Consider the following 142,916-nt stretch of genomic DNA (forward strand, 5'->3'; position numbering starts at 1 on the left):
TGACCTGGAGTACCATATCCATCTCTGGGGCCTCTCTAAACAAGAGACATGGAGTTGGCTGGAGTGGGTCCAGAGGAGGGCCACAAAGATGCTCACGGGGCTGGAGCATCTCTCCTATGATGACAGATTGAAAGAACTGGGGCTGTTCAGCCTGCAGAAAAGAAGGCTCTGGGGAGACCTTATAGATTAATTTCAATGTCAGAAGAGGACCTACAGGAAGGCTGGGGAAGGACTGTTTAGAAGGGCCTGTAGCAACAGGATTAGGGGCAATGGTTTTAAGCTTGAGCATGGTAGAGTTAGGTTTGACGTAATGAAGAAGTCCTTAACAATGAATCTGGTAAAATACTAGAACAGGTTACCCAGAGATGTGATTGAAGCTCCATCCTTGGAGACATTCAAGACTCGATGTGGCCCTGGCCAGTCTGGTATACTTGCAGGTGTCCCTACTCACTTGAGTAGCCTGTGCCGGTGTGTGAGCACGTTCAGTGGGAAAATGCATTTCCTAATATCTAACCCAGATTTACCCTCTTGTAATTTGTGTCCATTGCCCCTTATTCTCCTCATGTGATTGAAATGTGTCATTTGAAGTCTGAAACCTTTCCCACAGCATCTGCTGTAGCCTTTGAGTCATTCCAGTGCAATCACAGCTTCCCTTGACAGTCTGCTTTTTAGGAAACCTTGTATGGGGGTGCCCATGGCACTGTGACAATCAAATAAGAAGGTTTGGTATGCATGTGTGTGTATATATATATACACTGGAGTTTGGAAGGACTCTCTGCAGTCACTCTATCACCTGCTTCTTAAGCAAAACCAGGCAATTACTGCCCCAGTGTGGTGGATCGAACTCTTGCATGTGCCTCTAAAATTTCAGGTCTTTGAATTCACTCAACTGTTTCTTTCATTCTTAAAGCTTTTACATATCAATGCAGATTCAGAGTTTTGGGTTGCTTTATACTTCAGTTTGCCTGAACCTCAGATAATGGTTTGCTTTCTAATTAAGCAGCGTCAACAACGTTGTGCTTTGCTTGTGTTTAAGAAGCCATACAGCAAAAGGTGTACTGTAAATTAATGTAAACTGTTCAAGACAGGTTATTCATAACATTTGTTGGAGGGATATTTATGTTTGTGATTTCCTACAGCTTGGTCAGTCAGTTGCCTTGTGTCTGAGAGACCCCAGAGAGGCACTACCATTAGTCACACTCCATCGTATGCACTGGCACGCTGTGCATCACTGCTGCATTTAGGTGCCTGTAATTCTTGCAACTGCATAATTGATAAGGCCTTGTTGTACCAAATTTGTAGCATTTTAGGCCAATTAACTGTCCTGAGTGAGCTATACAAAGTCAAGAAACAGTATTGTGGGTCACAACAGTGACCTCAGGTCAGGTGAACGTTATGTTCCCTTGTTAGGTCCATAGACACTTTAGCTAGCAATATCCTTGAGCCTACTTTGAAAACAAATGCGGGCTCAGCTTCCAAGCCTGGCTTTCTCTTAATACCTCAATACAAACAATCTCAATCAGAAGCAGGTTTTAGCTCTCACTAGGGCTTGTGCTCATGTTTGGCAGACAGGTTACATGCACACTAGCAGGAAAATAGAGCTAGGAATGACAGTAGGAATAGAGTGAGAGCTATCAGATTACCGTGGGCTGATATGTTTATTTACACCAACGCCCAGCCAGGACATGCATTAAATTCACCACTGCTGCAGCTTGAGGGTGCAGAGAGAATATGAACCAGGCTCTAAAGCACAAATTTTATAGGGGTGTAAATTGCTGAAGAGGATTTAACTGTATTAGTTGTTTACTATCACTCATGCCAACTTCTCCCAGTAGAAATGGGGCTTCTAGAAACATGATTGTAATGCTCATGTCCTTTTGCACTGTGAAGAAACGAGGACAGTGGTTCTGATTTCCAGAATTGACTTTGATGAGAAAAAAGGGTGTTTTTTTCTGGTTTTCCCCTCCTTTTTTATAGCAAGATATCTGAAGATCTGATGCACTGAATGTCATTGACCATGAGCTTGATAAATGTAATGCATAAAGTAAGAAGGTTGTATTATGAGTGCTACCAAATCAGTATTATTTCCTAACTGTATGTATTAATTCAAACCTCTGGACACAGTATAATGAGCTATGCTGGCAAGACCAAGGAATTGCTGTAGGAAATTCTTTTTTCAAGCTCATTGTTACTTAGTAAGAGAGCATATAAAAGACCAAGGAAATACAGCTGGGAAAAAAAACTATCAATACATTTGCTTTATTGGAAAGAGAATGATACTGCTGTGTTTATACTCAAGTTATTTACAGGGATGGACTTAATAGAAAATAGTTTAGTTGGACTCATATATACAGTGTTAGCACAACCAGAAAGAATGCAACTCACCTGAACTGGAGAAAAGCTGATATGCTCCTAGGCTGTCAAATACTCTCTTTGATCCAGAGAATAACTATTTTTATTTTGGACAACACCACAAAAAAGGACATTGCTGACAATGAACTGTAAATGGTTTCTTTGTCTATTGTCCACAGGTGGACATCCTTGACCACACTGGAATGGGCTGCCCAGGGAGGTGGTGGAGTCACTGTCCCTGGAGGTGTTCAAGAAAAGCCTGGATGAGGCACTTAGTGCCATGGTCTAGTTGACTGGATAGGGCTGGGTGATAGGTTGGACTGGATGATCTTAGAGGTCTCTTCCAACCTGTTTGATTCTATGATTCTATGTTTTTTTAGCAAAGAAAGAATTCTGCCCTAAAGCGGAAGGTGCTGGTGACCTGTGCTTGCCTTCACACAGACATTCACAACTAGGCTATTATGACAGTGGATGGGATCCACCAGAGCAGAGGAGAGAACAGGTGTTTCGAAAGCATCTTTTGCAGACATATTTTAGATATCTAAGATGGCACCCTATAATTTTCTATGTGTTTTCAGAAACTAGAAGATCAGCCTAGATGGCTTGCTGAATTATCTGTGTTGTGGATATTTAAACCAGAAAGGACAAAATCGGCAGACAAATGTAACATTCATGGATGGTTACAGGCAACCTGCAGACAGTAAAAGAACTGTAGGGTCTTTGGGAGTGATTTTCTCTTTATTTCCTTCCATTGTGACACTGAGAAATCTTTCTTGGTTGTGATGGTTTGGGGGTTACCCCGCCCCCCCACACTTTTGAATTTGCCCCAGCTAGCTCAGACGGACCCTGGGAATATAGATGAAGCAATTTATTTACAGCTAGCAGAATTTACAAGCAGCTATTTACAATATATACAATATATACAATTATATACAGAAATATACAAAGGATAAACAATACAAAAGCACAACTCCCCTCCCAGAAACCTGAGTCCCCAGGAGGGGCTCTCAAACCACTCCAACACCTCCCCCGGCCCTCTTAACCTTACCCCAGTTCTCAGGAAGAAGAGAGGTGCAGCCAAGAGGTTAGGGAGCAAGGTTAGTAGGAGCAGGGTTAATGAGATGTGACCAGGTCTAAGGCAAAAGCAAGAGTGAGAAACAAAAATGGAGAAAAAGTCTTTCTTCTTCCCAGAGTTCTCAGCGTGACTGTGAGAGAAGTTGACATCAATTGTTTTTCATTTCACTGCCTGCTATCTAGTTCTGTTACCAAAACATTCTAGCTTGCTTCAAACTAGCACAATCCACCCCTTGTCTACTTCGCTCAGAGTATCGCTGAGAATTATCCAATCTAATCTAAACCAATATTTACACTAAAACAATATATACAAGTTCAGTTCACACTTCAATCAGATGTAGGTGATTCAAAAGCTCAGAACAGGGACTCCCAGGTGACGTTGGGTTCGTGCTCACGTACTGTAGATTCTATCGTAGATTCTCTCAGTGTTGGGCGCCGATGTTACCTAGAACAGAAAACTCCTAACAGCTTGAATTTAAACTCTCTCAGCTAAGGTTAGATTTCTCTGTGGAATACACTGGATTTCACCATTCTCCTGCATTACCCAGTAGGTATGACCAGGACCTTCAGCAGAAACCACCCCTCGGACAGGTTTCCCTTCGCCCGAAGGAGAAAATACCCAAACAGTTTTCCCTAACAGATTCTTCTCACGTACAACAGGAACTTTATCACCGTCTACTGTTTGGACCAAATCTGATTGTGCAGGTCCTGCTCTGTTTACTGAACCTCTACTATTTACCAACCAGGTAGCTTCTGCCAAATGTTTGTCCCAGTTTTTTAGAGTTCCACCCCCCATGGCTTTTAGGGTGGTTTTCAGTAAACCGTTGTAGCGCTCAATCTTCCCTGAAGCTGGTGCATAGTAGGGTATGTGATAGATCCATTCAATACCATGCTCTTTGGCCCAGTTTTTCACAAGATTGTTCTTGAAATGAGTACCATTGTCTGACTCAATTCTCTCTGGAGTTCCATGTCTCCACAAGATCTGTCTCTCCAAACCAACAATGGTGTTACGTGCAGTAGCATGTGGAACTGGATAGGTTTCCAACCATCCAGTGCTGGCTTCTACCATCGTCAGCACATACTGCTTGCCAGAACGAGATCGAGGTAAAGTGATGTAGTCAATCTGCCAGGCTTCACCATACTTGTACTTTGACCATCTCTCACCATACCATAAGGGCTTAATTCGCTTAGCCTGCTTAATAGCAGCACAAATGTCACAGTCATAGATGACTTGGGTGATAGCGTCCATGGACAAGTCAATTGACCTATCACGAGCCCATCGGTATGTTCCATCTCTGCCTTGATGTCCAGATGAGTCATGGGCCCACCGAGCTAAGAACAGCTCACCTCGGTGTTTCCAATCAAGGTCAATGTCAAGATCAGAGTTGGTATCAACTTGAGAAATCTTAGCAGCTTGGTCTGCCTTCTGGTTATGTTGCTGTTCCTCAGTGGCTCTGCTCTTAGGCATGTGTGCATCTACGTGCCGCACCTTCACTGGAGTTCTCTCCAGCCGTGCATCAATGTCCTGCCATAGATCAGCACACCAAATAGGCTTTCCTTTCCTCTGCCAACCATGCTTCTTCCAGTCCTTCAGCCAACCCCATAGAGCATTGGCTACCATCCACGAGTCGGTGTAGAGGTAAAGGATAGGCCAATTCTCACGTTCAGCCACATCAAGAGCAAGTTGAACAGCTTTTACCTCAGCGAACTGACTGGATTCTCCTTCTCCATCCTTTGTTTCGGTAACTCTCCTGGTTGGACTCCAAACCGCTGACTTCCATATTCGCTTGTTCCCAACAAGACGACAGGAACCGTCTGTGAACAAAGCATAGTTCTTTTCCTGATCAGAGAGATCACCATAGGGAGGAGCTTCCTCAGCACGAGTTATTTTCTCCTCTGGAGGTTTGGAACAGTCTGTGCCTTCCGGCCAGTTAGTGATCACCTCCACCAGACCAGGTCGGTCAAGATTACCCATTCGTGCTCGTTGGGTTATCAAAGCCATCCATTTAGACCAGGTTGCATCTGTGGCATGATGCGGTGATGAACCCTTGCCCTTGAACATCCAGTTTAGAACTGGCAGTCTAGGAGCTAAAAGCAATTGTGACTCAGTTCCAATCACTTCAGAAGCTGCTTTCACTCCCTCATAGGCTGCTAGAATCTCTTTCTCAGTTGCAGTGTAATTTGTCTCTGAACCTCTGTAACAACGTCCCCAGAAACCAAGTGGACGACCACGTGTCTCATTTGGAGCTCTCTGCCAAAGACTCCAAGTTGGACCATTGTCACTGGCAGCCGTGTACAGAATGTTTTTAATGTCCGGACCAGATCTCACAGGACCCAGGCCCACTGCATGGACTACTTCTCGCTTGATTTGATCAAAGGCTGCTTGTTGTTCAGGTCCCCACTCAAAATTGTTTCTCTTACGAGTCACATCATGCAGAGGTTTGACAATCTGACTGAAACCAGGAATGTGTAGTCTCCAAAATCCCACCACACCAAGAAAAGAAAGTGTGTCCTTCTTACTGGTGGGAACTGCCATGGTAGAGACTTTGTTGATCACATCCTGAGGAATGTAACGGCGACCATCCTGCCACTGCACTCCCAGAAACTGAATTTCTCTGGCAGGTCCTTTGACCTTGTCTCTCTTAATGGCAAAACCTGCTTGCAGCAGAATGTCAATGATTTTGTTACCTTTCTCGAAGACTTCCTCAGCAGTTTGGCCCCACACAATGATGTCGTCGATGTACTGGATGTGCTCTGGAGCTTTACCTTTCTCCAGTGCATTGTGGATGACTGAGTGACAGATGGTTGAGCTGTGTCTCCACCCCTGAGGCAAACGATTGAACTGGTACTGGATTCCTCTCCAGGTGAATGCAAACTGAGGCCTGCACTCCTTTGCTATGGGAATAGAGAAGAAAGCATTAGCAATGTCTATTGTTGCATACCACTTAGCCTCCTTCGATTCCAGCTCGTACTGGAGTTCCAGCATGTCCGGCACAGCTGCACTCATGGGTGGCGTCACCTCGTTGAGGGCACGAAAGTCAACTGTGAGTCTCCAGTCGCCCGTAGGTTTACGCACAGGCCAGATGGGACTGTTGAAAGGTGAATGAGCTTTCTCGATGACAGCCTGACTCTCCAGTTGACGAATCAGCTGATGAATGGGCAACAAAGAGTCACGGTTAGTTCTGTACTGCCTATGATGAACAGTTTGAGTTGCAATTGGCACCTCCAGGTCCTCTATGTCATGATGTCCCACAACTGCAGATTCATCAGAAAGTTCAGGTCTAATAGACAATTTCAATTTATCATCCTCAATCTCTACAGATGCTATACCAAAAGCCCATTTGTGACCCTTAGGATCTTTGAAACAACCTTGTCTCAAAAAGTCAATTCCCAAAATGCAAGGCGCATCAGGACCAGTTACAATAGTATGTTTCTTCCACTCTTTACCAGTTAAACTGATCTCAGCCTGTATCTTAGTTAACTCTTGAGATCCACCAGTGATTCCAAAGATAGAAATGGACTCTGTCCCTTTGCAATTAGATGGCAATAAAGTACACTGAGCACCTGTGTCAACTAAAGCCCTGTATTTCCGAACTCTTGAACTGCCAGGCCACCTAATGAATACATTCCAATAGATTCGGTTCTCTCCACTATCCCTTTCCTCCTCCTGGCTGGAGGCAGGGCACCCCTAATGCTGAACATGACATGTAGGGTGTACACAGTGATTGGTGTTGTTGTGAGAGGAACTGCAACTGTTGGAACAATTGCAGTTGCTCTCAGGAGCTGAAGAAGTGACAGCTACTTTCCTGGCATTACTGCCTCTGTTTCTGCCACTCTGCAGTTCCCTGACTCTCTTTGAAAGAGCTGAAGTAGGTTTACCATCCCATTTGTTCATGTTCTCCCCGTATGTGTCACGCAGAAGTATCCACAGTGACGCACGTGATTGCTGCTGTCTGGGTGGAATTTGTCTCCTCCTGGGCTGGAATTGCCTTGTAGGAGGTGGGCGTCTGTTCCTGACTGCAGAAACATGCACCCATTCAGATGATGCAGGAATGGTATCCTTTACCAGATTGGTAATGTTTTTGAGATTCTCCTTCAGTTCTTTCATGGTATCCTCAAAACCATCTTTCATGCCCTTTATTTCAGAAGTCATAGTTTTTATGGCACAGATTATACCAGAATGGGACAAGCTGTCCTCTATCTGCCTGAGCTGATCAGTGAATTCACCAACAGTGAAAGATCTTCCATTATCACTCCTTGCTAGGAATTTACTGGCCAAGATGTTAGCATAGGATGAAGGAGCAAGTTTAATCAGCTTCTTCATGAGACCTGTTCCCAAAGGAATATCGTCAGGCTCATGAGTACCATGATCTCCATAAAGCACTTCCTTCACAGCAAACTCCTTCAGAAGCTTAATTCCCTGCTCAACGGTGTTCCACTTCTTGGCAGCCCATGGCAAATCATCTCGGGAAGGATATCTCATAGCCACAGCCAACAGAAGGCGTGTCCACAAGCTAACCCTACCAAGAGGACTTGCCAGGTGTTTGTCCACTCCACTCTCCTTAGTGAGTGGTCCCAGCTGCTTGGCAGACTTGTCTCCTACCTGCAGAGCATTAGCACCAATGCCACGGCATCTCACTAGCCAGCTTAGGATTGGCTCACCTGATTCCCTTGTGTATTCCTTCCTAACTTCCCTGACCTCTCTGAGTGGATCCTTGGAGCCTTGGATGTCATCTTCCTCCTCCTCTTCCTGTTGTTCTGGTGGTGCCGGGCCTAACACAATCTTCCTCATAGCATTCCTAAACTCATTGGAACCATCCTCTCTCCTGGCAGCTAACCTCACAGCACTCCTCTCACTTGAGTATTGATGTCTCAGCACATCTACAAGGTTTCGCAGACTAACTGTCTCCTCCTCCTCTTCCCCCTCTTGCTGCTGATCACCAGAGGTCCCCTGTCTTACATCCTCCTGCGAACCACTCTTTGTCTTAGCTTTTGCCTTAGCAGGTGCCAGAAGGGCCTGAGCAGCAACAGACTTGGATGTGTCTGCTGGAGGATTTGAATCTTTAGGAGTCTGACCTGGAGCATTTGTATCCTTAGGGGCCTGACCTGGAGCTTGTGAGTTCAAATCTGCCTTGCTTTTAACAGGAGGATTTTGGTTCTGGTCTGCTGGCTGGGGGTTCAAATTGGCTGAGCTGGTGTCATTAGGATTTGGACTGACTGGGCTAGCGTTACTAGCCCTAGTAGGATTATTTGCCTGTCCTCCTGGGATGCCTGCCAACCCTGATGTGTTTTCATTTTTGCTAGGAACATTCTGATTTTGGGTACCTGCCTGTCCTCCTGAGGCTCCTACCGAACTCTGTGGATTGTTGTTGTTTTTGTTATCAGTGTTTATGTTAGTGGTGGGAACACTGGCTGTGTTCCCAGCACTTGGAGAAGGAGGGGCAGAGGCTGGCAAGGGGGAAGCCGACAACTGTGTTCCCTTGTTTTGCTGTGAAAGAGACTGCTTCTGAGACACAGAATTTTTCCTAGTCCTTACAGAAGCTGGTTTTGAATTTTTCACCAATAATGCCAAAATTAATATGAATATTAAAATCATGAGGCAAATATTAAAAATTGTGAGAAGAAAAACAGTTTTACAAGAGCATGTACCTAAGCAAACAGTTGGAATTCCTGTCTTAGGCTGAATAACTCTCATTAGAGCCATATTTAAAGCAGAATTTCCATTGATTGTCACATTATTGACCAGAGCTCCTGTAATGTCCTTGGTAATATTCTCAGAGATATTAAAACCAGCATAACCAAGAATAAAATCACCCCAGCTCCAGAACATATCTGAAACCTTAGCTTTAGCCTTATTATAAGCCAGATCAATGAAATAAGCAACAATTTGAGCTTTTATCCAATTAAATGCCAAGTAAACAAAACCAGACCAGAGCAATGCACCAACCAAGTACAATAGCTGCTTGATTAGCTTCATCTTAATTCCCAGAGCTAATTTACCAATCCCTCCAAAATCTCTAGCCCCACGTTGGGAAAGCCAATAAAAAATGTGATGGTTTGGGGGTTACCCCGCCCCTCCCACACTTTTGAATTTGCCCCAGCTAACTCAGACGGACCCTGGGAATATAGATGAAGCAATTTATTTACAGCTAGCAGAATTTACAAGCAGCTATTTACAATATATACAGTTATATACAATTATATACAGAAATATACAAAGGATAAACAATACAAAAGCACAACTCCCCTCCCAGAAACCTGAGTCCCCAGGAGGGGCTCTCAAACCACCCCAACACCTCCCCCAGGCCCTCTCAACCTTACCCCAGTTCTCAGGAAGAAAAGAGGTGCAGCCAAGAGGTTAGGGAGCAAGGTTAGTAGGAGCAGGGTTAATGAGATGTGACCAGGTCTAAGGCAAAAGCAAGAGTGAGAAACAAAAATGGAGAAAAAGTCTTTCTTCTTCCCAGAGTTCTCAGCGTGACTGTGAGAGAAGTTGACATCAATTGTTTTTCATTTCACTGCCTGCTATCTAGTTCTGTTACCAAAACATTCTAGCTTGCTTCAAACTAGCACATTGGTCCAGTGAGGGCTTAGTTTTAATACTTTTGGTGGTACTACAGTCAACGATATCTTGTGTGGTCAGAGGGAAATCCCTGCTGAAGGGATGTGGCAAAGAAAAGTGTAAGGTCCACTTCAGTGGAAAGGCACAGCACTCTGAAATGGTGCTGACAAATTTGAGCACAAGGTAATTTCTAGGAGGATCATCTTTTGAAAAACAGAAACATCCTCTCAGAAGAGATGGTGCATTGCTCTAGCACAGCTGTTCAAAGTAGCCTCGAATCTTTTTCTACCAATGTGACTTGATAGCAACCTGAGATTGTACTTCTTTTCCCTGTTCACCAGAAAGACTTGTTCATAACACAAGTCTTTTTAAACCATTTCCTGTGTCAGCAAATTTTCTCTATTCAAAAGTGAGTATAATATGAGCCAGTTGCAAGGCCTCAGTTTACCACCAAGAGATGGGAACCAAGTAGCTGGGGTACAGACAAGACAGCCTCATTGTTTTAAGTGGTATTTTTAGAACTGCACTTCTGGAGACTAAGTCCACAGCAATGCCTTCTGCTGTGAAGACATTCAGTTCAAGGAATCTCATGTCTTTTACTGAAATGGATTACACCACTGGAGTTCTGCTATAGTTAGTGTGAAATCAAGAGAACACTTTCCCTGAGAAAGAAATGAGTTTTTCTCTTTTATAAATTCCCAAACTAACCATTCGATCATGTTTGCATCAGTTAGTATCATCCACCCCTTGCACAAATGAAGATGATGATGAATAGTGAGTTGAAATGGCTTGAGAAGGGTTGTGAGAAAATAAATTTATTTGCAGAAAACCATTCAGTAGCTGAGTCAGTAGGTTTTGCCTACATCAAGAGGTTTTTTGACTGATTGTCTTTTTATTTACATCCTTTTTGAAAGACTCTGCAAACCTACCAAAATATACTCCTTACTGTTTATAAAGCACAACGAAGTAGCAAAATGGTATAAAAGTGTTCATATATAAAAGTGCATTAAAATATTGCTATTAACATTGATTATTATCTGCTGAACTATACTTTGCATACTATAAGACCTCATCTTTTCCAATTATATTGATTGGAGGCCCACCAATTAAAGGAGCAAAGAGTAAGTGCCAAAGGAGCTATATCACAGAATATTGAAAGCTTAAGACAAAACCAGGTGCTACAGAAATATAGTTGCTTCGATGCAGAAAGCATTGAAAGCTTGTGCCTTGTGGTGCCTACTCTGCTGTCACATTAGAGGGAGTGACAAGAAGAGAAAGAGTAACAGAAGACTTGGGGATTTTCAAGCAATGGAAATAAGAGAACAAATCATAGAATTATAGAATCATAGAATCAAGCAGGTTGGAAGAGACCTCTAAGATCATCCAGTCCAACCTAGCACCCAGCCCTATCCAGTCAACTAGACCATGGCACTAAGTGCCTCATCCAGTCATTTCTCGAACACCTCCAGTGATGGTGACTCCACCACCTCCCTGGGCAGCCCATTCCAAACGAAACATCTGGAGCTACACCAGGGAAGGACAGTGTATCACATGGGATTCCTTGGCCTTCTAAGTGCTTGGAATTCAAGGTACGCTCCTCAGCCTCATCTGACTTTACTTGTGGTATGAATTTCTGAAGTAGAAGTATTTTTCCAAACACAAACTTTTTTAATGTATGAGTTCTATTTTCTACAAGCCAAATTAAAACTTAAGTAGGAGCATAAGCGCTTAGAAATTTCCCACAAGGCACTTCCTAAGGAATTTTTTTAAGCTTTAAATATTTACAAGACAAATGAGAAATTTTCAACATAAAGATGATTTCTAGTGTTCTGCAAATGAGAGCAGTTGCACATTATGTGCTCTACACTGTATTAATTATAAAGCTCAGCTACAACTTTCAAGCTTGAGGGAAATCCCTGAGAGGTAGATGCAAGATTACATTGGACTAAACTGCCTTTTGGGACACTACAGTCATGAGAACATGATCTTAGTAGATTATATGAGACAGCTGCTATAGCTGAAGTACTGCCAAGACCAAATTGTATATTGTAAACTTCAAGGACATAATAATGAAAATATATGCTCAGCACAATGTATTAAAGCATGGGATATGAAATTCTCATCACCATAAAGCTCCTGGCTTATCAACAAGGTTTTGGCTGCCCTGTGCAGAGTAAGTTACAGTTTTACTAACATCTGGGGTAGATGCAGCTAATGGGACTTTCATTTATGCCTACCCACAGTTACACTAGGAAGGAAACAATGTAGTGTTTCTTGGAGATAAAAAATCATCCTCATCCATCATCCCTGGAGGATGGGCTGGATTCTTCTGAAGTGAGGTTAGATCCTGCCCTTTTCAATGACTCGACTTACCAGTTGAAGCACTTCCATGCAGATGAGCATTTGTAAAGATTCAGTGCATTGCAGCACTCATTTCTGTCACATCACACACTTTCTCACACTTCATTACAATCACTGCTAACAGCTTCTTTGGAGTAACTGGAGATAAACATTCATTTTTACTACATGACTCACCTGGAATATTAGCTCTTAGTCAGGGACTGGTACTGCAAACTTTGAGTATCTTAGGCTTGCATTATTATTCTCTGATACCTGCTGTCCTCCATGATGTATAAGGCTAATAGTTAGGAATGATTTGCTTTCATGTAGGACAGCAGGAGAAAACACTGGGCAAAGCTTTGTTGATTTGAGGACTTCCTTAATGCATTTTATTCTGTTCAGGATTTCTTAGGGCCTCCTATATCTTTTAGTGAAATATGTTTAAATGAACACAGAGGAGAGTGTCTAAGGAATTCTACTCATTATGCCTCATAGTTCAAGGTTAAGAAATACTCTGGGGAAAAAAAATGTAAAGGCAATACTTCCTCCCAGTAGTTATAGTTTAGATGTTGAAGCTGCTGCTGCAGAATCTGCAAATTACTGAGTTCAAAAAATATTATCAAGATTCAAAGAAACAAGTAGATAGCATGGCTAATTTTTATCTTAATAATTGACAATATTATTAAGATAAATTATTAAGATTATAAAATATAAGATTATAATATAAGATTATTAAGTCTGGAGACTCTTCCTTATCACAGTTATGTCAGTCTTGTCTTATTAGAAACCAGAACTCTACAGAACACAAATTGTAGGTTACCTGCTATGGATATTCCAAAATCTCCAGCATCAGTCACAGTTAGCCACAGTAGGCAAAATACTTGACCTTGAGTTTAGTCAGGCATGAAAAGACCTCTGTTCCTTCTGTGAAACTTCTTTTTTACACTGTGCTAGTGTTTTTAATGTACTAGTGTTGCTAGCACATTAAATACTTTACCGTATTTGTCTTGCAGATCTCTTCCAAGGAATAGCAGTCAGAGGCTCCCCGTGAAGGACCACTGTGCTCACACAATGCATCACAAAGGCATTTTGAGTCTGACACATTTAATTTTTTTATCAGAATAATATATTTGGTATTGTGCTCATCTGAAATACTACATTGCTTGTCACACTACGTTCGGCAATAGACCTCTTCAAATATATTTAACAAACTGTTCCATGAGTAAGAGCTACATAGAAAATTATCTTCATTGAATTAAAAAAATCCATACGTGTTTTCTGCATGAAATACAGTATATACATCACGGTCTTACACTTTTAAAGACAAAATCTGGGCATAAACAAATTCACAGTGTCCGTTTTACCTCTGTAATGAAAGCCTTCGTTTCAGAAGCGCCTGGAGCTCACACTGCGTTAGTGTATATCCTTGCAGCGGGTTTACAGAGACCGTAGGCTTCGTCATCACCTAGTACTAGACTGCAGATACAAACTATACATTACAGTGGCCAGGAAGAATTTTGATTATTGAAAGTGAGCTTTGGCTGCCTTATTACCTCAAGTTCAGAAGAACAGATTTTCCAACAAGACTGTCTGAGATGGCAGATCTGCTTCGAGCAGTATGGCCTCTAATGCGGTCGTTCAAAGGACCTGTAGTAAGTGCTCATTGCATCAGAAAACCAGGCCTGAAACACTCGAGTAGCAAGTCAAAATCAGTGGCCAGTCCTGGCCAGGGATCACCCGTGAGCTGCAAGGCAGTGAAGTTACACCGCTCTGCCCTCCAGCCCGAGATCACCTCAGCTGCCCTCATTTTCCGCACCGGGGCTGACACATGAAGCAGGATCCTTCTGCCAAACACCAGGCAGCTAGGTCGTCCCGGAGCCCACAGTACCCGCTGGTGACCACCACAGCACTTGGTATAGGTGATGAGGAGCACTTTCATGACCTAAGGCAAGTTATGAAATTGCCTAGTCTGTCACTCAGCCTTTTGGGCCTGCACACTGGTTTTTAATCGAATCATAGGATGCTCTGGCTTGGGAGGGACCTCATCTAGTCCCATTCCCTCTGCAGTAAGCAGGGGTATCCTCAACCAGATCAAACCTGCCCTACTGCCTTTGAAAAGCCCACTTCCCTTCTCCTCCCTTAAACGTTTCTAAGCCCTGAGCTCGTTCTGCCTGATGCCCACAGGACACGGACTGTCTCACGCGCTCCGTTTGTGACTGCAATCACAGGCCAGGCAAAAGGCTGAACAGTTCCCCCAAACCATGACAAACATCCTCAGGTCAGCCTGACCTCCACAGTAGCTTCTTTTCTCTCCAAGCAGGACACAGCCCCTTGCCTCCACCTGTTTCCACATGACTTCCAAACTCATTCTAATATACTTTTTTCCCTGAAAATACACAATTACTTCAGTAATCATTGGGTTTTTTTTTAAAGGACTATGAGTAAATTCAGCTAGAAACTAATCTGAGCCCACTAAAAAATAACCTCTGGCCTTAAAGAGACAGGCAGAGACATTTTGATACATTCCACAGTAAGTGAGTTTCACAAAGCTGATTCAAAAGCAGTTACTGACAAGCCTTGTTCCCTAAATGTACAAGGCTTTTACAGGGGTGCTACACAGGTTGATGCCTTGGTCATTTTTCACAGACCTCTCACTAATTTCAACCAAGCTTAAACGGGAGCAAAAATCTTAGGATCATAGGATGTTAGGGGTTGGAAGGGACCCAAAGAGATCATCGAGTCCAACCTCCCTGCTGGAGCAGGACAATCCTACCTAACACAGATCACAGAGGAACACATCCAGACAGGCCTTCAAAGTCTTCAGAGAAGGAGACTCCACGACCTCCCTGGAGAGCCTGCTCCAGTGCTCTGTGACCCTTACAGTAAAGAAGTTCCCCCTTGTGTTGAGGCCAAACCTCTTTTGCTGCAACTTACACCTCTTGCTCCTTGTCCTATCCCAGGGAGCAGTGAGCAGAGCCTGTCCCCCCTCTCCTGGTCAGCCTTCAGATACTTATAAACATTTATCAAATCCCCTCTAAGTCTTCTCTTCTCCAGACTAAAATGTTCCAAGTCTCTCAGCCTCTCCTCATAAGCCATGCCCTCCTGTCCCCTAATCATTCTCGTAGCCCTCTGCTGGACCCTTTCCAGCATATCCCTGTCCCTCTTAAACTGGGGAGCCCAAAACTGAACACAGTATTCAAGATGAGGTCTCACCAGGGCAGAGTAGAGGCAGAGGAGAACCTCCCTTGATCTGCTGGACACACTCCTAATACACCCCAGGATGCCATTGGCCTTCTTGGCCACAAGGGCACATTGCTGTACCATGCTTAATTTGTTATCCACCAGGACCCCCAGGTCCCTCTCCAGAGGACTGCTTTCCAGCATATCACCTCCCAGCCTGTACTGGTGGAGTTTATTGTTCCTTCCCAGATGCAAGACTCTGCTGCTGGTTCCTCTGTGCCCAGCTCTCTGGTCTGTCCAGGTCTCTCTGGGTGGACACACAGCCTGCAGCTGTATCAGCCAAGCCTCGCAGCTTGGTGTCATCAAATCCCCAAATACAGATTTTAACATTCCCTGGAACTGATGATTGTCAGAAGGGAGAAACCCAAATTACTGTAGTGATGGAGGGAAAGGTCTGATGGAATTCAGCCAGCATCTACCTGCAGCTGACTGTCAGAGTGCACTGTCAGCAAGTTTGCTGATAACACCAAGCTGGGTGGAGCGGCTGATACATTGGAGGGTTGTGCTGCCATTCAGAGAGACTTAGACAGGCTGGAGAGCTGGGCAGGGAGAAACTGAATGAAGTTCAGCAAGGGCAAGTGTAGAATCTTGTACCTGGGAAAGATCAACCCCAGGTATCAGGTTGGGGACTGACCTGCTGGAGAGCAGTGAAGGGGAGAGGGACCCAGTGGATGGAAGGTTGATCATGAGCCAGCAATGTGCTTTGGTGGCCAAGAAGGCCAATGCCATTCTAGGGTGTATTAGAAAGGCTGTAGTTAGTAGGTCGAGAGAGGTTCTCTTCCCCCTATACTCTGCCCTGTTGAGGCTGCTTCTGGAATACTGTCCAGTTCTGGGACCCTCTGTTAAAGGACTCCTTGAGGGAGTCCAGTGCAGAGCCACAAAAATTATTAAGGGAGTGGAACATCTTCCTTATGAGGAGAGCCTGAGGGAGCTGGGGCTCTTTAGATTTGAGAAGAGGAGACTGAGAGGTGACTTCGTTAATGTTAATAAGTGTGTAAAGGGAGAGTGCCAAGAGGATGGAGCCAGGCTCTTCTATGTGATGTCTGATGACAGGTCAAGGGGCAACAGGTGGAAGTTGAGGCATAAGAAGTTCCATGTAAACATGAGAAAGACTTTTTTCACTGTGCGGGTGATGGAACCCGGGAACAGGCTGCCCAGGTGGGTTATGGAGTCTCTCTCTCTGGAGATATTCAAAACCTGCCTGAGTGTGTTCCTGTGTGATCTGCTATAGGTGATCCTGCTCTGGCAGGTGGGGTTGGACTGGATAATCTTTTGAGGTCCTTTCCAGCCCCTGGCATTCTGTGATCCTGTGATTCAGAGACTCCTGCACAGATACATTACATGACCAGTAACACAACTGTCAGCCAAACATGGACACTTGTCCAGTTTAAAACAAGAAGACATAAGAAGTATTATTGTGGTTGGCAACGTGGAAACACTGGAAGCTTCTGCTGATGACATGGATTGAAGATTTCTCATTGGAGGAGTCCCAGGGAATACAGCACAAGAGCCAAGCTTTCTCCAGTGGGAAAAAAAGGACATGAGATATAAATCCTTAGACAGTCAGGTTTTGTGAATTTTTGAACAACATGGGTTTGTTTTCTAAGGAGAGGTCTGAACAAAATTTAATGCTTTAAACAGGTTTAAATCTGAAATAGCTTGTACCTGACTTTTTAGTCTCTTCCACATTACAAACCACATTACTGGCTTTGCACTCAGACCTCCACCCTGCAGTTTGGGAGTTTAGTTCGAAACACAAAATCTGGAGAATTTGGGAACTCTGGAACAGATTAAAAATGCAAGGATTAAATATTTTGGATTAAGGATGTCTTCTTCAGGCCTCAGCAATTGCTTTCCAATAAACTTGGTGAAAAATATTTCTTCCTTAATGAGCTAACTCACAAACTCCTGTTGGAACCCAGGTAGCTTTTAGGATAGTTCAGTGAGTCAAGCAGAGAAAACTGTAACACATAGCTCCAAGTATTCTGATGTCTTCCCTCTTCAAAGGAAACATTCAAATAAATATCCTGCACATTTTAAAGAAAGGCAGTTAACTAGCTGGTTTTTGTTGGTTGTTTGGGGGTTTTTTATGTGCTGGGGGGCGTTTGTTGTGGTTTTTTTTTGGGGGGGGAGGGAGGAGTTGTTAGTTGGGAGGGCTTGTAAAGTTGAATGGCTTTTGATATAAATACATGAGAGCCTGGGATTTTTCTCTTGCTTCACTAAAATATATGTAACACTGTCTACAAAAGGAAATTTTCAAAAATAACCAGTTAATATAAGAAAATGTTAGATTTCTGCCTTTCACCTTACATGAATGGGCTTATCAAGCTTCCACTGGAATTCTGAAAGAGGTAAATTGAATATTAAAGTTATCTCAGATTAACTCGTCTTCAGCAGGTAAAGAATAAATAAGTGTTCTTACTCAGGTGGTGTCTCCTTCTGTCTGCAGACTCAGAGGCTGTGCCACTGTGGATTATCAGTAAAGAACTGGAATGATTTAATTTCTGGATCTGCTGTAGAAATGTGAGCTAGACTTAAGAAAAACAGAAGTATGGCTTTAAGTGGGTTGTTAACAATCTATGGCATTTCTTAAACATTAGGTTATCTCTTGCTTTCTTCTTCCTTAGTATCAATTGACAGTTTTTCCCCAAGTTTCCTTATAAGTTCTGCAAGATCTTCAGAATTTTGAGATTTTTCCTCAAGGAGTTCATACCGGAGACTTGAGATGTCCTGTTTAATTTCCTTCAGCTCACCTGTAACAGACATCACAAGATCACATAATTAAGGAATGAAGAAGGGGGAAAAAAAAAAGGTATCTCAGTTATCATGTTTTTTGGGGGGATTTCTTTGTTCCAACAGAAAAAGCAGATGTTCACCCATTTAGCAAGAGTGGCTTAAGGGTAGGAAAATGAAGACGCAGTTCAGGAACTGAACCAATTTAAAGGCAGAAGTATGAGAGATCATATCAGTTCACAATGATTTGTTATATGGATACTGCTGTTCTGCTGCAAGAGAGATCATAGAATGATTCAGGTTGGAAAAGACTTTTAAGACAAAGTCTCAAGTTGTGCCAGGGAAGGTATAGGCCGGATGTTAGGAGGAAGTTCTTCACAGAGAGTGATTTGCCATGGGAATGGGCTGCCCAGGGAGGTGGTGGAGTCACCGTCCCTGGAGGTGTTTAAAAAAAAGGCTGGATGAGGCACTTAGTGCCATGGTCTAGTTGGACTGGATGATATTGGACATCTCTTCCAACCTGGTTGATTCTACAATTCTATGTGCAACTGTTAACACTGACAAGTAAGTGCCACGTTTACATATCTTTTGAACACCTCCAAGGACGGTGACTCAACCACTTCCCTGGGCAGCCTGTTCCAAAGACTGACAACCTAATATCCAACTTAAACTTTCCCCAGTACAGCCTGACTTTGGAGAAGAGATTGGCATCCACTTTGCTACATCTCTTTTCAAGGTTAGTTGTAGAGTGCAACAAGGTCTCCCAGCAGCCTCCTTTTCTTCAAGGTAAACAACCCCAGTGCCCTCAGCCACTCCTCATAAGACTTCTCCAGACACTCCAACAGTTTTGTTGCTATTTGGACACACTCCAGTACTTCAATGTCTTTGGTGTAGTGAGAGCCCCCAAACTGGACACTATTCCAAGGTGCAGCCTCACAAGTGCAATACAAGGGAGTAATCGCTTCCCAACTGCTGCTTGTCATGCAATTTGACACAAGCCAGGATTCTGTTTGCCTTCTTAGCCTCTTGGGCACACAGCCAGCTTATATTTAACAGGCTGCTGGTCAACACTCCCAGGTCCTTTTCTGCAGATCATGCAGATCAGGGGTGTCTGAGTCCTCCTGGCCAGCAAAAAGACCTCTTACTGTCTATAAGAGAGCAGTCCTCTCCTGTCCCTGCAACACAGTCTTGCCAGCATCAAAACATTTCTATGAAATGCATTCATTAGCTGTTTTCATCTTTAAAAATTACACCAAAAAACAAATCAAGCAAAAAAAAGACCCCAAAACCATAAACCCCCACCAAAACCAAACCAACCAAACAACAAAACCCAACACCATCACAAACAAAACCAAACAGAAAACCCCAACAAACCCAAACGGTTGAAGCACGTGTATTTCCATGTATGAATCTCAAATGAGAGCATACATCCACTCAAGCCAAAATTCATCCAGGAGTACCCCAAACCAGCTGTGGCACTAAGTGCAGCCTCACCATAGGAGACAAATGAGCACTGCTAGAAGCAGCAACACTTTTCAGAAGGAGGCATCAGAACAGTGGTATTTTCAGCTGGGGGAGAAGCAGCAGAAAGCCACATCTCAAACTGAAATTCATGTTAATTTTCTGTCTTGTGCTTTCGAACTTGTCAAATGGGTTATTATGGAAACATATTTCAAGTGGCATATGTAACCACATTCATTACTTTATTTTGATTCTCTGAATAGAAATGGACATAAAATTCATCAACACACTCACCTTCATTGACTTCATCACTTTCCTTATCTATCTGAGCTTTCAGTACATATCTTTTAATGAGGCGCTTCATTATTTTCTGCAGAAAAGAAAGGTAAGAGGAGTCTTCTTAGTTGGAATTGGACATTTCAGAGCATGAGCTCTGTTACCTTCTGTTGCATTCAGACATTTTAGCATAGGGCTTACTAGGTTAAAGGAATGTAATGTCAAAATCTCTACTTTCATCTACAGTGGATATTCAAACTTTATGACTCTCTGCATACATCTACATGAAATTTAGAAAACTAAATATGTCTTAGGAACGTTATCATTCAAAAAGATCAGCCTAGCACTGGAGTTTATGGGTATGATTAATGCAGGTACAGCTTTGATCTCGACATAGGTGAAATCATAGAATCAACCAGGTTGGAAGAGACCTCCAAGATCATCCAGTCTAACCTAGCACCCAGCCCTAGCCAGTCAACTAGACCAGGGCACTGAGTGCCTCAGCCAGGCTTTTCTTGAACACCTCCAGGGACGGTGACTCCACCACCTCCCTGGGCAGCCCATTCCAACGCCAATCACTCTTCTCTGGCAACAACTTCCTCCTAACATCCAGCCTATACTTCCCCCAGCACAACTTGAGACTGTGTCCCCTTGTTCTATTGCTGGTTGCCTGGCAGAAGAGGCCAACCCCCACCTGGCTACAACCTCCCTTCAGGTAGTTGTAGGCAGCAATGAGGTCACCCCTGAGCCTCCTCTTCTCCAGGCTAAACAATCCCAGCTCCCTCAGCCTCTCCTCATAGGATTTGTGTTCCAGGCCCCTCACCAGCTTTGTTGCCCTTCTCTGGACATGTTCCAGCACCTCAACATCTCTCTTGAATTGAGGGGCCCAGAACTGGACACAGTACTCAAGGTGTGGCCTGACCAGTGCTGAGTACAGGGGAAGAATCACCTCCCTTGTCCTACTGGCCACACTGTTCCTGATGCAGGTCAGGATGCCATTGGCTCTCTTGGCCACCTGGGCACACTGCTGCCTCATCTTCAGCCTACTATCTATCAGTACCCCCAGGTCCCTTTCCTCCTGGCTGTTTTCCAGCCACTCTGTCCCCAGCCTGTAGTGCTGCTTGGGGTTGTTGTAGCCAAAGTGTAGAACCCTGCACTTGACCTTGTTAGATGTCATCCCATTGGCCTCTGCCCACCTATCCAGCCTGTCCAGGTCCCTCTACAGGGCTCTCCTACCTTCCAACAGATCAACACCTGCTCCTAGCTAGGTGTCATCTGCAAACTTACTGATGCTGGACTCAATCCCCTCATCCAGATCATCAATATAGATATTGAACAGGACTGGGCCCAGCACTGATCCTTGGGGAGCACCACTAGTGACAGCTGCCAACTGGATGTGGCACCATTCACCACCACTCTCTGGGATCTGCCATCCAGCCAGTTCTTGATCCATCACAGTGAATCTGTCCAAACCATGATCTAGTCTTTATTGCTTACCATCAGTTGATACTGCTAATTGCCAAACCTTTTTTGCCATCAGTTTATTTTAATCTTATATCATATTTGACCATATTTATATTACACTTGCATAGTAAGAGTGACGTAAGCCTGCCCAAGGGGAAAAGCTGTCTTCTGTCTTATGGTTAAAAAAAGATATACTTGTGTTCTGTACCCTTTTGCATTCAGAAGGTCTTGCTTTATTCCCCAGGCAGCTCTTGCTTCTTTCTTTCCACCTGTGCTGCAATATTAAAGGAAGGAAAGGCGCAGCCTCTGAGTGATCTAGCTGAACTGTAGGTGGATAATGCTGGATCTCTTTACACTGAACTGCACTGAGGCTCACTGAAGTTGCTCAGGAGGCAAAGAATAAACTGGCTGTACTGACAGCATAAAGATTGAAAGATACTTGCAGTGCATCGGTTATTAGTTTATAGAGATGTGGTACAGTAAACTCATATGGTTCAGCAGATGGAACAGGAAGAGTTTGGGTTTCTTTTTGGTTTTCTTAATTTGCACTGTGCAACTAAACTAAAACATTTTTTTCAAGCACTTTAAAATGCCATACTATAAGGGCAGCATTTAAGATACAAGGAGAGAAAGGAACACTCTCGGACTGCATTGCAAACACCTAAATCCCTGCATTTATTTTTGATATATACAAGGTCTGTTGATTTATTCATGCTCTTTAACATAAATTCAAATCTGCCATCACACTGTTAGCCTGCCAGTTCTACTAATTCTTGATTTTGTTTTAAAATAAACTGGTTTTACCTGGTATTGCCTTGGAGGATTGTTTAAACTGTTTAAGTGGATTTCATCTGAGCTTCTTATACTTGATTGCTTCCTTTGACCAAGCTGAAATGAAAACATTAATTATAGTACAAAATAAATAGAAGAACAATATGGTTAAATTACCTCATGCATGTATCATGTGACAGAATATTAACTGTTATGCTCAATTTGGGGAGTATTAAATTACTGTGGTAAAGCCCTTGCACCTGAGCAGAATTTAATTGCAAGTTGAAACAAACCCTTTCAAACTGTGATGGAGGATAATGAGAGCTAAGAGGTTTTCTTCCATTGCTTCTCATCTGCTCCTAACATACCCAACAGACCAGAGAAGAGCAACCACCACTTTCCCTTTCTTGATAGATGCACGGAAGAGGGATCTACATCAGGAGTGAGGCAGCACAGCTTTGTTGGTGATAGATGAAGGAGAGTCAGGGCAGAGTGTGGGAGAGGTAAAAGAGTGAGGAGGCAGCATGAACCCTTTACTTTCTTTCATAGCACTTGCCTGTAGCTACTATAACCTCTGCTACCACAAAATACACAACGACTTTGCTTCTCCCCTCACTTGCACTAACAGGTGAATGTAACCTGTTATACAGCTTATGCCAGGGACCAAAGAATTACCAGCTGACATTTCTGAATCATACTACATGTGCTGAAAGGAAGGGGCATCATTCCCCAGTGAAACACCATGGATGCAATTCGCAGGCTTCATTACTGATTTACATCTTCGAGAAGGGCTAGAGTATCACAGAGTGGTGAACTGAGGCTCAAGCTGAAGGAGGCTGCTGTAAGAGTAGACAAATGTCAAAGCAAAAGGAATGATAATTAATTTAGATTAATCATGTGGCCAGATCAGTGGGTAGTAGTGCAAGACACAAAAACTGAAATAACAATCATTATTGATCTAGATTAGTGTGACTTGCTAAAAAAGTCACTTCTCTCTCTTCTAAAGCATGGGGCTATTAGTGCAATGTCTTAGATCCGGTGGGACTGTGTTGTAATTCTACTGAAGTTCTCCATGCGAAGTTCTTATGTGTGTCTTAATCATAGAATCAACCAGGTTGGAAGAGACTTCCAAGATCATCCAGTCCAACCTAGCACCCAGCCCTATCCAGACCATGGCACTAAGTGCCTCATCCACTCTTTTCTTGAACATCTCCAGGGACGGTGACTCCACCCCCTCCCTGGGCAGCCCATTCCAATGCCAATCACTCTCTCTGCCAAGAACTTCCTCCTAACATCCAGCCTATACTTTCCCCGGCACAACTTGAGACTGTGTCCCCTTGTTCTGTTGCTGGTTGCCTGGCAGAAGAGTCCAACCCCCACCTGGCTACATCCTCCCTTCAGGTAGTTGTAGACAGCAATGAGGTCACCCCTGAGCCTCCTCTTCTCCAGGCATTGAACACCTACAGATAAGCAAACTGGGGCAATTTGAAGCCTGGAGTGACATGTGGGATATGATAGGATACAGCTTAATAGGGGGGAAAGAAGGGGGGCACTTGGTGCCGTGGTCTGGTTGGCTGGATGGGGCTGGTGGATGGGTTGGACTGATCTTGGAGGTCTCTTCCAGCCTGGTTGATTCTATGATTCTATGAACAACATGTCACATATCAAGGGAGCCCACAACATGATGTTAATGAAAGCTAAAGCCTTCAGGAGCTATTATTTCCTGCAGTGGAAGTCATTTTAACTAATTGAGGTGTAACAAAGACTTCCCATGGTTGTACGTCAGTAATAAATGGAAGTAGAAATATGGAGTATGTGATAAATATTCACCAGATGTCAATTAGAAAATGGTAAAAACATCACAGCAGTGAGCTTTACAGGGGTTTCATTCTGCCATACATGTCCTAAAACAAAAGCTCAAACAAAAAAACCCTGGGAATTGCAGAGATGTAAAAAAGCTGAATGAGGCACCAGATTCAGTTGTTTAGCCATCAATGAGGGCATTAATTAAAATTTTCCAGTTTTCCTTCAGTTCTCAGTTCTGCTGCAGAGATTCCTCCCTAAAAGGCTGCTGGCTTTCTAGAATTCTAACAGCTTCTATCCACCTGAAGAGTAATGCAAGGGAATCTTCAAGAATCTGCAAACAGGGAATAATTGACACATGACTGTGTAATCACTGTGCCTTCCAGGATTTCAGAACTATTAATACTTTCTGGAGCCTCACTTTTACTGCTTTTTCATCTCCTGGTTTCCTAATACAATTGAAAAGAAAAAAAAAAAGTAAGGAAAATTAGATGAAGACTACACTTCCTCTGCAGTGGCAGAAGAAGTTGCCCTGGCCAGAGCTGCTCTAGGAAGTGAGTTTGGGCTTCAGTTCATTTTCCAGCCCTTCTGGATCTCTGACTTTTTCTGCAGCTGTGATACAATTCACGAATTTTGAGTATTGTGCTTGGTTTTGGGCACCACATTACAAGAAGGATGTGGAGGTGCTGGAGCGAGTGCAGAGGTGGGCAACGAAGCTGGGGAAGGGCCTGGAGAATAAATCTCAGGAAGAGTGACGGAGGGAGCTGGGGATGTTTAGTTTGGAAAAGAAGATGCTATGGGGAGACCTAATTGATGTCTACAGCTACCTGAAGAGACATTGCAGGGAGGCCGTTGATGGTCTCTTCTCACAGGCAAATAGTGATAGAGCAAGAGGGAATGACCTCAAGCTGTGACTGAGTAGGTTTAGATTGGACATCAGGAAACATTTTATTCACAGCAAGAATAGTCAGATATTGGAATGGGCTGCCCAGGGAGGTGGTTAAGTCACCTCCTCTGGATGTGTTGAGGATATGGTTTAAGGGTGAACTTTGTAGAGTAGGGATAATGGTTGGACTTGGTGATCCTGGGGGTCTTTTGCAACTGGAGTGTTTCTGTGTAATTCTGTGATGATCCTGTTACTTACCATCTTACATATAATGTAATACACTTTTAAGTGTATTATTTATTTCAGATGTGCTCTGGCTATCAATTTCAAATTTATTTTAGACTGGTTCACTTCAAAAGTTAGTCCAAAGCAAGTAAAAACTGATTTTCAATTGAAATAGCAAAATTGGTAATATGTGGTGAAATTAGCTAAGTGGACACTGCAATCTTATAAAACCAGACACTGTAACATCTTTATCTGACCTTTGACACTCCACCACTCTCCATTTTCTTAACAGAATAATGTACTTTTAATTAACTGCAGGCCACCTTGCAGGATTGGCAGGTAAATCAAAAAGAATGTAAGTTCATCTCATGTGCAGCAATCGCAGGACAGAACATCTGTTGTGCATTGCTGAACGACCACTTGGTGGCAGAGATTGCCAAGATTTCGTTATCATTTCAGGTTTTACACATTTTTCTTTAATTCTCTTCTATGTTTTGTATTTGGTTTGGGGGTTTTGTGTGTTTGATTTTTGTTTTGTTTTTTTTTTCCCCCTCTCACTAAAATTATTACTGAATGCAGCCTGTCACATTAATGACTGAACTAGAAAACTAGATTTTAAATTCATATTGACAATATTCACATAGATAACCAGAGGAAAAAAATAGTAACTTAAATAAAACAATCATATTGACCATAGCAAAAGAAGAGTTGTGTGAGAGAAGAAACACAGCATACATGGGTCACTGCTCTTAGAAAACACCTTCTTCTTTGCTTCTCATTTCATCATTCCCTAGTATTACTTAAAATTCAGAGCAGTCAGAATAGTAATCGCAGAACTTTAGAGGTTGGATGTGACCTCCAGAGATCATTGAATCAGACCTCCCTGCCAAGCAGGATCCCCTAAGGTAGTTCACACAGGAATGCATCCAGGTGAGTTTTGAAAGTCTCCAGAGAAGGAGACTCCACAGCCTCTCTGGGCAGCCTGTTCCAGTGCTCTGTCACCTCCACTGTAAAGAAATTTCTCTTGATGTTGAGGTGAAACCCTCTATGTTTCAGTTTGTAGCTGTTGCTCCTTAAATTATTGTTGTGCACCACCAAAAAGAGATTGCCTCATCCACTTGACAGCTACCCTTCATATATATGTGTGCCCATTGATCAGATTCCCTCTCAGTCTTCTCTTCTCCAGACCAAACAGCCCCAGGTTTCTCAGTCTCTCTTTGTTGAGGAGACTCTGAAGTCCCCCAGTCATCCTTGTAGCTCTTTGCTGCTATGACTATAGCTGGTTTGTATCATTTTTGAAAAGAACAATAAAACTCCCAGCTTCTTTCCTTAGGGTATAAGAATGAGGTTTTTAAGAGTATCTGTTCTATGGGGACATAAAATTTTTGAAGTCATCAAAAATAAGCATCTACTAATTCACTTAATTCACTTAATTACTTTTCAAAATCATAAATTAAGTGAATTAGGAAAAAATTCCTTTGATTTGTTGTTTATCACCATCACTCAATGTGAAACTTAGAAGCTTCTCCTTAAAAGTAATGACTTTTCAGTAATGATTTTATCACTCCTTGAAGTCCTGAAATCAAATTGCATCGAGCAACTTGATGAAAACTTTTACAAATGCTGGAGTCATAAAATACTTGAGCAAAAGCAGTAACACCTCGGTTGGATCTTATATGCATTAGAATTAGACTTCTTTACGTTCTTCCACATCAAATTTCCATACATGACACCTTTGCTTTTGCCACAATGATAAACCTGCAATTTCTTTTTCATGTGTGTGAAAGTTACCATACGCTCACCTTTCTACTCACTACATTTCATCAGTTGTCCTGCAACGCTCTTCTTCCCTTACTTGTTAAAATACTGCTGCTCTTTAGCTAACCTCATGTGCTATGCCATGTTTTTCAAATCACTTTATTTGACTCATCCCAAGACATTGCAGGAAAAACAGGCCACTAGAAATGCTTTTACTATGACCACATCCAATTGCAAATCTATGAAAAGAAAAATCTGTTTCACCACCTGGATGGCCTTCTGAGATAAAATGAGGGGAGAGATGACAATGTCGTCCACCTTGACTTTAGCAAGGGTTTTGTATGTGTATCCTGCAATACTCTTATACTAACATTAGGATGTTACTGTCTGGATATCTGGATGGTTAGACAATTAGATAGACAAGATCGTGATTGGATCACTGTGCTTAGAAGGTAGTACTGGGGCCTTGTCCTGGAACTTGTCCTTTTAAACCTCCTTATCAAAGACTAGATGCCAAATTTGAGGTGAAACAGTTGATACTGAGGGCAGCAATGTCATCCTGGAGGATAGAGCTGACAGGAACCCTGTGAATTTCAATAAGGACACATGGGAAGGAATAACTCTGTCAACCACATAGGCTGGGGACTAACTCGCTGAGGAGCAGCTCTGAAGAAAAGGACCTGGGGAACTGGATGGACAGTGAGGGAGATGTTAAAAAACTGCAGCAAGTTTTGTGGAAGATCATAAAGATGTTTAGGGCTGAACACTTGCCCTGTGAAGAGACACTGAGGTGATATGTGCTGGTTCAGCCTGAAGCAGAGACAACATCAGGCATACCTAACAGCAACCTCCATTGCATACAAGAAGGCCACTGAAGAAATAGAGCTGGACTCTTCAAAGCACTGCAGGACAGGAGAATGAGAGAAAATGATCAAATTCAAGTGAGAAGTAGAAGTGACAAGAATGACAGTCAGGCACTGTCACATGCTGCACAGAGAGGTTGTGTGGTCTCCATCCTTTGAGGTTCTAAAGACCTGACTGGATGTAGCCCTGAGCAATCTGTTCTGACCTCAACATCAACCCTACTGTGAGCAGGAGGTTGGACCACAGACCTCTTGAAGTCCCTCCTGTTCTGAATTCTGTGACAAGAAACAGTCAGAACCATAAATTTACAGTGCTGTTTTTTAACTGACTACAAATGTACACAAATATTTATACTAAAAACACAGAAAGTTTCAGCCTGTACACAGTGACTGACTTCAGTATGGATTACTTTGGGAGCTCATGAGAAAAACAGGTCAGCAACAAAATTACCAGTCAGTATACACATTACCTTGTTCATCTCTGCATCCTCCTGGAAGCTTTTCTTTTGGCACAGAAATGGTTTAAAAATACATTTTTTGATTCTGAGTAGGAGATACAGCAAAGATTTTGGGCTTGGCACTAAGTTGAAGGGTACTGGAAGAGTTCTCCCTTCTTCAAAGTAAGAAAACCAAAGTTTAGCCCTTGCAAATTTCCATTCTACATCAGCATCATCCTGTAAAATAGAAACATGGTTGCTAACACCTGGTTAATATCACCATGAATAGTGAAGATGCTCTAGCTAAACTTTTTGTGTGTTGTGAATGTAATTGGATGAAGTTAATCTCAAACAGATCAAGAACATGCTTATAACCTCTGGAAACCAAATTTCAGTGAATGATGTTGTCCTTATTAATCTATTTAAAATCATGCAATTACAGAAGAACAAAGTGGATTTGATTTAAACATCATCAGTCCAGAGTGGGTACTAATACTTTGCAATACAAGATCACACTATCAGACTTCTTTGTAAGCACACTGGTAAGAATGAAAGCCCTAACTCAAAAGCACAGAATACCATGCCCAAATTAAAGGTTCATGGCAACACCCAAATTCATCCATTAGGGCTTGACCAAGTAGCCACACTGTCACGTTTAGTAAAAATAAAGGAAAAATCCTGTGTTAATATAACCAAAGTGTACAACTCTCAGTGAGATTATGAGCTGTGATTTCCTATTAATCTCTTCTGTAGCAATTAGGGTTTTGGGTTTGTGAAGAAGATATAGTACCAGACTCTTACACTAAAATCCTATTCTCTTTCTAGAAACATGACATTAAGTGAGATTAGGTGACCTAAGTTCTTCCCCCTGATGGAATACATAATTCAATCAGGTATGCTAGCATCACCATGGTTTGTGCTTAACATCCATGACAGCCTTTATTCTTCCCCATAGAGCTCAGGAGCATTTTCTTACCACGAGTTATCATCTTCAAGGACATGACTCATTACTGTAGCAATAGTGCTGAGTTTTCAGAAAGTGTTTCCATCTAGTCACCATATTTTTGGGTAAGAGCCTGGGTTTCACTGCACTGGACTGGATAGTTCACTTGTTCTGTGGCCACCTGAATCAGAAACAATCTGAACCTCCCTAGAGACTGTGTTTCCCTTGCTCAAGCTGGCCAACATTATGGCAGCATACAAGAGCCCAGAACCTGGGACCAGACAGGTATCAAACCTGAGTCTGATGCTTTGTGGCAAGGGAGTCATATGGGAAAGGCTGGGATGGCCTAGCTCTTGGAGATCTGCTTCCATTTTTTCTAAATGATTTAGCCCCCTGTTTTCCATTGCATACAAAAATAATGCTGATTTTCATTAGCTCTGCCTATTGCTTTGTCAAGAAAAAAATTGTTCATTGCAGAGGACTAAAGCAAGAGTTAAGTAAAAGAAGAAAAAGCATGCTATAGACTTGTTTGCAACATCAAGGTATAAGAATAAGAGCATCCTTGCAGCAAGATATACATATAATACAAATCAGTAATACAAATAAGGTGAATGAAAGATTCATGAAGCCACATAACATGGTCCATCCTCTTCAGGAAGGCAGTCCAATAGCAGTTTTTTAGTTCAGTCTAATTCTTACTATTGCAAACTCATGCAGCTGGACAATTTCCAGGCATTTTATAATAAAAGTGTTCAGTAGAACTAATATCTTCTCCTAACATATTCCAAAAGCCTATGTACAACTTTTCTAAAATGTTGGGGTTTGAGCAGTACTGAAGAGAAAAGAACAGGCTGAGTAACTGAACAGGCTTTAGTCATTCTGATAAGGAGGCACAGCTGCAGAAAAGTGGCCTTGGGAGGCTGGCAGAAAGCTGCTATCTGTAGCTGAGCTGCGTGAGAGGGTAGGCTGCTCAGCCCTGGGAACAAGCAATGTTGTGGCTAAGTTGCTGCAAAGGGGGATTAAGGGGGGTGGTTGGTCAGGTCTGCCTCTGTGCGTGTGGACAGCCCATCTCTGCCTATGAAAGCCTACCCCTGTACACGCCCCTGTAGTGAACTCCACTCTATAGGTATCAAGCTTAGCTTCAATAAACGGATTGACCTTTATGCATCACACTGGTGCAAGCCCGGTGTCTCTCCCTCTCCCACACGGCCTAGACGAGAGGCCAACGCAACACTTAAGATGTCAACAACAACAAAAAAAAATCCAGGAGATTGAACAATCACCTATAGCTGTAAATGCAGTGATATTTCATAATAAATGGAGGGTTTACCTCTATTTCCTGGAATGAACTGTTGATCATTGCAATAAGCATGTTCAATAAGACAATGACCATGGTAACATTATAGACTCCATAAAGGACATAACCAATATTTTCAATAAATTTGTGTTTATAATTGATGACCACTGATTTAACTTCTGAGAGTCCAAAGATAGCCCAGAACAAGGTCTTGAAACTTTCTTCAACACTAAAAAGAGAAATTGAACATGCATCTGTTACTGTATATTCACTATATTCTTACTGTATAAATTCACAGTTACCAGGTTTACACAATATACAGACTTTTCCATTATCATTATCACAGGATCACAGGATGTGAGGGGTTGGAAGGGATCTCCAGAGACCATGGAGTCCAACCTCCCTGCCAGAGCAGGACCATACAATCTAGCTCAGGTCACACAGGAACGCATCCAAGCAGGTCTTGAAAGTCTCCAGAGAAGGAGATTCCACAACCTCTCTGGGCACTCTGTTCCAATGCTCTGTGACCCTTACAGTAAAGAAGTTCTTCCTCATGTTGAGGTGGAACTTTCTGTGCTGTAGTTTACATCCACTGCCCCTTCTCCTATCACAGGGCACAAGTGAGAAGAGTCTGCCCTCTCCCTCATGACACCCATCTCTCATATATTTATATACATTTATTAGATGCCCTCTCAGTCTTCTCCTCTCCAGACTAAAAAGCCCCAGGTCTTTCAGCCTTTCCTTATAAGGCACATGCTCCAGACTCTTAAACAATCCTTGTAGCCCTCTGCTGGACTCTCTCAAGTAGATCCCTGTCCCTCTTGAACTGAGGAGTCCAGAATTAGATGCAGTATTCCAGGCTGGGCCTCACTAGGGCAGAGTAGAGGAGGAGGAGAACCTCCCTTGATCTGCTGGACACATTTCTTAATGCACCCCAGGATGCCATTGGCCTTCTTGACCACAAGGGCACATTGCTGTCCCATGGATAGCTTGCTGTCCACCAAACTCCCAGGTCCTTCTCCACAGGGCTGCTTTCAAGCATATCACCTCTCCACTTGTACTGGTGCAATTTAGTATTCCTTCTGATGCAGGAGTCTGCACTTCTTGTTGAACCTCATTAGGTTCCCCTGTGCCCAGCTCTCCAGTCTGTCCAAGTCTCGCTGAATGGCCACACGGCCTTCAGGTGTTTCAGCCAACCCTCCCACTTTCGTATTGCCAGCAAAGTTGCTGAGAAGGCCCTGCCCCCTCATCAATGTCACTGATAAAGGTGTTGAACAGGACTGGACCCAGCACTGATCATTGGGGGACTCCCCTAGTTACAGGTCTCCAGCTGGACTTGGCCCTGTTGACCACCACTCTTTGTACCCTCTTGTGTAAGCAGTTCCTAATCCATCTCACTGTCTGCTCTTCTATCCCATACTTCTTGAGCTTACTCATGAGGATGTTATGGAAGACAGTGCCAAAGGCCTTGCTAAGGTCAAGGTAGACTACATCCACTGGTCTTCCTGCATCTACCCATTCAGAGCTCATTTTTTGATTTAGTATACCTCCTTAAGCACCAGAAGAAGACCCAAAATTACTACTTAATCTAAAAAGAAAAAAAAAAATCTCATGAGATGCAAACCCTTTAAAACAAATTGGTAAACTTAATACATGCATAGCAAGCACTCCATACAAGTAGCCTCAACTGTTGCAGTTTAATTAGTGTGGTACTTACGTTGTGAATGCTTCATTTTGTTTTGCACCCAGATAGTAGGAATAGAGATTAAACATGCCTATCATGAAAGCCACAAACACCATGATAAATATCACCATAAACTTGAAGATGTCTTTCACAGTTCTGCCAAGTGATATCTGCAGTGGTCCAAAGCTTTCATTAGCTGGTAGGATGTAGGCAATTCTGGAGAAGCTTAATACTACTGCAATTGCATACAGGCCTTCAGATATAATCTGAGGATCAGATGGATCCCAGTTTATTCTGGCTAGAAAGAAAATATGAGAATTTCTGTCAGTATTTTGAGATATTTTTACAGGTTAATGGCAGGTCTTCCTGAGACAGTGGCTGGAGGTGAAGGAAAAAACCTCTAAGCAACTCAAATATCATTTAGTCAGGTGTTTAGCCAATGGAATTGAGACACAGTATTAAGACCATTCCACAGCTCCATTGACTGTACTGATTTGATCTCCATTGATTTAAAAGGTATCACAGTATCACCAAGGTTTCAAGAGACCTCACAGATCATCAAGTCCAACCCTTTACCACAGAGCTCAAGGCTAGATCATGGCACCAAGTGCTACGTACAATCTTGCCTTGAACAGCCCCAGGGATGGCGACTCCACCACCTCCCCAGGTGTGGGAGGTGGTGGTCCATGATCATGGAGGCAACCTTGGGGAAGCTGAATCCCAGGTGATGACAACTGAATATATTAAATTAGAAATGTGATTTGTTTGAGCTACCCAAAATTAACTGTTTTGATGTGGGGATCTGAAATCATTAAAAACGTCACCCACAACTCCAAAAATGTGGGAATAACATTTCTCTACTTTTTCTTATTTACTCCATCTTTTTCATTATTTCAGTCACTTTCTCTATCATAATTCTTATCAATCCCTTCTGTTGAAGCCAATCCACTTGTGTGAATTATTTCAACATACTTTTGATCAAAGAGTGAATGTGACACTGCTGTTTGACAGGGAACACATTCAACTGCAGAGGAGAATGTCCAGGTTCAAAATTGTACTTAAGGACATATTTACAGAAAAGCATCAGAAGAAGAAATCCAAAGCAGTATCCTTCAGAATACTTATGGCACTCTCTGGTGGTGTGGGAAGCTTAAATTCAGTTCACTATGGTGTGTCAGGCAAAGAGAAGAGGCTAACCTAGGATGGGTTACCTATATCCCAGAATAGTGTTGTCTCTGTTTACTCTTCTGTAAAATGGAAATGCTGGTGGCCAAGTTCACCATGAGCCAGCAATGTGCCCTCACGGCCCATGTTCAGCCTGGTGTGCTCCAAGTTATGTTTGCTAGCCAATGATAAAACCTATGGCATTAAATATTCACTATTAATGTTCTCCATGTTAGCACTATCATACACAGACGTTATCCAAGCAGAGTTCAGCGTCCATGCACACATGAAAAAAAACTACTCAGCTCTGCTTAAGTGCATAACAAAGTTTCACCTCCTAACTGATATCAACAGAAACTGCCTTGACAGATAATAAAGTATTATAGAGGATGATTTATGAGACATATGCTTGTCATACCCAGAAACTATGAACATAAACAGTAGTCCCCATGTGTAATTTCTGCAAGAGGATGTTACCAAAAAGTGAATTAATATTTAGTTAGAAATTTGTAACTTTCCAGTAAAATTTATAAGACTACAATGTCATGGATATTAAAACACATGTAGTTACTGCTCTGCATTTTCTACAGCCCCAGTAATGAAAAAATGCAGCCTGATCAGAAACAGTATTTGAGGAATGGAATAGACATAGAAACTGATGTAGCTCAGTATCTTAGAGAAAAAGATGTAATAATGGGAAGGGAGATGCTGTGAGTGAACACAAGTAAACAGAGCTTAATTTTTGCCTTGCTTGTTCAAAATAGCTTTTAGTCCCTTCTCATCTATGACAACAAGCTTATTTTCTCTCATATTGGTAAAGAGGGTGGATTAAAATATATCAAAATGACGGTTTCATTTTGGTAAAGAGGGTGGATTAAGATATATTAAAATAACAGAGCAAATATATATAAGATAGATACATTGGTCACGTTGTTAAAGCAACAAATGTTAGCAGGGTGCCTTCGTGTAACTGAACAGACACAATGACCTGGATTAAAATAATCTTGGAAAGGGGTGGGGTGACAGTAGGGTTATTTTGTTCTTAGATCATGTCAGCACCTGATATCTAGAACAGTCCCCAAGGAGATGTATGAGGACAACCATGGGAACTGTGATCTAATGTTAGGCTTGAGAAAATTGCAAGAAGGGATGGGAATTTCTTGGAACTAAAGTATTGGATGCTTAGTAACAAAAATTAATTTATCTTGGCCTAAGAAGTATATTTTAATCACGTGCAATCAACTCACCCAAAGTGTAGTATTTTATGTTGGGTTCCAGTGTTGGACTTGTCAGATCTTTCATATTTGCATCAACGAAGTTCTGGGCTCTGGACGCATGCCAAAATGCCATAAACCTTGCTATGAATGATGCTGCAAAAATTGCTAACATACCAAAATCAAGCATATTCCATAACTCAAAAAGGTATTCCTTTGGACCTTGAGACCAAATTTCTTTACATTCAGACCATATCATTCCTGTATAAGACAGAACAGAGAAAACAGTGTGTTCTTTCTCCTTCACATTTGCTTTATGCGGCATTTTATTTCGTGTAGGATAGGCCCTTGGTTGCAGTCAAACTTAAACAATTTTATTCCATGAGAATTCAAACAAAAAATAAACTCCTTGAACCTGACAATTCACATCCATTCCAGCAGATTTTTCTTGTGTGAAGTAATAATACCTATCTTTCATACTGCTTTTTTCGTGTGCAACTACAGAAGCTTTTAAAGAGAAGAATGGGGTATGAGTATCACCACCTGTTACAGACACAGCAAGGGATGGCAAGAGCAGGAAAGCTCTGGCATGGGCATAAAGCAGTGGTAGGACTAATAAGCAGAACTCCCATGTTCTTATTTACAGAGTACCCTGGGTACAGTCTCTTTCATTGGAATTGCAAATATATGTGACAAATATATGTGGAAGTAAGAATCAGACCTAATGCTTCTTCAACAGGGCAGAGGTATCTGCTTGATTTCTAAATAATAAAATATAGGATAAATAAAATATTAGCTTGTGGCATAGTTTTTATTGAACAAATTCTATTCCTTTTCAAGATAGTATTTATTTCATCCTGAATTACATTTCTGAGATCCTCTAAAGAGGCCACAAAATACACATTGGAATAATGTCACTATTACACTTGTCTGAATGTACTTCTCATCATTTTCAGGTTAAGACAATTATAATGTTAATTATGGTCATTAAATTCAGTGCTACCTCTGTACACACTGAGCAGACTTTTTTTTTTTTAATGTTTTAAGCATGACACTGAAATAAAAATAAACTAGCAAACTAGGACTTCAAATTGGGAATTTATTATTCATTCCTTCAATATCAAAACATTGGTATGTACAGAATTCTAAGTGCTATATTCTTCCTATAATAAACAATTACACTAATTTACAAAGTGCTTCGTGATGAAATAAATAAACATTGTGAATGTCTTTTAAATCTCTAAGAATTAGTTGGTCTACAAATGGCTCCAATGACTCACAGAGAGCTCATAAAGGCAAAATGTCTTAAAAGCATAAGCTGTTGAATGGGAACAGGTTTTACTTAGTTGGAATTTGACACTCTCATATCCCTAAAATATTTGGTCATTTAAGCTCCACTGGAATAAATGTTATTAGATTTGTAAATAAGAATTAGGCAGCTAAAATATTCTTCAGAGTCTGTGCTCAAGTTGTGCTGCTGAATAATACTGCATCACTGAACTGGATGGCTCAGCTTAAGGTATTATTCATACTACTCATTTCATCCCTATGTCAGGATGGAAAAATCTACTGCTGAATGTTCAAGGGTCTATACTCTGCTTTCCTTTTGTCAATAATACATTCAGCTACGCGATATTAACTCTGCAGGCTATTGGTAAAATAAGAGAACCTTAAAAAGACAATTGGGTACAAAAAAACCCCTTGGCCCCTTGGGAGCTGACACAGCCTGATTAAAAAAAAACCAACTAAAATCAGAAAACTGTGGACACTGCCCTTTGATATTCATAAAACTGAATTCATTCATATTCACAAAATATAGATTTCACCTATGCTCTCCACGTGAGTGTTTGTGATTACTTAGGCACAGGTGAGTCCTGCTGGCAGCCAGCAAGAGACACGAAGCCAGTGTGCAAATGCAGCCAGTAGAATAAATTCCTTTTGTTGAAATTTTTGCACATAGCATTAGCAGCAAAGGATTGAATTGGGCCAAGCTTCACTGAAATCACAAGACAAATTTAACAGAAAATTTATCATTACCTACTACCCAAGAAATAATGAGCATCTCCATCCATGAGAAACAGGATGTTTTCATCCTAAATAGCTGCTTTACATTGCCTGTTGTTTCATTAGGTCGGAGTTTGGTGCCATCAAATCTGTCAGCTGCATTCATGACAAGCAGACCGAGAAAAATGGTGAAAGAGGCTGCATGGGCTACAAATTTCATAAACGGTCCACGCATTATCCTCCCCAACTGCAACAAAGGTTATGAGACACAAGATAAAATGCATAAAAAGAACAGCAATACATGGAAACATATCTTTAAAAAATACACAGGAACAAATTCTGGGAAAAACCTTGTATCCTATAGCACCATGCTGGCAGTCACCTTTATATGTTTGCACTGATTTGTTGTTTTCAGAGGGATAAGCTAGCCGTATCACCATATATGTGTTTTAATATGTTCTGAAACAATTCTGTGGTTTGTGGCATCTATGTCTATAACAGATAACCAAAAGGAAAAAAAAGTTATAGTTGGTGAAATGTTAACATGCTAATCATTTTATGAGACAGCAACGAAAATGAGATTTTGACACTCACCAGGACTGAATTATGACTAAAGAATTCTGTTTCCTGACTGACACGATATTCAGTTACTGCACAGGTTTCCCAACTCAGTTTCTTTTGAAAAAAGAAGTCATGAGGCCTCAACATGTTGTGTTTATAGCTCTGAACTGTCTTAATTTCCTTCCTGACTCATAATAGAAATGTTTTCAAGTTTGTCACAGAATGGCTTAGGTTGGAAGAGACTTTAGAGATCATCTACTCTAACCTCCTCAGCGTGGGCAGGGTCATGACTAAGAACAACACTAAAATGGTTTAGGGTAAGACTTGAACATAAAAGTTCCATACAAACTCACACAAGACTGAAATTCAGGCAACTACCAATTTTTTTTTTTTTGAGAGTACCTGCAGAAAAATACTTTTTGGATTAAAATAGTATCTGTATCTGGCAAAAAGTCCTTGGAAAGAATTGAAAGCCAGTGTCATGGATCGCAGCTGAAATGTATAACAATCTACGGTCTGGAAAAGGGAGAGGAAAGTAGAGAAAGAAGTTATTGGCATTTGTATTTTTGCTAGGCTTGTTTCAATAACAAAGTCAGAATTTTGCTGTCCTTACAGTCTGCTTTTGCAGAAACTAATAACAAGAGGATGCAGGCCAGGATGCCATGGTAAGGTCTCAAATACAAATAACATTAAGGAAACTAGACAAATGTAAAACCAAGATGCTGTTAAAGGAACACTGTCAAGGTTAGCAGGCACAAAATTTGATTTTCTTTCTCCTTTATATTACTTCACAAACCCATGCCATTCACTGTTTCTTATTCAATAAAATTAATTTATCTTTCATTAAATAAAACATTCTGACAGCCTCATAAGATTAACTTCATCAACCAGTTACTTTGTGAGAACTACAAGAACAGGTAACAGTCATAGGGCAAGATTTTATTTCAGTCTGAAAAGGAACAGTCATAAACAACACACAATAAAGTAGAGATGGAAAATAATAAAGTACCTTGACAGTGTCCTTTTAAATGCATTATTCCTGTGTTCACAAACGAAGATTGGTTAGGTGACAGATGCCAGAAAGACATAGCCAGAAAAGAAGAAAAAAATGCTCAAGGAGGTAAAGTTAATACATCCATTGATCAAAAAATATAAAATTGAGAAGAGTGAACTAGCAACCTTCCACCTACCCCTTCAAAGAAGACAGAAAAGTGTTTTCTATATATGTCATGAAATCTCCTTGGAAGCAGAATTGACTACAGTTGAACTGATTACAAAAATGCTGGAAGTTCTATAACTGCCACATAACAGTGATCCAACCAAATCTTGAAGTAACACTTAAAAAAATCCAAATCGCTTCATGCAGAAGACACAGGTCAGAAATTATGAATCAAGGAAAGAATAGAATCACAGAATCAACCAGGTTGGAAGAGACCTCCAAGATCAGCCAGGCCAACCTAGCACCCAGCCCTAGCCAGTCAACTAGACCACGGCACTAAATGCCCCATCCAGTCTTCTCTTGAACACCTCCAGGGATGGTGCCTCCACCACCTCCCTGGGCAGCCCATTCCAATGCCAATCACTCTCTCTGGCAACAACTTCGTCCTAACATCCAGCCTAGACTTCCCCGGCACAACTTGAGACTGTGTCCCCTTGTTCTGTTGCTGGTTGCCTGGGAGAAGAGATCAACCCCCACCTGGCTACAGCCTCCCTTCAGGTAGTTGTAGACAGCAATGAGGTCCCTCCTGAGCCTCCTCTTCTCCAGGCTGCACACCCCAGCTCACTCACCCTCTCCTCATAGGGTTTGAAAGAACAACATGTAAAGCCAAAGCCATAAGCTTGCAAGTTTATACTTTTCTTTAATACAGTTTCATTGTGCATTTTGCTATAAAATGTATTCCCCCTCATTGCACAGATAGATGCTCTAAATCTCCTTCTAAGGAGAACTGGTTCTAAGAGGGTTGGTTTGTTTTTTTTCCTGGGGTTCTGATTCTTTGTGCTATCATCTTTGGTTTATTATAAAGTTTTGAGGAGCATTTTATAGATTGGTTTGGGTTAGGACAAGCTATACAATAGTTACACTGTGGATACTTCAACATGTGTTTGTCTGGCTTTAAGTTCACCTAAAATCACTGAGGACTGGACTCCATGATTCACATTATCCCTACCTTGTGAATCTGAAGAAACAGTCAGTATTGTAACATTATGGCATTGACAAAGGTATTATAAAATAGAATTTCAGGTAGCATTTCTATCAAAAAAAGCCCAATAATAATAATAATAATGTTCTTTAAAAAGAGATAATTTCTATACTTCTTTAGGAAGAATAATTTCCTAGCTCTTCATATACTGGATATAATATTCAATTTACTTTCCACTATGACAGCTCAAAAGATGAGTCTGTATAACCTCAGAACATGCTTCTAGAACGTACGTAGAGACTTACCAAGTCACCTCTTTAGCAATGCAAGTCCCAGTTGTCTAGCAACAGCAAAACAAGGCTCAGTTTCAACAGTCTAGATACTAGAGATTCTTTGAGACAACTATTTTTTTTACTCTTTCAAAACACCATGAATAAAATAGGATTCTGTATTGGTTGCTACACTGAATTACTCATCAGACATACAAAGCAAATGGTTCACAAAACTGTTAAGTCCCACCATGTGGATTAATGGCTGAAACTCAAATAAGAGGCAATGTTAATTCCTCTCAGCATCTGACACTTGTGAAATCCTGTTAAATCAAAAGGATTTTGTTCTTGTGTTTCTATGACTCTTCCAGATCTAAAACTGTCAATTCACGATCTGTGGTCCAAGTTCAAATTATCTTTTTTCCTAAAGAGGAAACTGGTCAGCAACACAGGTTGAGATGTTGCAAATTTCATAAAGATATTCTTGCCTTTCTCAGAGCTAGGGCATGAGAGTGCAAATATGTGTAACAATAACTCCACCACAAACTGTTCTTTTCACCACAAAGACTGCATTTTCTCTCTCTTCTGTCACTGACCTATAGTGCCAAGTCTGGAAAAATACTAAGTACTTCATCTTGGTAGAAGGAGAAAAAATATTATGTACTTAATCTTCCCAGTGGCCCTTCTCTGTCTATATCTTTCTTGTGTTAGGGGTTCCAGAACTGAATGCAGTACTCCAGGTGGGGTCTCAACAGAGAGGAGTAGGGGGTGAGAATCACCTCCCTCCACCTGCTGGCCACACTTCTCCTGATGCAGCCCAGGATCTGTTTGGCTTTCTGGGCTGCAAGTGCACACTGCTGGCTCATGTGGAGCTTCTCAACAACCAGCACCCCCAGGTCCCTCTCCCGAGGGCTGCTTCAAGCTGTTGACATCCCAGCCTATATTGGTGCTTGGATTTGCCCTGACTCAGGTGCAGGACCTTGCACCTTGAATCTTGACGACTGGCATGATGTATCATTTCTGTTTGCATTAAAAGCTGATTTCACTGACTCAAGCTGCAAGAAACACAGACTCTTTCTGAAGATGGGTTGTAAAGACAAAGGTGCTTCTGGAAAAAAGAATTGATCTCATAAAATAAAATAAAGCTCAGGAGGCTCAGGGGTGACCTCATTGCTGTCTACAACTACCTGAAGGGAGGCTGTAGCCAGGTGGGGGTTGGTCTCTTTTGCCAGGCAACCAGCAACAGAACAAGGGGACACAGTCTCAAGCTGTGCCAGGGGGAAGTATAGGTTGGGTGTTAGGGGGAAGTTCTTCCCAGAGAGAGTGATTGGCATTGGAATGGGCTGCCCAGGGAGGTGGTGGAGTCACCATCCCTGGAGGTGTTCAAGCAAAGCCTGGCTGAGGCACTTAGTGCCATGGTCTAGTTGACTGGCTAGGGCTGGGTGATAGGTTGGACTGGATGATCTTGGAGGTCTCTTCCAACCTGGTTGATTCTGTGATTCTATGGTTTTGGACCATCATTTTTATTCTGATGGTAAGATAAACAAAACATATGTGGATGCTAGAGATGGCTTCTGTTAGAAACCAGGATATGATCTCCAAGTTTAACTAGCAAGACCGGAATAAACATCTCATTGCAGTCATCAACCCATAGGATTTCTCACCGCAGCAACTAAACCTTGGTTTGAATCTGGTTATTGCTTTGGTAGGGCATTGATGTTGTTGTCCTGATTCTCAGTATTCTTAAATTTGATGGTATTTCCTCCTCAGGGGGCTGGAAAATGAATCAGCTCCTGTATATACTAGAAATAAAGCTCCAAGAGCTCTGCTGACAGCACTGGAGTTGCAGACAAAGTTACCTCAGTTTGAAAGAAAGTGAGATTCAGCCTATATCCTACCTTTTGTTTTTATTGTCCCCATGGATTTGGTCTCACTACAGCTCCAAAATAAAACAGCAGCTTCCATAGTTGTGGTTCTGTTTTGTTTTCATTTCTATAATTTACTTTACTAATCTCAAGGCTGTTTATAGTATTACAAAGTCTTTGCATTCACAGAATGGACCAAAATATTTGGGCTAAGAGAAATATTTTGAGGAATTAATGCTGTTTGAGTGATTTATATGCAATTTTTAATTCTAGAGAGCAGCATCTTCTCAAAACAAAACAAAACAACCACAACCCAACCAAACAAAACAATCAAACACCCAAGGATCAGTGCTGAGCCCAGTCCTGATCAGTATCTTTATTGATGATCTGGACCAGGGGATTGAGTCCAGCATCAGTAAGTTTGCAGATGACACCAAGCTAGGAGCAGGTGTGGATCTGTCGGAGGGTAGGAGAGCCCTGCAGAGGGACCTGGACAGGCTGGATGGGTAGGCAAAGCCCAATGGGATGAAATTGACCAAGGCCAAGTGCAGAGTTCTGCACTTTGGCCACAACAACCCCAAGCAGCATTACAGGCTGGGGACAGAGTGGCTGGAGAGCAGCCAGGCAGAAAGGGACCTGGGGGTACTGGGAGATAGTAGCTGAAGAAGAGCCAGCTGCCCCTCTACTCAACACTGGTCAGACCACACCTTGAGCACTGTGTCCAGTTCTGGGCTCCTCAAGAGAGATGTTGAAATACTGGAACATATCCAGGGAAGCTGGTGAGAGGCCTGGAACACAAACCCTATGAGGAGAGGCTAAGGGAGCTGGGGTTGCTTAGTCTGGAGAAGAGGAGGCTCAGGGGTGACCTCATTGCTGTCTACAACTCCCTGAAGGGAGGCTGTAGCCAGGTGGGGGTTGATCCTTCCACCAGGCAAGCAGCAACAGAACAAGGGGACACAGTCTCAAGTTGTGCCAGGGGAGGTCTAGGCTGGGTGTTAGGAGGAAGTTCTTGCCAGAGAGAGTGATTGGCATTGGAATAGGCTGCCAGGAGAGGTGGTGGAGTCACTGTGGCTGGAGGTGTTCAAACAAAGACTGGCTGAGGCACTTAGTGCCATGTTTTGGTTGATTGGCTAGGGCTGTGTGCTAGGTTGGACTGAATGACCTTGGAGATCTCTTACAACCTGGTTGATTCTATGATTCTATAGCAGCATCATTTATTATAAATTACACTTGGTAAACAGAAAATGCTGAGGAGAAGTTCCAAAACACTTTCAGTACTATCTGTAACCTCCTATTTTCATTTTGAAGGGAAGGGAAAATAAAAAAGGCAAGCTGAGACCAATTTGTCTCTTATGTCCCTGAGTTCCTAATCATAGAATCATAGAATCAACAAGGTTGGAAGACAAAAACAAGGTTGTCCAACAAGGTAGGACAACTTGCCAAGGTGCATCCTCTGCCACCCTGTCCCAGAACAGGAGAGAGCTCTTCCACTTGGGCTGCTGCCTGGGCCTTTCTCACACTCATGGCAGTGGCCCCAGGAGTGCTGCAGAGAGAGAGGGAGCCTGACTCTGGATAGCACTGGAATGGGCACAGTGTGTCCTGGCACTGCTGGAGATCAGGTGGCAGAAAAGGCCATGGAGGTCCCAGCTCAGCAGCAGCCAGCAAGGTGCCACTGCCCAAAGGCAGCAAGTGGTACCCTGGGCTGCACTGGGCAAAGCCTCACCAGCAAGTACCCAGTGCTGGTGAGGCCACTATGAGGGAGACTTGGGCATGCTGGGGAGAGCCCTCCGGGGCCCCTCCCCCACCCCTGCCTTGAGTGACCGTTGGGCTATTGTTGCCTTCACCTGGCGCTGCCTGGCAACGGCCCCAGTGCCTACAGGGAGGGCACAGGAGAGGCAGCAGGAGAGCCAAGCTCCTCTTCACCAGCATCCCCATTTGTCATCCTTGGGTTAGCTCGGTTCTTCCCTAGTTTTCTGCTGCATCCCAGACGAGGCTCCTCCACATCTTGGCAGCATGGGCCAGCTGAACTGCTGCAGGGGCTCCAGGTAGGCTTCAGTCAGGGCTCGGGGACACCTCAGCACAGCTGGGACCCACAGCAGCCACCCTGCTCATGCCTGGTGCTCTCTGCTCTGCAGGGATGAACCTGAGCCCGTGCAGCAGAGCCCACCTGTCCCAGCACTGCCCAGGCCACCGCTCCGTGAGCGCCTGACGATGGCTCTTGGAAGGAGAATGAGGCTGCCCTGGCCCTTTAGGCAAAGAGAGACCTCAGCCACCACTGTAGATGTGCCCAGACCATCGGGCTGTGGTGGCTCAGGTCTTCTCTTTGGCCAGCCCCTGGCTGCTCTGTGCAGCCAGGATGGCAGGATGCCCCAGCCCATCCAGGTAAGCAAAGCCTGCCCAGGGCTTCCCCATCCTGCTTGCTCCTCTGGCAAGTGGTGGCCCCAGCAGAGGGGCTCTGGGTAGGGCTCGACCCAATGTCACCATCCTCCTGCCACCCTCTGTCCTGCACCAGTGAGAGCTGTGGAGCCCTCCACACTTGCTGCTGCCCCTGAGCAGCCTCCAGGCAGGGCTGGGGCGGCAGGCAGGCAGCTGTCTCCCTCTGTCTGCTGCAGGACCTGCTGGCTCTGCTCCACCAGCGGGGGCCATCCACAGAAGGGATCTTCCGCCTGGCAGCTGGCAAGAGGGACTTAGGGGCCCTCCGGGAGGCCCTGGACAGCGGGCAGGAGGTGCCCCTGCAGAGCCAGCCCGTGCACCTGCTGGCTGCCACCCTGAAGGTGAAGCCTGCTGACCTGCAGCCCAGCAGCTCTGGGCTCTCTGGTGCTGATGGGCACCGGTGAGAGCAGGAGCCGAAAGCCAGTGGCTGCTGGCGAGCCAGGGCTGGGCAAAGCCTCAGCCAGAGCCTTTGCCATTGCAGGACTTTCTGCGGAAGATCCCTTCCAAGCTGCTGGAGGCTGAGCTGTACCAGCAGTGGATGGGAGCCCTGCACCAGAGCAGCAGGCAGGCGAGGCTGGCGGCGCTGAAGGAGTAAGTGTGCTCAGCAGCCTGCCTGCTCCTCAGGGACTGGCAGAGCTTGGCACTTGCCTGCACAGCAGTGGCCTCCTTGCCCAAGCTGTGTGTGCTGCCAGACACCTCTAGCTGCTGAGGGCTGGAGCTCTGGGGGCAAGAGGCACACCAAAGCATTCCTCTCCTTGCAGCAACTCCTGCACACACTGGGGGTTGCTCCACCGAGGAATTCCTGCCAGAAGGGCAGGCAGGGAGGGAGGTGGGCAGGGAGCCTTCCTGCGGCTGGTCGTGGGTGCCATCAGCCTGTGCTGACAACATCCATTTTACTGACCTTGTGTTCCTCTTTGCTCAGGGTCACCAGCAAATTGCCCCAGGCCAACCTCATTCTCCTCAAGAGCTTGCTGTCCCTGCTGCATAACATCAGCAGCAACACGGACAGCAGCAGGATGACAGCCAGGAGCCTTGCCATCTGTGTTGGGCCAAACTTGCTGAGCCCAGTGGAGGAGCCACCCCTAGACATGCTACCGGAGGTGACAAGCAAGGTATGCTGCCTTTCCTGGCTGGCTACAGCCTCGCAGGCCCTGCTGAGCTTTGCTGTTCAGAGGAACCTGCCTGCCTCCTCTCTGCAGCAAACACTTGGTGGGGAGCTGCCTGGAAGAGCAGCCCCACAGCTGCAGCTTTCTGTGCAGAAGCCAGGCTCAGCAGTGGGAAAGGCTCTTTGGCTCAGCTTCAGCCTCCCGGGTGGGAACCAATGGTTGTCTGTGTGCAGGTGACAGAGCTGGTGGAGCTGCTCATTGAGCTGCAGGGAGAGCTGTTTGCAGAGGAGCAGGTGCCTGGCTCAGATGGACCATCAGCTGAGGAAGAGCCAGGAACCACAGAGGTATGTGAGTCCACACACACCATGACAACAAAAGCCTCCTCTCTCAAAGGTGGCACTGCTGCCACAGGGACAACCAGGCTCATCTGCCAGCCCACAGCTCTGCAGAAGTGCAGAGTAAGGCTGATGCCAGATGGCCATCACACTTTGGGTGGTGATCCCAACAGAAGTGAGCTGAGTTGAACTGAGCTAAGCAAAGCCACCCATGGGATCTGCCTTCCAGAGCTCAAGTAGCAATTGGAAGCAAGTGCTACATCAACTAAGGTCTCAAAAATCAACATTTCTCTTGCAGGTGCCTCCACTTGCTCCTGGAAGGGATCCCCTGAAGAGCTCCTCTGAGGAGAGCAGGTAAAATGAAGGCAGCTTTGATAAAGAGCAGAGCTGCTGCAAGGGGATGATGGAAGTTCTTCACAGAGAGAGTGATTTCCCATTAGAATGGGCTGCCCAGGGAGGTGGTGGAGGCACCGTCCCTTGAGGTCTTCAAGAAAAGACTGGATGAGGCACTCGGTGCCATGCTCTACTTGACTGGATAGGGCTGGGTGCTAGGTTGGAGTGGGTGATATTGGAGGTCTCTTCCAACCTGGTTGATTCTATCATTCTATGGCTTTACCTGTCTCACAATGCTATTGGATGGAAAGTTCTCCAGGCTCTTCACAAGTCCATCATGACAGAAGAGCAGCCTCCGAGGAGGGATGTGATGAGGAGCCAGGAAGGAAGAAGAAGAAGAAGCTGGAAGGAGTTGGCAGGCCTGGGCAGAGAAGGAAATCCATACGGGCAAGAAGAAGGAGGAGCCCAGGTGTGTAGCAGACTCTGCTGTCCGTCCTTCAAAGCTCATGATGGGGTTCTGAGGACAGGCAATGTTTCTGCTGTGCCCCTGGGAGGACATGTGTGTCAGGAGAGAAATCCCACCCCAGCACAGGCACTTGTCACTTGGCACTTGTTAGCAGCTGCCAGGGAAGTACACACATGTTAGTCTGACCTCAGGACCTGGAGAAATGCTAGGTGAGGCCATACTGTCTAATACTCAGAGGCATTTCACACAAAGTGGAACTAAACCAAATGCCACATTCTGCATATGGGACAAAGTAGAGAGCGAGCTGCTGACCCTTCCTGCCTGACATCCAGAGCCAGCACCTGTGGAACGGTTGTAAGCTGCATCAGGGAGTGTTCAGGCTCGATCCTAGGAAGCATTTCTCTGCTGTGAGGGTGGTCAAACACTGCCACAGGCTTCCTAGAGAGATGGCCTTTAGTTTTGCTGCATACACCAACTGCAGGAGGCATCACATGAAAAATGAAAATGGGAATGTTCTGAGCACGCTTAGAAACACCTGGAAGGAGCTGTACATGCATGGTGAACAATGATCAGCGATGACTTGGGTCCTCTTCAAGCTCTTCTCTCTCAGCTGACCCTTGTCCCTAATTCCTGTTTGTTTTTCTCCCCTTCTTTCTCCAGGAAGCTGGAAGAGACTTCCAAAGAAATGTCTCCTTCATGTGCACCACCATGGCTTGTCACATCACCCTTCTGAGGCCCCCTACCTAGTGCAACCCTGCTCCGTCTCCATGCTTTTGAATTGTTTTTAGAGTTGCTGTAGTGATAGGTAGAGTTAGAGTTGTTGCACTTAGTGTTAGAGCTGCTTACACTCACAGCTTAGGGTTAGAGTTGTTCACAATTATTATTCTTGTTACACCTGTTGTTAGTTAGAGTTGTTGTTAGTTACTGTTCTTGTTCTACCTGTTGGTATAGTTGTTGTTAGAGTTGTTAACAGTGAGAGTTGTAGGTATAGAGGTGACTTCTTATTTTGGACTTGTTATAGTTACAGGTAGTTATAGCTGTTTGCACTCATAGTTGTTCTTAGGGTTAGAGTTGATGACAATTATCATTCTTGTCATACCTGTTGTTCATTAGAGTCCTTGTTACAGTTCTTGTTCTTGTTCTACCCGTTGGTGTAGTTGTTGTTAGAGTTGGTACAGTGATAGTTGTAGGTATACTGATGGCTTCAGATAGTTCCTTTAGACTTGCAGTTACAGTTAGTTATAGTTGTTACACTTAGAGCTGGTTTAGGTTTATAGGTTTTACAATTTTGTTATTCTTGTTATACCTGTTGGTAGTTGGAGTTGTTGTTAGAGTTGTAGTTGTTACACTTCTTGTTCTTGCTATAGCTGTTGGTATAGTTGTTGTTACAGCTGCTGGCCCTGATGGTGAGCACTTTGCCTGGTTTCACCCGGACAAGTATCAAGAGCCGCTGCCGAGGTTGCAGCACCTCAAAGCACCAAGCTAGGAGGCCCAAGCAAGCCGAGCCCGCAGCTAGCCGAGCCGCAGCCTGCCGCTCAGCCTCTCCAGCTGCCTGCAGCGCGCAGCAGGGACTCGTCCCTCCCGCAGAGACAGAGCCCAGGCCCCTGCATTGCCGGCACAGCCCTGCACAGGCTGGAGCTGCGAACCTGCAAACACAGCCCTGTGTGAGATGGCTGGAAAAGGCATAACTGTGATACTGTGAGACTTCTTCTACAGGAATTGGGTTTCCCTTATTCTATTGCCTCAGTCTTCACTTGCTTCATGACTTTTGCCTGATGACTAAACATGACCTATTGGCTTCCTGCGTGGGTAGAGCTCTTCTAATAAAAGAAGCATCCTGGTACTGGCTCACTGGTTGGGTCTTCACATTTGGCCTGTACAGCGATGCGCAGCAACTACACTCAACTTCTCCCTCATGTTCTCTAATAACTGTCCATAAACAGATGGTAATTTCCAAACATTCATTTCCCCTTACTCTGAGTAATTTTTTGCATCATTTTTTATGCTGGTATAATTTTCTGGCATTGTCTGCAGTTTACAAGAGGAAAACCAGATTTGGAATCTGAAGAAAAATATCAATATGCTGCAGAGTTCTGAATAATAATAAACAACTAATCAATTCTTCACAATTCTTTGTGAACATCTTGTGTAGGTTATCATTAATGCCAGTAAATCACTGGAGGAAAAATAAAGAGAGGAAAAAGATACCATGCCATGAAAATTACTATCAAGGATACTCATGAGCAAATGCGTGTGTCAGGAGTTGAGGTCTTCTACTAATAGATTTGCATTCTATTAGTATCATAAATCATTAAAATGACAGCAAATCAGAGAATCAACCAGGTTGGAAGAGACCTCCAAGATCAGCCAGGCCAACCTAACACCCAGCCCTAGCCAGTCAACTAGACCATGGTGCTAAATGCCTCATCCAGGCTTTCCTTGAACACTTTCAGGGACAGTGACTCCACCACCTCCCTGGGCAGCCCAGTCCAATGCCGATCACTCTCTCTGCCAACAACTTCCTCCTAACATCCAGTCTAGACCTCCCCCACCACAACTTGAGACTGTGTCCCCTTGTTCTGTTGCTGCTTGCGTGGTGGAAGAGACCAACTCCCACCTGGCTACAACATCCCTTCAGGTAGTTGCAGCTGATTTAAAGCAACACCTGGCCAAATAGAGTGGCTATGAATTAACTGTACTTAATGAAGGAGAGGTGATAGATTTCAATATAGATAACAATATTCATGTTAAGGGACAGTTACACTTTTCATGTCTGACAGTTAATATTTTTCCTCTCTGACAGGAAACACATTGTAAGTAGTATTAAAACTGACCTTTATTTGAAGCCATATGGCTTACTTAGCTTGGGTCATATTTGAAGATAATATAAGAGTCCCAAGCCTTAACATGAACAAGTAGAAATGATCCCCCTGATGCCAGCCCCTGTATTAGTCTACAGATGTTCTATGCATCTGGGAAATTTCGGATCAGGAGATGTTGCTCTGACAGTATAATCACCTTTGAGCAGCAGAAGCAGAAGCCTGCATTCACTTTCCTATTCCTCTCTCAGAGCACACTCAGAAGTGTTAAACCCTCTGCTTATCTCCAAACATGAAGCATAAAGCCAGGTTTGGTTTTGCCCTGGGACAAGCAAGGAACAGAAATAAGGACTTTGTTGCAGCCAGGTCATCTTTACTGCCTTTTCCCATATTTGATCCACTGCTTCCTCTCCTAAACTGATACCTGCTTCTTATCAAAATGGTTAGTCATAATCCTGCCACTAGTACAGATTTCCCTGTTATGCTTCAAACCACTCATATGCTCCCAATGCAAGTGTTGGATCTATCATACAAGTGTCTAGGTTTGAAATTGGGTTATTCCAGCTGGCCCACCTAGTCTCATTTTCTATGAGGAATTCTCTGGACAGCAAAGTTTTTCTTAGTGTTGTATTTTGATCACAATGATTTCTTCATTAGAGTGAAAAATCAGTGGAAGCTTGAGCTAATGTCATCCCTGCAGTAATTTAGGCAAAACCAGCAGAGTGACCTGATACCAGGCTGCCCAGCTTGGATGAACAGTGATTACAGGGGCTCTATTAAATGGAAGAACATCTGAAGGTAGTCAACCAGCACAAAAAAAGCAGCACACAAAATAGATGTTTGGTGCTTTCCAGAGCACAACACAACATTCTTCACATCCTAATTCCTTTCCAAATAATGAAAACTCTTTTCATTGACTGCTTAATTTACATTTCTTTCTTCTTCTAAAACCTCTCTCAATGAGAAAACAACAACATCAAATGCTGTCATAGGAAAACATGTTTTATCCTTTTGAAAGAGAACCTCAAACAATTCTGGTCCTGAGTGCTAAACACTTTGGCATCATCCCTTGCCATAGCTTGGAAGAACCAGAATCTTGAAGACATCTATATTTCATGGTGTTGGTTGTTGGACATGATGATCTTGGAGGTCTTTTCCAGCTGAAGCAATTATATAACTCTACATCATTTCAGAGTTCAGAATCACAGAATTCACAGAATTAACCAGCCTAAAAAGTCCCTCCCCAGCTTTTTTTGTAGGCCTCCTTCAGATGCTGGAAAGAGGTCACTTGGGAGCCTCCTCTTCTCCAGACTCAACAACCCCAACTCTTTCAGTCTATCTCCATGGCAGAGCTGCTGCAGCCCTCTGATCATCCCAGTGGCTCTTCTCTGGACGTGGTCCAGCATCTCCACATCCTTCTTGTAATGGGGACACCAGAACTGGATGCAGTACTCCAGTAGGGGAGTTCTCTAAGAATGTGAAATCTAAACCCAACTGCTGTTAGCAAAGCTGCTCTCCTGAGGGCTAATGCAGGCTGGGCTGTATTTGCCCCAGTTCTTAATTCAGCAGTTCTGATCACTCATATTCTGTTAGGCATGTGCTGAAATGGCTGCAGGGTAAGTACAAGAATTATCCCAGTAAAGAAATTCAATGGTCCACATGTTTTGAGCATCTGTATCTTGACCGGAGTGAAATCTGTGGGTGTACCAGAGCACTTAAGTGACTAAATATGGTTTCCAGGGCCTCAAAGGATGGAAAACTTTTGATGGAGTCAGGATTCCATGGTAATGAAAAAAAAAAGAAACTACAAACTCATGTTCCACTAAATTAAACTGCTGTTCTTCACTGCTTGCCACTATAGCCCAAGAGTCAGGGGTGACCTCATTGCTGGATGTAGCCAGGTGGGGGTTGGTCTCTTCTCCCAGGCAACCAGCAACAGAACAAGGGAATGCAATTTCAAGTTGTGCCAGGGGAGGTCTAGGCTGGATGTTAGGAGGAAGTTCTTCACAGAGAGAGTGATTTGATATTGGATTGAGCTGCCCAGGGAGGTGGTGGAGTCACCATCCCTGGATGTGTTGAAGAAGAGACTGTCTGAGGCACTTAGTGCCATGGTCTAGTTGAGTGTCTAGGGCTGGGTGCTAGATTGGACTGGATGATCTTGGAGGTGATGTTGCAGCCAGATGGTTTTGAGCTGCAGTTTTGCTTTGCCTTTGCCATGGATGGATGTGCACAGTCTCAAGGCACCATTGACCTTCCAGATATATTTTAGAAATGGGAGAAACAAGGCTTTGAAGCTCTGGTGAAACCTGGTGGAGTAACTATCCAAAGGTGAAGAAAAACTATATATGCTTTTCCTGAATTATTTAGTACATTTTACTTCTGACAGCTTGTAATAGAACAAAATAGACATCTTTGACATGCTGAGAGTTTACAGGACACGCAAACATCTATTGCTTGCAAGCCCAGGCAGTTGGTGTTGTTCTAAATGTATCAACTTCTTTCTGGCAGTGTTGATACAAGAGGAATGCTGTTTTGGAGCTAATTAAAATATGCCAAATCACCAAAATACTTTCAGAGGATAGCATCATGAGATATTATAGTCACTGCTTTTGTAAATAGTAAAGCAGTCACTATTTTATGATGCACAGTTTTAATTATGGAGATGTGCTAGTTTGAAGCTAGCTAGAATGTTTTGGTGAGAAGAATTAGGTTACAGGCTGTGAGAAGGAAAAAATGATGATGACTACTTTACTCATAGGCTTGCTCAGGTGTATAAGAACAAGAATAAAAACATAGATAACACAGTTGCTGTCTGGGCTTTGGGCTGAACTTCTCTCTCTCTCTAACCTAACCTGCCATCTTTGTGACTAATCCACCTGCTTCCTAAGCCCCCTGGCTGACCCTCCAATCTTCCTTGGGCATAAGGCAAGATCTGGTTTAGGGGAGAGGAGTGGGAGGAAGGTGGAAGGGAATTAATGCTGTTTGAGTGATTTATATGCAATTTTTAATTCTAGAGAGCAGTATCTTCTCAAAACAAAACAAAACAAAACAACCACAACCCAACCAAACAAAACAACCAAACACCCAAGGATCAGTGCTGCGCCCAGTCCTGTTCAATATCTTTATTGATGATCTGGACCAGGGGATTGAGTCCAGCATCAGTAAGTTTGCAGATGACACCAAGCTAGGAGCAGGTGCGGATCTGTCGGAGGGTAGGAGAGCCCTGCAGAGGGACCTGGACAGGCTGGATGGGTGGGCAGAGGCCAATGGGATGAAATTGAACAAGGCCAAGTGCAGAGTTCTGCACTTTGGCCACAACAACCCCAAGCAGCATTACAGGCTGGGGACAGAGTGGCTGGAGAGCAGCCAGGCAGAAAGGGACCTGCGGGTACTGGGAGATAGTAGCTGAAGATGAGCCAGCTGCCCCTGTACTCAACACTGGTCAGACCACACCTTGAGCACTGTGTCCAGTTCTGGGCTCCTCAAGAGAGATGTTGAAATACTGGAACATATCCAGGGAAGCTGGTGAGAGGCCTGGAACACAAACCCTATGAGGAGAGGCTAAGGGAGCTGGGGTTGCTTAGTCTGGAGAAGAGGAGGCTCAGGGGTGACCTCATTGCTGTCTACAACTCCCTGAAGGGAGGCTGTAGCCAGGTGGGGGTTGATCCTTCCACCAGGCAAGCAGCAACAGAACAAGGGGACACAGTCTCAAGTTGTGCCAGGGGAGGTCTAGGCTGGGTGTTAGGAGGAAGTTCTTGCCAGAGAGAGTGATTGGCATTGGAATAGGCTGCCAGGAGAGGTGGTGGAGTCACTGTGGCTGGAGGTGTTCAAACAAAGACTGGCTGAGGCACTTAGTGCCATGTTTTGGTTGATTGGCTAGGGCTGTGTGCTAGGTTGGACTGAATGACCTTGGAGATCTCTTACAACCTGGTTGATTCTATGATTCTATAGCAGCATCATTTATTATAAATTACACTTGGTAAACAGAAAATGCTGAGGAGAAGTTCCAAAACACTTTCAGTACTATCTGTAACCTCCTATTTTCATTTTGAAGGGAAGGGAAAATAAAAAAGGCAAGCTGAGACCAATTTGTCTCTTATGTCCCTGAGTTCCTAATCATAGAATCATAGAATCAACAAGGTTGGAAGACAAAAACAAGGTTGTCCAACAAGGTAGGACAACTTGCCAAGGTGCATCCTCTGCCACCCTGTCCCAGAACAGGAGAGAGCTCTTCCACTTGGGCTGCTGCCTGGGCCTTTCTCACACTCATGGCAGTGGCCCCAGGAGTGCTGCAGAGAGAGAGGGAGCCTGACTCTGGATAGCACTGGAATGGGCACAGTGTGTCCTGGCACTGCTGGAGATCAGGTGGCAGAAAAGGCCATGGAGGTCCCAGCTCAGCAGCAGCCAGCAAGGTGCCACTGCCCAAAGGCAGCAAGTGGTACCCTGGGCTGCACTGGGCAAAGCCTCACCAGCAAGTACCCAGTGCTGGTGAGACCACTATGAGGGAGACTTGGGCATGCTGGGGAGAGCCCTCCGGGGCCCCTCCCCCACCCCTGCCTTGAGTGACCGTTGGGCTATTGTTGCCTTCACCTGGCGCTGCCTGGCAACGGCCCCAGTGCCTACAGGGAGGGCACAGGAGAGGCAGCAGGAGAGCCAAGCTCCTCTTCACCAGCATCCCCATTTGTCATCCTTGGGTTAGCTCGGTTCTTCCCTAGTTTTCTGCTGCATCCCAGACGAGGCTCCTCCACATCTTGGCAGCATGGGCCAGCTGAACTGCTGCAGGGGCTCCAGGTAGGCTTCAGTCATGGCTCGGGGACACCTCAGCACAGCTGGGACCCACAGCAGCCACCCTGATCATGCCTGGTGCTCTCTGCTCTGCAGGGTTGAACCTGAGCCCGTGCAGCAGAGCCCACCTGTCCCAGCACTGCCCAGGCCACCACTCCGTGAGCGCCTGACGCTGGCTCTTGGAAGGAGAATGAGGCTGCCCTGGCCCTTTAGGCAAAGAGAGACCTCAGCCACCACTGTAGATGTGCCCAGACCATCGGGCTGTGGTGGCTCAGGTCTTCTCTTTGGCCAGCCCCTGGCTGCTCTGTGCAGCCAGGATGGCAGGATGCCCCAGCCCATCCAGGTAAGCAAAGCCTGCCCAGGGCTTCCCCATCCTGCTTGCTCCTCTGGCAAGTGGTGGCCCCAGCAGAGGGGCTCTGGGTAGGGCTCGACCCAATGTCACCATCCTCCTGCCACCCTCTGTCCTGCACCAGTGAGAGCTGTGGAGCCCTCCACACTTGCTGCTGCCCCTGAGCAGCCTCCAGGCAGGGCTGGGGCGGCAGGCAGGCAGCTGTCTCCCTCTGTCTGCTGCAGGACCTGCTGGCTCTGCTCCACCAGCGGGGGCCATCCACAGAAGGGATCTTCCGCCTGGCAGCTGGCAAGAGGGACTTAGGGGCCCTCCGGGAGGCCCTGGACAGCGGGCAGGAGGTGCCCCTGCAGAGCCAGCCCGTGCACCTGCTGGCTGCCACCCTGAAGGTGAAGCCTGCTGACCTGCAGCCCAGCAGCTCTGGGCTCTCTGGTGCTGATGGGCACCGGTGAGAGCAGGAGCCGAAAGCCAGTGGCTGCTGGCGAGCCAGGGCTGGGCAAAGCCTCAGCCAGAGCCTTTGCCATTGCAGGACTTTCTGCGGAAGATCCCTTCCAAGCTGCTGGAGGCTGAGCTGTACCAGCAGTGGATGGGAGCCCTGCACCAGAGCAGCAGGCAGGCGAGGCTGGCGGCGCTGAAGGAGTAAGTGTGCTCAGCAGCCTGCCTGCTCCTCAGGGACTGGCAGAGCTTGGCACTTGCCTGCACAGCAGTGGCCTCCTTGCCCAAGCTGTGTGTGCTGCCAGACACCTCTAGCTGCTGAGGGCTGGAGCTCTGGGGGCAAGAGGCACACCAAAGCATTCCTCTCCTTGCAGCAACTCCTGCACACACTGGGGGTTGCTCCACCGAGGAATATCTGCCAGAAGGGCAGGCAGGGAGGGAGGTGGGCAGGGAGCCTTCCTGCAGCTGGTCGTGGGTGCCATCAGCCTGTGCTGACAACATCCATTTTACTGACCTTGTGTTCCTCTTTGCTCAGGGTCACCAGCAAATTGCCCCAGGCCAACCTCATTCTCCTCAAGAGCTTGCTGTCCCTGCTGCATAACATCAGCAGCAACACGGACAGCAGCAGGATGACAGCCAGGAGCCTTGCCATCTGTGTTGGGCCAAACTTGCTGAGCCCAGTGGAGGAGCCATCCCTGGACATGCTACCGGAGGTGACAAGCAAGGTATGCTGCCTTTCCTGGCTGGCTACAGCCTCGCAGGCCCTGCTGAGCTTTGCTGTTCAGAGGAACCTGCCTGCCTCCTCTCTGCAGCAAACACTTGGTGGGGAGCTGCCTGGAAGAGCAGCCCCACAGCTGCAGCTTTCTGTGCAGAAGCCAGGCTCAGCAGTGGGAAAGGCTCTTTGGCTCAGCTTCAGCCTCCCGGGTGGGAACCAATGGTTGTCTGTGTGCAGGTGACAGAGCTGGTGGAGCTGCTCATTGAGCTGCAGGGAGAGCTGTTTGCAGAGGAGCAGGTGCCTGGCTCAGATGGACCATCAGCTGAGGAAGAGCCAGGAACCACAGAGGTATGTGAGTCCACACACACCATGACAACAAAAGCCTCCTCTCTCAAAGGTGGCACTGCTGCCACAGGGACAACCAGGCTCATCTGCCAGCCCACAGCTCTGCAGAAGTGCAGAGTAAGGCTGATGCCAGATGGCCATCACACTTTGGGTGGTGATCCCAACAGAAGTGAGCTGAGTTGAACTGAGCTAAGCAAAGCCACCCATGGGATCTGCCTTCCAGAGCTCAAGTAGCAATTGGAAGCAAGTGCTACATCAACTAAGGTCTCAAAAATCAACATTTCTCTTGCAGGTGCCTCCACTTGCTCCTGGAAGGGATCCCCTGAAGAGCTCCTCTGAGGAGAGCAGGTAAAATGAAGGCAGCTTTGATAAAGAGCAGAGCTGCTGCAAGGGGATGATGGAAGTTCTTCACAGAGAGAGTGATTTCCCATTAGAATGGGCTGCCCAGGGAGGTGGTGGAGGCACTGTCCCTTGAGGTCTTCAAGAAAAGCCTGGATGAGGCACTCGGTGCCATGCTCTACTTGACTGGATAGGGCTGGGTGCTAGGTTGGAGTGGGTGATATTGGAGGTCTCTTCCAACCTGGTTGATTCTATCATTCTATGGCTTTACCTGTCTCACAATGCTATTGGATGGAAAGTTCTCCAGGCTCTTCACAAGTCCATCATGACAGAAGAGCAGCCTCCGAGGAGGGATGTGATGAGGAGCCAGGAAGGAAGAAGAAGAAGAAGCTGGAAGGAGTTGGCAGGCCTGGGCAGAGAAGGAAATCCATACGGGCAAGAAGAAGGAGGAGCCCAGGTGTGTAGCAGACTCTGCTGTCCGTCCTTCAAAGCTCATGATGGGGTTCTGAGGACAGGCAATGTTTCTGCTGTGCCCCTGGGAGGACATGTGTGTCAGGAGAGAAATCCCACCCCAGCACAGGCACTTGTCACTTGGCACTTGTTAGCAGCTGCCAGGGAAGTACACACATGTTAGTCTGACCTCAGGACCTGGAGAAATGCTAGGTGAGGCCATACTGTCTAATACTCAGAGGCATTTCACACAAAGTGGAACTAAACCAAATGCCACATTCTGCATATAGGACAAAGTAGAGAGCGAGCTGCTGACCCTTCCTGCCTGACATCCAGAGCCAGCACCTGTGGAACGGTTGTAAGCTGCATCAGGGAGTGTTCAGGCTCGATCCTAGGAAGCGTTTCTCTGCTGTGAGGGTGGTCAAACACTGCCACAGGCTTCCTAGAGAGATGGCCTTTAGTTTTGCTGCATACACCAACTGCAGGAGGCATCACATGAAAAATGAAAATGGGAATGTTCTGAGCACGCTTAGAAACACCTGGAAGGAGCTGTACATGCATGGTGAACAATGATCAGCGATGACTTGGGTCCTCTTCAAGCTCTTCTCTCTCAGCTGACCCTTGTCCCTAATTCCTGTTTGTTTTTCTCCCCTTCTTTCTCCAGGAAGCTGGAAGAGACTTCCAAAGAAATGTCTCCTTCATGTGCACCACCATGGCTTGTCACATTACCCTTCTGAGGCCCCCTACCTAGTGCAACCCTGCTCCATCTCCATGCTTTTGAATTGTTTTTAGAGTTGCTGTAGTGATAGGTAGAGTTAGAGTTGTTGCACTTAGAGTTAGAGCTGCTTACACTCACAGCTTAGGGTTAGAGTTGTTCACAATTATTATTCTTGTTACACCTGTTGTTAGTTAGAGTTGTTGTTAGTTACTGTTCTTGTTCTACCTGTTGGTATAGTTGTTGTTAGAGTTGTTAACAGTGAGAGTTGTAGGTATAGAGGTGACTTCTTATTTTGGACTTGTTATAGTTACAGAGAGTTATAGCTGTTTGCACTCATAGTTGTTCTTAGGGTTAGAGTTGATGACAATTATCATTCTTGTCATACCTGTTGTTCATTAGAGTCCTTGTTACAGTTCTTGTTCTTGTTATACCCGTTGGTGTAGTTGTTGTTAGAGTTGGTACAGTGCTAGTTGTAGGTATACTGATGGCTTCAGATAGTTCCTTTAGACTTGCAGTTACAGTTAGTTATAGTTGTTACACTTAGAGCTGGTTTAGGTTTATAGGTTTTACAATTTTGTTATTCTTGTTATACCTGTTGGTAGTTGGAGTTGTTGTTAGAGTTGTAGTTGTTACACTTCTTGTTCTTGCTATAGCTGTTGGTATAGTTGTTGTTACAGCTGCTGGCCCTGATGGTGAGCACTTTGCCTGGTTTCACCCGGACAAGTATCAAGAGCCGCTGCCGAGGTTGCAGCACCTCAAAGCACCAAGCTAGGAGGCCCAAGCAAGCCGAGCCCGCAGCTAGCCGAGCCGCAGCCTGCCGCTCAGCCTCTCCAGCTGCCTGCAGCGCGCAGCAGGGACTCGTCCCTCCCGCAGAGACAGAGCCCAGGCCCCTGCATTGCCGGCACAGCCCTGCACAGGCTGGAGCTGCGAACCTGCAAACACAGCCCTGTGTGAGATGGCTGGAAAAGGCATAACTGTGATACTGTGAGACTTCTTCTACAGGAATTGGGTTTCCCTTATTCTATTGCCTCAGTCTTCACTTGCTTCATGACTTTTGCCTGATGACTAAACATGACCTATTGGCTTCCTGCGTGGGTAGAGCTCTTCTAATAAAAGAAGCATCCTGGTACTGGCTCACTGGTTGGGTCTTCCCATTTGGCCTGTACAGCGATGCGCAGCAACTACACTCAACTTCTCCCTCATGTTCTCCAATAACTGTCCATAAACAGATGGTAATTTCCAAACATTCATTTCCCCTTACTCTGAATAATTTTTTGCATCATTTTTTATGCTGGTATAATTTTCTGGCATTGTCTGCAGTTTACACGAGGAAAACCAGATTTGGAATCTGAAGAAAAATATCAATATGCTGCAGAGTTCTGAATAATAATAAACAACTAATCAATTCTTCACAATTCTTTGTGAACATCTTGTGTAGGTTATCATTAATGCCAGTATATCACTGGAGGAAAAATAAAGAGAGGAAAAAGATACCATGCCATGAAAATTACTATCAAGGATACTCATGAGCAAATGCATGTGTCAGGAGTTGAGGTCTTCTACTAATAGATTTGCATTCTATTAGTATCATAAATCATTAAAATGACAGCAAATCAGAGAATCAACCAGGTTGGAAGAGACCTCCAAGATCAGCCAGGCCAACCTAACACCCAGCCCTAGCCAGTCAACTAGACCATGGTGCTAAATGCCTCATCCAGGCTTTCCTTGAACACTTTCAGGGACAGTGACTCCACCACCTCCCTGGGCAGCCCATTCCAATGCCGATCACTCTCTCTGCCAACAACTTCCTCCTAACATCCAGTCTAGACCTCCCCCACCACAACTTGAGACTGTGTCCCCTTGTTCTGTTGCTGCTTGCGTGGTGGAAGAGACCAACTCCCACCTGGCTACAACATCCCTTCAGGTAGTTGCAGCTGATTTAAAGCAACACCTGGCCAAATAGAGTGGCTATGAATTAACTGTACTTAATGAAGGAGAGGTGATAGATTTCAATATAGATAACAATATTCATGTTAAGGGACAGTTACACTTTTCATGTCTGACAGTTAATATTTTTCATCTCTGACAGGAAACACATTGTAAGTAGTATTAAAACTGACCTTTATTTGAAGCCATATGGCTTACTTAGCTTGGGTCATATTTGAAGATAATATAAGAGTCCCAAGCCTTAACATGAACAAGTAGAAATGATCCCCCTGATGCCAGCCCCTGTATTAGTCTACAGATGTTCTATGCATCTGGGAAATTTCGGATCAGGAGATGTTGCTCTGACAGTATAATCACCTTTGAGCAGCAGAAGCAGAAGCTTGCATTCACTTTCCTATTCCTCTCTCAGAGCACACTCAGAAGAAGTGTTAAACCCTCTGCTTATCTCCAAACATGAAGCATAAAGCCAGGTTTGGTTTTGCCCTGGGACAAGCAAGGAACAGAAATAAGGACTTTGTTGCAGCCAGGTCATCTTTACTGCCTTTTCCCGTATTTGATCCACTGCTTCCTCTCCTAAACTGATACCTGCTTCTTATCAAAATGGTTAGTCATAATCCTGCCACTAGTACAGATTTCCCTGTTATGCTTCAAACCACTCATATGCTCCCAATGCAAGTGTTGGATCTATCATACAAGTGTCTAGGTTTGAAATTGGGTTATTCCAGCTGGCCCACCTAGTCTCATTTTCTATGAGGAATTCTCTGGACAGCAAAGTTTTTCTTAGTGTTGTATTTTGATCACAATGATTTCTTCATTAGAGTGAAAAATCAGTGGAAGATTGAGCTAATGTCATCCCTGCAGCAATTTAGGCAAAACCAGCAGAGTGACCTGATACCAGGCTGCCCAGCTTGGATGAACAGTGATTACAGGGGCTCTATTAAATGGAAGAACATCTGAAGGTAGTCAACCAGCACAAAAAAAGCAGCACACAAAATAGATGTTTGGTGCTTTCCAGAGCACAACACAACATTCTTCACATCCTAATTCCTTTCCAAATAATGAAAACTCTTTTCATTGACTGCTTAATTTACATTTCTTTCTTCTTCTAAAACCTCTCTCAATGAGAAAACAACAACATCAAATGCTGTCATAGGAAAACATGTTTTATCCTTTTGAAAGAGAACCTCAAACAATTCTGGTCCTGAGTGCTAAACACTTTGGCATCATCCCTTGCCATAGCTTGGAAGAACTAGAATCTTGAAGACATCTATATTTCATGGTGTTGGTTGTTGGACATGATGACCTTGGAGGTCTTTTCCAGCTGAAGCAATTATATAACTCTACATCATTTCGGAGTTCAGAATCACAGAATTCACAGAATTAACCAGCCTAAAAAGTCCCTCCCCAGCTTTTTTTTGTAGGCCTCCTTCAGATGCTGGAAAGAGGTCACTTGGGAGCCTCCTCTTCTCCAGACTCAACAACCCCAACTCTTTCAGTCTATCTCCATGGCAGAGCTGCTGCAGCCCTCTGATCATCCCAGTGGCTCTTCTCTGGACGTGGTCCAGCATCTCCACATCCTTCTTGTAATGGGGACACCAGAACTGGATGCAGTACTCCAGTAGGGGAGTTCTCTAAGAATGTGAAATCTAAACCCAACTGCTGTTAGCAAAGCTGCTCTCCTGAGGGCTAATGCAGGCTGGGCTGTATTTGCCCCAGTTCTTAATTCAGCAGTTCTGATCACTCATATTCTGTTAGGCATGTGCTGAAATGGCTGCAGGGTAAGTACGAGAATTATCCCAGTAAAGAAATTCAATGGTCCACATGTTTTGAGCATCTGTATCTTGACCGGAGTGAAATCTGTGGGTGTACCAGAGCACTTAAGTGACTAAATATGGTTTCCAGGGCCTCAAAGGATGGAAAACTTTTGATGGAGTCAGGATTCCATGGTAATGAAAAAAAAAAGAAACTACAAACTCATGTTCCACTAAATTAAACTGCTGTTCTTCACTGCTTGCCACTATAGCCCAAGAGTCAGGGGTGACCTCATTGCTGGATGTAGCCAGGTGGGGGTTGGTCTCTTCTCCCAGGCAACCAGCAACAGAACAAGGGAATGCAATTTCAAGTTGTGCCAGGGGAGGTCTAGGCTGGATGTTAGGAGGAAGTTCTTCACAGAGAGAGTGATTTGATATTGGATTGGGCTGCCCAGGGAGGTGGTGGAGTCACCATCCCTGGATGTGTTGAAGAAGAGACTGTCTGAGGCACTTAGTGCCATGGTCTAGTTGAGTGTCTAGGGCTGGGTGCTAGATTGGACTGGATGATCTTGGAGGTGATGTTGCAGCCAGATGGTTTTGAGCTGCAGTTTTGCTTTGCCTTTGCCATGGATGGGTGTGCACAGTCTCAAGGCACCATTGACCTTCCAGATATATTTTAGAAATGGGAGAAACAAGGCTTTGAAGCTCTGGTGAAACCTGGTGGAGTAACTATCCAAAGGTGAAGAAAAACTATATATGCTTTTCCTGAATTATTTAGTACATTTTACTTCTGACAGCTTGTAATAGAACAAAATAGACATCTTTGACATGCTGAGAGTTTACAGGACACGCAAACATCTATTGCTTGCAAGCCCAGGCAGTTGGTGTTGTTCTAAATGTATCAACTTCTTTCTGGCAGTGTTGATACAAGAGGAATGCTGTTTTGGAGCTAATTAAAATATGCCAAATCACCAAAATACTTTCAGAGGATAGCATCATGAGATATTATAGTCACTGCTTTTGTAAATAGTAAAGCAGTCACTATTTTATGATGCACGGTTTTAATTATGGAGATGTGCTAGTTTGAAGCTAGCTAGAATGTTTTGGTGAGAAGAATTAGGTTACAGGCTGTGAGAAGGAAAAAATGATGATGACTACTTTACTCATAGGCTTGCTCAGGTGTCTAAGAACAAGAATAAAAACATAGATAACACAGTTGCTGTCTGGGCTTTGGGCTGAACTTCTCTCTCTCTCTAACCTAACCTGCCATCTTTGTGACTAATCCACCTGCTTCCTAAGCCCCCTGGCTGACCCTCCAATCTTCCTTGGGCATAAGGCAAGATCTGGTTTAGGGGAGAGGAGTGGGAGGAAGGTGGAAGGGAATTAATGCTGTTTGAGTGATTTATATGCAATTTTTAATTCTAGAGAGCAGTATCTTCTCAAAACAAAACAAAACAAAACAACCACAACCCAACCAAACAAAACAATCAAACACCCAAGGATCAGTGCTGCGCCCAGTCCTGTTCAATATCTTTATTGATGATCTGGACCAGGGGATTGAGTCCAGCATCAGTAAGTTTGCAGATGACACCAAGCTAGGAGCAGGTGCGGATCTGTCGGAGGGTAGGAGAGCCCTGCAGAGGGACCTGGACAGGCTGGATGGGTGGGCAGAGGCCAATGGGATGAAATTGAACAAGGCCAAGTGCAGAGTTCTGCACTTTGGCCACAACAACCCCAAGCAGCATTACAGGCTGGGGACAGAGTGGCTGGAGAGCAGCCAGGCAGAAAGGGACCTGGGGGTACTGGGAGATAGTAGCTGAAGATGAGCCAGCTGCCCCTGTACTCAACACTGGTCAGACCACACCTTGAGCACTGTGTCCAGTTCTGGGCTCCTCAAGAGAGATGTTGAAATACTGGAACATATCCAGGGAAGCTGGTGAGAGGCCTGGAACACAAACCCTATGAGGAGAGGCTAAGGGAGCTGGGGTTGCTTAGTCTGGAGAAGAGGAGGCTCAGGGGTGACCTCATTGCTGTCTACAACTCCCTGAAGGGAGGCTGTAGCCAGGTGGGGGTTGATCCTTCCACCAGGCAAGCAGCAACAGAACAAGGGGACACAGTCTCAAGTTGTGCCAGGGGAGGTCTAGGCTGGGTGTTAGGAGGAAGTTCTTGCCAGAGAGAGTGATTGGCATTGGAATAGGCTGCCAGGAGAGGTGGTGGAGTCACTGTGGCTGGAGGTGTTCAAACAAAGACTGGCTGAGGCACTTAGTGCCATGTTTTGGTTGATTGGCTAGGGCTGTGTGCTAGGTTGGACTGAATGACCTTGGAGATCTCTTACAACCTGGTTGATTCTATGATTCTATAGCAGCATCATTTATTATAAATTACACTTGGTAAACAGAAAATGCTGAGGAGAAGTTCCAAAACACTTTCAGTACTATCTGTAACCTCCTATTTTCATTTTGAAGGGAAGGGAAAATAAAAAAGGCAAGCTGAGACCAATTTGTCTCTTATGTCCCTGAGTTCCTAATCATAGAATCATAGAATCAACAAGGTTGGAAGACAAAACAAGGTTGTCCAACAAGGTAGGACAACTTGCCAAGGTGCATCCTCTGCCACCCTGTCCCAGAACAGGAGAGAGCTCTTCCACTTGGGCTGCTGCCTGGGCCTTTCTCACACTCATGGCAGTGGCCCCAGGAGTGCTGCAGAGAGAGAGGGAGCCTGACTCTGGATAGCACTGGAATGGGCACAGTGTGTCCTGGCACTGCTGGAGATCAGGTGGCAGAAAAGGCCATGGAGGTCCCAGCTCAGCAGCAGCCAGCAAGGTGCCACTGCCCAAAGGCAGCAAGTGGTACCCTGGGCTGCACTGGGCAAAGCCTCACCAGCAAGTACCCAGTGCTGGTGAGACCACTATGAGGGAGACTTGGGCATGCTGGGGAGAGCCCTCCGGGGCCCCTCCCCCACCCCTGCCTTGAGTGACCGTTGGGCTATTGTTGCCTTCACCTGGCGCTGCCTGGCAACGGCCCCAGTGCCTACAGGGAGGGCACAGGAGAGGCAGCAGGAGAGCCAAGCTCCTCTTCACCAGCATCCCCATTTGTCATCCTTGGGTTAGCTCGGTTCTTCCCTAGTTTTCTGCTGCATCCCAGACGAGGCTCCTCCACATCTTGGCAGCATGGGCCAGCTGAACTGCTGCAGGGGCTCCAGGTAGGCTTCAGTCAGGGCTCGGGGACACCTCAGCACAGCTGGGACCCACAGCAGCCACCCTGCTCATGCCTGGTGCTCTCTGCTCTGCAGGGATGAACCTGAGCCCATGCAGCAGAGCCCACCTGTCCCAGCACTGCCCAGGCCACCGCTCCGTGAGCGCCTGACGCTGGCTCTTGGAAGGAGAATGAGGCTGCCCTGGCCCTTTAGGCAAAGAGAGACCTCAGCCACCACTGTAGATGTGCCCAGACCATCGGGCTGTGGTGGCTCAGGTCTTCTCTTTGGCCAGCCCCTGGCTGCTCTGTGCAGCCAGGATGGCAGGATGCCCCAGCCCATCCAGGTAAGCAAAGCCTGCCCAGGGCTTCCCCATCCTGCTTGCTCCTCTGGCAAGTGGTGGCCCCAGCAGAGGGGCTCTGGGTAGGGCTCGACCCAATGTCACCATCCTCCTGCCACCCTCTGTCCTGCACCAGTGAGAGCTGTGGAGCCCTCCACACTTGCTGCTGCCCCTGAGCAGCCTCCAGGCAGGGCTGGGGCGGCAGGCAGGCAGCTGTCTCCCTCTGTCTGCTGCAGGACCTGCTGGCTCTGCTCCACCAGCGGGGGCCATCCACAGAAGGGATCTTCCGCCTGGCAGCTGGCAAGAGGGACTTAGGGGCCCTCCGGGAGGCCCTGGACAGCGGGCAGGAGGTGCCCCTGCAGAGCCAGCCCGTGCACCTGCTGGCTGCCACCCTGAAGGTGAAGCCTGCTGACCTGCAGCCCAGCAGCTCTGGGCTCTCTGGTGCTGATGGGCACCGGTGAGAGCAGGAGCTGAAAGCCAGTGGCTGCTGGCGAGCCAGGGCTGGGCAAAGCCTCAGGCAGAGCCTTTGCCATTGCAGGACTTTCTGCGGAAGATCCCTTCCAAGCTGCTGGAGGCTGAGCTGTACCAGCAGTGGATGGGAGCCCTGCACCAGAGCAGCAGGCAGGCGAGGCTGGCGGCGCTGAAGGAGTAAGTGTGCTCAGCAGCCTGCCTGCTCCTCAGGGACTGGCAGAGCTTGGCACTTGCCTGCACAGCAGTGGCCTCCTTGCCCAAGCTGTGTGTGCTGCCAGACACCTCTAGCTGCTGAGGGCTGGAGCTCTGGGGGCAAGAGGCACACCAAAGCATTCCTCTCCTTGCAGCAATTCCTGCACACACTGGGGGTTGCTCCACCGAGGAATTCCTGCCAGAAGGGCAGGCAGGGAGGGAGGTGGGCAGGGAGCCTTCCTGCGGCTGGTCTTGGGTGCCATCAGCCTGTGCTGACAACATCCATTTTACTGACCTTGTGTTCCTCTTTGCTCAGGGTCACCAGCAAATTGCCCCAGGCCAACCTCATTCTCCTCAAGAGCTTGCTGTCCCTGCTGCATAACATCAGCAGCAACACGGACAGCAGCAGGATGACAGCCAGGAGCCTTGCCATCTGTGTTGGGCCAAACTTGCTGAGCCCAGTGGAGGAGCCACCCCTAGACATGCTACCGGAGGTGACAAGCAAGGTATGCTGCCTTTCCTGGCTGGCTACAGCCTCGCAGGCCCTGCTGAGCTTTGCTGTTCAGAGGAACCTGCCTGCCTCCTCTCTGCAGCAAACACTTGGTGGGGAGCTGCCTGGAAGAGCAGCCCCACAGCTGCAGCTTTCTGTGCAGAAGCCAGGCTCAGCAGTGGGAAAGGCTCTTTGGCTCAGCTTCAGCCTCCCGGGTGGGAACCAATGGTTGTCTGTGTGCAGGTGACAGAGCTGGTGGAGCTGCTCATTGAGCTGCAGGGAGAGCTGTTTGCAGAGGAGCAGGTGCCTGGCTCAGATGGACCATCAGCTGAGGAAGAGCCAGGAACCACAGAGGTATGTGAGTCCACACACACCATGACAACAAAAGCCTCCTCCCTCAAAGGTGGCACTGCTGCCACAGGGACAACCAGGCTCATCTGCCAGCCCACAGCTCTGCAGAAGTGCAGAGTAAGGCTGATGCCAGATGGCCATCACACTTTGGGTGGTGATCCCAACAGAAGTGAGCTGAGTTGAACTGAGCTAAGCAAAGCCACCCATGGGATCTGCCTTCCAGAGCTCAAGTAGCAATTGGAAGCAAGTGCTACATCAACTAAGGTCTCAAAAATCAACATTTCTCTTGCAGGTGCCTCCACTTGCTCCTGGAAGGGATCCCCTGAAGAGCTCCTCTGAGGAGAGCAGGTAAAATGAAGGCAGCTTTGATAAAGAGCAGAGCTGCTGCAAGGGGATGATGGAAGTTCTTCACAGAGAGAGTGATTTCCCATTAGAATGGGCTGCCCAGGGAGGTGGTGGAGGCACCGTCCCTTGAGGTCTTCAAGAAAAGACTGGATGAGGCACTCGGTGCCATGCTCTACTTGACTGGATAGGGCTGGCTGCTAGGTTGGAGTGGGTGATATTGGAGGTCTCTTCCAACCTGGTTGATTCTATCATTCTATGGCTTTACCTGTCTCACAATGCTATTGGATGGAAAGTTCTCCAGGCTCTTCACAAGTCCATCATGACAGAAGAGCAGCCTCCGAGGAGGGATGTGATGAGGAGCCAGGAAGGAAGAAGAAGAAGAAGCTGGAAGGAGTTGGCAGGCCTGGGCAGAGAAGGAAATCCATACGGGCAAGAAGAAGGAGGAGCCCAGGTGTGTAGCAGACTCTGCTGTCCGTCCTTCAAAGCTCATGATGGGGTTCTGAGGACAGGCAATGTTTCTGCTGTGCCCCTGGGAGGACATGTGTGTCAGGAGAGAAATCCCACCCCAGCACAGGCACTTGTCACTTGGCACTTGTTAGCAGCTGCCAGGGAAGTACACACATGTTAGTCTGACCTCAGGACCTGGAGAAATGCTAGGTGAGGCCATACTGTCTAATACTCAGAGGCATTTCACACAAAGTGGAACTAAACCAAATGCCACATTCTGCATATGGGACAAAGTAGAGAGCGAGCTGCTGACCCTTCCTGCCTGACATCCAGAGCCAGCACCTGTGGAACGGTTGTAAGCTGCATCAGGGAGTGTTCAGGCTCGATCCTAGGAAGCATTTCTCTGCTGTGAGGGTGGTCAAACACTGCCACAGGCTTCCTAGAGAGATGGCCTTTAGTTTTGCTGCATACACCAACTGCAGGAGGCATCACATGAAAAATGAAAATGGGAATGTTCTGAGCACGCTTAGAAACACCTGGAAGGAGCTGTACATGCATGGTGAACAATGATCAGCGATGACTTGGGTCCTCTTCAAGCTCTTCTCTCTCAGCTGACCCTTGTCCCTAATTCCTGTTTGTTTTTCTCCCCTTCTTTCTCCAGGAAGCTGGAAGAGACTTCCAAAGAAATGTCTCCTTCATGTGCACCACCATGGCTTGTCACATCACCCTTCTGAGGCCCCCTACCTAGTGCAACCCTGCTCCATCTCCATGCTTTTGAATTGTTTTTAGAGTTGCTGTAGTGATAGGTAGAGTTAGAGTTGTTGCACTTAGAGTTAGAGCTGCTTACACTCACAGCTTAGGGTTAGAGTTGTTCACAATTATTATTCTTGTTACACCTGTTGTTAGTTAGAGTTGTTGTTAGTTACTGTTCTTGTTCTACCTGTTGGTATAGTTGTTGTTAGAGTTGTTAACAGTGAGAGTTGCAGGTATAGAGGTGACTTCTTATTTTGGACTTGTTATAGTTACAGGTAGTTATAGCTGTTTGCACTCATAGTTGTTCTTAGGGTTAGAGTTGATGACAATTATCATTCTTGTCATACCTGTTGTTCATTAGAGTCCTTGTTACAGTTATTGTTCTTGTTCTACCCGTTGGTGTAGTTGTTGTGAGAGTTGGTACAGTGATAGTTGTAGGTATACTGATGGCTTCAGATAGTTCCTTTAGACTTGCAGTTACAGTTAGTTATAGTTGTTACACTTAGAGCTGGTTTAGGTTTATAGGTTTTACAATTTTGTTATTCTTGTTATACCTGTTGGTAGTTGGAGTTGTTGTTAGAGTTGTAGTTGTTACACTTCTTGTTCTTGCTATAGCTGTTGGTATAGTTGTTGTTACAGCTGCTGGCCCTGATGCTGAGCACTTTGCCTGGTTTCACCCGGACAAGTATCAAGAGCCGCTGCCGAGGTTGCAGCACCTCAAAGCACCAAGCTAGGAGGCCCAAGCAAGCCGAGCCCGCAGCTAGCCGAGCCGCAGCCTGCCGCTCAGCCTCTCCAGCTGCCTGCAGCGCGCAGCAGGGACTCGTCCCTCCCGCAGAGACAGAGCCCAGGCCCCTGCATTGCCGGCACAGCCCTGCACAGGCTGGAGCCGCGAACCTGCAAACACAGCCCTGTGTGAGATGGCTGGAAAAGGCATAACTGTGATACTGTGAGACTTCTTCTACAGGAATTGGTTTTCCCTTATTCTATTGCCTCAGTCTTCACTTGCTTCATGACTTTTGCCTGATGACTAAACATGACCTATTGGCTTCCTGCGTGGGTAGAGCTCTTCTAATAAAAGAAGCATCCTGGTACTGGCTCACTGGTTGGGTCTTCACATTTGGCCTGTACAGCGATGCGCAGCAACTACACTCAACTTCTCCCTCATGTTCTCCAATAACTGTCCATAAACAGATGGTAATTTCCAAACATTCATTTCCCCTTACTCTGAATAATTTTTTGCATCATTTTTTATGCTGGTATAATTTTCTGGCATTGTTTGCAGTTTACAAGAGGAAAACCAGATTTGGAATCTGAAGAAAAATATCAATGTGCTGCAGAGTTCTGAATAATAATAAACAACTAATCAATTCTTCACAATTCTTTGTGAACATCTTGTGTAGGTTATCATTAATGCCAGTAAATCACTGGAGGAAAAATAAAGAGAGGAAAAAGATACCATGCCATGAAAATTACTATCAAGGATACTCATGAGCAAATGCATGTGTCAGGAGTTGAGGTCTTCTACTAATAGATTTGCATTCTATTAGTATCATAAATCATTAAAATGACAGCAAATCAGAGAATCAACCAGGTTGGAAGAGACCTCCAAGATCAGCCAGGCCAACCTAACACCCAGCCCTAGCCAGTCAACTAGACCATGGTGCTAAATGCCTCATCCAGGCTTTCCTTGAACACTTTCAGGGACAGTGACTCCACCACCTCCCTGGGCAGCCCATTCCAATGCCAATCACTCTCTCTGCCAACAACTTCCTCCTAACATCCAGTCTAGACCTCCCCCACCACAACTTGAGACTGTGTCCCCTTGTTCTGTTGCTGCTTGCGTGGTGGAAGAGACCAACTCCCACCTGGCTACAACATCCCTTCAGGTAGTTGCAGCTGATTTAAAGCAACACCTGGCCAAATAGAGTGGCTATGAATTAACTGTACTTAATGAAGGAGAGGTGATAGATTTCAATATAGATAACAATATTCATGTTAAGGGACAGTTACACTTTTCATGTCTGACAGTTAATATTTTTCATCTCTGACAGGAAACACATTGTAAGTAGTATTAAAACTGACCTTTATTTGAAGCCGTATGGCTTACTTAGCTTGGGTCATATTTGAAGATAATATAAGAGTCCCAAGCCTTAACATGAACAAGTAGAAATGATCCCCCTGATGCCAGCCCCTGTATTAGTCTACAGATGTTCTATGCATCTGGGAAATTTCGGATCAGGAGATGTTGCTCTGACAGTATAATCACCTTTGAGCAGCAGAAGCAGAAGCTTGCATTCACTTTCCTATTCCTCTCTCAGAGCACACTCAGAAGAAGTGTTAAACCCTCTGCTTATCTCCAAACATGAAGCATAAAGCCAGGTTTGGTTTTGCCCTGGGACAAGCAAGGAACAGAAATAAGGACTTTGTTGCAGCCAGGTCATCTTTACTGCCTTTTCCCATATTTGATCCACTGCTTCCTCTCCTAAACTGATACCTGCTTCTTATCAAAATGGTTAGTCATAATCCTGCCACTAGTACAGATTTCCCTGTTATGCTTCAAACCACTCATATGCTCCCAATGCAAGTGTTGGATCTATCATACACGTGTCTAGGTTTGAAATTGGGTTATTCCAGCTGGCCCACCTAGTCTCATTTTCTATGAGGAATTCTCTGGACAGCAAAGTTTTTCTAAGTGTTGTATTTTGATCACAATGATTTCTTCATTAGAGTGAAAAATCAGTGGAAGCTTGAGCTAATGTCATCCCTGCAGCAATTTAGGCAAAACCAGCAGAGTGACCTGATACCAGGCTGCCCAGCTTGGATGAACAGTGATTACAGGGGCTCTATTAAATGGAAGAACATCTGAAGGTAGTCAACCAGCACAAAAAAAGCAGCACACAAAATAGATGTTTGGTGCTTTCCAGAGCACAACACAACATTCTTCACATCCTAATTCCTTTCCAAATAATGAAAACTCTTTTCATTGACTGCTTAATTTACATTTCTTTCTTCTTCTAAAACCTCTCTCAATGAGAAAACAACAACATCAAATGCTGTCATAGGAAAACATGTTTTATCCTTTTGAAAGAGAACCTCAAACAATTCTGGTCCTGAGTGCTAAACACTTTGGCATCATCCCTTGCCATAGCTTGGAAGAACTAGAATCTTGAAGACATCTATATTTCATGGTGTTGGTTGTTGGACATGATGATCTTGGAGGTCTTTTCCAGCTGAAGCAATTATATAACTCTACATCATTTCGGAGTTCAGAATCACAGAATTCACAGAATTAACCAGCCTAAAAAGTCCCTCCCCAGCTTTTTTTGTAGGCCTCCTTCAGATGCTGGAAAGAGGTCACTTGGCAGCCTCCTCTTCTCCAGACTCAACAACCCCAACTCTTTCAGTCTATCTCCATGGCAGAGCTGCTGCAGCCCTCTGATCATCCCAGTGGCTCTTCTCTGGACGTGGTCCAGCATCTCCACATCCTTCTTGTAATGGGGACACCAGAACTGGATGCAGTACTCCAGTAGGGGAGTTCTCTAAGAATGTGAAATCTAAACCCAACTGCTGTTAGCAAAGCTGCTCTCCTGAGGGCTAATGCAGGCTGGGCTGTATTTGCCCCAGTTCTTAATTCAGCAGTTCTGATCACTCATATTCTGTTAGGCATGTGCTGAAATGGCTGCAGGGTAAGTACCAGAATTATCCCAGTAAAGAAATTCAATGGTCCACATGTTTTGAGCATCTGTATCTTGACCGGAGTGAAATCTGTGGGTGTACCAGAGCACTTAAGTGACTAAATATGGTTTCCAGGGCCTCAAAGGATGGAAAACTTTTGATGGAGTCAGGATTCCATGGTAATGAAAAAAAAAAGAAACTACAAACTCATGTTCCACTAAATTAAACTGCTGTTCTTCACTGCTTGCCACTATAGCCCAAGAGTCAGGGGTGACCTCATTGCTGGATGTAGCCAGGTGGGGGTTGGTCTCTTCTCCCAGGCAACCAGCAACAGAACAAGGGAATGCAATTTCAAGTTGTGCCAGGGGAGGTCTAGGCTGGATGTTAGGAGGAAGTTCTTCACAGAGAGAGTGATTTGATATTGGATTGGGCTGCCCAGGGAGGTGGTGGAGTCACCATCCCTGGAGGTGTTGAAGAAGAGACTGTCTGAGGCACTTAGTGCCATGGTCTAGTTGAGTGTCTAGGGCTGGGTGCTAGATTGGACTGGATGATCTTGGAGGTGATGTTGCAGCCAGATGGTTTTGAGCTGCAGTTTTGCTTTGCCTTTGCCATGGATGGATGTGCACAGTCTCAAGGCACCATTGACCTTCCAGATATATTTTAGAAATGGGAGAAACAAGGCTTTGAAGCTCTGGTGAAACCTGGTGGAGTAACTATCCAAAGGTGAAGAAAAACTATATATGCTTTTCCTGAATTATTTAGTACATTTTACTTCTGACAGCTTGTAATAGAACAAAATAGACATCTTTGACATGCTGAGAGTTTACAGGACACGCAAACATCTATTGCTTGCAAGCCCAGGCAGTTGGTGTTGTTCTAAATGTATCAACTTCTTTCTGGCAGTGTTGATACAAGAGGAATGCTGTTTTGGAGCTAATTAAAATATGCCAAATCACCAAAATACTTTCAGAGGATAGCATCATGAGATATTATAGTCACTGCTTTTGTAAATAGTAAAGCAGTCACTATTTTATGATGCACAGTTTTAATTATGGAGATGTGCTAGTTTGAAGCTAGCTAGAATGTTTTGGTGAGAAGAATTAGGTTACAGGCTGTGAGAAGGAAAAAATGATGATGACTACTTTACTCATAGGCTTGCTCAGGTGTCTAAGAACAAGAATAAAAACATAGATAACACAGTTGCTGTCTGGGCTTTGGGCTGAACTTCTCTCTCTCTCTAACCTAACCTGCCATCTTTGTGACTAATCCACCTGCTTCCTAAGCCCCCTGGCTGACCCTCCAATCTTCCTTGGGCATAAGGCAAGATCTGGTTTAGGGGAGAGGAGTGGGAGGAAGGTGGAAGGGAATTAATGCTGTTTGAGTGATTTATATGCAATTTTTAATTCTAGAGAGCAGTATCTTCTCAAAACAAAACAAAACAAAACAACCACAACCCAACCAAACAAAACAATCAAACACCCAAGGATCAGTGCTGCGCCCAGTCCTGTTCAATATCTTTATTGATGATCTGGACCAGGGGATTGAGTCCAGCATCAGTAAGTGTGCAGATGACACCAAGCTAGGAGCAGGTGTGGATCTGTCGGAGGGTAGGAGAGCCCTGCAGAGGGACCTGGACAGGCTGGATGGGTGGGCAGAGGCCAATGGGATGAAATTGAACAAGGCCAAGTGCAGAGTTCTGCACTTTGGCCACAACAACCCCAAGCAGCATTACAGGCTGGGGACAGAGTGGCTGGAGAGCAGCCAGGCAGAAAGGGACCTGGGGGTACTGGGAGATAGTAGCTGAAGATGAGCCAGCTGCCCCTGTACTCAACACTGGTCAGACCACACCTTGAGCACTGTGTCCAGTTCTGGGCTCCTCAAGAGAGATGTTGAAATACTGGAACATATCCAGGGAAGCTGGTGAGAGGCCTGGAACACAAACCCTATGAGGAGAGGCTAAGGGAGCTGGGGTTGCTTAGTCTGGAGAAGAGGAGGCTCAGGGGTGACCTCATTGCTGTCTACAACTCCCTGAAGGGAGGCTGTAGCCAGGTGGGGGTTGATCCTTCCACCAGGCAAGCAGCAACAGAACAAGGGGACACAGTCTCAAGTTGTGCCAGGGGAGGTCTAGGCTGGGTGTTAGGAGGAAGTTCTTGCCAGAGAGAGTGATTGGCATTGGAATAGGCTGCCAGGAGAGGTGGTGGAGTCACTGTGGCTGGAGGTGTTCAAACAAAGACTGGCTGAGGCACTTAGTGCCATGTTTTGGTTGACTGGCTAGGGCTGTGTGCTAGGTTGGACTGAATGACCTTGGAGATCTCTTACAACCTGGTTGATTCTATGATTCTATAGCAGCATCATTTATTATAAATTACACTTGGTAAACAGAAAATGCTGAGGAGAAGTTCCAAAACACTTTCAGTACTATCTGTAACCTCCTATTTTCATTTTGAAGGGAAGGGAAAATAAAAAAGGCAAGCTGAGACCAATTTGTCTCTTATGTCCCTGAGTTCCTAATCATAGAATCATAGAATCAACAAGGTTGGAAGACAAAACAAGGTTGTCCAACAAGGTAGGACAACTTGCCAAGGTGCATCCTCTGCCACCCTGTCCCAGAACAGGAGAGAGCTCTTCCACTTGGGCTGCTGCCTGGGCCTTTCTCACACTCATGGCAGTGGCCCCAGGAGTGCTGCAGAGAGAGAGGGAGCCTGACTCTGGATAGCACTGGAATGGGCACAGTGTGTCCTGGCACTGCTGGAGATCAGGTGGCAGAAAAGGCCATGGAGGTCCCAGCTCAGCAGCAGCCAGCAAGGTGCCACTGCCCAAAGGCAGCAAGTGGTACCCTGGGCTGCACTGGGCAAAGCCTCACCAGCAAGTACCCAGTGCTGGTGAGACCACTATGAGGGAGACTTGGGCATGCTGGGGAGAGCCCTCCGGGGCCCCTCCCCCACCCCTGCCTTGAGTGACCGTTGGGCTATTGTTGCCTTCACCTGGCGCTGCCTGGCAACGGCCCCAGTGCCTACAGGGAGGGCACAGGAGAGGCAGCAGGAGAGCCAAGCTCCTCTTCACCAGCATCCCCATTTGTCATCCTTGGGTTAGCTCGGTTCTTCCCTAGTTTTCTGCTGCATCCCAGACGAGGCTCCTCCACATCTTGGCAGCATGGGCCAGCTGAACTGCTGCAGGGGCTCCAGGTAGGCTTCAGTCAGGGCTCGGGGACACCTCAGCACAGCTGGGACCCACAGCAGCCACCCTGCTCATGCCTGGTGCTCTCTGCTCTGCAGGGATGAACCTGAGCCCGTGCAGCAGAGCCCACCTGTCCCAGCACTGCCCAGGCCACCGCTCCGTGAGCGCCTGACGCTGGCTCTTGGAAGGAGAATGAGGCTGCCCTGGCCCTTTAGGCAAAGAGAGACCTCAGCCACCACTGTAGATGTGCCCAGACCATCGGGCTGTGGTGGCTCAGGTCTTCTCTTTGGCCAGCCCCTGGCTGCTCTGTGCAGCCAGGATGGCAGGATGCCCCAGCCCATCCAGGTAAGCAAAGCCTGCCCAGGGCTTCCCCATCCTGCTTGCTCCTCTGGCAAGTGGTGGCCCCAGCAGAGGGGCTCTGGGTAGGGCTCGACCCAATGTCACCATCCTCCTGCCACCCTCTGTCCTGCACCAGTGAGAGCTGTGGAGCCCTCCACACTTGCTGCTGCCCCTGAGCAGCCTCCAGGCAGGGCTGGGGCGGCAGGCAGGCAGCTGTCTCCCTCTGTCTGCTGCAGGACCTGCTGGCTCTGCTCCACCAGCGGGGGCCATCCACAGAAGGGATCTTCCGCCTGGCAGCTGGCAAGAGGGACTTAGGGGCCCTCCGGGAGGCCCTGGACAGCGGGCAGGAGGTGCCCCTGCAGAGCCAGCCCGTGCACCTGCTGGCTGCCACCCTGAAGGTGAAGCCTGCTGACCTGCAGCCCAGCAGCTCTGGGCTCTCTGGTGCTGATGGGCACCGGTGAGAGCAGGAGCCGAAAGCCAGTGGCTGCTGGCGAGCCAGGGCTGGGCAAAGCCTCAGGCAGAGCCTTTGCCATTGCAGGACTTTCTGCGGAAGATCCCTTCCAAGCTGCTGGAGGCTGAGCTGTACCAGCAGTGGATGGGAGCCCTGCACCAGAGCAGCAGGCAGGCGAGGCTGGCGGCGCTGAAGGAGTAAGTGTGCTCAGCAGCCTGCCTGCTCCTCAGGGACTGGCAGAGCTTGGCACTTGCCTGCACAGCAGTGGCCTCCTTGCCCAAGCTGTGTGTGCTGCCAGACACCTCTAGCTGCTGAGGGCTGGAGCTCTGGGGGCAAGAGGCACACCAAAGCATTCCTCTCCTTGCAGCAATTCCTGCACACACTGGGGGTTGCTCCACCGAGGAATTCCTGCCAGAAGGGCAGGCAGGGAGGGAGGTGGGCAGGGAGCCTTCCTGCGGCTGGTCTTGGGTGCCATCAGCCTGTGCTGACAACATCCATTTTACTGACCTTGTGTTCCTCTTTGCTCAGGGTCACCAGCAAATTGCCCCAGGCCAACCTCATTCTCCTCAAGAGCTTGCTGTCCCTGCTGCATAACATCAGCAGCAACACGGACAGCAGCAGGATGACAGCCAGGAGCCTTGCCATCTGTGTTGGGCCAAACTTGCTGAGCCCAGTGGAGGAGCCACCCCTAGACATGCTACCGGAGGTGACAAGCAAGGTATGCTGCCTTTCCTGGCTGGCTACAGCCTCGCAGGCCCTGCTGAGCTTTGCTGTTCAGAGGAACCTGCCTGCCTCCTCTCTGCAGCAAACACTTGGTGGGGAGCTGCCTGGAAGAGCAGCCCCACAGCTGCAGCTTTCTGTGCAGAAGCCAGGCTCAGCAGTGGGAAAGGCTCTTTGGCTCAGCTTCAGCCTCCCGGGTGGGAACCAATGGTTGTCTGTGTGCAGGTGACAGAGCTGGTGGAGCTGCTCATTGAGCTGCAGGGAGAGCTGTTTGCAGAGGAGCAGGTGCCTGGCTCAGATGGACCATCAGCTGAGGAAGAGCCAGGAACCACAGAGGTATGTGAGTCCACACACACCATGACAACAAAAGCCTCCTCCCTCAAAGGTGGCACTGCTGCCACAGGGACAACCAGGCTCATCTGCCAGCCCACAGCTCTGCAGAAGTGCAGAGTAAGGCTGATGCCAGATGGCCATCACACTTTGGGTGGTGATCCCAACAGAAGTGAGCTGAGTTGAACTGAGCTAAGCAAAGCCACCCATGGGATCTGCCTTCCAGAGCTCAAGTAGCAATTGGAAGCAAGTGCTACATCAACTAAGGTCTCAAAAATCAACATTTCTCTTGCAGGTGCCTCCACTTGCTCCTGGAAGGGATCCCCTGAAGAGCTCCTCTGAGGAGAGCAGGTAAAATGAAGGCAGCTTTGATAAAGAGCAGAGCTGCTGCAAGGGGATGATGGAAGTTCTTCACAGAGAGAGTGATTTCCCATTAGAATGGGCTGCCCAGGGAGGTGGTGGAGGCACCGTCCCTTGAGGTCTTCAAGAAAAGACTGGATGAGGCACTCGGTGCCATGCTCTACTTGACTGGATAGGGCTGGCTGCTAGGTTGGAGTGGGTGATATTGGAGGTCTCTTCCAACCTGGTTGATTCTATCATTCTATGGCTTTACCTGTCTCACAATGCTATTGGATGGAAAGTTCTCCAGGCTCTTCACAAGTCCATCATGACAGAAGAGCAGCCTCCGAGGAGGGATGTGATGAGGAGCCAGGAAGGAAGAAGAAGAAGAAGCTGGAAGGAGTTGGCAGGCCTGGGCAGAGAAGGAAATCCATACGGGCAAGAAGAAGGAGGAGCCCAGGTGTGTAGCAGACTCTGCTGTCCGTCCTTCAAAGCTCATGATGGGGTTCTGAGGACAGGCAATGTTTCTGCTGTGCCCCTGGGAGGACATGTGTGTCAGGAGAGAAATCCCACCCCAGCACAGGCACTTGTCACTTGGCACTTGTTAGCAGCTGCCAGGGAAGTACACACATGTTAGTCTGACCTCAGGACCTGGAGAAATGCTAGGTGAGGCCATACTGTCTAATACTCAGAGGCATTTCACACAAAGTGGAACTAAACCAAATGCCACATTCTGCATATGGGACAAAGTAGAGAGCGAGCTGCTGACCCTTCCTGCCTGACATCCAGAGCCAGCACCTGTGGAACGGTTGTAAGCTGCATCAGGGAGTGTTCAGGCTCGATCCTAGGAAGCATTTCTCTGCTGTGAGGGTGGTCAAACACTGCCACAGGCTTCCTAGAGAGATGGCCTTTAGTTTTGCTGCATACACCAACTGCAGGAGGCATCACATGAAAAATGAAAATGGGAATGTTCTGAGCACGCTTAGAAACACCTGGAAGGAGCTGTACATGCATGGTGAACAATGATCAGCGATGACTTGGGTCCTCTTCAAGCTCTTCTCTCTCAGCTGACCCTTGTCCCTAATTCCTGTTTGTTTTTCTCCCCTTCTTTCTCCAGGAAGCTGGAAGAGACTTCCAAAGAAATGTCTCCTTCATGTGCACCACCATGGCTTGTCACATTACCCTTCTGAGGCCCCCTACCTAGTGCAACCCTGCTCCATCTCCATGCTTTTGAATTGTTTTTAGAGTTGCTGTAGTGATAGGTAGAGTTAGAGTTGTTGCACTTAGAGTTAGAGCTGCTTACACTCACAGCTTAGGGTTAGAGTTGTTCACAATTATTATTCTTGTTACACCTGTTGTTAGTTAGAGTTGTTGTTAGTTACTGTTCTTGTTCTACCTGTTGGTATAGTTGTTGTTAGAGTTGTTAACAGTGAGAGTTGCAGGTATAGAGGTGACTTCTTATTTTGGACTTGTTATAGTTACAGGTAGTTATAGCTGTTTGCACTCATAGTTGTTCTTAGGGTTAGAGTTGATGACAATTATCATTCTTGTCATACCTGTTGTTCATTAGAGTCCTTGTTACAGTTATTGTTCTTGTTCTACCCGTTGGTGTAGTTGTTGTGAGAGTTGGTACAGTGATAGTTGTAGGTATACTGATGGCTTCAGATAGTTCCTTTAGACTTGCAGTTACAGTTAGTTATAGTTGTTACACTTAGAGCTGGTTTAGGTTTATAGGTTTTACAATTTTGTTATTCTTGTTATACCTGTTGGTAGTTGGAGTTGTTGTTAGAGTTGTAGTTGTTACACTTCTTGTTCTTGCTATAGCTGTTGGTATAGTTGTTGTTACAGCTGCTGGCCCTGATGCTGAGCACTTTGCCTGGTTTCACCCGGACAAGTATCAAGAGCCGCTGCCGAGGTTGCAGCACCTCAAAGCACCAAGCTAGGAGGCCCAAGCAAGCCGAGCCCGCAGCTAGCCGAGCCGCAGCCTGCCGCTCAGCCTCTCCAGCTGCCTGCAGCGCGCAGCAGGGACTCGTCCCTCCCGCAGAGACAGAGCCCAGGCCCCTGCATTGCCGGCACAGCCCTGCACAGGCTGGAGCCGCGAACCTGCAAACACAGCCCTGTGTGAGATGGCTGGAAAAGGCATAACTGTGATACTGTGAGACTTCTTCTACAGGAACTGGTTTTCCCTTATTCTATTGCCTCAGTCTTCACTTGCTTCATGACTTTTGCCTGATGACTAAACATGACCTATTGGCTTCCTGCGTGGGTAGAGCTCTTCTAATAAAAGAAGCATCCTGGTACTGGCTCACTGGTTGGGTCTTCCCATTTGGCCTGTACAGCGATGCGCAGCAACTACACTCAACTTCTCCCTCATGTTCTCCAATAACTGTCCATAAACAGATGGTAATTTCCAAACATTCATTTCCCCTTACTCTGAATAATTTTTTGCATCATTTTTTATGCTGGTATAATTTTCTGGCATTGTCTGCAGTTTACAAGAGGAAAACCAGATTTGGAATCTGAAGAAAAATATCAATATGCTGCAGAGTTCTGAATAATAATAAACAACTAATCAATTCTTCACAATTCTTTGTGAACATCTTGTGTAGGTTATCATTAATGCCAGTAAATCACTGGAGGAAAAATAAAGAGAGGAAAAAGATACCATGCCATGAAAATTACTATCAAGGATACTCATGAGCAAATGCATGTGTCAGGAGTTGAGGTCTTCTACTAATAGATTTGCATTCTATTAGTATCATAAATCATTAAAATGACAGCAAATCAGAGAATCAACCAGGTTGGAAGAGACCTCCAAGATCAGCCAGGCCAACCTAACACCCAGCCCTAGCCAGTCAACTAGACCATGGTGCTAAATGCCTCATCCAGGCTTTCCTTGAACACTTTCAGGGACAGTGACTCCACCACCTCCCTGGGCAGCCCATTCCAATGCCAATCACTCTCTCTGCCAACAACTTCCTCCTAACATCCAGTCTAGACCTCCCCCACCACAACTTGAGACTGTGTCCCCTTGTTCTGTTGCTGCTTGCGTGGTGGAAGAGACCAACTCCCACCTGGCTACAACATCCCTTCAGGTAGTTGCAGCTGATTTAAAGCAACACCTGGCCAAATAGAGTGGCTATGAATTAACTGTACTTAATGAAGGAGAGGTGATAGATTTCAATATAGATAACAATATTCATGTTAAGGGACAGTTACACTTTTCATGTCTGACAGTTAATATTTTTCATCTCTGACAGGAAACACATTGTAAGTAGTATTAAAACTGACCTTTATTTGAAGCCGTATGGCTTACTTAGCTTGGGTCATATTTGAAGATAATATAAGAGTCCCAAGCCTTAACATGAACAAGTAGAAATGATCCCCCTGATGCCAGCCCCTGTATTAGTCTACAGATGTTCTATGCATCTGGGAAATTTCGGATCAGGAGATGTTGCTCTGACAGTATAATCACCTTTGAGCAGCAGAAGCAGAAGCTTGCATTCACTTTCCTATTCCTCTCTCAGAGCACACTCAGAAGAAGTGTTAAACCCTCTGCTTATCTCCAAACATGAAGCATAAAGCCAGGTTTGGTTTTGCCCTGGGACAAGCAAGGAACAGAAATAAGGACTTTGTTGCAGCCAGGTCATCTTTACTGCCTTTTCCCATATTTGATCCACTGCTTCCTCTCCTAAACTGATACCTGCTTCTTATCAAAATGGTTAGTCATAATCCTGCCACTAGTACAGATTTCCCTGTTATGCTTCAAACCACTCATATGCTCCCAATGCAAGTGTTGGATCTATCATACACGTGTCTAGGTTTGAAATTGGGTTATTCCAGCTGGCCCACCTAGTCTCATTTTCTATGAGGAATTCTCTGGACAGCAAAGTTTTTCTTAGTGTTGTATTTTGATCACAATGATTTCTTCATTAGAGTGAAAAATCAGTGGAAGCTTGAGCTAATGTCATCCCTGCAGCAATTTAGGCAAAACCAGCAGAGTGACCTGATACCAGGCTGCCCAGCTTGGATGAACAGTGATTACAGGGGCTCTATTAAATGGAAGAACATCTGAAGGTAGTCAACCAGCACAAAAAAAGCAGCACACAAAATAGATGTTTGGTGCTTTCCAGAGCACAACACAACATTCTTCACATCCTAATTCCTTTCCAAATAATGAAAACTCTTTTCATTGACTGCTTAATTTACATTTCTTTCTTCTTCTAAAACCTCTCTCAATGAGAAAACAACAACATCAAATGCTGTCATAGGAAAACATGTTTTATCCTTTTGAAAGAGAACCTCAAACAATTCTGGTCCTGAGTGCTAAACACTTTGGCATCATCCCTTGCCATAGCTTGGAAGAACTAGAATCTTGAAGACATCTATATTTCATGGTGTTGGTTGTTGGACATGATGATCTTGGAGGTCTTTTCCAGCTGAAGCAATTATATAACTCTACATCATTTCGGAGTTCAGAATCACAGAATTCACAGAATTAACCAGCCTAAAAAGTCCCTCCCCAGCTTTTTTTGTAGGCCTCCTTCAGATGCTGGAAAGAGGTCACTTGGCAGCCTCCTCTTCTCCAGACTCAACAACCCCAACTCTTTCAGTCTATCTCCATGGCAGAGCTGCTGCAGCCCTCTGATCATCCCAGTGGCTCTTCTCTGGACGTGGTCCAGCATCTCCACATCCTTCTTGTAATGGGGACACCAGAACTGGATGCAGTACTCCAGTAGGGGAGTTCTCTAAGAATGTGAAATCTAAACCCAACTGCTGTTAGCAAAGCTGCTCTCCTGAGGGCTAATGCAGGCTGGGCTGTATTTGCCCCAGTTCTTAATTCAGCAGTTCTGATCACTCATATTCTGTTAGGCATGTGCTGAAATGGCTGCAGGGTAAGTACCAGAATTATCCCAGTAAAGAAATTCAATGGTCCACATGTTTTGAGCATCTGTATCTTGACCGGAGTGAAATCTGTGGGTGTACCAGAGCACTTAAGTGACTAAATATGGTTTCCAGGGCCTCAAAGGATGGAAAACTTTTGATGGAGTCAGGATTCCATGGTAATGAAAAAAAAAAGAAACTACAAACTCATGTTCCACTAAATTAAACTGCTGTTCTTCACTGCTTGCCACTATAGCCCAAGAGTCAGGGGTGACCTCATTGCTGGATGTAGCCAGGTGGGGGTTGGTCTCTTCTCCCAGGCAACCAGCAACAGAACAAGGGAATGCAATTTCAAGTTGTGCCAGGGGAGGTCTAGGCTGGATGTTAGGAGGAAGTTCTTCACAGAGAGAGTGATTTGATATTGGATTGGGCTGCCCAGGGAGGTGGTGGAGTCACCATCCCTGGAGGTGTTGAAGAAGAGACTGTCTGAGGCACTTAGTGCCATGGTCTAGTTGAGTGTCTAGGGCTGGGTGCTAGATTGGACTGGATGATCTTGGAGGTGATGTTGCAGCCAGATGGTTTTGAGCTGCAGTTTTGCTTTGCCTTTGCCATGGATGGATGTGCACAGTCTCAAGGCACCATTGACCTTCCAGATATATTTTAGAAATGGGAGAAACAAGGCTTTGAAGCTCTGGTGAAACCTGGTGGAGTAACTATCCAAAGGTGAAGAAAAACTATATATGCTTTTCCTGAATTATTTAGTACATTTTACTTCTGACAGCTTGTAATAGAACAAAATAGACATCTTTGACATGCTGAGAGTTTACAGGACACGCAAACATCTATTGCTTGCAAGCCCAGGCAGTTGGTGTTGTTCTAAATGTATCAACTTCTTTCTGGCAGTGTTGATACAAGAGGAATGCTGTTTTGGAGCTAATTAAAATATGCCAAATCACCAAAATACTTTCAGAGGATAGCATCATGAGATATTATAGTCACTGCTTTTGTAAATAGTAAAGCAGTCACTATTTTATGATGCACAGTTTTAATTATGGAGATGTGCTAGTTTGAAGCTAGCTAGAATGTTTTGGTGAGAAGAATTAGGTTACAGGCTGTGAGAAGGAAAAAATGATGATGACTACTTTACTCATAGGCTTGCTCAGGTGTCTAAGAACAAGAATAAAAACATAGATAACACAGTTGCTGTCTGGGCTTTGGGCTGAACTTCTCTCTCTCTCTAACCTAACCTGCCATCTTTGTGACTAATCCACCTGCTTCCTAAGCCCCCTGGCTGACCCTCCAATCTTCCTTGGGCATAAGGCAAGATCTGGTTTAGGGGAGAGGAGTGGGAGGAAGGTGGAAGGGAATTAATGCTGTTTGAGTGATTTATATGCAATTTTTAATTCTAGAGAGCAGTATCTTCTCAAAACAAAACAAAACAAAACAACCACAACCCAACCAAACAAAACAATCAAACACCCAAGGATCAGTGCTGCGCCCAGTCCTGTTCAATATCTTTATTGATGATCTGGACCAGGGGATTGAGTCCAGCATCAGTAAGTTTGCAGATGACACCAAGCTAGGAGCAGGTGCGGATCTGTCGGAGGGTAGGAGAGCCCTGCAGAGGGACCTGGACAGGCTGGATGGGTGGGCAGAGGCCAATGGGATGAAATTGAACAAGGCCAAGTGCAGAGTTCTGCACTTTGGCCACAACAACCCCAAGCAGCATTACAGGCTGGGGACAGAGTGGCTGGAGAGCAGCCAGGCAGAAAGGGACCTGGGGGTACTGGGAGATAGTAGCTGAAGATGAGCCAGCTGCCCCTGTACTCAACACTGGTCAGACCACACCTTGAGCACTGTGTCCAGTTCTGGGCTCCTCAAGAGAGATGTTGAAATACTGGAACATATCCAGGGAAGCTGGTGAGAGGCCTGGAACACAAACCCTATGAGGAGAGGCTAAGGGAGCTGGGATTGCTTAGTCTGGAGAAGAGGAGGCTCAGGGGTGACCTCATTGCTGTCTACAACTCCCTGAAGGGAGGCTGTAGCCAGGTGGGGGTTGATCCTTCCACCAGGCAAGCAGCAACAGAACAAGGGGACACAGTCTCAAGTTGTGCCAGGGGAGGTCTAGGCTGGGTGTTAGGAGGAAGTTCTTGCCAGAGAGAGTGATTGGCATTGGAATAGGCTGCCAGGAGAGGTGGTGGAGTCACTGTGGCTGGAGGTGTTCAAACAAAGACTGGCTGAGGCACTTAGTGCCATGTTTTGGTTGATTGGCTAGGGCTGTGTGCTAGGTTGGACTGAATGACCTTGGAGATCTCTTACAACCTGGTTGATTCTATGATTCTATAGCAGCATCATTTATTATAAATTACACTTGGTAAACAGAAAATGCTGAGGAGAAGTTCCAAAACACTTTCAGTACTATCTGTAACCTCCTATTTTCATTTTGAAGGGAAGGGAAAATAAAAAAGGCAAGCTGAGACCAATTTGTCTCTTATGTCCCTGAGTTCCTAATCATAGAATCATAGAATCAACAAGGTTGGAAGACAAAACAAGGTTGTCCAACAAGGTAGGACAACTTGCCAAGGTGCATCCTCTGCCACCCTGTCCCAGAACAGGAGAGAGCTCTTCCACTTGGGCTGCTGCCTGGGCCTTTCTCACACTCATGGCAGTGGCCCCAGGAGTGCTGCAGAGAGAGAGGGAGCCTGACTCTGGATAGCACTGGAATGGGCACAGTGTGTCCTGGCACTGCTGGAGATCAGGTGGCAGAAAAGGCCATGGAGGTCCCAGCTCAGCAGCAGCCAGCAAGGTGCCACTGCCCAAAGGCAGCAAGTGGTACCCTGGGCTGCACTGGGCAAAGCCTCACCAGCAAGTACCCAGTGCTGGTGAGACCACTATGAGGGAGACTTGGGCATGCTGGGGAGAGCCCTCCGGGGCCCCTCCCCCACCCCTGCCTTGAGTGACCGTTGGGCTATTGTTGCCTTCACCTGGCGCTGCCTGGCAACGGCCCCAGTGCCTACAGGGAGGGCACAGGAGAGGCAGCAGGAGAGCCAAGCTCCTCTTCACCAGCATCCCCATTTGTCATCCTTGGGTTAGCTCGGTTCTTCCCTAGTTTTCTGCTGCATCCCAGACGAGGCTCCTCCACATCTTGGCAGCATGGGCCAGCTGAACTGCTGCAGGGGCTCCAGGTAGGCTTCAGTCAGGGCTCGGGGACACCTCAGCACAGCTGGGACCCACAGCAGCCACCCTGCTCATGCCTGGTGCTCTCTGCTCTGCAGGGATGAACCTGAGCCCGTGCAGCAGAGCCCACCTGTCCCAGCACTGCCCAGGCCACCGCTCCGTGAGCGCCTGACGCTGGCTCTTGGAAGGAGAATGAGGCTGCCCTGGCCCTTTAGGCAAAGAGAGACCTCAGCCACCACTGTAGATGTGCCCAGACCATCGGGCTGTGGTGGCTCAGGTCTTCTCTTTGGCCAGCCCCTGGCTGCTCTGTGCAGCCAGGATGGCAGGATGCCCCAGCCCATCCAGGTAAGCAAAGCCTGCCCAGGGCTTCCCCATCCTGCTTGCTCCTCTGGCAAGTGGTGGCCCCAGCAGAGGGGCTCTGGGTAGGGCTCGACCCAATGTCACCATCCTCCTGCCACCCTCTGTCCTGCACCAGTGAGAGCTGTGGAGCCCTCCACACTTGCTGCTGCCCCTGAGCAGCCTCCAGGCAGGGCTGGGACGGCAGGCAGGCAGCTGTCTCCCTCTGTCTGCTGCAGGACCTGCTGGCTCTGCTCCACCAGCGGGGGCCATCCACAGAAGGGATCTTCCGCCTGGCAGCTGGCAAGAGGGACTTAGGGGCCCTCCGGGAGGCCCTGGACAGCGGGCAGGAGGTGCCCCTGCAGAGCCAGCCCGTGCACCTGCTGGCTGCCACCCTGAAGGTGAAGCCTGCTGACCTGCAGCCCAGCAGCTCTGGGCTCTCTGGTGCTGATGGGCACCGGTGAGAGCAGGAGCTGAAAGCCAGTGGCTGCTGGCGAGCCAGGGCTGGGCAAAGCCTCAGGCAGAGCCTTTGCCATTGCAGGACTTTCTGCGGAAGATCCCTTCCAAGCTGCTGGAGGCTGAGCTGTACCAGCAGTGGATGGGAGCCCTGCACCAGAGCAGCAGGCAGGCGAGGCTGGCGGCGCTGAAGGAGTAAGTGTGCTCAGCAGCCTGCCTGCTCCTCAGGGACTGGCAGAGCTTGGCACTTGCCTGCACAGCAGTGGCCTCCTTGCCCAAGCTGTGTGTGCTGCCAGACACCTCTAGCTGCTGAGGGCTGGAGCTCTGGGGGCAAGAGGCACACCAAAGCATTCCTCTCCTTGCAGCAATTCCTGCACACACTGGGGGTTGCTCCACCGAGGAATTCCTGCCAGAAGGGCAGGCAGGGAGGGAGGTGGGCAGGGAGCCTTCCTGCGGCTGGTCTTGGGTGCCATCAGCCTGTGCTGACAACATCCATTTTACTGACCTTGTGTTCCTCTTTGCTCAGGGTCACCAGCAAATTGCCCCAGGCCAACCTCATTCTCCTCAAGAGCTTGCTGTCCCTGCTGCATAACATCAGCAGCAACACGGACAGCAGCAGGATGACAGCCAGGAGCCTTGCCATCTGTGTTGGGCCAAACTTGCTGAGCCCAGTGGAGGAGCCACCCCTAGACATGCTACCGGAGGTGACAAGCAAGGTATGCTGCCTTTCCTGGCTGGCTACAGCCTCGCAGGCCCTGCTGAGCTTTGCTGTTCAGAGGAACCTGCCTGCCTCCTCTCTGCAGCAAACACTTGGTGGGGAGCTGCCTGGAAGAGCAGCCCCACAGCTGCAGCTTTCTGTGCAGAAGCCAGGCTCAGCAGTGGGAAAGGCTCTTTGGCTCAGCTTCAGCCTCCCGGGTGGGAACCAATGGTTGTCTGTGTGCAGGTGACAGAGCTGGTGGAGCTGCTCATTGAGCTGCAGGGAGAGCTGTTTGCAGAGGAGCAGGTGCCTGGCTCAGATGGACCATCAGCTGAGGAAGAGCCAGGAACCACAGAGGTATGTGAGTCCACACACACCATGACAACAAAAGCCTCCTCCCTCAAAGGTGGCACTGCTGCCACAGGGACAACCAGGCTCATCTGCCAGCCCACAGCTCTGCAGAAGTGCAGAGTAAGGCTGATGCCAGATGGCCATCACACTTTGGGTGGTGATCCCAACAGAAGTGAGCTGAGTTGAACTGAGCTAAGCAAAGCCACCCATGGGATCTGCCTTCCAGAGCTCAAGTAGCAATTGGAAGCAAGTGCTACATCAACTAAGGTCTCAAAAATCAACATTTCTCTTGCAGGTGCCTCCACTTGCTCCTGGAAGGGATCCCCTGAAGAGCTCCTCTGAGGAGAGCAGGTAAAATGAAGGCAGCTTTGATAAAGAGCAGAGCTGCTGCAAGGGGATGATGGAAGTTCTTCACAGAGAGAGTGATTTCCCATTAGAATGGGCTGCCCAGGGAGGTGGTGGAGGCACCGTCCCTTGAGGTCTTCAAGAAAAGACTGGATGAGGCACTCGGTGCCATGCTCTACTTGACTGGATAGGGCTGGGTGCTAGGTTGGAGTGGGTGATATTGGAGGTCTCTTCCAACCTGGTTGATTCTATCATTCTATGGCTTTACCTGTCTCACAATGCTATTGGATGGAAAGTTCTCCAGGCTCTTCACAAGTCCATCATGACAGAAGAGCAGCCTCCGAGGAGGGATGTGATGAGGAGCCAGGAAGGAAGAAGAAGAAGAAGCTGGAAGGAGTTGGCAGGCCTGGGCAGAGAAGGAAATCCATACGGGCAAGAAGAAGGAGGAGCCCAGGTGTGTAGCAGACTCTGCTGTCCGTCCTTCAAAGCTCATGATGGGGTTCTGAGGACAGGCAATGTTTCTGCTGTGCCCCTGGGAGGACATGTGTGTCAGGAGAGAAATCCCACCCCAGCACAGGCACTTGTCACTTGGCACTTGTTAGCAGCTGCCAGGGAAGTACACACACGTTAGTCTGACCTCAGGACCTGGAGAAATGCTAGGTGAGGCCATACTGTCTAATACTCAGAGGCATTTCACACAAAGTGGAACTAAACCAAATGCCACATTCTGCATATGGGACAAAGTAGAGAGCGAGCTGCTGACCCTTCCTGCCTGACATCCAGAGCCAGCACCTGTGCAACGGTTGTAAGCTGCATCAGGGAGTGTTCAGGCTCGATCCTAGGAAGCATTTCTCTGCTGTGAGGGTGGTCAAACACTGCCACAGGCTTCCTAGAGAGATGGCCTTTAGTTTTGCTGCATACACCAACTGCAGGAGGCATCACATGAAAAATGAAAATGGGAATGTTCTGAGCACGCTTAGAAACACCTGGAAGGAGCTGTACATGCATGGTGAACAATGATCAGCGATGACTTGGGTCCTCTTCAAGCTCTTCTCTCTCAGCTGACCCTTGTCCCTAATTCCTGTTTGTTTTTCTCCCCTTCTTTCTCCAGGAAGCTGGAAGAGACTTCCAAAGAAATGTCTCCTTCATGTGCACCACCATGGCTTGTCACATCACCCTTCTGAGGCCCCCTACCTAGTGCAACCCTGCTCCGTCTCCATGCTTTTGAATTGTTTTTAGAGTTGCTGTAGTGATAGGTAGAGTTAGAGTTGTTGCACTTAGTGTTAGAGCTGCTTACACTCACAGCTTAGGGTTAGAGTTGTTCACAATTATTATTCTTGTTACACCTGTAGTTAGTTAGAGTTGTTGTTAGTTACTGTTCTTGTTCTACCTGTTGGTATAGTTGTTGTTAGAGTTGTTAACAGTGAGAGTTGTAGGTATAGAGGTGACTTCTTATTTTGGACTTGTTATAGTTACAGGTAGTTATAGCTGTTTGCACTCATAGTTGTTCTTAGGGTTAGAGTTGATGACAATTATCATTCTTGTCATACCTGTTGTTCATTAGAGTCCTTGTTACAGTTCTTGTTCTTGTTATACCCGTTGGTGTAGTTGTTGTTAGAGTTGGTACAGTGATAGTTGTAGGTATACTGATGGCTTCAGATAGTTCCTTTAGACTTGCAGTTACAGTTAGTTATAGTTGTTACACTTAGAGCTGGTTTAGGTTTATAGGTTTTACAATTTTGTTATTCTTGTTATACCTGTTGGTAGTTGGAGTTGTTGTTAGAGTTGTAGTTGTTACACTTCTTGTTCTTGCTATAGCTGTTGGTATAGTTGTTGTTACAGCTGCTGGCCCTGATGCTGAGCACTTTGCCTGGTTTCACCCGGACAAGTATCAAGAGCCGCTGCCGAGGTTGCAGCACCTCAAAGCACCAAGCTAGGAGGCCCAAGCAAGCCGAGCCCGCAGCTAGCCGAGCCGCAGCCTGCCGCTCAGCCTCTCCAGCTGCCTGCAGCGCGCAGCAGGGACTCGTCCCTCCCGCAGAGACAGAGCCCAGGCCCCTGCATTGCCGGCACAGCCCTGCACAGGCTGGAGCTGCGAACCTGCAAACACAGCCCTGTGTGAGATGGCTGGAAAAGGCATAACTGTGATACTGTGAGACTTCTTCTACAGGAATTGGTTTTCCCTTATTCTATTGCCTCAGTCTTCACTTGCTTCATGACTTTTGCCTGATGACTAAACATGACCTATTGGCTTCCTGCGTGGGTAGAGCTCTTCTAATAAAAGAAGCATCCTGGTACTGGCTCGCTGGTTGGGTCTTCACATTTGGCCTGTACAGCGATGCGCAGCAACTACACTCAACTTCTCCCTCATGTTCTCCAATAACTGTCCATAAACAGATGGTAATTTCCAAACATTCATTTCCCCTTACTCTGAATAATTTTTTGCATCATTTTTTATGCTGGTATAATTTTCTGGCATTGTCTGCAGTTTACAAGAGGAAAACCAGATTTGGAATCTGAAGAAAAATATCAATGTGCTGCAGAGTTCTGAATAATAATAAACAACTAATCAATTCTTCACAATTCTTTGTGAACATCTTGTGTAGGTTATCATTAATGCCAGTAAATCACTGGAGGAAAAATAAAGAGAGGAAAAAGATACCATGCCATGAAAATTACTATCAAGGATACTCATGAGCAAATGCATGTGTCAGGAGTTGAGGTCTTCTACTAATAGATTTGCATTCTATTAGGCATAAGGCAAGATCTGGTTTAGGGGAGAGGAGTGGGAGGAAGGTATATATTGTAAGTATCTGCTTGTATATTGTGCCAAGCTGTAAATGTAAAGCTTCATTCAATTTCCAGAGTGGCTGAGTCTAGTTTGGGTGATTTTACAAAGTGTATGTAAACCCAAACCATCACAGGAGAGAATAACATCTTTATGACAGCAGCATAGAAGTAATTACACATCAGAGGAGCTGGACTGGGCTGTGCTCAGTGCTGCATTCCTGAAACGCAGCTGTGCAGAGCAGGTTGTCAAACACCCACAAGTCTGTCACAGTCTGCTTTTGTTTTGCAGTCATCTGAGCATCTCTGAGTAATGGGATGCCCCTCATGGCAGAGCAGTGTTTAATTGCCCACAGCTGAAAAACTGGCAGGCTGCATTTGAAGCAGGAATGGTCTGCGAGAAGAGCTTTTGTATGCTTGCATAAGCAATAGAATCTAGGTACTAATGTACTGTGTTTTAGAATCATAGAATCTTAGAATCAACCAGGTTGGAAGAGACCTCCAAGATCATCCAGTCCAACCTAGCACCCAGCCCTGTCCAATCAACTAGACCATGGCACTAAGTGCCTCAGCCAGGCTTTTCTTGAAGACCTCAAGGGACGGTGCCTCCACCACCTCCCTGGAAGTGTTCAAGAAAAGCCTGGATGAGGCACTTAGTGCCATGGTCTAGTTGATTGGATAGGACTGAGTAATAGATTGGACTGGATGATCTTGAAGGTCTCTTCCAACCTGGTTGATTCTATGATTCTATAGACAGAAATATGGCTACTACTGGGTCATGGGCATAATCGTACAGGAGCTGCTCTTGACAAATATGTCAAGTTTAACTACTGGTGTAACTTCCTGGTAGTTACTCTCTGAATATGGCTCACAACAAGTGTTCTCTCTGACAAGAATATCATCCAAGTCATTTTGCCTTAACTTACATTTGAGAATGTTATAGGAGACAGCATGAAAATCCTCATTAGTACTGCTCTGTTGTCTACAGGATGTTCTATTCCAGATGAGATTCTCTTGTGCTTTCTCTTGGTGAGTCATATGCATTTTTCATACACTTAAAGCCCCTTTCTTGACTTTCCAGAGGTTACTCTGTCTCACTCTGGGACAAAATAAAAAAGGGTGTTTTTTCTTCCATTACAAGATAATGTCATTGTAAGACCGTTTTCATTGTCATTGTAATAAATCTCCTTGTGTTAAATCTCCTCAGAGTAAAGCCTGGACATTTATTCATTATCCCAATACCTATGAACTAATTTTCCTGTGCTACTTTATGTAATAGTATTTGTTGTGCTAGCCTACATTGAATGAAATCACATTTTAGCTTGGATCTGAACAAGCATAGACAGATACAAAACAGTAGGTGAAATCCAGCCCTGCTGGGTTCCAACATATATGAAGTGGTGTTTGTTTGTTTTTAAGGTTGTGATGGTTTGGGTGTTCCCCCCCTCCCCTTTGAAAATCACCCAGACTAGATTCAGCTGCCTTTGTAAATATGAATGAAGCTTATATTTACAGCTAGCACAGTATACAAGCAGATATTTACAGTATATACAGTTATAGACAGAAATGTACAAGGTAAAAGGTAATACAGAAACACAACTCCCCTCCCAGAAACCTGAGTCCCCAGGAGGGGCTCTCAACCACCCCTGCACCTTCCCCCTGCCCCTCTCAACCTTACCCCAGTCCTAAAGAAGAATGGAGGTTCAGCCAGGGGGTTAGGAAGCAAAATGGATTAGTCCAAAATGGAGGGTGAGGCTAGAGAGTAAGATACAGCTCAGCCAGCAGCAGCCCAAGTGAGAGTGGTTATCTATGTTTTTATTTCTTGTGCCTATACCTCTCAGCAAGCCTATGAGTGAAGTAGACATCACCATTGTTTTCTTTCCACAGCCTGTAATCTAGTTCTTCTCACCAAAACATTCTAGCCTGCTTCAAACTAGCACAAAGGTCTGCTCACTTTAAATAAAACAGTAGATTGTGTCTTAGCAACCAGAAAAAATGACAGTTTAGGAGATTCTATTCTGTAGGTACAACAAATAATGAGTTTAGATCTACTACAGCTGTAAATATTGTTGAACTAGGGATTAATTTTCTTTTTAGTCTTTCATTTGGAGAAACAAAGTGGTTGAACAAATTCCAATAATTCATACACTGATGGACTCTGTTGATACAGATTATGTTCTATATGGAGGCAACCTACCCTGAAATTAAATAGTGAATATTTTTATCTTCAGAAAACAGAAGAATCATGTTTTGAGATATGGGTGAAGCAAAAAAACAAGAAATGGCAGCTGGTAGAAAAGGTGGCTTAGATTTCACATTTGCTTTCAACATATAAATCACACAATGAGACAAATAGTGACAGAGGAAGTGAAACCTTAAAGGATGTTGTCCCTTGAACCCTGACCGTAAAAAACTGTTCTGAAATAGCAATTTCAGAATGTGCAATTGTTCAAAATTATTTCAAGACCAAATAAATCATTGAAAAAGGAAAGTGACAAACAGATAAGTCACTGCTATAATTGAAAACCAGTTACTGAGGTATGTTGAATCTCAAGGCATGTTATAAGACAAAAGTATTCATAAAATCCTAGTTGCTAAACAGGAAAATAAAAGTGATATTTATTGCCCGGAGAGAAAGAAATGAAAAATATGATAAAACAAAAAATTTCCACCTCTTCTCTTAGAGAACAACAATAAAAGCCCATCAAAATCTCAGTTCACTCTTTCAACCTTCTTCTTCCCCTGGAATCATTGTAAGAGCACAGGATACAACCTACTAATATCATGGATGTTATACTGTAACCTTTTGAAAAATCCTTGTAGAGTCACATTTGTTCCTTCTAGTTTCCCCTTAAGGGAAACTTCCAATCAGTATCCATTTAAAGTAGATAATGACCAACTGAAATAGAGATTCAACACAAAGTTCAACAAGGTCAGAGACTGTAACCCATCTCAAGTGGAAAGGCTTTCCATAGTACCCTACATATCACCTAGAACAGATACAGTGGCAGCATCCAAATCCAGACAGGGCATTATAAATGGATGCAGGAGATGCTGCATGACTCCTCACGAAGCATCATGACTATGAGCACTGTCTTGGAAAACAAACACAGTTGACTTTGACTCTACAAAACTGACAATGATTGTTTCAATTTCTGACCCCCAGGTTACAGCAACTTTTATCTATGAATGTTTAGTCATCAAGAATAAAATTGCCTTTCAGGTAACTGGAATCAACCCACTTGAACATAGTCCAGCTCTAAATCTATGGGTAATAAGGATGCTCTGCATCTGTCTACTAAGGTAACATGTAAACTAAGAATAGTTTGACTGATTGTTGCTAAAGTACAATTTCTATGAGGCAACTCTTCTTCAGCCTCTGTAATTTATTTTAATATACACTGCATTTAATACACTACATTTACCTGTCTTAATTACAATTGTCAGAACATGCAGTCTTGCAGCCATTCAATTCTAAATCTTCTTTAAAACACTTCTCAAGTATTTTTTGAGTCTGTCAGTAATTTACACTCATGCTTTATCTTTGCCAAGGAGATGATACAGGAGCTAAGAAAAGGTCAAGATTTCACAGACTGACCTTACTGCAAGGAGCAATCCAGTAAGCCATTGAAAGGAATGGCAGTCCTACTGCCACAGCAAGGACAACCAGAAACTTCACAGCCATGGTCTGCTGCCGCAAACCTGACAAGTTCTCATACCAGATAGAGAGAAGTTGTTGCTGGCAGTTCGGGTGTGCTACAAACTGTAACAAAGGAAAGGAACATAAAAATTGTGTTGCTATCAGAGTATCTTCTGTTGAAACGGCAGGTACATGAAGCACATAGCGGCTCTACGAAGCCCATAACAGCTATACGAAGCACAGTAAGACTAGTGGAACAGCAGGAACTCAACTGATGTTCAGAGGAACATTAGCAAGGGTCTAAGAAAAAGATTCTCGATGCACATAATCTCTCAGCATGCAGTCATGTTGCTATGAACAACAATAAATCTTTAAACTTAAAAATGTTGACACAATAGCAGTACCTTCAGAAATTATTGCATTCCATCTAAGGGCAGTTAAACAATTTTTATCTTGGAAGGGTAATTAAACATAAATTTTATCTTGGTCACTTCTACTTGGTTTTGATATTTCTAATTTTCATCTTACTCCTTCAGTTATTTCAACACATACTCTCCTGAAAAGGATGCTATATAGTCTTTAGTTAAGAGAGAAAGAATATGTCACAATTTTCACACGTTAGCATGAAAAATACCTTTTCTTTTTTAACTGGCACAAAAAAGCAGCTCTCAGTTTTTCAGGAAATCTGAAAAATTTCTGCAAAACCTCTAAGTTTGGCCTACAAGCCTCTTTTCAATCAAAGCCTCTGGAGAGTATAAGGAGCATCTTACAGAGGTAGATTATTAATAAAGAGCAGATTCTTCTGTATCATAAATTTTAAAGTCTAGATCCGGAAATACAATAAAAAATTTCAACTGAATAATGTTTTGGGTTGTTTGGTGGTTTTTTTTTTTTCTAGAATACTCCTCTATGTATAAAGGATGACTGGCTGAAGGTGCAAGGAATGTCTTTATTCAGGCAACAGAAAGGGTGAAAAGAGAGTTCACATTCAAGGAAAGATGTAAATACTACAAATGACAAGGTCTTCAGAAGTTATTTCAGCTCTTTGGTGACCTTGGCTTGCTTCATCTGTTTGGCAGGTTTGTGTTCATGTGTTGGTAGGTGCTCTTTAGTCAAAATGGTTTTCTTCTCTCAAATACTTCTCAAATACAAATGTTGTTCATGTTCCCTGAAAATGTGAACTCAACTTTTGTAAAAAACCTGCAACTCTTCCCCAATAAATTCGATATGTAGAGACACCAGTCCATTTCTGAGCTATGTCTTACTCATCTTTGGTTGCACAAACTTCATCATATTAATCATTTCTCTCTGATTCACACACACCACCTAGAAACCTGTATTATTCAAGAGAAATTTTCTGGATAATTCAAGCATCTTAGTGCAGCTACTAACTACTGAAAACTACTTCCACTGAGCAGTTTTTGAGTGATACTGAACTGATGGTAGAAGTAAAATTAATGAAAGGAGTAATAATTCCTGTGTTCAGCACTAGCTAGAGCCTGCTGTTTCTCAGAAGAGAGAATGACTTCTATGACTCCTAGATTGTGTCCCTGGTCCTCTGAAGGAACAAATAACACATTTTCTGTGAGATGCAGAATTTCACTAAGCTTTCTCAACTTTCAGACAAAAGCACAACATTTTGACAAGAATGTGTATCAATATTTGCTCCCATGCAGTGCACAGGACTGCTGTGCCACCCTCTGCTTTTTATGCAATCTTATATTTTTTCTTTTTTTCCCCCCCTTTTTAAATAGATTAAAACCAAACCCAAGTAAACATTTGCATTTTGCATATAGCTAAGCATTTTTTTTTAGACTGTTTGCTCTCATACTCACTGTGATCAGTATCCACTCTGGATATCCACTTTTTGTTTATATTGTAGGACAACATTTCTTTTGTTTATAAAGTACACTGTGTAGAAGGGCCCAAATGTTAATTTCAGTGTCATAGGGTATCAAAATATAAACATTTAATGATAGCACAGTCTAATACCACTATCATGACATGTCTGTTTGATCAATGTAACAGCTTACTTTTTTCACTTCGTACTTAATGGCGAGTTTTAAGCGGCTAAGGCTGGGGCGACCGTGTTCTCCATTATTATGGTTCATCTCTACATCACCATTCAAAATAGCTTCCACTTCTTCTGTATTTCTGCACAAATCAAGGAGTCCAACTACAAAATCCTTGCATTGCATAGACAATTTCTTATAATCATTCTAAAAGAGAAAAGAAGAACATAACTTGCTGTTTAGACCTGATACAAGATAAATAGCTCTACATCCCAGCTATGTGTACAAGCACCAATAGTTTGTATCTCCTTATTTTGTTTTTGTTTGTTTGGGGCTTTTTTTTGGTGTTGATTTCTTCTTTCCTGATAGATTAACAGCACTTTGTTCTCCTGAGTGTTCAAAGATTAGGATTCATCTTACCTTGGTCACCTGGGAGATCTATATTATCAATTTTTATACTACACTTATTTCTCTAGAGGAGCTTTAGAACCAATGGAAAGTGGGGAAAGAAAAAAAAAAGGCAAACAAAAACACACACAAAAAACCCTCAAACCCCAAAACACTTCTGGAAATATTATATGACACGTTTTAACCACTATCACAAGTTGAGATGAACAGCACAAGAGAAATTTGACTACTCACCAATAGAATACACAGAATGTCACAGAAATCTAAATAACCAGTTTAGATGTAGACAATTACACAGTGGCCATCTCAGATGGATGAGTATCCTACAGAGAACCCATCTAAACAACTTCTGGAGCATTACATAAATACACTAAATACTTTTAGGCCTTGACTTTTTCTTGTAAATCTTACCATATTAATTTTTCAAAATCTCTGTTAGATTGCAAGCATCAGTTTTGATTGGTCTTTTACAGCAGTAGTGTCAGCAGTGCTACAGATAGCAAGGTGATACCACATCTTCAACACAGTAGTCTGTAGCTTATGACAGACTTTGTCTCATAGCAACAGTGTGGCCAGTAGGATGAGGGAGGTTATTCTTCCCCTGTACTCAGCACTGGTCAGGCCACACCTTGAGTACTATGTCCAGTTCTGGGCTCCTCAATTCAAGAGAGATGTTGAGGTGCTGGAACGTGTCCAGAGAAGGGCAACAAAGCTGGTGAGAGGCCTGGAACACAAACCCTATGAGGAGAGGCTGAGGGAGCTGGGGTTATTCAGCCTGGAGAAGAGGAGGCTCAGGGGTGATCTCATTGCTGTCTACAACTACCTGAAGGAAGGTTGTAGCCAGGTGGGGGTTGATCTCTTCTCCCAGGCAACCAGCAATAGAACAAGAGGACATAGTCTCAAGTTGTGCCAGGGGAGGTCTAGGCTGGATGATAGGAGGAAGTTCTTCACAGAGAGAGTGATTGGCATTGGAATGGGCTGCCCAGGGAGGTGGTGGAGGCACCGTCCCTGGAGGTGTTGAAGCAAAGCCTGGATGAGGCACTTGGTGCCATGGTCTAGTTGAGTGGCTAGGGCTGGGTGCTAGGTTGGACTGGATGACCGTGGAGGTCTCTTTCTACCTGGTTGATTCTATGATTCTATGAACTGCAGGTTCAGATGCTTATTACTTTAACTACCAAATACTCTTCTTAGTCACTGTTTTCCCAAATACCTAAGTCAAACCCGAAAAAGATTTTTTTTTTCACCGTATTCCACGCTTCATTCACCACTCTTTACTTGCAGGGTCATAAAAGATGAATATAGCTAGGCAGACATGGTGCTACATAGATATACAAATGTATATTCAGCATTCTAAAATATGTACAGATAATATTACCCCTGGCCTAGACCTTACAAGAGATTTACTCATACAGGTCTCAACAACTTCTGCTAATTTTAATGTCTTACAAGGATGAAATTACTGTAGAGTTTTGCCTAAATAAAAGAATCAAAAGAAACCCCAACCACCCCATGCCTTGCAGGACTGCTCATGTAGTCTCTATTTCATCTTCAAAGCAACTTTCTTTGAATGCTTTTATTACAACAACACATTGTCCCCTCTTCTGGTCTGTTCTTCAGAGCTTCCCCCCTTCTCTTACTCTAAGTCTTTTGCTTATTTAATTACCTTCTTCATACTAACTGAAATCTAAAGCACACCCTGGAAGAGAAACCATTATTCTGAGCCCACAGAATATGCTAATTTATTTGCCAAGGGTGTACTTGGTGAATGTTTGTGTTTTATTACCCACAACATCACAATACCAGTTTATTACTTGGATATATTAAAGGATTGCATACAAGTTTTACATTTCACTTTACTTAGAGGGATGCAAACAGTCACAGACAAATAGTTACAGACACTATTATATGTCTGTGCAAAGCTACTAGTGATTTATTTTGTTAAATTAATGTAAGCAAGACAGCTCAGAGCTGTCATAAAACAGAAAATAATTTCAATTTCTCTACAAAGACAACAGAAGTTAGATACTAAAACTAACCATTTTCTGACATGTTGTATTTTTTTTTACTACAGTCTTTATTTTCCCTCTGTTCAGAAAAAATAACAAGAGATATTAACCAAAATTTTGATGTACTTGGCACTACAGAAACCAGTTTGGGTTTCATTTTTGTAGCAGCTATTATCCTAAGATTTAGCATTCAAACATTTTAATGCACAAATGTCCTATTCAAAATGAAAGAAAATGAGTCATTTGAGATCCATGAGTAAAGGAAAAACACAGTCAACCTCATTCGCCATTCAGTGAGACCTGGACAGACTGGACAGCTGGGCAAAGGTGAACCTAAGGAAGTCCAGCAACAGCAAGTGTGCAGGCCTGTACCTGTAGAGTAGTAACACCATGCACCAGTACAGGTTAGGGTTGATCTGCTGCAGAGCAGCCTCACAGAGAAGGACCTGGGACTAGTGGTTCACAATAAATTATCCATGGGACAGCAATGTGCCCTGGTGGCCAAGATGGCCAATAGTATACCTGGGTGCACTAAGAAGAGTGCCCCCAGCAGATCAAGGGAGGTTCTCCTTCCCCTCTACTCTGCCCTAGTGAGACGACATCAGGAATATTGTGTCTAGTTTTGGACTCCCCAGTTCTAGGGGGATAGAGAACTACCAGAGAGACTCCAATGGAAGGCTGTGAGAATAATGGACTGGAACACCTCTCTTATGAGGAAGTTTGAGAGACCTGGGGCTGTTTAGTCTAGAGAAGACAAGGAGACCTTATTAGTGTCTACAAATATCTGAAGGGTGGCTGTCAGAAGGATGGAGTCATTTTTCATTCAGTGATAACCAGTGATAAGATGAGGGGCAATGGACATAAACTCAATCACAGGAAATTCCATGTCAACATGAGAAATAATTTTTTCTTACTGTGAGGGAGACAGACCACTGGAACAGGCTGCCCAGAGCAGCTGTGGAGTCTCCCTCCCTAGAGATCTTAAAACCCATATGGATGCATTCCTGTGTGATAGAACAAGGGGACACAGTCTCAAGTTGTGGCAGGGGAAGTACAGGCTGGATGTTAGGAGGAAGTTCTTCACAGAGAGAGTGATTTGCCATTGGAATGGGCTGCCCAGAGAGGTGGTGGAGTCACCATCTCTGGAGGTGTTCAAGAAAAGACTGGATGAGGCACTTAGTGACATGGTCTAGTTGACTGGACAGGGCTGGGTGCTAGGTTGGACTGGATGATCTTGGAGGTCTCTTCCAACCTGGTTGATTCTATGATTCTATGACCCTCCCTAAGTGATCATGCTTTGCAAGGGGTGTTGGACTGGATGGTCTCTGGAGGTCCCTTCCAACCCCTAATGTTCTGTGACTCTACGAACTGAAGCACCATTGCATGCTTAGGTACTGTGATCTCTTCCAAGTTGATCCCTGACTCTTGAACATCAAATGAGGAAAAGGAATCTTTTTCAACAGATTTAGGAACAAAATAATTTGGCCTCCATAAATAAGTACTACAAAAACTGTAACATATTTTTAATATATGGATATGTGCATTTTTTTTGTGGTAGGAGATACATACATACATGCACACTCACAGTTTTCATCAGCAGTTTCCAGCTCTGGTCACTGAGACATGGCATGGATTTTCAGAACAGTATGTAATGAATCAGTTACTCCATGGTGGCCTGCATCAGGAATGGTGTGGTCAGCAGGAGCAGGGAGGTCATTCTGCCCCTGTACTCTGCACTGGTTAGACCACACCTTGAGTACTGTGTTCAGTTCTGGGCCCCCCAGTTTAGGAGGGACATTGAGATGCTTGAGCGTGTCCAGAGAAGGGCGATGAGGCTGGTGAGAGGCCTTGAGCACAGTCCTACAAGGAGAGGCTGAGGGAGCTGGGACTGGTTAGCCTGGAGAAGAGGAGGCTCAGGGGTGACCTTATTGCTGTCTACAACTACCTGAGGGGTGGTTGTGGCCAAGAGGAGGTTGCTCTCTTCTCTCAGGTGGCCAGCACCAGAACAAGAGGACACAGCCTCAGGCTACGCCAGGGGAAATTTAGGCTGGAGGTGAGGAGAAAGTTCTTCACTGAGAGAGTCATTGGACACTGGAATGGGCTGCCCGGGAAGGTGGTGGAGTCGCCGTCCCTGGGGCTGTTCAAGGCAGGATTGGACGTGGCACTTGGTGCCATGGTCTAGCCTTGAGCTCTATGGTAAAGGGTTGGACTTGATGATCTGTGAGGTCTCTTCCAACCTTGGTGATACTGTGATACTGTAGTACAGTGCCTTTGGGTAGTCTCAAATAAAAATCACATATGAAGATTTATTTTAATGAAGAGTATTATCCTCTTTAGCATCCCATAAATTTTATCTGTAAACTCCATGGTTTATTTTCTCATTTGCAAATGCAATAAAATAGCTTCCCCTCCCATGACATACTGCCACAGCTGTCATCAGTGGTGGTAGCTGAGCTGAAATGTCCACTGTGGTCAGTTTATAGCAGCTTTGGGGAACAGAGTGGTGCTCAGCATCACCACCTCCACCCCAGCCACAACACAGTGTGTTTGTAATCAAAAAAACAACTGAAGGCAAAGCAAATTCCTGCTCTAGCTCTGTTTACTGTCTTGAGACATATTCTCTTTATGAAGAATAGGGGAAGGTTATGGAGGACAGATGAGATGATAGTGTCTTAAACTGCTATTGGAAGCAGGGGTACATAGCTCTAGCTGGGCAACTCTGGATCAGAATGGTTTAGAAGGGAACAGATCTTAAAGATCCAAAACCCCTGCCATAAGCAGGGACACCTTCCACTAGACCAGGTTGCTCAAAGCACCATTCAACCTGGGCTTGAACACTTCCAGGGAGAGGGCACCCACAACTTCTCTGTGCAACCTGTTTCAGTGCTTTGCCACTCTTGCAGTAAAGAAGGGCCCTGTAGGCTGTGACAGTAGCTACTGCTGGGTGAGGTCACCTCCCCATTGTGGTAGGAGCAGCCACAGTTGGTGTTCTGGGTAAGGGGATACAGTCACTCTGTAAAGCTCAGCTGACTGTGATTTGCCTTACCTCTAACCATGTGAGCAGGAGAGCACAGCCAGGAAAGCATCACCACAGCCACTTCTCCCAGAAGGAAAGGGCCTTGTCCATGCATGCTCCAGTAACCAGTCACAGACTCCTGCTCTCCTCTAGATTGAGCCCCATATGAAAATGCTCTCAGGATGCAGGCTGACACTGAACCCCACATGTGAGATGAAGCAGCTCTCCAGACCACATCCTGGCCCATCTTAATGAACAGTAGGGACCAAGAACGGAAACATTGATACTAATATATGACAACTTTGGATTTCCAAGTGCCTTGTGAATTAAGTGGGACATAAATGTTGGACTTAGGCATCTTAGTAGGTAGATAAACAAAGTGTCCCCCTGATAAAGGGGGTCCTTACTCCTTCGCTGCCTCAGTTCTTCTCCAAAAGGTGATGTTACCTTTTCTCTAAGGGAGCTGACAATACCCTTAGTGAAGGCTGGCATCTGATTTCTGTAACAGGAACTGTGTAAATGAAAAGCAAAGGAAAATTAGACCTTGGGATGATAGATTGATTTTTTGCTTCTCATTGGAAAAGCAAACTCAGATGACCTTAACAGGGATATTAACTGTAACATATCTGTGTTTGACTTAAAAATACACTTTCCACTCCATCCCACTAAACAATAAAATAGTCTGTTGCCATTACTACTGCAGTGGACTTTGTACTAAATGCAAATCTTACCCATTTTGACGAGTACTGGGCCACAGCTGTTCTGCTCAAAACACCAGGCCACATCTCTACAGGACATTTGTCAGATATCATCTTCATCCTTATCTACATAATAGAGATATGCTCTAGGGTGGACAAACAGCTTAGATGACAGAAAATATGATCACAATCCCCCAAAATAAAATATTCTAAATAATATCAGTGTAAAGATGTACACTTAGCCATGTTACAAAAAAATCTGTTCAGAAAATCCTGATGATCTCAGAATCTCTCAGGAAGCCTGAGTTAGCCGTTTGCTTGATACAGAAATGTTCTGACAGTGTGCTTGACACATCTGCCCAGTCAGTCTTCCTTCAGAAGTCATCTTCTACTTTTTTCTGGGTTTTCTCCTAATAAAGAACGATCCTCCAAAACATTCATAAAAACAACACCTGCAGTAAAATGTAACAGGCACCTAATACTACATAACACTGCCAGAGAAGTTTGCAGTGAATATGAGTTTATCCCAGAGAACAGCAGTTTGTACTAATTATGGCATTTCCTATTTTCCACAAGTCACAGTTTCAAGATCAGTGTTATTTCTAACATAAACTGATGGTGTAACACAGGAGAGAAGTAATGTACAAGCTAGTCATGAAACAAGCATTACAGTTGAACGTTAACCCTTTCCATTGCCTCTTGATGAAGATCTGGGATCTATCTGTGACACTGGTTGCAATAGGCACCCGCTAGGAAGCTCCCATGCAACAACACCCCACCAGCAATAAAACAGAAATAAAGGTGACTTCTAGAACAGTGTATTACCAAAAAGTTCAATTTTCATTCAGATAAGATATGAGTTACTTTAAACAGCTCAGGCAAACCATAGGTTGAGCTAAAGATTGCCATGTGCAGGTTATCAATGCACTTAAAATGTAATTGTTTTGATTACACTAACACATGTGACATATTTTCCTGACAGCAACATTTTTATGCAGGGACTGCATTATCAAGGTAATTGGAGGAGACTCTGGAGACAAAGGGTAACAATTTGAGACAAACTGCTGCAAGAAGGAACGTGAGCTTGCAGGAGCGCAAACAAGCCCAGTCTCGGTAAAGACAGCGGTGTTCATTGCCTGCAACTTGTACTCACAATCGTTGTCCTGTCTGTGCTGCACCTAACTCAAGTGTTTCTCAGTCAAGTCCCCAGGCTGTCCAGGTATTTTAAGTGTTATCACTTATCAATAGTGTAAATGTTAACTTTTGTTAATGTACATACAAACAGACTTCATGGATTTCAATATTTATCCAGAACCACCACTTGGCTTTAGTATCTAACAAACCATTCCCAGAAGACCTTATGTCATCAGCCACCTGCTCCTGGTGAAACCTTGAATTCAGGGAGAGTTAAATTTCTGTGTTGCCTTGTGGGCCTGCTCCTCATGGCTCCTGTTCTCCTTCACTCTAAAGAGTATGCACATCCACAGCAGAGTTTGGCTGACTAACATCCTGCAACATGGAGCTGCTCTGGCTCTTGCCTAGCTTCCTGCTGATGGACAGTACCTTAAAACCTCTGTTGCAATCCTTAATACAACACTACACTAAAAGTCAAGCTCTAGTTTTAGAGAGGGCAACTGAGACAAAAGGGGAACTGAACAACCAAAAGTCACTTGGGGATGAGTGAGGTCACAGCAAGCAGGACCATTTCATGGTACTGCAGGGCAGTATGAAGAAGCTTTCATAGAATCAAAGAATGGTTTAGGTTGGAAGTGACATCAAAGATCATCTAGTTCCAACCCCCCCACCATAGGCAGGGACACCTCCCACTAGATCTGAACTAGCCCATCTTTTCTATTGTGCTATATTCTCTGTCCTTGTGGCACCAGCGACAAATACTGCCCTGCCAGATCATCTCACCGGTTGTGTACTGCAGCATATGTTTGAAGGACACTTCTTGCTGACTATTCCAGATGATGATGTTATTTATCTTTGTAATAATCTTAGCTTGTGTCACTCCAACTGTGGTAAATAGATCTTTACAGTCCCTCCAAATCAGACATGCTATTTATCTCAACATAACTGTGAACTTAACAGGCTGCATTTATGGTGTATGAAAAATGTTTTTTCTTTTCTGTTCTAAATTTACCTCCCTTTAAGTTAATCAAGTCCTTTTGTTCACATATTCAGCAGCTGCTAAAGAGAAAGAAGCAGAATGTGTGGTTTAAATAATCTTCTCTGAACTGTACAGGAAAGCAGTGGATGAAATCTCTGTACACTGAGGTCCTAAAAATTCCTGCCAGGAACTTCATGAGGCAGACATTCATCCTGTGCATTAGGCTGAAATACTCTTCCCAGCACTTTGTCTTACTGATACAAGATAAAAATTCTCCTCTACTGCTATCCCAGCTGCCGATTTTAAGATTCCCTTGCACCTTCCTCCTTCTTTCACCTCTCAAAGAAATATTTCAGCTTCTCACAACAGACTGGTGCCACAAAGACACACTTGTGAGTCAGGGGTAATTAACTCCAAATGGCAGCATCTGTGTTCTGGTTGGCTGAGCAGAGATGTGCTCACAGCCTTGCGAGCTGTGCTACTGCTAAGAAGATTAATGTTAAATATTGATCATGGCAATTTCAGACTCTTCCCACCACAGTGCTGAAAATTATTCTATTACTGCTTTGGTGGGGGTTTGATTTTCTGCTCTTGAAATCTGTATATCTTGCCCTGTCACAATAGTATCATATACTGCCATCTGCTTTCAACAGTCCCATTAGGTAAACTCAGTCCAAGGGATTTTAACTAATCTAAGTCATAACTAACACTGCCAATGTTTGCACAAGGTCTGACTTGGTATTTACTGACAGCAATAGGTTTACATCCCTGTTACTCTCTTAACACAAATAAACTTGATACATGGTTTTGCAGGCTGTGCACCATGGTATCTACATAACAAAAATCTCCCAAAGAACACTTATGCTTGAAGACTCTAAGCTGCCTTGAACTCCTAGATCTCAACTATTTCTTTTCAAAATCATGCACTTGTGATGCATTAAAAATTAAAACTACCAAGGTACCACTTTATTTGCCTCTTTCATTTGTCCAAAGATAGCTCCACCTATGGCCTTGAAAGTCCTCCTTTCCTATCCTGCCTGACAGGAAGTGGAAAATAAGTTCACTGGCACATTCCACATAAGCAGTATGAATAACAATCTGCACAGAGCAATCAGACATTCCTACAGATTTAAATCTCCCCTTCATTAAACAGCTACATATTTTCCCATGCTGTCCTGCTGATTTATGATGATGATGCTGATCTCCTGCTGCTCAAGCAAGGGGAGAAAGACTTTTGACTGAGTTTGTGTCTGCCAAAATCAGTATCCCTACACTCACCTTAAATTCTTTTTCAATGTTGGCAAGTACAGCCAGCTCATTGCTGAGCTCTAAGGCAGTCATTACAGGGTCTTCGCTGGACAGCGATAGATAAGCAGGACTGGCCAGACCTTTGTAGGCATTGATTCTGGATCTAGAATGGCTGAAAGAGTCATGCTTTTGTTTCTGATTGCATTCACTGCACTTGCAGAAATAGTCATGTGGCCTATCAATCCGAGCTCCTTTTCTCAGGAGGGTGTGGACAATCTCATACTCATGGCAATGAGCAGCCAGAATGATGGGTGTAACATCATGGGAAAACCGTGTGCCATCTTCATCGTATGCATAAAAGTCATCATGCTGGAGCTCCGACTGGCTAGGACTCAACGCAAGCCTCTTGCCTTCAGCAAATGCTGGGTGGTTCAGGATGGCTTCCACTATCCGCACGTAACCTTTGCTAATTGCCAGAAGCAAGGCATCCCCAACCCGAGACAGGTTCTCTTTCTTCAACAGCAGTTCTGTGATCTCCAGGTGCTCGTTGGCGACTGCCAGCTGCAAGGCGTTCTGCCCCATATAGTCCACACAGTTCACATTGAGCGAGGGACATTCTTCCAGCATTTTGCGAATCACTGGAATGTTTCCGTACTCGGCTGCATCCAAAAAGCGCTCCTCCTCCAGAGACAGGCTCGTTGAGTGGTCATTAAACATGTAGGCTGGCCCTCGACTGGCCTGCCTCCTCCCCTTCTCCCGCAGAATGGTCTGGCGGCGTAGCGCTAGTCTGTTCTCACTGCCTCGGCTGTGCGGAAACAGAGACGTTATCAGTTCTGCTTTGTGCAAGGACACAGTCGTTTGAAATAATAATTGACACAAATATGTTTATCATTTATATGCTGTATATTTTCAAGGTGGTAGTTAGACCACAAACCCTGACTTTAATGCATTTGGTATGCCACAGTCCCTACACAACCCCGGAATCAGTAGCCAGCTACATTTTATTTTGGTGAGAAAAATACTCTGTCAATCTCCATTAAGGTTATAATTTTCTTTTTTAAACCCTCTCTCTTCCCTGTTTTGTCCTTCACAGCTGTTGTGTAAATCTTAGTAAAGCTGGACTGCGCTTCAGGTTCCATAGGTAAGGGTTGGAAAGGACCTCTAGAGATCACTTAGTCCAACCATCCCTGCCAAGGCAGGTACCTCTAGATCAGGTTATACAGGAATGCATCTAGAATGTGTCCAGAGAAGGAGACTCCACAACCTCTCTGGGCACCCTGTTCCAGTGCTGTATTTCTCTCAATGGAAAGAAGTTTTTCCTTAACTTAAAGTGAACCATCTTGTATTCTAGTTGGGCACTGTGTGAAGCTATAGCTAGCCCACGAGTCAGGAAACAATATTTTGTGAGTAAATACTTAGTCTCTTGTAATTCACCATAACCTTTCTGTCATAAGCAGAAAGGTGCTCCTTGAGTCCATCTAGTGGACAAGAAGTATACTGACCACAGGAACCTTCTCTTCCAGTTCAATTGAGTTCAATTAATGTTTATATTTCTTGCTAGTTATTTCTAAATCTAGTTATTCCTCTGTATAATATTTCCATGATTGCACAAAAAATCAATTATTATTAAAATCAGTGCATTCAGAGTTGATTCAGATCTTATTTAAACAAAGTGATAGTCAAAATATCATAGATTTAAAATAAATATCTTTATTTACCCTGCAAAATAATTCCAATATATATTTTTTTCCCTTTATACAAGGAAATAAACCCTTCAACAGGATCACAATCATTATTTTTTCCTGAGATCTTACCAACTTTAGTTAACCAGCCAAAAACTTCAGTTCATTGAAAAACTTTTTCTTTCATTTCTCAAATAATAGAAACTGATTATATTCCTATTCCAGCAATACATGCAGTATAATTGATCAAAACAAAGAGCAGTCATTGCTAGTGAGAATATTTAGAATTAGCTGATTTGTCCAGCAGTATTTCCTCTTCCCTTGCTTGTATTTAGAAGAAAATCATTGCTCAAATGGGAAACTAAGGATATACATTCCCTAGACAGTAGCTCATCTTCTGGAGTTGAACTTATTACAGAATGAAATTGAACATTTTTCCAGTGTTTGCTGGACTGTATCACATTTCTGATGCAGAGAACCTGTGTAACCCATTTTCCCTACATCAATACATTTTTTATATATGGGAAAATAAATCCAATTTTGCCCACTTCCAACTACAGTCAACTAAAGTTAAGTGTTTGTAATTAAAGCTGGGTCTTGGAGCACAAGACTAAAAACATATTTAATTGCAACAATGAAAACAAATAATTCTGCTTTATTATTTCTGTTTAATTAGGTACACATGATAAATACTAATTCAGGAGTTTGTTTTAAAAAGTCTATTTCATTACCTCCAAGAGCAGAGAAAGGAATTTGATCACCCAGTGGAGTTATGTTCAGTCAAGGTATGTTCTGATGTTCTTACATGTTTTTTACCATTGCTAAGATCTCTTCAGTCCATTTTTTGTCAAAAAGATGCTCATGTCAGGATCTATTGTCACAGACTTTGGACACACAATTCTTAAAGCCATTCGAAAACTTAACCTCCCCAGACTATTGAATAACCATTGGCCTCTACTAATGCACTTCAGGGGAAATGCTGTCTAAATAACCATACTTGCTATTATTAAAGAGGCAGCACGGACAAGCCTATAATGCCACCACAATTTTGGATATCATACTATAGGAAGGAGTTCTATAAAACAATAAATTAAGTGCAAGAGAGCAGCAAGACTCACAGAGTCTCTATTTTCCTCTTAACATGGTAAGATTGATTATGTGAATGATATAGGGTGGTATTCAGCTTGTCTTACTTCTACCTTATGTCATGGTAGGCCTGAATAGGCCAAATGAGACCTGAAACATGTCCTGGCTTGGCCAGACAAGTTTTTCTGCTCTCCCTCCTGTTATGGGGAGAAGCAACTGCAGGAAAGAGGACAAAGAACCTGGAACCATTGAGTCTAGGGACTCTGGCTCACCCAGACTTGTTTGTGTCCTATGGTAAACAAGATACACATGCTTAGCTTGTGCAAGGCCTATGGTTTTCCCAAATTTGGGTAAAGCAAGCCTATGGCTTAACCTAATATGATCAAGCTTGGCTAACTGACATTCTGGTTGGCTATTGTGTGTCCAAAGGTCCATTAGCCTCGTGTTGTATTGATAAAAAGAGATGAGCAGGTAAAACAATGCTCTGCTGTTGCATTCGTGTCTGTTGCCTGCCGCTATTACTCTGTGTTTCTGGCAGCGTTCTGCCTTATTGCATCCTAAGCTGCCTGGAAACTGCCTGCCTTGAATTTACCAGGAACAGGCTCTAAATGCCTCCATGCAATCGTCCTGCATAGCCAGTGTGACATTGTGCTAAGAAGACTGCACATTGCAAGGCATCCTGCCTGCACCTGAAAGTCTCCTGCCAAGAAGGGAAGTCCTGGACACACAGATCATGCAGAAAGCCAGAACCAGGTCAGAGATTGTCTGCCTGCTTTCTCCAGTAGCCTGTGAAGCCTGGGAAGAATCAAGTTTCAGCAGCCAATGAGACAGTAACAGAATTCCCTGAAAGTGTCTGGGTACTGTCTGAAGCTGTAGCTAGCCCTGTGAGTCGGGAAAAAGTGTTCTGTGAGTAAATACTTTAAGCCACTTGTAATTCACCATTGCCTTCTGCCATAAGCAGAAAGAAGCTCCTTGACCCCATCTAGTAGGCAAGCAGAATAATTAACCACAAGCGGTATATTGACCGCAGGAACCTTCTCCTCCAGTTCAACTGACTTCAATTAATGTTTATATTTCTTGCTAGTTATTTCTAGATTTAGTTATTCCTCTGTATAATGTTTTCATGACTGTGCAAAGAACCAATTATTATTAAAATTAGTGGTTGGGGATGGTGAGAGTTTTGAATACCAAAATTAATAAACAATTTTAATTATTGAAAATCATGTCTCACAAGTAATTAATTACACCTTAGGATCAGTAGGATTCTTGTAAAAGTAGTTATTTTGATCTACTCTGTAAACGAAGGGGAAACAATTCCCTATCTTTAACATTAGTTTTAAGACATGTGGAGCACTTAAATTTTTCCAATGTCTGAAAAACAATCCTATCTGATTAGGTGAGATTAAAGACTCCTTTAATTTACATTATTTAGTAGGAAAATAGATGGAAGGATATTGGAGTTAAGTCCCTTACAACTTCAGATACCATTTCAAACAATTTCCACTGAAATACAAGACTCAATCTTAAAGGAAATGGCTGTCTTGCAGGAATTCTATTTTGTCTTGCTAATTCCACTGAAAGACTAATCCAGAAATTGATTGTTCTAGCAATCAGAAACATCCATTTAATTTTCAGCCTAAATTTAATAATGGCCTATTTATATCAATTTGGTTTTGCTTAGGAACCAAAGCTATATTTCAAATTAAGTAAACTTTCCTGTAACAATGGTCACCTGGAACACACAAACACGCAGTAAACATATCCCCTACAAACAAAAATATCCCTTCTGAACCTTCATTTTTTGCTGAGGTAAGTTAAGGTTGTCTCATTTCCTGCTATGTCCATGCTTCAGAGTACTCCAAATTCCTTTCTTCTCCCCCTCTCTAAGTATTTGAATGGGGAGGAGAAGACGCAAAACTGCTTTCCCCCCACACTCCACCCTGCAGGCTTGAAGGGGGGAAGCACGTCTCTTAGTTTTACACCGCCCCTGCTCTTGGGTAGTACTCTCCACTTTTGCCCCATTCTTGTAGGCTTGGCAAGCTCTGAGGTCCTTTTGAGGGAGTGCCACTGGCAAGTGGCACCCGGACTAGCTACATTCTTACCCTATCAGCAGCCAGCTTCCTGGCTGCCTTCCAGACTGGGGGACCCTAGCAGTCTGGCTCTCTCCTGCCGCTGCCAAGGCAGCATCACTTCCACAAATCCCTGTCTTGTGGCAGCTGTGTCTCAAGACATTTCTCAGTTTGGCAGCTTTGCCACTCTCCTTGGGCTTCTGCTGCATGGATCCAGACTATTGGATATTGCTTGCAGCATTAGGAGGTAGACAAGCCGCAGAGAAATCCAGCAGGGGATCACTGTCGAATACCTATCTCACCTCCATGAGTAAAGCCTGCTGTTCCCTTAGTTCTCTGCTCAGCCTGACTGGTAGTGGCATTTATAGCTTAGCCTTTTTCATTTCCTGACTTCCTAAATCTCCAAATTTGTCCATAACTGTTGGGGTTCGGAGGCTGGCGAGAGGCGAGATCAGGGCACTGACGAGTCGCCTCTATAGCTTCTGTGCATCAGTGCAATTTATTAGGGTAGTGCAGTGTCTTATATAGTGCTCAGAGGAGGTGTATCCAGCCAGCCTGGGGCTGGCACAAGTGGACAGTACAGATTGGCCCAAAGCCATGTGCAGGGTGCAGATAAGTTACCCTTATCAAAACAGCCCGTGGTTCCACCTCAGGGGGCTGGCAGGGTCAGCCCCCTGGAGCTATGTAAGCCCCAGGGGCTGGCAGATTCCATCCCCTAACAGGTGTGCATGGGTTGCTCAGCCTAACAGCCTAGCTTCCTTGGGGCCTGCTGGACTCCAAGGACATCTCCCATCACAAGGTCTCATGTTTGCAGCTCATGCCCCGCTGCGGGAGAAATTCTCCCACACATAACATCTTTTTGAAGAATTCCTGATTGAATTAGAGCCTGTAAATAAAGCTAAAGTAGTTTTGTATATAGTTTAGGGGCAGGGTTTTCAGGAAAAATAAAAATATTTCTATTTTTATAATTCCTGACTTGGCCACATTAATTCCCTGCCTCCAAGACATTCCATGCAGTTAAAAGTCCACTCAAGTACACCTTCTGAAACTAAACAGTAATCCCACATGTCAGTGTTGGGAGCGAAGTGATTAGTAACCATTCTGTGTTAAAACTTGCATCTCTGGGCATCTCTCTGGTGCATTTACATTCAAAAAAAATCATTTAGCTATTACGAATTCTTTGGTCAGCCAGAGATAAGTCTTCTGTGGTCTGCCTTTCCTTAATAAGGTGTCAGACAGTGAATACCTGATTTCTGAACTGAAAGAACTGTGCTGAAAGAGCCAATTTCAACCCTCAACTACCTTTGAGGACATGTTACAGGGAATTCTGGAGCTGAGAAAATTTGGGCATGGGATACAATTGTGAGCATTCACAGCATCATCATCTAAAGTAATAAGGTTTGCAATAGCTGCTACAGGTTGAATAAGTGGCAGAATGACCAGATAAGCCTCCTCTTCTTTTCCTTTTATTCAGGTAAAAGGGTTTATTATATGCCAAACTTGCTGTGTAAAAGTACTCTGTTAACTCATTTAAACTTGACGTTTGGCTTACTTCTTAAAATGTATTACCTCTGAAAGAAGACTATACATCTTCTTAGAAAACTGAAACACATAAAATGACAAAATCTAATTACAATTCTTTCTTCACAACCATGCTTTAGTTAGAGGCACCACTCTGAAGCTTCTTACTTGTGCATATAATGCAAAACCAGATATAATGTCTATAGCTCTCATAAAGACAAAATATATGTATATTGACAGCAATGCAAACGTACAGGCTGCAAGCACAGAGAGGGGAGAAAAGGGGGCTAAGACTGCTGCTAATATCCAAAAGTAAAATGCTCAAATCATAGAGAAAAATAATCTCAAAGCAAAGGAAGAAAATTGTATTACTGCACCACACTGGTACTCAATCTCCTCCAGCTCCAGAACTTTGAAAAGTGGCCATTTAATGAATATGACAATATTATCCACCCCTGTTCAAACTCATGTAACTGGCTAAAACCATGTTGAAACCATTCAGTGATCACCTCTGCGGATAAGTTTCCAGAAAACTCCAAAGGCAACAGATTTTTTATAAATAGAAAACTTTTTAAAAGGCAGTGCAAACCAAATCAATGATTTTAAAATTTAATTCTCATATGATGTTGGAAAATTGTCAATTAGCAATTAACTACAACATCCAGCAAGCAAACTAGCAAAAGAGGCTCAAAGAAGTTATGAAGAGAAAGCACATTTGGTTGGAAAACTGTAGTTATCAGTCCACATAAAGTCAAATTGCCCAGAAAATCAGACTTAGATCCAGTACTATTAAATACATTCATTAAATGTGATGTATGATAGAATACAAACTCCGTATTTTACATGGGAACTGAAAACATGAGGAAAGCAAGGCTAGGATTTTGAACAGCCCTGAGAAGTGATCTGAAATAAATGCAATTTGAAAGCAAGAAGTAAAAGGGTTTGTACCTAAATAAGAATAAGCAAGCACATAGAATTTTTTGTGTTGAATTTCATAGAATCAACCCAGGTTGGAAGAGACCTCCAAGATCATCCAGTCCAACCTAGCACTCAGCCCTAGCCAGTCAACCGGACCATGGCACTAAGTGCCTCATCCAGGCTTTTCTTCAACACCTCCAGGGACAGTGACTCCACCATCTCCCTGGGCAGCCCATTCCAATGCCAATCACTCTCTCTGTGTGAAGAACTTCCTCCTAACATCCAGCCTATACTTCTCCCGGCACAACTTGAGACTGTGTTCCCTTGTTCTGCTGGTTGTCTGGGAGAAGAGACCAACCCCCACCTGGCTACAACCTCCCTTGAGGAAGTTGTAGACAGCAACGAGGTCACCCCTGAGGCTCCTCTTCTCCAGGCTAAACAATCCCAGCTCCCTCAGCCTCTCCTCATAGGGTTTGTGTTCCAGTTGGATGAGGTGGTTGGGTGACCTTTGGACGTCAATTCCAACCCAGACTATCCTGTGATTCTCTGATAGTAAATGAAGGGAATAGCCTAGGTTAGTTAGAAAGGGATAGGTATCACATAATATTGGTGTTACACAAACTTGTGGTGCACTTCAAAACCAATACAGACCAAATACAATTACAGTATGACTACAGAGCTGGTCAAACACCTGGAAGACATGAAATAAAGTACTAGTAGTTTTTGTTTAATACAGGAAAGATGGAAGGAAAATAGAGATAGTTCAAACCAATGGTGTAAAAGGAAGGAAATAATTTGTCTCTATTCAGGTCCAGGATTAGTCAAAACCAGTAGCTCTGAAGTTCCTAAAACATGATAGTGAGAAAATATTTCAGAGGGAAGAGAATTACTTGGATTTTCTATCCTTCTACTCTTCCTTATCATATACTTGTACTAAAAGTATAATATGCAGTGTATGATGTAATGATGAGTTACAATACTTACAATAGAAGATGATATATTGATATATAGAAAATACATAGTAACATATGTAAAACTAAATACTATATATTAGTCCAATCAGAGATAGGATGAGAGCTTAGACACACGGTCTGAATCTCTATGAGATGCCATGCTGCAGCACTGAAATCAATAGACTGTAGAAAGGAAGATTCTCTAGATATAGAGAGAGTGAACATTTGGAACAAATATCTGAAAACAACCCTCAGTTTTCCATCACCAGAGAGCTTATAAAACAGATGAGTTAAGGAAGTGGTAGGAATATCTAGGGGACAGCTGAGATAACTTGGCGGAGAGAAATTGGCTAAGATGTCCATGTCTCCCCATTATAGGTTTAAGACTAAGGTATTATTATAAATAAAAGTTTTCCTGAGAATTTGAAAGTCCAGTGGTGCTGGACATCCCCAAGGGTCTTAAACAGGACTTTACAAAATATCTTTATCCCATTCCTCTGCAAATCTGTATGTAAACTGAATTGCAGTCACAGAACATTAGAGGTTGGAAGGGATCTCCAGAGATCATCGAGTGCAAACTCCCCTGCCAGAGCAGGATCCCCTAGGGCAGTTCATATAGGAATGCATCCAGGCAGGTTTTGAAAGTCTCCAGAGAAGGAGACTCCACAACCTCTCTGGGCAGTCCATTCCAGTGCTCTGTCAACATCACTGTAAAGAAGTTTCTCCTCATGTTGAGGTGAAACCTTCTATGTTCCAGTTTGTAGCCATTGCTCCTTGTCTTATTGTTGTGCATCACCAAAAAGAGATTGGATCCATCCACTTGACACCCACCTCTCAGATATTCCTAGACATTGATGAGATCCCCTCTCAGTCTTCTCTTCTCCAGACTGAATGACCCCAGGTTTCTCAGTCTCTCTTTGTAGAGCAGATGCTCAAGTCCCCCAGTCATTCTCATGGCTCTCCAAAGGACTCCTTCCATCAGGTCCCTGTCTCTCTTGAACTGGAGAGCCCGAAATTGGGCTACCCAGATGCAGAACCCTGCACTTATCCTTATTGAACATCATTGAAGTTGCAGCTTGTTCTTTCTCTATTTATTCTCTGCTCTCCTGTGCTTTGCTCTTGATCTTCTTACTCCTTCCTTGCTTATCTTTTTTAGGTTTGGGAGGTAAAATTCGGTGTGGTAGGAACAGAGAGGAATTATTTCAACTATATAATGCAGCCTTCAGGTCTTGTCCAGGGGGGTCTGGGTTATTGTCGGGTTACATATGTATATATTTATATGTATATATTTATTACCTTTTGTATTTAGTCTGTTTCTGTAAATAATCATTTAATTTAACTTAAAAATTCTGTACAAGTGTGGTTATTTAATCCTTTTGGGAGTAAATTCCAAATTCTGTGTGGTGCAAACCCACTACACTCTCTGAGACCTATTGTCTACAATTTGATGCTGCAATTAACAGTGACAGTACCATCTGCTTTGATGTACTGATGGGTTCCTCTACAACCCTTAAATTCTAAGTGGGCTAGTGTTGAAGTGCTTAGTAAACAAGAAGCCAAAACTAGCTGTTAACATTTACAACAACATTTCAAACTAATCAATGACTGAGGAAAGCCCATAATTAAACTCCCTTTCATTCTGCAACACATGCAAGGTACAAATATGAGTACTACTACTTGAGGGTTTTTTATCAGAGGATGCACATCTAACTCCAAGCATGAAATATGTCTTCTTAATACCATTAATTGAAATTACAGTAGAAACTGATGTGTCTTCTGGGACTGCCCTAGAGGTAGTTCTAAGAGCTAGATTGTCATACTTTTTTGTTTACATATTGTTGAGAATTATTTTCTCTGAGTTGATTATGTTGTGAAAATGCTTTTGTACAGTACTTTTAAAAAGCACAGAATGTTAGGGGCTGGAAGGGACCTCGAAAGATCATCTGGTCCAACCCCCCTGCCAGAGCAGGATCACCTATACCAAACCACACAGGAACACATCCAAGTGGGTCTTCAATACCTTCAGAGAGGGAGACTCCACAACTCCCCTGGGCAGCCTGTTGCAGGGTTCCATCACCCTCACAGCGAAAAACTTTTCCTCGTGTTTCCATGGAATTTCCTATGCCTCAACTTCCACCCATTGCCCCTTGTCTTGTCATTGGGCATTGCCAAGGAGAGCCTGGCTCCATCCCCTTGGCACTCACCCTTTACACAGTCATAAACATGAACGATGCCACCTCTCAGTCTCCTCCAAACAAAAGAGCCTCAGCTCACCCAGTCTCTCCCCACAAGACTTTTGTGGCTCTGCGCTAGACTCTCTCAAGCAGTTCCCTGAGGTCCTTCTTGACCTGAGGGGCCCAGAACTAGACACAATGTTCCCAATGCAGCCTCACTAGGGTAGAGTAGAGGGAAAAGACAACCTCTCTCGATCTACTAACCACAACCCTTCTAATACACTCCAGGATGGCATTAGCCTTCTTGGCCACCAGACCACATTGCTGGCTCATGGCTAACCTTTCATCCACTAGGACCCCCAGGTCACTCTCCACCCACTTCACTACTCTCCAACAGGTCAGTCCCCAGCCTATACTGATACCTGAGGTTGATCTTTCCCAGGTACAAGACTCTACACTTGCCCTTGCTGAACTTCATTCAATTTCTCCCTTCCCAGCTCTCCAGCATAAGTCACACTGAGTGGCAGCACAACCCTCCAGTGTGTCAGCCACTCCACCCAGTTTTGGAGAGCATTTCCTCACCCACAGTTTGGTGAGAAGAGCTTAGTGCTCTTAGCTGATCTTTCACTCCAGTAGTAAAACCAGTGGCTTATTATGGACAGAAGCAGCTGCCTGCCCCTCAAATGGCAATGACAAGCAAATGGATGAATTTAGAGAAAAGGATTAGGAAAACAGTGTCTGGAGAAAAATGGTCCAAGATGGAAAGACAACCTGGAAAACTGTAACTGCATCTGCTTAAAGGAGACTCATTGGAAACAACAAACACAAAGTTAGAGCATTCTGACTCCTCAAAGCTTTTGAATAGAGAAATGGTATTTAAATTCTTTCTTAAGGAAAAGGAAAGAGTGCACCTTAAAAGCATCTTTATACACCATACTTTGCAAGGCAAAGAAAACATTAAACAGCATAGGATGGTAAGGCAGGATAGAGGATACTAAGAAATTGGTTGAGATTGATTATCATGAACTGTCAAAGGATGGATTTTTATTTTCTTTGGACATTAGTGGAATTTTAAGCTTTAGAAGGCTACTCTGGGACAAGGTCTTGTAGGTCTGAAGATCTTCTTGTAGCCAATCACATGTGTAATTTCATGCTGGATGCTGAAAACTTCTGTCAATAAGTTTTAAATAAAAGCCTAATTTTAAGGCCATTACTGGGAAAAAAACGAATTGCTATTTTGTAGTACCTGATCTTGCTCAGAATGGTGCCCAGCTGCATTGCAAAACTTTGGATTTGAGTTCCTTTAAATTTAAATATATAACTGCTCAAATGTTGGGTTTTTTTTTCCTCAGCCATACAAAATACTGAATGCATTCATGTCTTAAAACACACTTTAAGTGTAATTGTCTACATCCACAGATTCATTGATTAAAGTACTTATTACTCTGAGATTGTTCAAATTCAGGAGTGGTTGGGTTTTTTTTCAGACTGTTTCTTGCAGCATGTGGCAAAGAATACCAGTTTGTGCCCACCAGAGGGAACTCCTTACCAGGCTTGGGAGTTGACACCACCAGTTTTCCCCATACTGTTGGTTTTATTTTGGTCAGCCCCGTACCCTTGTGGAGATAGACCATCCAAAGTTTACTGGTTTCAGCAACAGTAAAACAAAGACCAGAAAGTCTTAATAATTCAAACTAAAGCTAATGTTTTAGCTTGAGATTGGGGAGAACAAAAGTTAGAAGGAAATAAAACATACAGTATAACTTTAGCTCAAATTTAACAGGGATGGTTACTTTGCTAATTTGTGCTTTTTATATGGAATACTTAAAGTAACTCACAGCCTTCATCACCATATGTTTACAGAGATATTGTACTTTTAGCATATTTCAAGAAATATGGTAAATTCCTAGAGTCTGACATCATCATTTTGAGATGACATAAATCATTCTGCAGTCCCAGAGTATATATGGAATTGGGCTTTAAACAAATTATATAGAATCGTAGAATCAACCAGGTTGGAAGAGACCTTCAAGATCATCCAGTCCAACCTAGCACCCAGCCCTGTCCAATCAACTAGACCATGGCACTAAGTGCCTCATCCAGTCTTTTCTTGAACACCTCCAGAGATGGTGACTCCACCACCTCCCTGGGCAGCCCATTCCAATGCAAATCACTCTCTCTGGCAAGAACTTCCTCCTAACATCCAGCCTATACTTCCCCCAGCACAACTTGAGACTGTGTCCCCTTGCTCTGTTGCTGGTTGCCTGAGCTTGCATGTTCCATGTTTTTGGCGCCTTTTTCACTGCATGATTACCAGCCAGTGTCTAACTTTGTCACTGCAGCTGATGGTTCTTTCTGAGGTTCCTTCTGTTAGTTCCTCTTCAGGAAATTCAGTCTGGTCAAGGGCCTGCTGTCAGGTTCAAGCCACATCTTCTACAGAGCTATTAATACTGTACGGTATATGTGCCATGCAAGCAGCTTGCTGTGCTAACTATCTTTGGTGACTTACTAGTTTCCATTACTCACCTAATTACAAGATGGCTATGGGCAGCTTCTGCTATCACAATGGCTAATGTAGATAACAATTGCTAGGTGACTGGCTGACTTGAGCAAGCTTTTCCTTTCCATTAATTATCACTGAGGGCTCTGCGTTAATAAGCCCAACAGTTAGCAATCTAAAAAGTCAAGGTTTGACTTTATCCAAGATAACGATTTAGAATCTATTTGTTTGCCTAGGTATGAGTGCACTGAAAAGGTCTATCTGGCTTATATCAGATCCACCACTGAAATTTCCATAACTCTCCTTCTTTTTTAAAACAAAGCTAATAGTATGTCCAGTTAGAACAACCACAATCAATATAATAGCTGTCACACAAACACAGCTGGTTGTCTACAACAAACATGCTTCTATAAACAGAAGATTATTACATTAGTCATGAAGTAGCGGATGTCAGCAAGATAGCCCTTGTTATTTTCTCAGAGTTCCTCATGCACAAAGTGATAAGAAGTTCGAATAAAGAAAAATCTGCTTCTCATATAGATCTCTGGAAAGTTGTGCTACCATGTAGTATGTGCTTTGGTGCTGCGTCTCACTGGTTATAAATAAAAGCACTTGAAATAGAGCATGGATGCTTGTACTGATGCTAAAACTGGATACAAACAAAGCTAACTTCTATTATGCACAAGCAACTTCATCTCGGTACTCTCCTGTTGGAAACTCTAAGATTTTTAAAGAGAAAATGTGTTTCAGCCTATAAATTACAACCAAGGTTCAGTGTTTGATCTCTACAAATCAAATCCGGTGACACAGATTGTTGGCCTCATAGAGATGGAGGCACAAACACATTTTTTTTCATTTGACTAAATATCTTAATTCCTATACTGTCTTAATTTATAATGTGCAACGGTTTTACTAATTGCCTAGTTAATTAGGTAATGGTGTTTTCATGTCATAGAATCATAGAATCAACCAGGTTGGAAGAGACCTCCAAGATCATCCAGTCTGACCTAGCACCCAGCCCTAGCCAGTCAACTAGACCATGGCACTAAGTGCCTCAGCCAGTCTTTTCCTCAACACCTCCTGGGACAGTGACTCCATCACCTCCCTGGGCAGCCCATTCCAATGCCAATCACTCTCTCTGGTAAGAACTTCCTCCTGACATCCAGCCTTGACCTCCCCCAGCACAACTTGAGACTGTGTTCCCTTGTTCTCTTGCTGGTTGTCTGGGAGAAGAGACTGACGCCCACCTGGCTAGAACCTCCCTTCAGGTAGTTGTAGACAGCAATGAGGTCACCCCTGAGGCTCCTCTTTTCCAGGCTAAACAACCCCAGCTCTCTCAGCCTCTCCTCATAGGGTTTGTGGTCCATTCTTGCAGAAACACTCCCATGCTCTGCTCCGCTTTGGCTGCTCATTCCTATTCTCACATAAAAACTGGAACATCTCCAGGTTGACCCCAATCAAGAAATTTATCCAAATGAAAATTAATGTTTCTAGGGAAAAAAATAAGAAGTTACTCTAAACCCAGCTCTCCAATCCCATCTATCATAACAAATACAAATGTGCTGGCTTACGGTTGGAGGTAGTGTGATGACAGGAATGACAGGCAGGGTCCATGAAGAGAGGGAGATGATTCTTGTGGTGAGAGTGGCTGTTAAAAATCACCTCAAATTGTACAGAAATCTACAGACTAATGCCACTTAAACATCTACAGTAATGCTGCTATGTGCCACAAAGACTGCCTACCACTTAGTAGAGTTTTGGTTTTAGGTTGTACTCTTCCTCTCTCCATTTCACTATCTTGTTTTGCTTCATAGTACATGATGAGCTTTATTAGTCAGAAAAATAGGCTACAATTAAAAAAAAAAAAAAGAGGTTTTATTTCAATCAGCATTTTATAATCACTCATCAGTGAGCAGATGATCTAGAAGACAGGTAAAAAAACAGAACAAACAAAGTGGATTTTCTGTATCAAACTCTGTGTTGTGGTTGGCCATGTCACAACCACATAAACAGAACCTGCACATGTTATACATATTTCAGTCAGTAACACTGGTCTTTCAGCTGATCTGCATCAAACCTAAAAGCAGCTACAGCTCTAATTTTACTGAACACTAAGCAGAAATTTGGAACCTCTGGGTACAGAAGGACCAGGTTATTTTCTAATTATTTAATGCTTTACTTTCTGCTATCTACAGTTCACAAATGGGATGCTTACAGTCAGTCACTTTATCCGATTCCCTGCCCCCTGAACTCCCTTGATGAAACCTCTGAGTCATCAAAAGGGAACTACTGAACTTCTGCTACTGAGAATCACAGAGAATGGTCAGAAGCCTAAATAGCAAAAGCCCCAGTTACACACATCCCTTCTCTCTCAAAAGCACAGAGAATCATAGAATGGTCTGGGTTGGAAGGGACCAGCTTTCCTGTAGCAGGCCAACTTCCAGCTTCTCCTGTTCATTGCCTGTGCCAATGAACTGACAGAATAACATATTTAGCACTATCTGGCAACACAACATTGCACGTCCATAGTGTGCATTTTCCTCTTGACATGTCTTCTTTGATTTTGACCACACATAGGCATGTTTTTAAATAGAACTTGGAGGGAGAGCTGATGACTTCTACTGCCTGCTCTCTCTCTCAATCTCTCTTCTATTTATTTTTTTCCCAGGAACAAGCACAAGCAGTGTGTAACTCTTCTCTACACAGGGTATAGGGAAAAGAAAACAGCAAGTAAATTAGCAGAGAACTGCTCCAAAGCAAGTCAAAGGACATGGCCCTTTATACTGTGTGGTTCATATGCAGAATCTATCACACAGTGAGAGGGATGAAGTTAATGATACCTTCAAGAGGCAACTAAATAAATTCAGCAAGCAGAAATGCACTGCTGATATCAAATACCAAGTTTCTGACTAGCAAACTACAGGAAGGTGGGAAACTGCCTTCTTGTGTTCACTAGTCTCACAGTCTCTCAGAGATTTCTTTGGGCCTCTGCTGAAGACAGGATACTGTGAGCTCTGTAGTTTATTCCTTCTACATGTACTTTTGTGTATAAAATCATCTCCATACCTAACCAAGTATATAATTTGCACAACTCATAAGGTTTTCTTGAACCACAGGTAGAACTGAGGAGAAGTAATAGTTTCTTCTTCTAGCCTTTTACACTGGGAAGAAGAATTCAGTAAAGGTACTCCCACACCTTTATAAAGCCCGCTGCAAAACCCAACAGCTTCTCTTATAATCTGCACTGATCCCTATGGCATCAAAGAGCCCTGCACTGGGTTTGTGTGCTAAAGGTTTGGCAGTGATGGTGTTACACGGGTGGCTTCTGTGAAAAGCTGCCAGAAGTTTCCTCTGTGACAAACAGCCACTGCCAGGCAGAGGGACCCGGGCAGGCTGGATAGATGGGCACAGTCCAATGCCATGAGTTTTAACAGGGCTAAGTGTACTTTGCACTGAACAAGGCAAGTTCTGCACTTTGGCCACAACAACCCCATGCAGTGCATACAGGCTGGAGAGCAGCTGGGCAGAGAGAGACCTGGAGGTACTGATCGACAGCTGACTAGTGTGGCCAGCAGGACCAGGGAAGTCATTCTGCCCCTGTACTCAGTGCTGCTTAGGTCACACCTTGAGTACTGTGTCCACTTCTGGGCCTCTCAATTTAAGAAAGATGTTGAAGTGCTTGAATATGTCCAGAGAAGGGCAACAAGGTTGGTGAAGGGCTGCGGCACAGCCCTACGAGGAGCAGCTGAAGGAGCTGGGGTTGTTCAGCCTGAAGAAGAGGAGGCTCAGGGCTCATTGCTCTCTACAACTACCTGAAGGGAGGTCGTAGCTAGGTGGAGGTTGGTCTCTTCTCCCAGGCAACCAGTGATAGAACAAGAGGAAACAGTCTCAAGTTGTGCCAGGGGAGGTATAGGCTGGATGTCAGAAGGAAGTTCATGACAGAGAGAGTGATTTGCCATTGGAATGGGCTGCCCAGGGAGGTGGTGGAGTCACCATCCCTGGAGGTGTTCAAGCAAAGCCTGGATGAGGCACTTAGTGCCATGGTCTAGTTGACTGAATAGGGCTGTGTGCTAGGTTGGACTTGATGATCTTGGAGGTCTCTTCCAACCTAGTTGGTTCTATGATTTTATGATTCTAAGTTCTTGTTGAATGTTCTGGAAAGAGGGGAAAATGGAAAGGAGAGAGAAGACTCAAGCAATGATGAGGTACAAAGGGATGGCCTGTTACAGTCCCAGAGCTGCACGTTTAAAGGTTAATTTCACTGCAGGTTTTAAAGCTACCACACTCAGGAAGATATAAAAACCAACAAACTCCTAAGTTCTGCTATTATTGCTTCTTCCAGTTTGATTGTACCTTTCTACCTTATACCATAGTCCTGGTTCATTCTGGTGGTTGATTGTTTTGTTTTTTCTGAAACTGAACTCTGCTTGCTGACATATCTGATAATTAGCCTAATTTGTGAAATGCCTTTCCCAAGCACTTTCTTAACTCCTGAATTTACTTTTAAATCAATACTAATCTTGCCATCTAGTTCATCCATATTCAAAAGCTGCTATCCCTATTCAAAAGTGTGGAAGGCTTTCTTGCTAACAGGACATGAACTGATAAGAATGAGCAAAACCATGCTGTGAAGTGTCCTTGAGTCCATCTTGGAGGCAGGAAGCCAGACGGTGGATAACACTCCCCACATGCAGCTGCAGGGGGGCAGAGCCAGCCAGCTGCAAGGGATGAACTTTACAGGTTGTTGATATAGATTGACCTATCTGTACCTCATACATAACCCTGGACCAATCTGTACATTCCACATGTACCAATCTTGAACTAAGTTAGCTGTGCACACCTCTTCCAAGTAAGCACTGTAAAATGGAAATAAATTGGAGAATGACCATCTAACCCTGCTGGTGGCCCAAAAGTCATTTCATTTCAGGGTGCAATGTTGGCACAGAAGCAGGTATCACTAAATTGTCTGGTAACAATAATATATAATAAAATTAAAATGCTAGAACAAAACTTACAAAATAATCACAGTATCACAGTATCACCAAGGTTGGAAGAGACCTCACAGATCATCAAGTCCAACCCTTTACCACAGAGTTCAAGGCTAGACCATGGCACCAAGTGCCACGTCCAACCTTGCCTTGAACTGCCCCAGGGACGGTGACTCCACCACCTCCCCGGGCAGCCCATTCCAGTGTCCAGTGACTCTCTCAGGGAAGAACTTTCTCCTCACCTCCAGCCTAAATTTCCCCTGGCACAGCCTGAGGCTGTGTCCTCTTGTTCTGGTGCTGGCCACCTGAGAGAAGAGAGCAACCTCCTCTTGGCCACAACCACCCCTCAGGTAGTTGTAGACAGCAATAAGGTCACCCCTGAGCCTCCTCTTCTCCAGGCTAAACAATCCCAGCTCCCTCAGCCTCTCCTCGTAGGGCTGTGCTCAAGGCCTCTCACCAGCCTCGTTGCCCTTCTCTGGAATGCACTCTTCTTCCCAGTTCCTTGGGTTCTCTGTTCTTATGTGTAAAATAAAAGCTACTGAAGGCAGTGACAGGCTGCACTTGACATGGTTTGAGTCTAGGAAACAGCTGTTAACCAACCAAACCAGAACACAGAGAAAAGACATTCTTTTGAAATTCCTCAAGGAATACATGTGGGGGAAAGTTGCACAGAGTCTGCATGGAGATACACAGATAGGTAACTACTCAGGTAATCAGGGCTCAAAATCTCTCACCTTTGAATTTTAGGAAATAACTATAGAGGTTTTACCCCTAAAATACCCAAAAATCCCTCCCTGAGTACATTTTCACCACAGAAAAAGTCCATCTACCATTTCCACTTCTGATGCTTTGAAACATGGAGAGCACGTTGACCTTCACAGAGCACACTGTACGATTTATTCAAGACCCAGGACAGGGTTTGCCTCTCTTCTCTGCACTACTATTTACAAGGGCATGTACCAATAGGACAATAGACAAGGGATTTAAATTAGAGAAGGGAGTATTGGACATTTACTATGAGGGTAACGGGACACTGGAACAGGTTGCCCAAAAAGTGGTAGACCATAGAATCAACCAGGTTGAAAGAGACCTCCAAGATCATCCAGTCCAACATGTTTGGACACATTCAAGGTCAGATTGGACAAGACTCCTAGGACTCTGAGCAACATGACCTAGTTGGTGATGTCCCTGTTTATTGCATGGGGGTTGAACTGGATGATCTTCAAGGGTGGATGATCTTCTCCCTGTGGTGCTTTGGGTGTTACTCGCACCCCCACACTTTGGGAATCACCCAGACTAGACTCAGCCAGCTCTGGAAATTTGAATGAAGCTTATATTTACAGCTGGCACAATATACAAGCAGATATTTACAGTATATACAGTTATAGACAGAAATATACAAGGTAAAAGGTAATACAGAAACACCACTCCCCTCCCAGAAACCTGAGTCCCCAGGAGGGGCTCCCAACCTCCCTTCCATCTTCTCCCACCCCTCAACCTTACTCCAGACATTGCCTTGTGCCCCAAGGAAGAATGGAGGGATGGTCAGGGAGGGAAGCAAGTGGATTAATCAGAGGGAGGGTGAGGTTAGAGAGAAATGCATCCCACAGCCCAGACAAAGAGCGACTCCCTCATCTATGTTTATACTCCTGTTCTTATACATCTCAGCAAGCCTATGAGACATCACCATTGTTTCTCTTTCACAGCCTGTGATCTAATCCTTCTCACCAAAACATTCTAGCTAGCTTCAAACTAGCACAGTCCCTTGGATTCTAAGATTCTGTTACCAGTCTTCAAATCTTTCATCTCTGAGACAGGGAGAAACTCAGTTTCCTTTCTGACAGGAATGGGCTGCCAGATTACTCCAGTCTTAACTCCCTTCTATTATAAAAAAGATCCATCTACGGCTATTCTTTGGTGCCTGGGAATTGGCCAGTATCTCATCTTTCACTCAACACCATTTTACCATAGTTCATAGCCTCCAGCAAGGAATCTTGTCAAGTGATTTTAGAAAACATAAATACACTATCTCCAAGCAATAGCATTTCTTTGTTGCAGCATTTGTTATGGTACTTAAAAAGGACTTCTGAAAATTAACAAGGCATTGCCTCCTGTTTTTGAATTCTCCAGATATTGATAGATAAATCATCTCTTCATAGGCAAAAACTTCAGAGTGTTGATGTTATAAAAATGTATCAAACTTGACTACTGTAGTTATATATAGTGTATATAGCTGCTTTTCCACAAACTATTCTTTCCCACCCTGTTGCTGGAACAATCCAGCAACAGAATGAAAGATGGCCATCAAAGCAGAATCATAGAATCAACCAGGTTGGAAGAGACCTCCAAGATCATCCAGTCCAACCTAGCACCCAGCCCTATCCAATCAACTAGAACTGGAAATAACACAGGAGGAATATAAGCTACAAGTCTAAATGGAATTGCCATAGAGCACATGGATTACCTTTCCATTTCCAAGAATGCCAAATTTCCATTCACATATTTTACAGCAAGCAGTGATAAACTTGCACAAAAAGCAAGTACTGACCATTTTGTAAGTAATAACAACAGTAATATTACACTGGGACCGGATAATCATTATTTTCTCTGGTGGGAAAGACACCTTAGATCTCCAGAAACAAATCACATACACAAGACAAGCAACAGAAAATTATCTCTACTCATAAAACCTAGGAGAAAGCATTTCAGTATTTAATACTAATGGGAAAATCTCCCCTGTGGAAGAGAAGCTTTGGTGAATTGTCCTTGAATAAAGCTGAGGGAGATATAAACATCTGAGGGCTGGGTGTCACAATGAAGCCAGTCTCTTTGCAGTGGTGCCCAGTGAACTGCTGTTCTTTGTCCTATCACTGGACAAAAGCAACAGGTACAATCTAGAACACAGAAGGCTCCATGTGAACATGAGGAGACACTTCTTCACAGTGAGGGTGGTGGAACAGGCTGCCCAGAGAGGCTGTGGAGGCTCCTCTGGAGACTTTTAAAACCCCCCTAGATATGTCCCTGCCCTGGGTGACCCTGCTTTGGTGGGGCAGTTGGGTTTGATTTCTGAAGGTCCCTTCCAACCACTGACATTCTGTGATTCTGTGATTTTTGCTGAAACTGCCACCTTGCTATGGATCTCATTGTAGCCTGAATCTAGTGTGGTATCTTTGGAAACACAGCCAAAACTAAATTTCCTTACCCACATTTCATGCATATTGTATAAAAGAATTTTTTATTTTAAAAAATTATTATTATTTAAAATAATTCTTTATTTAGGTCTTTATTTGTGACCTAAATAAAGAATTCTTTTAAGGGAAGAATTAGCTTACCTTGTTTTCTTCTTTTTTTGCTAAAAATACAGTATCACAGTATCATCAAGGTTGGAAGAGACCTCATAGATCATCAAGTCCAACCCTTTACCACAGAGCTCAAGGCTAGACCATGGCACCAGGTGCCACGTCCAATCTTGCCTTGAACAGCCCCAGGGACTTTACATTTTACCTATAAATAAGTAAAAATGAAGCATTTGGGTCAAGTCCACTGCACAAAAACTAGTTCAGCTATCCAAAATAGTGAATAGATTCATCCAACACTACATCTGGTTTCAGAACAAACTAATTTCTTACTGAAGCACCCTTTGTGTCCCCTTAAAATTGTTCAGTGCCTGACAGTAACAGAAGTTAAATATAAGGTAGGTGAACTCAGTGCTTTCTTTTTGAGGTCTGAATACTTTTGGGTATTGTGTTTATCAAAATATAAGGCAATAACGCCAAAGACTAGCGGGGGGAAAGGACAGGCATTATGAGGGAGTCTAAAAAGAATGATGTAGAAGAGAACAGACTTTGATTATCCATTGTGGGAACATTTACACAAACAATTAAAGAACGAAGAACAAATTAAAAATAACTTCAAGACTGAATAAAAGGAAAAGATGAAATAAATTAGAAATAGTGGAAATAACAGACAAAGAAAGGACTATTCAATGTTCCTTATAGAAATTCATTCAAGTCTACCTTTCTCCTGATTAATGTATTTTGTATGGAGAAAAGCACAGTGCCCCAGGATGCAGGGAGCTTGTTCTGAAGTCTTCATAGACAAGTTGTACTATTTCGTCTTGTTCTCTCTGTTTCTACGTCGGGCTCTAACACCGAGTCTTAAAAACCTTGTGAAAACCAGGTCAGAGATGTTAATTGAATATGTTGCATTTCTTTTTAGCTTGTTCCAGTCTTCAGACAGGTCAGTAACAGCAAAAGTATGCTTATATGATGTGTCACCCTACCTTTCCCAAGAAAAATAATGTGCTTTCATTGCTATAGCAGAGAGAAAATAAGCTTAATACATTACAGTCCCTTTGCGTCATCAAACATAACAGCCTATTTATCATCATCCAACTCTTCAGTGTTCCTTTGCATAACTTTCCATGTATACTCTACCTCTGTGGAACTGGCTGCTTACTGTAATTGCTAGAGCAATCATGACAGCTTTACAATAACAAGAAGAACTTGTTGAAAGGACGCAAAACAAAGTAAATGGATTACAGAGAAAAACAATCCTAATACAGAGACCACATATTTCCTTTCACTTCTGATGCCTCTGAGGCACAATTTTTCAAGTTCTGGATTCATTTCAGACAACAACAAGGGATAAGAAAGCATTAAAAAAAGGCAGAAAAGAAAAAATATTTTAAAATGAGTTGCAACTAGAAATATAGAATCATAACCAGTTTGGAAGAGACCTCCAAGATCATCCAGTCTGACCTAGCACCCAGCCCTAACCAGTCAACTGGACCATGGCACCAAGTGCCTCATCCAGGCTTTTCTTGAACACCTCCAGGGACGGTGACTCCACCACCTCCCTGGGCAGCCCATTCCAATGCCAATCACTCTCTCTGTGAAGAACTTCCTCCTAACATTCAGCCTATACTTCCCCCAGCACAACTTGAGACTGTGTCCCCTTGTTCTGTTGCTGGTTGTCTGGGAGAAGAGACTACCCCCACCTGGCTACAACCATCAAAATATACCACTGAAGCAACATCAACAGGATCAGTCTTCCTGGAGATTTTTTTCATAGAGGAAAATACTTGAATGAACTTTGAGTCTTCCTAGTAGGACTTGTTGGATTGTTGAATGACCTAAAAGGGTTATGTTATCATTCCACAGCTGTATCAGGAAGCACTGCTGACAAGAAGGAAAATAATGTAACAAATTTAACTCATAAACATACTTCTCATGATGGCACCTGGATTATTTAAGGCACTTAAAAAATTACAAGATGGCAGTCAGTTGATCCAAAGAAGAAAAATGTTCTTTAAATAGGAGAGAGCATGAGAAAATTCAAGGAAAAGTTAACAACAAGGACCTCAGGCCAGGAAATTACTCAAGTGTATAAACTCAGTTTCCTGAAGTAGTATATGGTCTTGGTTGTTTCTCTGGAAAACTAAAATCCATGGGTGTCAGAGATGGCTTGGATTTGGACCATACACACTCGAGGGAAATGTCCTGTCAGGTCCTTTCTAGCTGTGTCTCCATTCTCCTCTTTCATCATTCAATAAAGAGTTTTCCACAAAGAAAGGGAGGGAATGTAGAAAAACATGCTACTCTGCTCTGTTTAAACTCTATGTTCCTTGATTTACTTGAATAATTTTTGTGCCTTACAAAACATTTATTTGGATTTCAATGCCAGTGAATGCACCCTATCCAAACCTGAAATACCTGCAGACTCTGAGAGCAGGGAAACCTCAGACTACACTATCAAACATCTAGAGAGATTAAAAGGAAAATAAATTCACCTTTTGTACTCTCCCTACCTGTAAGTGATGTGGTCTAAATGTGCTTCTCCAGAACAGTTAGAGATTTACAGGTCTAATAACAGAGACCTTTGAAATGCAACTCCAACAGCCATGCTGCACATGGTTGTATGTAGGAATCCATCCTTGGGGATAAATGGACTGCAGGAAAAGGAATGAATATACAGTTCCTGGTAGAACTTTCAGCCCCTCTCTAGCATAACAGGATTGCATTGGTTCTGCTCACAGCTATACTGCTACCATTCAGAGCCCCCATGTGCAGAACGAAACTAAATAGTCAATAAAATATCGAGTGGAGAAGCTTTTTGGATGTTATTTTCACATGAAAGCATGGACAATATCAATGATGCCTATGGAAACAGCCCAAACTTGCTCTTAGATTGCCAAAATTCATATTGTCTTGCACCCAGAGAGGCTTCTTACATCTATTACATGTACAAAAATAATGAAAACTGAGTTAGTCTTTTGCTGGGGGTAGGGGGAAGTAAGCAAGTAAATTGCAAGAAAGAAACTTTTAGATATCACTACCCAGAACTTAGAACTGTTTTAGACACCCATATCCTACATGGATTTATACCTGTTAGCTGATTCTGTTTCTCCCCAAAAGTAAAAATGTAAGCCGGTTCTGCTTCCCTCAAGTCCAAGCCCCATAGATAAGAAAGGAAAAAAAAGTCCCCTTGATATAAACATACTTGGGATAGGATCAAAGGAGTTTAATGGATAAAGCATCTTGTTTTTTAGGGAAACTTCTTTCTTTTAATCCTTAAATCCATTACCGAGGAAATTAAAGGTTTCAGTGACTGTATGCATGGAACCAAACCTGAATACCACCTTAGGATCCTCTACAGGCCCATCTGTGCAAAGTTTTAAAAAGTCTTAAGTGCTTTGCTCAGCATAAGAGGGACACATTTTAAGCCTGATCTTCAAGGTCACAACCTAGTTGCCACGTTTGTGCCTTATTTTTTTCCTATTGTGTGTTAGCAGCTCTGAGGTGTACTGATGAATTTCTATCTGCTCTCACTTACTAGAAACAACATCATTGTGTCACCAGACCCCTGAGGAACAGTGTATTTTTCTTCAGTCTCTGCAAAAGTAAAACTATTAAAGAATGAAAAATAAAGAATGAATAATAAATATCAAAATAAATCTAGAGTAAAATGCAGTTTCTTGCATCTATATGGCAAGTAGGCATTGCTATGTCTAGGGTGTTTTTTTGAGTTGTGTTCCCAAACGGCCTGTTTTGCCAGGACTAAAGATCTATGTCCTAAATGCTGTCTTGGTAAGGAACTAACAAACACTCTCTGTTTTGTGAAACATCACTTTTTCGTGGTCTATTTCCTGAGCTTCTGTAACTGCTTCTGTGATGGGCAGACACAGCTCTTTGCAGGATGTATTCACATCTGGTTGCAACTGTGTACACTAAAACCCCTGTTGATATTACACCTGATTAGAAACTCACACCCATTTCATGTGCACTAAATTCAGTCTTGTTACAGAAGTTGATTGAAAATAGTATGCAGAACTATGTAAATTTCAATCATTTTATGAGAAATGTTTTGCCCTTATGATTCTTTACTGATATCACATCTGAAGTCTTCGTATTCCTGTTTTGCTGCCTGCTCCATGGACCACCCAGGAAGCCTCAGAAGAACTTAGAAGGATCTTGATCTATACCTTTATGAGCACCATCTGTCACAACAACATTTTTTCAAAGATGAGAAACTGGCAATCAAAACCAGTCATCAACTAGCACAGCTGTCACTGGGTTCTCATGATAACGTTTTACTGTCTCATTTCAAAAGTAAGCAGCTCATTTTGTGACTCAGCTCATAAAGGGACAAAATCCAAACTGCTCACCCTACTCATGCTGGTGCAGCTTCCTCACTGAGACCTCCTGCAATGGCCACTTGCCTAGTCTCTGCAATGCCAGAGGCAGAGTCAGAGCAGAGGAGACAAAAATCCCCTTCGTGGACCTGAAATTTCCTTTAATTGCATACTTCTGTTTTTATCATCTGGTAGGTGCTCTTAGAACCATCTGACTTCAGAAAGTAAAAATTGGTTGTGTAGGTACATTCACCTGTCAAACAACTGCCACAGGGTGTTGGAATGGTACAGCTATTGGAACTTGAACTACTGGAACATAAGCCATAAACGGGCAAGAGCACACGAGCTCAGAAGTACTGAGTTAACATAAAGCAGAAGGGTGGAATGACCTTAGAGAATGGTGTAACAAATATAAACAAATTTAAGGGTGGAGCCTGTGGTTTTCACCTATCTCTGCTGACTTAGATTGCTTAGACACAATGTATGTGTTGCTGAGAGAAGATGATGCATGTCTACGCTGATTGGTATGTACTTTCTAACGTAAGTACATGCCATAGAATCAACCAGGTTGGAAGAGACCTCCAAGATCATCCAGTCTGACCTAGCACCCAGCTCTATCCAGTCAACTAGACCATGGCACTAAGTGCCTCAGCCAGGCTTTTCTTGAACACCTCCAGGGACGATGACTCCACCACCTCCCTGGGCAGCCCATTCCAATGCCAATCACTCTCTCTGTGAAGAACTTCCTCCTAACATCCAGCCTAGACCTCCCCCGGCACAACTTGAGACTTTCCCCTTGCTCTGTTATCAGTTTAATACAATTAATTAATACAATTTGTAGCCTTCTGATGAAAGGTATATAAGCACGTTTGGAATGCAATAAACAGATTGGCTTGCCTCAAGTGTCTCCCCATCCCTCCTGATGCCTGTGACATCATAGCCCGTGGCAACAGGGCAATCCACAAGTATCTCTCTGTTTAAATTTACAAATATCTTGTCCAGGTTTTGTTTATAGAGGGTCATAGGCTCCTTGCTAAAACTAACAGATATAGTTAAACCTTTTCACTTTTACACTGGGGAAATGAACAAGGGAGGGATGCATATCCACTTGTGTGTTAATGGGGTGTGCAGGAATCAGGATGTGAAAACTGGTGCGAGTACCGGGAACAAGCACTGTAGTAGTTTACAAAGCTGAAGCCCAGACAATGGACAGTAATTTGGGAGAAATATGTAAACATGTCAAATTCAAGTCACACATTTAACAGAGCCTGGTATGATTAAGTCTGTAACTTTGTAAGTTTTACTGCTGAATTAATAATTCATTTTTAAGTACACCTCAAAGAACAACAAGTGCCTTACTATGTCACCTTTCAATTTTAATTGCTAAGTAATCTTAATAGAATTTAGCAAATGAACCTTTATTTGTGTACCTTCGAATGTCTGCAACACTTTTGAAAGGCTCTTTTGTGATGGTTTGGGTGTTCCCTCTCCACCCACACTTTGGAAATCACCCAGACTAGACTCAGCCAGCTCTGGATATTTGAATGAAGCTTATATTTACAGCTTAGCACAATATACAAGCAGATATTTACAGTATATACAGTTATAGACAGAAATATACAAGGTAAAAGGTAATACAGAAACACAACTCCCCTCCCAGAAACCTGAGTCCCCAGGAAGGGCTCTCAACCACCCCTTCACCTTCTCCCTACTCCTCTCAACCTTACCCCAGTCCCAAGGAAGAATGGAGGTTAAGACAGGGGTTTAGGAAGCAAAGTGGGCTAGCCAAAGAAACAGAAGGTGAGGTTAGAAGAGAGATGCAGCTCCAAGCTCACCAGCAGCAGAAGTACCTTATCTATGTTTTGATTCTTGTTTTTATACATCTCAGCAAGCCCATAAGCCAAGTAGACATCACCACTGTTTTCCTTTCACAGCCTGTAATCTAGTCCTTCTCACCAAAACATTCTAGGTAGGCTCAAACTAGCACATCTTTGAATGCCAGCAACTCTGCCTAGAAAGACCAAGTTAGCCTTCTTGTTACACAAAAGATTGAACACACCTGAGGAGAATGTCCCATGCATTTGCAACACTTCCTGATAGGACTCTGAACAGATTTATTCACATTTCCAGTACTAATGAGATCTGGAAGGTGCTCCTTCATCAAGCACGTTCTCCTGTTGTGCACAGACTATGTTACCACACCAGCTCTTTCTGAATTCAGGTGCACAAGAAATTCACTAGTAAGAATCACACCTTATGTCAGTATGGTGCAGTTTTCTTTTTAAAGACATAAACGTTAGTCATACATCACAGTAGAAAATAATCTGTTGGCTTTTAATGCAGTACACTCATGTTGACACTAGAACTGATTTGGAAAATGAGATAATGCCTAATCATGTCCATTATGTGTGACACAATCAGATGCAATTGATTTAACTAAATATAGATATACAAAGTGCAGACATCTGCAACTGAGCCAGGCAGCCCAAACCTCCAGCACTGCTGATGGACAGAAATAAGCCTTTCCACAGCACGAATCATCACCCCAAGTAAACCTATGAATTGAACTGCATATTGTAAGTGCCTAATTATCTCCACTGATTATACAATGAGCTAAGCATGCCTAGCTGAGATGTAAATGTCTACATAAACTTGGCTGAAGTGATATGAGACTTTTTTGTGTTCTGACTCAGGTCTACATCAATTAGTGGGAAAAAAAGCATCATCTCTGTCCACAAACGCTATCTTGCCAACATCCTTAAATCATTTTTACTGTAACAACATGACAACACTGCCTCTGGAATCTCAAGCATCCTAGTTTTTAAGCTGTGCCCCTCTATCTATAAAGAAGAATACAGAGAATTATGCTTGAAGTCATCACAGACATCAGATTTAAAGCATAGATCCCAGAGATTTCTGTATGAACTATTGCCCTCTTAAAAACATGGTTTTCTGATATTCAATCTGAGCTCTTGAAAAAGGTCAGTGCTGTGAAAATTCTCCAGGCAGTTGCATGTGTATCATGTCAGCATGAGCTAGATAAAAGTCAAACATCTCTTTGGATCTGACCCAAGCGTTACTGACTTCTGTGGGAACTGGTTTGGACCTTTAAGGGTCAGAAAGGGTCTGAAAAGTTCTGCAATGACATTAAGTTACACTATCTCTTTGGAAGAGATGAATCATCATTAAAATCACCAGCCATCTTACTTTAGTTGCTACACTGCATTAGAACATCAATATTAAAAATAAATTAAAAGCAAACAAACAAACCAACTCTACAACCAAAACACACACCCTCCCCCTCCCAAGAAACAAAAAAGGGAATAAAACTCTTCTATCAAAGACAACAAAAGGTTTGCTGCTCACTTTAATGAAGCTGGAGTTTCACTGTGACTTGGCAATGACTGAAATTACAGCTCTTAAAGACAAAAGTAGTTTTGGTTTGCTGCACTATGTGAAACATAAACTAATCTACGTAATTTAGAAAAGTTTTGCATGGCACATTTTTGATAAGAGGTGTCTGCTCAGTTTCAACCCTGTAATTAAGATATAAATGTTTAATAAAGAGGATGAAACTCATTCATTTCTCTTGCTTTCAACTTAGCACGCTGTTTTGCTCATTCATACTTCTTGATCTCATATGCTAGGTGCAGCGAGTCATTGGGTCACAGGAAAGGCTAATTAGCTGCCTCTGACACATTGAGTTCTGAAGGGAACTATGAAGCCTCAAGTGTCTGCAATACAAGTAACTTCTCAAGAATACACAGACTCCCCCTTTTTAATGCAGGGGGGGGAAATCCTGAAATAACTGTTTTGTGCTCAGAATGGGACAACATTATGTAAGGCTGTAAGGAAAGAGAATGACAAGTGCTTTCTGCTGTGTGTTCTACTGTCCTAGTCATGCCCCTGGCCAGACTGAGCACCTGTCTGGAGCACGCTATGGCTGCCTTCTAACCATAAGAGTAATTTCCTCTTTTTGGAAATCTTCAAAATACGGGAGGGAAAGGGGGGAGTAGGAAGGGATTTATGAGTTCTTGGGCCCTGTTCTGACAGAGTTAGAGCATCAGGGGGGCACACATCTTGGAAACTGGGAAAAGCTCCAAGACCGTATTGGTGCTAAATAGCAAAGTGTGCAGGGGGTACTGAAAAGAAGTGGCACTGAATATTCCTTGACCCTTTATTAAACTCTGTTACCAAACCAGAGAGGGGCAGAATTCAGATTCCTTCATGGAAATTTTCTATAGCCTGGGTTAACCATAAGTAGGGCATGGGAATATTTGGCAGTGCTAGTTGGCTTCACCCAACAACACACCAGGGACCACACTAACAGTTTAACCATACAGACAGCTAAGATTTTTTGCCCAGGAATATTCCCTGGCACTTGGTCATTTATCAACAAAGACATAGCCTAAGGACTTCAGATGCAGACCATAGAATCATAGAATCAACCAGGTTGGAAGAGACCTCCAAGATCATAGCAGAAACCCTTTGTGTGAGGTGCTGTCCAGACACATAAGAAAACACAGCACCTTTGTGATCAATAGGTTTATGAGACAGATGAAAGTACAAATTTCATTTCAATTCCTAAAACCTACTGATTCCATTTGCAGGTGTTCTGTGAAACTCCCAAGTGCTTCCAAAAAGCTGAAAGAGGCACACTGGGTCCTGAAAGAAAAATGTGGAGAGAGCAGATGCCCAAAAATAACTCTAATAAAGCTCCCATGTTTCCAAAACAAATAATAAACCTTGCATATCCCAGGAAACATGGCCTGCTGAATGGCAAGATTATTTCCCCCCCACCCCCTATATATTTCCAAGGACAAGCAATGAAACAAAACCAGAGGAATTAATATTGTGCAGTCATTTACTGATGGATTTGAAAGGGAGACAAAAAACCCTGAGGTGTCACAGTTATTACAAATGTATAATGTTCCTGAAACGAAAGAAGTACTTTCTACAGGAAGAAGCAGCAGCTTTTTTTCTCCAGTGTTACTTAATTCCTTTCTCATAAATTCAGTTTTACACTTACTAAAAAAACAGTCACCATTTTTTTCATTGCTGTTTGCAATGTAAATGTGTAAATATTTTTTTACAACTAGTAGATATTGTAACCTGATAACAGAAGGGAGGGATCTGCACTAATGCATACGTGGAACTTGTAGATTCTGTAAACAGGAGTTTGAAAGATGGAAAAGTTGAATTTTTTTTTTTGAAAACTGGTTGAAAAAAAACCTAAAACTTCAACCAACAATGACATCTCCCAGGCAGCAGTTGTTAAGTGTATGTTAGTTTCTAGAATCATAGAATCAACCAGGTTGGAAGAGACATTCAAGATCATCCAGTCCAACCTAGCATCCAGCCCTTTCCAGTCAACTAGACCATGGCACTAAATGCCCTATCCAGTCTTTTGTTTAACACCAAGTGAGCAGAAGTCACCCTAAAAAGACAACAGTCTTCACAGGATCACAGGATGTTAGGGGTTGGAAGGGACCCAAAGAGATCATTGAGTCCAACCTTCCTGCCAGAGCAGGACAATACTATCTAACACAGGTCACAGAGGAACACATCCAGACAGGCCTTGAAAGGCTCCTGAGAAGGAGACTCCACAACTTCTCTGAGAAGCCTATTCTAGTGCTCTGTGACCCTTACTGTAAAGAAGTTCCCCCTTGTGTTGAGGTGGAACCTCTTTTGCTGCAACTTACACCCATTGCTCCTTGTCCTATCACAGGGAGCAGTGAGCAGAGCCTGTGTGTGTCCCCCCTCCTTGCCATCCTTCAGATACTTATGAACATTTATCAAATCCCCTCTAAGTCTTCTCTTTCCCATTTTTTTGCTAACTAATGGCCATGGCATGATGGCTTGGGTAATTCGAATCCTATGTAGGTCATAATATGCTGTCTTTCACCTGCTTGTGAAGAACTGAGCTGAATGAAAAAAGTACTGAAGAAAAACATCCGCTGGAAATACTGTAAATAGTAAGAAAAAGCAGTAAAAGAAAACCAATCACAAATTCTTCCTAGAACATGGCAAATAAATTTGCAACTACATACTACCATACAATAAATTGTCGAGAGTTCCTCTTGCTAATTTCTCTTTTATTGCCTTATTTTGATTTTATTAGAAGGATTTAAAAAAAAAACAATCACATTTACACTTCTTTTGTGCAGTTAGAAATATATTCCCCTTAGTGTGCTGTCAGAGATTTTATTTTTTTCAATGGTTGCATTGTGGCTACAACATGCAGCTAAATTAGTCTTAATAAATAAATCTCCTGTAGCAGTTTAAATCAACACTCGGTGTTAAGTAAACTCTAGTTATGGCTCACTCCCAACTCACATATGAGAGTTTCTATTCCATAAAACCAAATGGAGACAGGAGAAGCATGGGGAAGATAGAGGTGAGAAAGGGATAATGTGTGATTCAGGTATCAGCCAGAGCACGTTTTAGATGCAGGACTTGGGAAGTGTGCAGAGTAGTTTAGACAAGTAAGAGTATCAGCTCCTTCAGGCTTTCCTTCTAGGATCAGCACAGAGCAAACTTAATTCTAATGGAAAACTTTTGGAGCAAGGAAAATCCGTATAAGAAGAGAGTAAGTGGGATCAGACAGAAGAGTTGTCTCTCACCAGCAACTAACTCTCTGTTTACAACCTTCTCAGGTCAGGACTGTGTGCTTCAAGCAGTACACTCACACACTTGCATTTCTCTGTCATTCGTGCTGTGTCTTTCCATTTTCTAGAGCGAAAGAAAATCTGCTTCAGCAGAACAGAGAAACAGGTTCTTACTGGCACAAGCTGGTGCAGTGTACTTCACTTGAGTCAAGTGCTTACATGGCAGATCTGTGAGATTCATCTTCAGCTAACACCAGTAAAACGGAAAGTTTCAGTTCACTGATACTGCTTGGCATCTAGTAGCCCACAGCTATGGCCACCATGGTCAGTTCCACTGTTGAGAACAGTGGCTGCATGAAAACTGACAACCAGGAACAATTCCAGCAATACTCTTAATTCCTAAACTGTGAGGGGAACAGTTTAGGAGATTGTTGATGGCTTAGGAAAAAAGCAGCACACCAGGGAACGTTCCAAATTGGTACTCCAAGAACTGGTTAAAGATATGGAAATCAACAACAGTCTTGTCTGCAGGTACCATGAGGTTGTGCACTTCAAATCTCTGAAAGAACCCAGCAAGAGAAATAGCAGAAAATTTGAGCCTTGGGCTTCAGGAGGGCAAACAAAAGCTTGTTCAGAGACCTTACCTCCATGTGGGAGAGCAAATAAGCAAAGCAAATTTTGTTGATTTTAGGACACCCTCCTCAAAAGTACAAAACCAGTCCTTTGTGATGTGGACCCAGAGGTGGGTCAGACTCAGAGACTGGAAAGATTCTTGAAGTTTCTTCCAAGGACCCATGCCGGTAGCTCCTGCACCCTCTACCAAAACACTGCCAGACAAACCCAACCCAAAAGTACTAAGGTAGAGCAATGGCTGCCGCTTGCCGTAATCTTAGCAAGGCTTTCAACTTGATCCCAGAGTGCAATAGAGAAATTGTCAAGATATGGCTTGAAGAGGGACATAAAGCAAACAGAAGTTTGCCAGGGCACTTGGGCTCAAAGGATAAGCAATACAAACTCCTATGGAAGCTGGTTACCACTGCATCCTGCCATGAGCTACATAAGCATCCGTATCAATTACTTTATGATGTGGATGATGAGATAGAGAACATCTTTAGCAAGAAAGGGAGTGTGTTTGACACATTGGAGGGCTGCTATTCAGAAGGTAGACTAGACAAATGGGCTGAATAGAATCATAGAATAGAATCATAGAATCAACCAGGTTGGAAGAGACCTCCAAGATCATCCAGTCCAACCTAGCACCCAGCCCTAACCAATCAACTAGACCATGGCACTAAGTGCCTCATCCAGTCTTTTCTTGATGACCCCCAGAGATGGTGCCTCCACCACCTCCCTGGGCAGCCCATTCCAATGGCAAATCACTCTCTCTGTGAAGAACTTCTTCCTAACATCCAGCCTATACCTACCCTTGCACAACTTGAGACAAAGCTCAAAGGCAATTGTGAAATCTTCCATCTGGATTGGATTGACCCAATGCAGTATGCTGGAGGACAAATGGATAGAAAGAAGCTTTCCAGGATGGATCAAGAAGTCTCAGCAATTAGGTAGCCTTGTGGAAAAGTCTATTAACCATGTACAACATCGTATTGCCCAGAGTGCCATCGGCAAGTCAAAGGGAAGTGATACTTCCCCCTTTTTGGGGCACTGGTGAGACTCTGCTGGGCACATCTGCTGTGCTACATCCAGTTCTGAACACATGAAGACAAAAAAAAGACGTGGCTACATTAAGGTGGGTCCAGCGAGTGCTCCAGAGTGCTGCAGCACAAAAAGCAAAAGCAGAGACTGAGAAAACTGTGCTTAGCCTGAAAAAATAAAAGCTGAGGAGGAGATCTTACTGCTTTCTTCAAAGACCTCCTGTCAGGATGCAGATAACTGAGCCAGATTCAACTCAGAAGCGCACAGTGAAAGGCAGGATGCAATAAGCAGAAGCTGCCACACAGAGATTGGTATAAAGAATTCTTCCCTTCTACACAAACTAGACAGAATTGGTGGAATCTCCACTGCTGGAAACTGAAACTGAGCAACGCCATGAAAAGCGACGATGAAGCTGGACCTTCCATGAGCAGAGATTTGGTCTAAATGACCTACACAGGCCTCTTGCAGCCTACATTGTTCTGTAATTTCATGACTCTGTAAATAAGTACAGATTGAGGTCTTCAGGAAAAGACTGGATGAGGCACTTGGTGCCATGGTCTAGTTGACTGGATAGGGCTGGGTGCTAGGTTGGACTGGATGATCTTGGAGGTCTCTTCCAACCTGGTTGATTCTATGGTTCTATGACTGCACCCAGTATCCAGGACTGCTTTCAGATGCTGTTCTATTTCCAGTTAAAGAGGTAGCCTCTCTTTACATGAAGGAGAAAACAAAAACAAAAACAGAACAAAAAAAAACAAAAACAAAAACAAAACCCACACATTTTGGAAGCCCCAAAATGTAAGAACTGGAGAAACAGGAATTGTTTGAGAGGCAGCTTCTTTTGCAAATGATTTGAGAGGGTGTGATGGCTTGGGAGTTCCCTGCTCCCCCACACTCTTGGAAATCACCCAGACTAGACTCAGACCAGCTCTGGAAATTGAATGAAGCTTATTACTTACAGTTTAGCAGAATATACAAGCAGATATTTACAGTATATAGAGTTATATACAGAAATATGCAAGGTAAAAGATAATACAGAAACACAACTCCCCTCCCAGAAACCTGAGTCCCCAGAAGGGGCTCCCAACCACCCCTTCACTTTCCTCCCAACCCCAGTCCCAAGGAAGAATGGAGGTTTGGCCAGGGGGTTAGGAAGCAAAGTGGATTATTTAAAGAAACAGAGGGTGAGGTTAGAAAGAGATGCAGCTCAGCCAGTTAGTTCCCCAGCAGAAGTAGAAGCGAGAAGTACCTTATCTATGTTTTGATTCTCATTTTTATACATCTCAGCAAGCCTATGAGCCAAGTAGACATCACTCTTGTTTTCCTTTCACAGCCTGTAATCTAGTTAATCTAGTTCTTCTCACCAAAACATTCTATCTGGCTTCAAACTAGCACACAGGGACACAAGCATCACTGGCAAATATGGTAATAAATTATTAGAAGTCAGAAATAAGAGCTCTTGAGAAAAGTTTGAAGGAATTAGACTGTTTTTTCTCAGTCTCAATTTCCACTACATAGAAAAGTTTTCTGATCATTTTTTTCCCAGAAGTTTTCATTTCAAATGTTCTCTACTGTCGTGGACAAAGCAAGGAGTTACATCAAGAAAAACTGCAGAAGCTCAACATTTTGAAACCAGAACTCAGTGGTTTTTGTCTTCTGCAAAACTGACCTCTTCAATCTCTTCCAATTTATGACAATCTTTTCCAAGTTAACAAATAGCTTCCTATACAACATTATATCAACTACTTTAATTGAGTTCTGGTAAATTATCTTTACTGTCCTTCCTATTCATATGCAATTAGTCTTGTACTAGCATCCAATGTATTTCATTTCATTTTGTCTTATTATTCTTCCCTTCAATTTTTTTTCCTGCAAGATTCTGTACTGCTCTTAAGACAGAGTGCATCAGCCATTTACCAGCCATGAAATATCACCCCTGTTTGATAGATCTACTAATAAAAACTGAAATGGAAAAAGGAAAGATTGCCTTTTGAAAATGAAACTTCTTTTACCTTCAGAAAAAATTACTGTAGTATTTTCCTGTGCTAGTTTGAAGCTAGCTAGAATGTTTTGGTGAGAAGGATTCAATCACAGGCTGTGAAAAGGAAAACAGAACTATGTCTACTTCACCCATAGGCATGCTGAGAGGTATAAGAATAAGAATCCAAACATAGACAGAGGAGTCGCACTTCTTCTCGGGGCACTGCCTGAGCTGCATTTCTCTCTCTAGCTTCTCTGCCATCTCTCTGATTAACCCACTTTGCTTCCTACCCCTCTGGCCAAACCTCCATTCTTCCTTGGGACTGGGGTAAGGTTGAGAGGGGTGGGAGGAGGAGAAAGGGTGGTTGAGAGCCCCCTCCTAGGGACTCAGGTTTCTGGGAGGGGGGTTGTGTTTCTGTATTACCTTTTATCTTGTATATTTCTGTCTATAACTGCATATACAGTAAATATCTGCTTGTATATTGTGCCAGCTGTAAATATAAGCTTCATTCAATTTCCAGAGCCATCTGAGTCTAGTCTGGGTGATTTCCAAAGTGTGGAGAGGTGTGTAACACTTTAACCACTACAACCATGTCCTAAGCACCATATCCAAATGTCTTTTACGTGCCTCCAAAGTGATGGTGACTCAACTGCTTCCCTGAACAGCTAATTCTAATGCTTAGCAACCCTTTTGGTGAAGAAAATTTTCTTAATGTTCAAACCAAACCTCCCCTAATACAATATGAGGTTGTTTACTCTTGTCCTATTGCTTATTACTTGGGAAAAGAGACCAACCCCCACTCACTACAACCTCCATTCAGATTGTTGCAGAAAGCAATCAGAGTCATAGAATGGTCTAGGTTGGAAGGGGCCTCCAGAGGTCATCTATCCCAACCCCTTCTGCAGTAAGCAGAGGCATCCTCCACTAGATCAGGTTGCCTGGAGTCCTGTTGAGCCTCACCCTGAATATCTCCAAGCATGGGGCTCCAACCACCTCCCTGGGCTACCCGTTCCAGTGTTCCACTACGGTCATGGAGCAGACCTTGTTCCTAACAATCACTCTAATTCTGCTGTTCTCTAGTTTGAAGCCATTGCCACTTGTCCTATCACTACAGGTCTCCTCTTAGCATCCAGACTAAACAACCCCTGGTTAATTGCAAAATAATATTTTCAGATCAAACCACAGCAACCCTCACAACACGCACACAGAAGGCAGTGTAATCAGTAAGAATGCAATTCATCCAGAGAGTGGAGAATTCACACAGACCTTTTCAGCCTATACAACAAGATGAAAACTGGCAAATGTCTGGAGAAGCGCAAAAAACATATTGCATGTTTTATACCTAGAAAAGAAGGTCTTGCATAAGTACAGCAATACATAAGTAAAGCAAGTCACCTATAGTAGATAAACTGAAGAGATGCTAGAGTACTAAATTATGATGACACTTTTCCACAACATGAACCAGAAATTTCGGGGCTACTTCAGAAAAGCTACAGGATTGTTTTTCCCATCCTTCCTGTCTGTCATGTCTAGGATCGGCTGATGTTCTGGCAGTAAATATTTCAACAACTTGACTACAGCCAAGATACACACTAAATTCTTAAATGCTTCTTTAGATATATTTAGGTTTGGGGTTTAGTGCTAAAGTACTCTTATTTGCTCTTCCACATCAACCAAGTGGCCATTTTTTCTCTATACTCAGCAGTCCTCATTTTCAAGTTCTTGTTCTTCAGCTAGGCATGAAACATGATGATCCTCTCCATTGACTCTACTGTCAGTTAGTGCCACTGCTCAGCACTGACACACTTGAGTTGTCTCAGGTGGTAAAAAGAAGGCATCATTCTAATACCATACAGTAGTCCAACACCTTCTTAGCGGACAAAGTCCCACTGCTTGTCTATGCCAAATCATCTTTCTGTCTCTATACATACAAATTAACCTGTGGGTTTATCCCTTTTTAGATTTGCAAAACTGGCAAGTGTTTTCAAGCCTTATATCATGCCTTATAAACTCCACATACAGAAACAAGTAGTGCAATGTAAGTATAATGCTTCCTTGGTACCTATCCTTCTAACACATCATATGAAAACTGCCCAGTAGCCTTAAACAGCAGAACTTACATTTATATGCTTTGCACAATTTCTAACTCATTAATAACAACTCAAATAATTATGATTGGATTCAATGACCTTAAAGGTCTTTTCAAACAAAATAATTATATGATTCCACAACTCATTCAATTAAATACTACAGGAAACCTAATTTTTTGCTTCTCACTGTAATGAGCCATAAAACCACACAACTGCAATAAAGCATGAAAATATTAGTCAGCATAGGCTGAAACAGAGGAAGTAAAACAGATTTCAGGCCTGCAAACAAGACCCATCTGTGACAAAGCTTGCTTGGATTCTAGCTTCTCCTTTCCCAACTTTATACCTTGTCAATATAAAAATTCCAAGAGTCTTTTCTTCTTTCCAGAGAACAGATTTAAGCTCAAGCAGTAAATATTTGTCTTTATCTCTGTAGGGCCTTGTTTGAAAATGTCATACTCCAACTCAACTGCTTTGCTTATGTTTGCAATCACTTGCCAAATGCTAAAGCACAGCACTTAGCTGTATTGCTGTAACAACAAGGGGGTGCTTAGGCACTTTCTGCTTCAG

At 44.2% G+C, this 142,916-nt stretch overlaps 6 protein-coding genes and 1 pseudogene across 6 annotated transcripts; 6 read left to right on the plus strand and 1 right to left on the minus strand.

The window, feature by feature from the left end:
* Positions 1-16,720: 16,720 nt before the first annotated feature.
* Positions 16,721-105,289, minus strand: TRPC6 (transient receptor potential cation channel subfamily C member 6). Its single transcript, XM_064170483.1, has 9 exons — positions 104,521-105,289; positions 36,582-36,795; positions 34,578-34,805; positions 32,200-32,464; positions 30,516-30,711; positions 28,276-28,479; positions 22,304-22,387; positions 20,054-20,129; positions 16,721-18,318 (listed from the first exon to the last, which is right to left on the minus strand). The coding sequence occupies exons 1-9, from the start codon at positions 105,205-105,207 to the stop codon at positions 18,167-18,169; spliced, it is 2,106 nt and encodes a 701-aa protein (XP_064026553.1). The 5' UTR covers positions 105,208-105,289; the 3' UTR covers positions 16,721-18,166.
* LOC135193203 (T-cell activation Rho GTPase-activating protein-like) lies at positions 43,398-47,499 on the plus strand. The gene is made up of 9 exons (XM_064176752.1): positions 43,398-43,429; positions 43,520-43,766; positions 43,997-44,158; positions 44,299-44,408; positions 44,740-44,929; positions 45,157-45,267; positions 45,557-45,612; positions 45,903-46,060; positions 46,718-47,499. Exons 1-9 carry the CDS (start codon positions 43,398-43,400, stop codon positions 46,843-46,845), a joined length of 1,194 nt encoding a protein of 397 aa, XP_064032822.1. The 3' UTR covers positions 46,846-47,499.
* On the plus strand, positions 53,636-55,213 carry LOC135193212 (T-cell activation Rho GTPase-activating protein-like). The gene is made up of 6 exons (XM_064176764.1): positions 53,636-53,667; positions 53,758-54,004; positions 54,235-54,396; positions 54,537-54,646; positions 54,978-55,155; positions 55,196-55,213. The coding sequence occupies exons 1-6, from the start codon at positions 53,636-53,638 to the stop codon at positions 55,211-55,213; spliced, it is 747 nt and encodes a 248-aa protein (XP_064032834.1).
* On the plus strand, positions 63,877-67,449 carry LOC135193219 (T-cell activation Rho GTPase-activating protein-like). Its single transcript, XM_064176776.1, has 9 exons — positions 63,877-63,908; positions 63,999-64,245; positions 64,476-64,637; positions 64,778-64,887; positions 65,219-65,408; positions 65,636-65,746; positions 66,036-66,091; positions 66,382-66,539; positions 67,197-67,449. The coding sequence occupies exons 1-9, from the start codon at positions 63,877-63,879 to the stop codon at positions 67,322-67,324; spliced, it is 1,194 nt and encodes a 397-aa protein (XP_064032846.1). The 3' UTR covers positions 67,325-67,449.
* LOC135193222 (T-cell activation Rho GTPase-activating protein-like) lies at positions 74,117-77,715 on the plus strand. The gene is made up of 9 exons (XM_064176785.1): positions 74,117-74,148; positions 74,239-74,485; positions 74,716-74,877; positions 75,018-75,127; positions 75,459-75,648; positions 75,876-75,986; positions 76,276-76,331; positions 76,622-76,779; positions 77,437-77,715. The coding sequence occupies exons 1-9, from the start codon at positions 74,117-74,119 to the stop codon at positions 77,562-77,564; spliced, it is 1,194 nt and encodes a 397-aa protein (XP_064032855.1). The 3' UTR covers positions 77,565-77,715.
* Positions 84,357-87,899, plus strand: LOC135193230 (T-cell activation Rho GTPase-activating protein-like). The gene is made up of 9 exons (XM_064176796.1): positions 84,357-84,388; positions 84,479-84,725; positions 84,956-85,117; positions 85,258-85,367; positions 85,699-85,888; positions 86,116-86,226; positions 86,516-86,571; positions 86,862-87,019; positions 87,677-87,899. Exons 1-9 carry the CDS (start codon positions 84,357-84,359, stop codon positions 87,802-87,804), a joined length of 1,194 nt encoding a protein of 397 aa, XP_064032866.1. The 3' UTR covers positions 87,805-87,899.
* Positions 92,489-96,705, plus strand: LOC135193236 (uncharacterized; annotated as a pseudogene).
* Positions 105,290-142,916: the final 37,627 nt, after the last annotated feature.

Source organism: Pogoniulus pusillus, chromosome 3, assembly GCF_015220805.1.
Source record: "Pogoniulus pusillus isolate bPogPus1 chromosome 3, bPogPus1.pri, whole genome shotgun sequence".
NCBI classification, from domain to species: Eukaryota; Metazoa; Chordata; class Aves; order Piciformes; family Lybiidae; genus Pogoniulus; species Pogoniulus pusillus.

Bases quoted from the DNA above. Each gene is read 5' to 3' on its own strand.
- LOC135193222 (XM_064176785.1), top strand. From the start codon at position 74,117: ATGGGCCAGCTGAACTGCTGCAGGGGCTCCAG. The intron at 75,987-76,275 runs GTATGTGAGTCC...TTTCTCTTGCAG, and splicing joins AAGAGCCAGGAACCACAGAG to GTGCCTCCACTTGCTCCTGG. The intron at 76,332-76,621 runs GTAAAATGAAGG...TTGGATGGAAAG, and splicing joins AGCTCCTCTGAGGAGAGCAG to TTCTCCAGGCTCTTCACAAG.
- LOC135193230 (XM_064176796.1), top strand. From the start codon at position 84,357: ATGGGCCAGCTGAACTGCTGCAGGGGCTCCAG. The intron at 85,889-86,115 runs GTATGCTGCCTT...GTCTGTGTGCAG, and splicing joins TACCGGAGGTGACAAGCAAG to GTGACAGAGCTGGTGGAGCT. The intron at 86,572-86,861 runs GTAAAATGAAGG...TTGGATGGAAAG, and splicing joins AGCTCCTCTGAGGAGAGCAG to TTCTCCAGGCTCTTCACAAG.
- LOC135193203 (XM_064176752.1), top strand. From the start codon at position 43,398: ATGGGCCAGCTGAACTGCTGCAGGGGCTCCAG. The intron at 45,613-45,902 runs GTAAAATGAAGG...TTGGATGGAAAG, and splicing joins AGCTCCTCTGAGGAGAGCAG to TTCTCCAGGCTCTTCACAAG. The intron at 46,061-46,717 runs GTGTGTAGCAGA...TTCTTTCTCCAG, and splicing joins AAGAAGAAGGAGGAGCCCAG to GAAGCTGGAAGAGACTTCCA.
- LOC135193212 (XM_064176764.1), top strand. From the start codon at position 53,636: ATGGGCCAGCTGAACTGCTGCAGGGGCTCCAG. The intron at 53,668-53,757 runs GTAGGCTTCAGT...TCTGCTCTGCAG, and splicing joins AACTGCTGCAGGGGCTCCAG to GGTTGAACCTGAGCCCGTGC. The intron at 54,397-54,536 runs GTGAAGCCTGCT...TTGCCATTGCAG, and splicing joins TGCTGGCTGCCACCCTGAAG to GACTTTCTGCGGAAGATCCC.
- LOC135193219 (XM_064176776.1), top strand. From the start codon at position 63,877: ATGGGCCAGCTGAACTGCTGCAGGGGCTCCAG. The intron at 63,909-63,998 runs GTAGGCTTCAGT...TCTGCTCTGCAG, and splicing joins AACTGCTGCAGGGGCTCCAG to GGATGAACCTGAGCCCATGC. The intron at 64,888-65,218 runs GTAAGTGTGCTC...CTCTTTGCTCAG, and splicing joins AGGCTGGCGGCGCTGAAGGA to GGTCACCAGCAAATTGCCCC.
- TRPC6 (XM_064170483.1), bottom strand. From the start codon at position 105,207: ATGTTTAATGACCACTCAACGAGCCTGTCTCTGGAGGAGGAGCGCTTT. The intron at 32,465-34,577 runs GTGAGTTGATTG...TTTTCTTTCTAG, and splicing joins CATAAAATACTACACTTTGG to CCAGAATAAACTGGGATCCA. The intron at 22,388-28,275 runs GTAATGTGTATA...TTTTCATTTCAG, and splicing joins AGGATGCAGAGATGAACAAG to CTTGGTCAAAGGAAGCAATC.